The 144,179-nt window shown below is 43.0% G+C and overlaps 5 protein-coding genes and 1 long non-coding RNA gene across 8 annotated transcripts; 1 reads left to right on the top strand and 5 right to left on the bottom strand.

The window, feature by feature from the left end:
- Positions 1 to 18,110: 18,110 nt before the first annotated feature.
- LOC306913080 (obg-like ATPase 1) lies at positions 18,111 to 19,298 on the bottom strand (the record flags this gene model as incomplete). Its single annotated transcript, XM_079489603.1, has 1 exon — positions 18,111 to 19,298. One exon carries the CDS (start codon positions 19,296 to 19,298, stop codon positions 18,111 to 18,113), a length of 1,188 nt encoding a protein of 395 aa, XP_079345729.1.
- A 27,829-nt stretch (positions 19,299 to 47,127) lies between these two features.
- Positions 47,128 to 78,883, bottom strand: LOC306912779. The gene is made up of 3 exons (XR_013788442.1): positions 78,719 to 78,883; positions 64,522 to 64,942; positions 47,128 to 49,612 (listed from the first exon to the last, which is right to left on the bottom strand). It is a non-coding gene; the product is annotated as an uncharacterized lncRNA (long non-coding RNA).
- A 1,190-nt stretch (positions 78,884 to 80,073) lies between these two features.
- myca (MYC proto-oncogene, bHLH transcription factor a) lies at positions 80,074 to 83,052 on the bottom strand. 3 transcript variants are annotated; one of them, XM_079489367.1, is made up of 3 exons: positions 82,751 to 83,052; positions 81,569 to 82,280; positions 80,074 to 81,157 (listed from the first exon to the last, which is right to left on the bottom strand). In XM_079489367.1, exons 2-3 carry the CDS (start codon positions 82,251 to 82,253, stop codon positions 80,484 to 80,486), a joined length of 1,359 nt encoding a protein of 452 aa, XP_079345493.1. In that variant the 5' UTR covers positions 82,254 to 82,280; positions 82,751 to 83,052; the 3' UTR covers positions 80,074 to 80,483. The 3 variants fall into 3 exon arrangements, with proteins under 3 accessions (XP_079345493.1, XP_079345492.1, XP_079345491.1); XM_079489366.1 differs by lacking the exon at positions 82,751 to 83,052 and having other exon boundaries at positions 80,074 to 81,154; positions 81,569 to 82,665; XM_079489365.1 differs by lacking the exon at positions 82,751 to 83,052 and having other exon boundaries at positions 81,569 to 82,629.
- Positions 83,053 to 95,196: 12,144 nt separating this feature from the next.
- ankha (ANKH inorganic pyrophosphate transport regulator a) lies at positions 95,197 to 113,144 on the top strand. Its single transcript, XM_079490343.1, has 12 exons — positions 95,197 to 95,775; positions 97,594 to 97,810; positions 98,823 to 98,941; positions 99,520 to 99,603; positions 99,785 to 99,955; positions 100,116 to 100,250; positions 101,777 to 101,869; positions 101,966 to 102,061; positions 108,066 to 108,195; positions 108,647 to 108,770; positions 110,574 to 110,673; positions 112,166 to 113,144. Exons 1-12 carry the CDS (start codon positions 95,680 to 95,682, stop codon positions 112,286 to 112,288), a joined length of 1,488 nt encoding a protein of 495 aa, XP_079346469.1. The 5' UTR covers positions 95,197 to 95,679; the 3' UTR covers positions 112,289 to 113,144.
- A 1,691-nt stretch (positions 113,145 to 114,835) lies between these two features.
- Positions 114,836 to 132,596, bottom strand: LOC306912734 (uncharacterized protein). The gene is made up of 12 exons (XM_079489177.1): positions 132,423 to 132,596; positions 131,572 to 131,778; positions 130,434 to 130,892; positions 129,688 to 130,020; positions 128,087 to 128,293; positions 126,537 to 126,920; positions 125,349 to 125,434; positions 125,136 to 125,242; positions 124,766 to 124,909; positions 120,739 to 120,870; positions 119,260 to 119,529; positions 114,836 to 116,180 (listed from the first exon to the last, which is right to left on the bottom strand). Exons 2-12 carry the CDS (start codon positions 131,721 to 131,723, stop codon positions 115,926 to 115,928), a joined length of 2,529 nt encoding a protein of 842 aa, XP_079345303.1. The 5' UTR covers positions 131,724 to 131,778; positions 132,423 to 132,596; the 3' UTR covers positions 114,836 to 115,925.
- A 1,536-nt stretch (positions 132,597 to 134,132) lies between these two features.
- Positions 134,133 to 137,498, bottom strand: otulina (OTU deubiquitinase with linear linkage specificity a). Its single transcript, XM_079489213.1, has 3 exons — positions 137,243 to 137,498; positions 136,310 to 136,431; positions 134,133 to 135,723 (listed from the first exon to the last, which is right to left on the bottom strand). Exons 1-3 carry the CDS (start codon positions 137,360 to 137,362, stop codon positions 135,285 to 135,287), a joined length of 681 nt encoding a protein of 226 aa, XP_079345339.1. The 5' UTR covers positions 137,363 to 137,498; the 3' UTR covers positions 134,133 to 135,284.
- Between the last annotated feature and the right edge of the window lie 6,681 nt (positions 137,499 to 144,179).

The raw sequence follows: 144,179 nt of genomic DNA, 5'->3' as shown, positions 1-144,179 counted from the left end.
TGTCAGAATCCACCCTCAAAGGTAAAATTCCAGTTCTGTGTGACTGTACCCTTAGGCCATTATTTTGTTTCTTACCCTGTATAAACTGAACAGAATGGATGACGGGGGCCGGGGCAAACAATTTACTGTCCAGTGTCCATGCAAATCAACCATTGTGCTTCCCAGATTTTAACAGCTGCTTTTATATACTCTGGTGGAGTTTCATGGAAATTACCATGGTGAACAGTTTGTTATTCAATGCTTTACTATCCAATGGTTGCTCTGTATTTAAAGCAATGCTTCCTGCTAGTCCTCTTCAGTAAAATGTGGCATTGTGCAGCATATTTCCATAAATTCATGCATTACTTCATCATACAAGAGTGTCAACCGTTTTTAGAGAGTTTCAACAACTTGGGGATGACCCAAAATGTTCGCCTTTCTGCCTCCATTTCCGGCCGAAAAGGAACTAAAAAGGCTGGCAAAGTATACCAAATATACAAAGCATACTGTACGCCGTCTCTGTATTTATTTAATATTTGTGTCCTTGTATGCTCTCCTTTATGTGGACATGAATAAAGTGTTTTTCTGAATTGCTGTAGAATTAACCGAGGAGGATGGATATGGGACAGTGTGGATTAGACTGGAGAGATTTGACCTATAATGCCTGTGTGTAATTCTCTTTGGTGTCCTTGAGAATGAGATCTCTATACTGTGAGAAATTCACCAGCTGCACAGAGTCCCCAAACAGGAGGAAATCGGCATGCACAATCCTCCCTCGGCTGTTTATCTATGAAACAAGATTGCATGGTAGGTGGTGACGAGTGTTATATCATTGCAGTCGGGCAGAAACCTCGTATCTCCATATTTTAACTTGTTGTAGATCTGCTACTTTTGCCATTTTTTTAAATTGATTCCTGAAAAGTAACAGTATTGGACATAAGAGGGTTTCCACCCGTCAGAGACCATAATTATGCAGTGGCTTGTTGGGTGTTATAAATCAGGGGTTCTCAACGTTTTTGGCTGGGGACCCCCGGAAATGCTTTGGCCATGTCTCTCGACCCCCCCGCCCTGCCCCCCTCCCCACCACCAATACAAACTGACTGCAAAATTAACCTTAATAATAGAGAAAATACATAAATCAATACTGAAACCAGATTTAATCATTAAGGAAAGTTTATGTAAACTCTTAATTTCCATTTCCCCGCCATTGAGTTTTTGTGCTATTCCTGAACTCCTCGAAAGATTGGTTTTGTGCCATGGTAGACAGACGTCAGGGTATGATGTCATCCATCCACCCAGGCTGCTCTCTCCTGTGAACCTGTGTGTGACTGTATTAGAGTGGTGTGGTTCTCAAAGTGGGGCTCTCTCCTGTAAACCTGTGTGACTGTAGTAGAGCGGTGTGGTTCTCAAAGTGGGGCTCTCTCCTGTAAACCTGTGTGACTGTATTAGAGCGGTGTGGTTCTCAAAGTGGGGCTCTCTCCTGTAAACCTGTGTGACTGTATTAGAGCGGTGTGGTTCTCAAAGTGGGGCTCTCTCCTGTAAACCTGTGTGACTGTATTAGAGCGGTGTGGTTCTCAAAGTGGGGCTCTCTCCTGTAAACCTGTGTGACTGTAGTAGAGCGGTGTGGTTCTCAAAGTGGGGCTCTCTCCTGTAAACCTGTGTGACTTACTTGTAGAGAGGCTGGGGAATTGGGAATTGGCTATACTAAATTGGGACTAGAAGGGGAGGAAATGTTTTTCTTTTATCTTGAAGGGGCATGTTTTGCACTAACAGTCTTTTCATTATGTCTGCCCACGATCTCTGTGATTTATACAGTACGTTTGTTTACCTCAGTCACTGATACTAAAATCTGATATTTTATTTTTATTTTTTCTATGAACCTGTGACCACCCATACTGTTATAAAAAGGAAATAAAAAGATTTTGAAAAGAAAGAAACCTGTGTGACTGTAGTAGAGCGGTGTGGTTCTCAAAGTGGGGCTCTCTCCTGTAAACCTGTGTGACTGTATTAGAGCGGTGTGGTTCTCAAAGTGGGGCTCTCTCCTGTAAACCTGTGTGACTGTATTAGAGCGGTGTGGTTCTCAAAGTGGGGCTCTCTCCTGTAAACCTGTGTGACTGTATTAGAGCGGTGTGGTTCTCAAAGTGGGGCTCTCTCCTGTAAACCTGTGTGACTGTAGTAGAGCGGTGTGGTTCTCAAAGTGGGGCTCTCTCCTGTAAACCTGTGTGACTGTAGTAGAGCGGTGTGGTTCTCAAAGTGGGGCTCTCTCCTGTAAACCTGTGTGACTGTATTAGAGCGGTGTGGTTCTCAAAGTGGGGCTCTCTCCTGTAAACCTGTGTGACTGTATTAGAGCGGTGTGGTTCTCAAAGTGGGGCTCTCTCCTGTAAACCTGTGTGACTGTATTAGAGCGGTGTGGTTCTCAAAGTGGGGCTCTCTCCTGTAAACCTGTGTGACTGTATTAGAGCGGTGCGGTTCTCAAAGTGGGGCTCTCTCCTGTAAACCTGTGTGACTGTATTAGAGTGGTGTGGTTCTCAAAGTGGGGCTCGGGGACCCCCCATTGGTCCTTGAAGGGGACCAGTGAAATTAGCATCACTATCAGTCGAACCTCTTTAACCCTATATTTAATACTTTTTGGGATATTCAAAACATTGCAAATCTATGGCGGGATGTGACGTGTTGTATATGAGAAAAAGAAAGAAAGAAAGAAATTGTAATAATTTACATATTTTTCTAATACAAATCTGTTCTGTTCTGGGGGAATTTCTCAATATCTCGCCTCCTAGATGACCTAAAATCAACATTGCAGTGGTTAAATCTACATTTTTGGGGTCAAGGAATCCAATGGAGCTGATTACATTTTAAATGAGCCATGTATGGGTGCGTATTTCACATTTTTACATGATATATCATGTATATATCGTGTGCACCCATAACCACCTTTGGCAACCCCTTTTTTAGTTTTCTGCATTTGCTCTGCTATAAAAGGTTGGCCACCAGAAATAATATCTATGACCCAGTAGGAACACAACCTATATGGACAACCCGATCAACTTGCTGCTGGAAATCCAATACGGCCTCAATAATCAGTAAGTACTTTGGCGATAACTTTTGAACCAGAGGGGATATAAATGCAAACTTGGTGTCAATTTATGAGCATGAGAAACTCAATGGAATACTTATCTTTATGATTGGGTGTGTCTGGACTTGTACAGTGACAGCTGACTGTTATGGCAAAAAGTCTGCTTTTGTGAGCACATTTGGTCAGTTTGAGCTTTCATTTCTATATTGCCAATATGGCTGCAGTCATAAATAATAAGTATGGTATTGTCATTTTCCCTCAGATTCTATCTAGAATAGGTGATGCAATCTGAGAAAACGCCCACAATGTAAGATGACATTTGAATAAATTAACTACACACCCAGACTTGCCAACAACTTCAGCTTGGCTGGCTGAATGACAATACCATACCTATTATTTATGACTGCAGCCATATTGTCAATATAGAAATGAAAGCTCAAACTGACCAAATGTGCCCACATTGCTTAAAAAGCAGACTTTTTGCCATAACAGTCAGCTGTCACTGTAAAAGTCACAGTAAAACTCTTTCTCGGGAAATATGCAAATTAGGGGCCCAGACACACCCAATCATGAAGACAAGTATTCCATTGAGTTTCTCATGCTCATAAATTATGAATTAGACACCAAGTTTGCATTTATATCCCATCTGGTTCAAATGTTATCGCCAAAGTACTGATTATTGAGGCCATATTGGATTTCCAGCAGCAAGATGATCAGGTTATACCGAAATACCCACCCATACATGCCTCATTTAAAATGTAATCAGCTCCATTGGATTCCTTGACCCCAAAAATGTAGATTTAACCACTGCAATGTTGATTTTAGGTCATCTAGGAGGCGAGATATTGAGAAATTCATTTTTGAAAGTAGCCATTTTTAAAGATCCAAGATGGCTGCTATACCGACCTCGGAAAAAATGGCAACAAACATTTTCTGATTTGTTAGGCTATAAGGTTTCCAAAAATATATAGTTTTAAAAATCTCCGTCTTCATCCTACGAACTCATATGGCTGAACATAGGAAACCTAACATATACTGTATACATATGTTAGCCTATAGGCTATTTGTCAGGTGTTCATAAAACTATGTATGCTCGTAAAGCATCTTCAGCTATGCACTGTAGTCAAAAGATAGAGCTCTGTTGTCACCCAAAGCCCACAAGGGATTTCAGTAAACTCCTCTCATACCTGGCTTCTTGACAGGTTGACGCGGTGCACGCACGCACGCGCGCGCGCGAGCACACACACACACACACACACACACACACACACACACACACACACAGACACACACACACACACACACACACACACACACACACACACACACACACACACACACACACACACACACACACACACACACACACACACACACACACACACACACACACACACACACACACACACACACACACACACACTAAGCTGTACAATAATGCCTTGTACAAAGGACATAAACTCTGCCAATGCAGTCAGTCAACAGGAAGACAACCAGTTACAAAGTGCCTATAAGTCAGAACATTGTTATACATTATGGTTGACATACTTGTCAATCACAGCAGACATAAATCATGTACAAAGGAAACAACACCTCCTCCAAATTGAGAGGCTTCCTAGCTGATACTGAGCAGTATCTTAATTGCTACCATGCACACGCGCGCACACACTCACATACAAAGAGATGGATAGGCATGGCGCCGGGCATAAGTCATCGTCAAAGTGTCTTTTGTGGACCGCCATGTTTGGGCGAAGCCAAGGGGAGATCATAAACCCAACAGCTGCTGCCATCCATTCATTCAATAACTTAGACATAAAAATGGTGTTGTGTTTAAACTCTGGAGCGCTTCTTACGAACCCTTCCATCCATCCCTCTTTTGTCTTTGTGGGGCGAGAGTGGAGAGCCCCGTATCCATTTACCGTAGCCCCCCACAGGGCCCTATACAGTGAGCTGGCAGACATGTAACCCAAGCCCTGCCGTCGGTCGCTGCAGCCTAACCCATTATAATATACAATGTACAGAGTGCAGTAAGAGGATTATACGAGACAGACCCGGTGATGTCACTGTCCCAGCCCACTGTCTCACCCCACGGTGACCTCACACCCCCACCCCTAGTGAGAATGCTGAAGTCCATCGCTACGCTGCAGCTATACAGTACACGGGTGATTGCGTCACACAGGTTCAAATCCTCTCTATATGGGCCGGAGGGGGGCGGGGCGGATATGACGGGTGCTTCCAGACATGCTGGCTGAGATTGCTTGGTGTCATTCCTTGGCTATTTAGGTGTCACTGCGTTGATGAACAGCCCGCTACGAGACAAAGGACCATATGGCGTTGGGCAAAGGTGTCCCATAAAGCCGTCAGGGCCATTTGTTGTTCTCTCACTGGGCTCTTCCTCTTCTTGGTTATAAAGCCTAATGGCCATTATTGGACTTCTGTCCATCATGGCCTGCAGTCAGATTACGATGCCACCAGAAAAGGAACATATTTATGTCCTTCAATCACTACACTAAAATATTATAATATAAAATGTTCACAATGAAAAATAAAAATTCTGCACATTGCGACGAGCTTGTGGATTGGCACTTTGTTCTATTCATACGACAAAATAATAATTCTATAGCGGTTAACACTCTGGGTGACCTGATGAGCCACACAGTAGATGCAAAGATACACTGTATTTGATTGATTGATTGATTCATTGATTGTATACTTTATTAGACAGAAATGTCAACAACACGAGGTACAGGACTTCAGACATTAAGGCTAAAAGTATAGCACCAAAAGGTCCTGGGGACATATTGTGGTTCTATGTATTCACTTCATCAATATGGCATAAAAATAACACCAAAATACATATATCAACAAATACAAAACAAAACACTAAAACCTACGTACAAAAAATCTCCTTTCTATGGGAAAAGTGAGTTTACCTCCCCTTGTGGTCTCCTGAAAGATGGATTTCTAGGCCCTGCCAAACAAACACAAGGTAAAACCAACATCATCCCTCATTGGCCCCACCTTGATCTTGTGACCCCGAAACAGCTTGCATGGGGGAAGACACTTAACGTGACCCCTTCGCGCAAATGCATTTCCCCTTAAGCACAGATGGCACTTAGGAATGAAGTCGTCCCAGTGACTAATGCCTGGGGTTTGCGATCTCAGCGTTTTGCTAAGGTTAAGTGAAGGCATTGTACATCGGGTCCCTGCAGGGTACGGACTCTCACCTGGGATTATCCCCCCGCCCTTCCATTAGTTAATAACCTCAACACTAAACCGCCTAAACCCACTGCTCCCAACAATAGAAAACATCTAACGCAATCAATCAGTGTTTTACTGTGCTGCTCGGAGAGATCACTCCTGGCCCTGGGCGTCATTGTCTTATGGTACAGCCATTAAATTGATCCTGTATTATGATGCTGTGACATCTGCTGAGTTTTATCACACACACAAAAACGGAACGATGTGTGACTGACGTCCAGGTTGGTGGGCATTCTGCGACAAATTACAGAACACATCCCCCCCTTCCCCCCCAGGTGTGAGACTTTGTTGTTATTAATGTTTTATACTTCACTGACTCCCAAACCCGACTTTCCCGACCTAATTGATAAAGACCTCTTTCCCTGCCGAACCCAACTTCCCCGACTTATGTTTTATTTGTTTTATCGATTGATAACTTTTAAGACATACAAGGTTTTCCGCTGACACTGGGATAAGTCACACGTTTGGATCACGTGACCGGAAGAAAATAACTGACACTCACTTCTCAGGGCTTCTGGGTAATGGAGTCACTCACAATGCAATCCTACGGTGAATCATGGCAGCCTACGGCTCGCTCTGTTCTCGCTTCTTGTTTTGGGTGGCGGTAATGGAATGTGTCTCGACATTATGAGATTGCGCTAGCAGCCAGTTTAAGGCGGACGATCGCGAAATGGAGCTACGTTCATGACCGGGTGATTCTTCAAAGGTTTGTGAAAAACTCTGGCAGGGAAAAGATGTTTCTGATCAAAAACGTTGCCGATAAATGTTAATATGTCGCATAGCAAAGAAATGGTGACCTTGTAAATCTGCTGTTTTCACTATTAAAAGAATATATATAATATATAATATATAATATATATATATATATATATATATACACACCGTATATACAGTATATTACATGCCCAAAATAGGGATGCCAAATTGACAGTGGTTAAAGCCACTAGAATTCCATGTCTAAGACTGTAGTGTTTCTCAACGGGGGCGGTACAGCCCCCCCCAGGACGTGTACAGAGAAGTTTGGAGGTCACTGGAAGCAATATTCTTATAAAAGGGGGCACTTCTGGGGGGGCACATTTTCTTAAATTCATGCTAGCCTTTTTTCATTCATTGATGCTGATATATGATACTGAAATGATACTAATGATGTCAGTATCATGGTCAGTGTCAGTCTCATATACGGTAGTATTATGGTCAGCATCGTGGTCAGTAGCATGTCGGTATCATGTCAGTATTGTGGTCAGTATCGTGGTCAGTCAGTACCATGATCAGCATTATGTCAGTATCATGGTCAGTATCAAGGTCAGTATCACATCAATATCAAGGACAGTATCATGTCACAGGGCTGGCAGGCCCTGTCACAGTCATATCAGTCCATGTCACATCAGGCTCCTCTCACAGCACATGTGATGTGTCACAGGGATGTCAGGCCCTGGCAGGGCTGGTAACACCAGTACCATGTTACCATAGTAACACGGTACCATGGTAACATGACAGGACTGGACCATAACAGACAGCCCTGCCATTCAGTGCTGTGAGATGGGCCTGATATCCATATACAATTCTAAGAATTTTTCTTTTTTTTAAAGTTTTGTTTTGTTTTGGGGGGGTGTCCCAGATATAAATGGCATTAAATGGGGGTCAGTAGCCTATGCATGTCAAACTGGGCACCCCCTCAAGGACCACTGGTGGTCCCCGGACCACTGGTTGAGAACAATTTTTAATTAATTAATGAAAAAATAAAAAACCCAATTTTTCGTGCGTGCGGACTCGGCCCCCAGCCTGGTTCCCTAGTCAAAATATGGCCCTTGAGGAAAATTAATTGGGGAACCCTGGTATAGGCCTAAACATGACAGGCTTTTTTTCTCTCTCTCTCCCTGGGAAGTAGGCTAATAATTCAATAAAAGTCACACCTGTGTGAAATGAGGGGCGCTCTTGTCATCGTACATCAATTTACGTTAGCGGACATTTTACATTGCTACATAAGGTACATAAATAAGGTGGTCCCTTATTGGCCAAGCGCAGCTCCCACCAACATGTGATTGGTTAGCCGATTTGCTCGTTTACATATAACGTAAGTTTTCCCTTCAATGTCAATGGCGTTTAATGTTTTGATGTTTAAATTACGTCATATTTAGCGGAATTCATCATTTCTCCGTTCATTGTCAATGGCAAATCTTGAGACGTGTGGGGACAAAAGCTGTTTATAGAATGGTAAATGGTAAATGGTGCATTTATATAGCGTCTTTATCCAAGGCGCTTTACATAGATTGTGCAGTACATTCACCCATTCACACACACATTCATACACCGATTGCGGCGGAAGCCATGCAAGGTACCAACCAGCACATCGGGAGCAATTTGGGGTTCAGTGTCTTGCCCAAGGACACTTCGACATGTAGCCAGGAGGAGCCGGGATTCGAACCGCCGACCCATGGATCATTGGACGACCTGTTCTACCTCTTGAGCCACAGTCGCCCCAATAGAAGGGGCTAGCGCACCTTCAAAATCACATACTAACAGTCCGGTTTAATGTAAAATCTGACAGTTGGCGAGAAGTGTTATAAAATGATATAAGCAACACAATGCACAATACAAAAGAAAGCTTACATTTTAATTGGGTGTGGGCGGGGGTGGATAAGGAACCTTGATATTGGATAGGGGCTACTGCATGGCCCCCTATCAAAATGATGTCAATATTGAGAAACACTGATCTAATGCAATAGTACGCATATAAAATTCACGTCAGCGCATTTAGGCCTACTGTAGGGTAAGGGTTACCTGAGTTTGGATAGGAGTGAAAGTTATCCTTTGTCAACCAGCCATGACAAACAACATTAATGCCAGCGGGCAGTGGTGTAAAGTAACTTTACTCAAGTATTGAGTATTTCCACCAATACCTTTTTGCTATTTTCAAAAATAAATTGTACACATTGTGAACTTGTGAAATGGCGCATTCTGCAATATATACTTTTACTTTTAGTAATTTAGGTACATTTTGACACCGATACTTATGTATACTTTTACTTGAGTACATTTTGAATCTGGGACCACTTGTAATGGAGTACATCTACTTTGCAGTATTTATACTTTTACTTAAGTAAAATATTTGAGTACTTTTTTCCACCACATGCCAGCAGGTCATGCTGACCAGTGCTATAGGGGAGACAAACATCAAGAGCAAATAATGACGGCAAAATTCTGGAAACAACATGATTCCCGTGCCATGAGCTCATCTGATTGGGCAATATGATTATAATGAACACTGTTCAAATATTATGATAAGGTCACCATAGCAGTGACAGAAGGCACTTCAAAGGATGACATGATGTCGATCAATCCACCTCTGTGATCCTAAACAAGATTCCTCGAACTTCTCTCGACTTGATTTGCATCACAAACCGAACCTTATGATTTAAGTGACACCGTGTGGCCTTTCCCCTAGTGCCAGCCCTAGGCAAAGAGAAAATTTCAAAGGCATTTTTACTTTTTGCCAGTGGTGGAAAAAGTACTCAATTGTTCTACTTAAGTAAAAGTACCAATATAGTCTAGTAGCCAGCCCATAGAGCCCCATTGTGAACCCGGACATGTTGAGTACACTAAGGTTTTATGTTAGAAATGTTGAGTATGGGTCCCCAGCATGTAGTAACTGCCGGATGCTAACTTGCATATGTTGAGCAATTTTCATAATTGGCATAATATGTAACCATACCAATTACAACCTATAGAAGGCAAAATATTAAAAATGTCATCATGCTTTATGTAGCATGTGACATGTCAAACTAGGGGGTTTTCATGATGCTGAATCCATTCCAAGCATTAGTTTTGCAAAAAAACTCTCATTGGGCTAAAAACGGCCAATGCCGTCATCACAAATTGATGATGTCAGCACATTTGGGCAAGTGGGCATGGCCGTTTTAAGCCCAATGAGTGTTTTTTTTGCAAAACTAATTGCAACTAATTGCAAAAATGACATTCTGCTCATTGTGCAGAATGTGCCATTTCACAAGTTCAAAATGTGTACAAAATCTATTGAAAATAGCAGATCAACAACATTGTAGATCGGCTTGTAGATCGGCTATTTTCAAATGGCCAAAATGTATAGGGTTGAAGTGGTTAATGTATGTTTTCTAATCAAAATTAAATTCTCCAAAGTAACTAGTAACTGAAGTTTTCAAATAATTGTAGTGGAGTAAAAGTACAAATTTTGGCTCTGAGATGTAGTGCAGTAGAAGTAAAAGTACTGGAAATTGGAAATACTCAAGTAAAGTACAAATACCTCAAAATTGTACTTAAAGGGGAATACCACTCATTTTCGACATTTTACTATGTCATTAATATACCTTAGAGGTGTTGTGTGGAAATAATAAAAAGGTCCATCTGTTCTGTGTTTCCTAGAAAAATCATTAACAGAAACATCCTTAACATGGTGAAACACATCTTGATGACATCATCAAGATGTGATTCACCATGTTAATGATTTTTTTCAGACCTCCAGTTCTAGGAAACACAGAATAGGGGGACTTTTTTATTATTTCTACACGACAGCTCTAAGGTATATTAATGACATAGTAAAATGTTGAAAATGAGTGGAATGCTTAAGTAAGTACTTAAGTAAATCCACTTAGTTACTTTCCACCACTGCTTTTTGCTTTTGTGTGTTAATCTTGTCAACCAATATACAAAAATCCTCATACATCACATTCCGTGATCAGCCAATCAGCTGAGCACATTCCGTGCTCCTATACAAGGTCAATAACGGGTCTAAAGCATTTAGAACAGCAGTTCTATTAGAGATGAGTTATGAGTTCAACGTAGAGAAGATGTTACAGAGGATTTAGACCAGCAGTTGTCTCAGACAGCGGTGATGCCAGTGGTGAGAGCGCGCTCTGCTAAAAAGCTATACGCAATATGCACAATGAGCCATAGAGACACTTGAGATAACTTGAGAGAAATACGACCACTTAATTAACAATTGAGCGCTTTAAATAGCTGGTTGGAGATAACGTCACTTCATTCATTGGGAGATCTAAAGGTCAGAGGTCCATTGACGAATGATTGTGAGCTTCAGTTCTTGAGCGATTCCCACAACCCTCTACGATATTGGCGAATTTCGTGGAAAACGACAGCACAGAATTGCCAAAACCGTATGAAATGGCGGAATCCGTACTAAAACTGTAAGGGTTGACCCCTAATTATTATAATAATAATAACCAGTAAGGGCGAGAAGCACACATCCGCCTGGGTGACAGCAGACTGCTGGGCGAGTGCTGGCGCTTTGGCCTGGGGGGTCAGATCAACATATGGAATGTCAGAACAGGTCAGCTCCATATATGGAGATCTAAGGGTGGCAGCGGGGGCAGTGTCTTGAGTGTACAGTGTTTGATGAGGGCCCAGGTAGGGCCGGGCCTTAATCTTTGGGCCTGTTGAGAACTCTAAATGGTAAATGGTGCATTTATATAGCGCTTTACATAGATTGTGTTACATTCACCCATTCACACACCAATGACAGATACTTTTCGCCGGCTGCCGGGCGCAGCTGCACTAATAACTTTGGGGAAGGCTCATCTAGAGTTTAAATGGACAGGTATGTCAAAAGAGAGACATCGAAGAGGAAGGATGGATGGCGAAGGATCTACATATGGAATGTCAGAACAGGTCAGCTCCATATATGGAGATCTATCGGTTTGAGGTAAGATGTAGAGTTGCTGGCCAATATTGATGTCTCCATATGGGCTTAATATCTCCATCCCTGATGATGTCACGTGAGGCTGGGGTGACCAACCAACCAAACAACTGACTTCATGACTGACTGACCGACTGACGGGAAATGCACGATTTCAAAGTAAATGCGACCTGCGGTCGCAATAATCTATCTATAAATTCACCACAGTAACTCAAGAACCGTTCGCCCCACCAACTTCAAATTCCCCCCCACAGGAAGTGCAGTGCCCGGTGTCGAGTCCGTCGGACACACGGTTGTCCAGAACCGCCACAAAAGGCCTCTGCCCGGGCTCTGGACAGGGCCCCTGCCCAAGGTCCATATATGGAGCTGGCCTGTTCTGACATCACAACACTCCATATTTGACAATGCCTGACACAGAACTCCATAAGATACTGCATAAGGAACACAGAGAGACCATATGAAGTATGGGCATAAAAGGGACACAGAGAGGTGGGTGGAATGGGTACTCTGACACGGGTACAACGGGTATTGCATGAGTATTACCGACTCGGTGCCGACTCGGTGCCGGATCACAGAGGTGGATTGATCGACATCATGTCATCCTTTGAAGTGCCTTCTGTCACTGCTATTACCGACTCTACAGCCGGGAAACCGGTCTAGTAATAATAATAATAATAATAATAATAAACCGAACAGAAGTTATCAGGGAATGTGTGATAATAATGGTGACATTAAGTGATTAAGAATCATCCTGCTGGCACATTTCTATTTCCTCACTGTAGGGCCCCCCCCCCCCCCCCCCCCCTCCCCCTCCCCCCCTCCCTCCCACCCAAAGTGAGAAAATACGAGCATGGGAGAGAAGAACGTCAAATGTCTTTCTGTAGAGCCATTCATAGCGCTGCCTCTGGAAACGCTGGTGAGGAATTCGGGGAATGCAACTTCTCGGCAGAGATCAAAAGAATTGAACATTAACTGTGCTGAACTCCCCAGCCCCGGAGCTGCTGCGGCTCCCAGAGAACTGCCTCTCTTAAGTTCAAGGGTCCCGCAGGAGCCAGTGAACGCTCTCTGTGTCAATAACAGGTACGTCACATGGAGCGCTTACACGTGAACACACACACACACATGGGTCATCTAGCTCTTCTGCTACCCTCACTATCACCCTGTCGCCTGTCCTACGACCTACATGCCAGCAACACACACACACACACCTGTCACTGCCACTATGTGCCTGTTTGGCACTCTCAGAGCCGATAGAGGCAAACGCAAACGCAAACGCACGCACGCACGCACGCACGCACGCACGCACGCACGCGTACACGCACGCACGCACGCACGCACGCACGCACGCACGCACGCACGCACGCACGCACGCACGCACGCACGCACGCACGCACACGCACACACGCAATAAAAGAGGTCAATGTGAAAATTATAGGTGACAATAAGTGCATTCACTATACACAGTAACTATACAACTGGCTTGACCGTGGGATTTCCCTATAATGCAGCTCTTCACACTCGTCAAGCCGGGGCAGAGTCTATCCCGAGGTGACAACCGTTCCCCAGGAGAGCCTCTCAACGTTCAGGACCAACACCTGCACTACAGACACCCGCGGCCCGCGGGGCCCCTGTGCCCTACCGGGGCTTATTGGCTCGAAACATTCTGCCTCCTTTCCCATCATTTGCCTACACTCTACTCGGACAGGCTTGGATGGAAAAAAACCCCACTAGGGTGCCCCTCGTATCTAAGAGCTGTCAGTGCATGATGCAAACGAGCAGGGCTAAAGATAAATCATGCAGATATAGGGGCCATAAGTATAAGTGATCTTTGTACTCGGATGCCCCTTGGTCTATTTTTCTTTCTTTCTTCCTTTTGAGTTCACCTGCCGCAGGCTGTAAAAGAGCCGTCATTCAATCATCATTAGAGAGTAAATCAGCAGGAAAAGCGGGTGACTGATTGATTGTGGGAAGATACTGGTGTGAAGTGGTGCATATACTGTGCAATGATGGTGGACTCAGACCCAGACACACACACACACACACACACACACCCACAGTATAGTGATTCCCAAACATTTTCCCTTGAGACCCAAAACGAGTAATTCAAGGTCTCCCTGGGACCCAAACTAGTGAAACTAGTTACAAGCTCATTACGTGATACGACATGTTGTGAGCACGTTTTTCTGTTTGTTTATTTGGTATTGTTTTAAAAACCATGAAATTCTCTTGATTGAAACATTATTACCTGCGCAAGCAGCGCACGCAAGTACTGCGATCGGCTGGGTATGTATGTCGGTGTACTCAGAGCAGCAGTCGTACTCAGACAGACAGCGGAGAGCTCTATAGGGATTCAGAGCAGCAGTCATACCCAGACAGACAGCAGAGAGCTCTAGGACTCAGAGCAGCAGTCGTATCAGCAGTGGTGAGCGCACTTCATGGCGCGCTCTGCTTGCGCACAAGTTGGCCATGTATAGCCTACTTGTGTGCAAGGCGCAAGTTGGCATCTCGTTAACTTTTTTTTTTGTAGTAAATGAAATAAAAAGGATATTTTCTTGTGACCACTGCTAGAAATCAGTAGGGATTAGTGCAAATGCTACAACTATTGTGCATAGCGTATCTCTTTGTAGTGTTAATTTTGACAGCAAATTTTGATTTAGTTTTAGTCATAGTCTTTTGAATAAAATATAAAATGTAACATATTTTAGGCATCTGAAATGTTTTAGTTTTAGTTGACTATAGCTTATAAGATTTTACTCGACTAAATCTACAGTTGATTTAAAATGTATTGACGGTGCCATGGCATTGTAATGATTTTACACTTGCATTGCATGCTGAAAATATGTGAAAAATGTTGTTGACAAAATTGTCAGTATATTTTGTAGTTTTAGCCATCATAGCTTAGTTTGAATGTAGTTTCAGTCAGTGAAAAAGGACGGTAGTCATAGTTTTCATTGACGAAATTAACACTGCCTCTTAGCTGATGGCCTTGGCAGCCAGCCCAGGTAGTGGAGGTGGTGGTGGAGGGGGAAGGGGTATTATGGTGGGTGCCATGTTTTGACAGTGAGGGATGGGGACAACCAAGCAGCAGCTGTGGGTCTCCGTCACATGGGGATGCACAGGGAGGTAAAAGAGTTCAGGGGGTGGTGGTTGGTGTTGCCCAGTGCAGTGGGGGCATACAGCAGCCGCCGCCCCCTCTTTCCTTGTAAGAGGAGGGTCCGAAGCAGCTTCCTGACCTGCTGACTGGAGGTCGCCGTGCAGGCAGATTTATGAACCGGCAATGAAATGCAGCAAAGACCCCATGCCAGGATGTTCCCAGAAACCGGAAGAACGAATCTGGGGGTGTTATGTCTCAGCGTGCACACACACGTGTGCATGTATGCGTGTGTATGTGCATGCGTGCGAGTGTATCCGTGCGTGCAATGTATATCGACGCTGTTGGGCGGAAACCTCTTATCTCCATATTTCAACTTTTTGTGTTTTTTTCATAAATGAACACCCTATTACTTGATCATACATACAGCGTCACACGAAAGCATAAAACATAGCAGATGTACAAACTCGAAACGTTTTGAGCTTGTAGATCTGGTACTGTACTTTTGCTACCTTTGAATTTGAATCCTGACAGTTTTGGACAGAGACGATATGGGTGGGTGCAGTATGTCAAAGTTTGAGTCATCTGTTCTCTATCGTGTTCGAGACTGGCTCTCCACTACATATTATTAATATGTACGGGAAGCTGACCCCACGGGGCAGTGTCAGCTTCCCGTACATATTAATAATATGTAGTGGAGAGCCAGTCTCTCCACTCAGAGAACCTGGGTTACCGTGTAACCCTCCGTTATCCTCAATCTGTGTGTCCATTATATAACCCACTTGATAATAACCGGTTGAATGCCCAATAACGCTGATACCACATAAACATTTGAACAAATCATTTCCTTGACAGCTACAGTCAGAGTCAGTTCTGCGGTAATGCTGCGTTCACACGGGCAGATGCAAAGCTACAGTCTACCATTCATTGTCAATGGAAGCCTTTGTAGCTGCTGCAAAAGCTATACAACAACTACAAATACACTAGCTTTGCATCTTTGTAACTTTCGCATCTGCCCGTGTGAATGCTGCATAAAAATAAAGCAAACCTCTACTGATCCTGGGGAATTCAGGTGTCATATTTGCAGTGATGAATGACACAGGAGGTACAGCCTGGTGAAAGTCAAGAACCAAACCGAGATATAAAAGAGAAAAATGCAGATACCTGCACTGGATCCCTGAATGATTGAATGAGTGAACCTGTAGTCCATCAAGAAATTGATGGACTACTTACTGATGGAGTGAATATACTGTATGAATGTATAGAAAATGAATAAAATCAGTCGAGTAAGAGTCTTTGTTTAATGATCATAGTGCTCCGCAGCAGCAGTCATACCAGACAGACAAACGCGTTTCGGCGCGCAGGCCTTCGTCAGCACCCAGCACACGCCTGAAACTATATGAAACTGTCTGAGTAGAGCGGGCCTTTTCCCTTGAAGTGAATATATGAATGAACATCAACACTGAGCTTAATGAATGTGTAGCCTAACAAGGAATACACTGTATGAAGTGTATATTAGTGAATATGAGAATGAGCATACTGTATAAAATACATATTCATATAAAGTCCAAGTCGTGTGTACATATTTTTTCTCCTTTTTATTGAGTGTTCTGTGACTTAGCGGTATAGCCGAGTAGGACCACTGCATTCCTTACATTACGTATTTAACAATTCCCCCTCTTGTGATTTCATCCTCACAAACTCGGTCAGGTTAATTTAAAGGTTGGGGTTTGAAGAAAGGCATCCACACCAGTGGTGTAAAGTAACTAAGTGCATTACTGCATTTATTCAAGTACTGTACTTAAGTATAATTTCCAATACTTTTACTTCTACTCCAGTACATCTCAGAGGCAAATATTGTAATTTTACTCCACTACAATGATTTGTTACTTTCTTACTTTGTATAGATCTTAATTATTATATTTTCAAAAGATTATTTATACATTTTGAACTTGAAACATTCTGCACGTATATTTGATGCCAATACTTTTGTACATTTTGAATACAGGACTTCTAACAAAGTACATATATGTATACATTGCAGGATTGATACTTTTACTTAAGTAAAGAAATGTAGTACTTTTTCCACCACTGCCACACACTGTGGTTGGCCATCAGAGGATCCCTAGTTTACCCCATAGGCTCCTATGTGACAAAGTAGGGTGCTATATTAATTAATTAATGGTGTCAAAACTGCCCCTAATATAGGTTGGGTGAATGCAGAGGACACGTTTGATGTACATATGTGTGAATGCACCGTGATAAACATTAGCCCAAAGGAGTGGGGATCATGCTATTATTTTGTTCTTGAAAAACATCATAATCTTCTGATGCACCTGTACAGATCATCAGTAATGTAACCTGGAGTCATCAATACTATTATTCACAGACTGATGCCCTTTGGGCACCCGCCTAATTGGGGACACAAAGACACAGACGGATACAGACATTCAGGGTCTTTTGGTTCTTGTCTGGCAATTCCCGCCGGAACATCGGTGACACACGCCAAGTTTTAAGCCAGCCGGACCCATTTGTATGGCTTCCAGGGGAAGCCATACAAACAGTATAGTGGACATACTGTATGACATTTCAGTTTTTACGGTGTGATGACAGTGTGTGTCCAGAACTAATCTCACAAACCGCTTGCCAAACTTCGTGTGCACAGCACCACTAGGCTAACGTACCGGTAGACCTCATGTCCTTAGCAAGTATTCACAGGGCATACTGGCAAATAGAAGGGCAGACTTACAATAATGCATTGATCTGTAGGCACAGGATAGTTGTTGTGCTACCAGCACCTCTCAGTGAGGGACAAAATGTTTGTCTGTGGCTCAGTTAGGCCTATATATAGTCCCCAGGTGTGCTGATTGTTGGCCCCGCCCACACCACCAACAAGTCAACCTGCCACTACTCCACCACACTCACTCAGCTAGAGTGGTGGGGTTTTCTACAGTACCTCTCAAGGGCAGGGTTGGTCACAGAGACGCCCCTAAATTGCAAATTCCCAATTCCATCCATTATTTCTTCTTGGGTGCATTGGGCGTGTTGAACTTGAAAAATATAATGTCTCCATCCTCCACGGTGTAGTTCCTGCCCTGCTGTCTGTATTTTCCGGCGGCCTTCACCGCGTTCTCGTTGCCCTCCTCTTTGAAGTCGTCGTACTTCATCACCTCGGCCATGATGAAGCCTTTCTCAAAGTCGGTGTGGATCTTCCCTGCAGCCTGGGGGGCCTTGCTGCCCGCCCGGACACTCCACGCTCGCACCTCGTCTGGTCCCGCCGTGAAGAAGTATTCCAGTTGCAGCGCCGCGTAGCCGGCCTTTATGATCTTGGTCAGTGCGCTCGCCGTCTTGTGTTGCTCGCAGTATTCCTTCCTCTCCTCCTCGGAAGACATGTCCTGCAGCTTGGACTCCAGCGCACCGCTCAGAGGAATGACCAGTGCGCCGGGGTCGTGGGCGTCCACCCACTCCTTGATCTTTGCCAGCCACTTGTTCTTCTTCCGAATGTAGTCCTTCTCCGAAAGATTGACCAGGTACACCATGGGCTTCGAGGTCAGGAACAGATATTTGTTCAAAACGTCGATCTCTTTCTCACTCCAGTCGTGGTTGAATCGGACGTGTTTCTTTTCCTCAGTCACCCAGCTCTTTATTTTTGACACAACGTCGAATTCGTCCTTGAGTTTCTTGTCCGATCCCCTGAGCGTCTTATCCAGTTTGTCCATTACGGGCGCGATCGTCTCCTCGTCCTTCAGCCTCAGCTCCTCGTGGATGATCTCGATGTCCCGCACCGGGTCGACGTGACCCTCCACGTGGACGATGTCCTCGTCATCGAATGCACGCGTCATGTGAAAGATGCCGTCGCAGGCGCTGATGTGCGAGAGGAAGGAGTTTCCCAGTCCCTGACCCTCGTGGGCTCCCTTCACCAGGCCAGCGATGTCCACAACGTTTAGAAAGGCCGGCACATTGCTGAGAGGTTTGTGGAACTGGCACAGATAGTCGTAGCGGCCATCGGGAATGGGCACCCTGCTCTCATTCGGATCGATGGTGCAGAATGGAAAATTCTCTGCGGCAGCCTGGCTCTTGGTGAGCACATTGAAGAACGTGGATTTCCCAATGTTAGGCAATCCCACGACTCCTATTTTGAGAGAAGTTCCAAAGCGTCCAATTAGTGGAGGTTGTTTCGGTGCTTCTAGCTTCTTCGGAGACATCTCTGTATGGATTGGTGTGTGTGTGATTGATCTATGTGGTCGATGATTACTCACTGGTGGTACCGTTGCTCTGTGGAAGGCGGATGGATTATGCCCAAATATATGGACATGCTCCATGCTAGCACAAATCGGTGTCCGGATTATGCCCAAATATGGATATGCCAACGTCGGCACAAATCAGTGAGAGAAATTCAGAGAGACTGAGACGTAGACAGAGATAGTGAGGTGAATATAGCTACAGTGATCCTTCTGTCAAAAGTTCTGCAGTGTACTGTACATTGATTCTAGTAGTCCAAGTGCAAGTCCGAAGGGTCAATGCATGAAGGAATCAGTCAAATGTCAGTTATAGACACGCCTTAGAGGAGTATTTCACCCAAGAAATGACTTTACCTACCTCGGTGATGTCGTTGACTCATGGACAATTTTTGTTTGAAAAACATTCCTTAAAGGAGCATTCAGTGATTTGGAAAACCCCCGGGTCCGCCCCGGTAACAAGATGTGCACATGCACGCACTACAGTGGGGGGACACGCGACAGTCCAACAGCACACACACTAAGGCCCGCCCCCGCTCGATCATGATTGGCATGAAGGCTGGGCCACCTAGCCAAAAACGAAACCTACGGTTTTTTGACCCCCAGGGGTTAACTGGGGAACTTCTTATATGGTCAGCACACTCTAGGGAGGATTATCACAACAAAACAAAAATTCACACCCGTGTGAAGTGAGAGGTGCAACTCTGTGTGGGGGTCCCCGGAAGTTCAAGACCCACAGGACCACGGCCAGGGTGCCGGCCCGGTTCCGGCGAGCCGCCCACGTCCGAAACGGTCGAGAAATGAGAGTTACCATATGGGGGTCTCCGGGGGTCCCCGGGGAGTCCCTGGGGGATCCGCGGAACATCCAAACCCCCATGAACGCACCCAGGCGGCCTGGGCCGATTCCGGCGAGCTGCCCCACGTCCGAAACGGTTGAGAAATGAGGGTGGGGGTCCTTGGCCGGTGCCCTCATCCAGTGCCACTTTGACTATGCTTGTACTTCATGGTACAGAGGTATCTCTATATGGTAATGAGAGTTACCATATGGGGGTCTCCGGGGGTCCCCGGGGAGTCCCTGGGGGATCCGCGGAACATCCAAACCCCCATGAACGCACCCAGGCGGCCTGGGCCGATTCCGGCGAGCTGCCCCACGTCCGAAACGGTTGAGAAATGAGGGTGGGGGTCCTTGGCCGGTGCCCTCATCCAGTGCCACTTTGACTATGCTTGTACTTCATGGTACAGAGGTATCTCCAAGCTATTGAAAACAAAGCTGCAGAACTCCCAAAACAAGCTTGTGAGGTTACTACTAAAATTGAACCCCAGGTCTCATCTTACCTCTGCCCACTTTAGTAGCCTGGGATGGCTAAGAGTGGAGGAGAGAGTATCTCAGCTCTCATTGTGTCTGGTCTTCAAGATCCTATATGCCTCTGTTCCTAAGTACCTGCTGGGCTACCTGCCCAGAGTGAGGGATGCTCACAGGTACTCAACCAGAGGAAGTCCATATGATCTAGTTCCCCCCAGTTTCAGGACACTCAAGGGAAAAAATGCTTTTTACTATGCAGCCACTACTCTGTGGAATGCACTCCCTCCAGCCCTGAAATCACTAAATTCTATTGCAAGATTTAGGAAAGACCTGAAATCATGGCTCCATCTACACACTAACTGGTCATAGTTAGCTTCCGACCCTGGATAGCCCATCTCCCATGCTCTGGACTATTCTCTCAGGGTACCTCTTGTCCTATGTATATAGCTCCCAGCCTTATATATAAGGATTATTTATTATATGTTCCATGGTTGTTTTGTTTGTACAGTATGTTTGTGTATAGTTTCATGTTACAAAGTGGACCACAATGGAAACAAGCGAAGGCTTTTTTGTGACTAAATCCATTTGGCGGTTTTTAAAATGATGTCATTTTCTGTAATTTTTCTTAAACTGCCAATAAAGTATTCTATCTATCTATCTATACCTCTACTGTACCGTATTGTCACTGTACTGTACTGGCACACCCGCAATCATCATATATACAGTTAATATGTGCGTGTGTGTTTGTGTGTGTGTTAGGTTGCGCACAGGTGGTGAAAAACAACCATGCTGTTTTCGTGCTCAGACCCACCCAGCCACCCACACACATAGCTCCGTAAGGGAGTGGTTGCACCACTCAAAAATAAGTGATATTTGAATTAAGGGAAATCACTGAATATACCTTTAAAGGTCTCAGGACATACTGATCTTTATCATGGTCCTTCAAACGTGTTTTAACAGAAAAATCACCTTTGCCTCACCAGGAGGAGAAGGATAGGGGAAGGGAACTGGGAGGAAAGGGGGAGGGATTACTGACTCACAGGCAAATCACAGCACTTTTCTGAGCCCAAATATACAGTAAGCCCCGGACGACAGAAAATCCACTGAATGTTTAAAGTTACTTTTTTGGGGGGTGAAATTGAGGTCAAAAACCTAAAAAAGAAAAATTGGATGTCACGTTAGCGATGAGACCTGATTTAACAACAGCAAAAATATATAAAAATCTGCCCATAAAACCTGAAGCACAGCTCATGTGGGCCTTCATACGTGTTTTCTACCTTAATCCACTCAGAGCCTCCCCAGAATATTTGTCCTGTCATGCAAACTGCAGGGCGTCCGGGGAGTCAGAGAGGAGAGGTGTCAATGGGGGCAAGTACTGCCTGCCCTACTGAGCTCTTTATTTAACAGCAGGTCCAGAGTCTTCTTACAGGTCACATACTGCAGGTTCCTGAAAATCTCCATTGAGCAACAGGATATGAATGTGTTGTGGTAGTAGCAAAGCCTCGCAGAGAGCCACGTGGCTCATAGGGCAGGAGCCCATCTCCTGTTTCTGTAGTGTGAGTGAGGCAGCTTATGACGATGGTGTACTTGTACTGTACGTACAAGTACACCCCCTGGACATGGCGCTAGTATATCAGTATGCTGACTGTGTGCAGAGTGCCAAGCAGGGAGGCATTGGGTCCAAATTTTATAATCTTTGGTATGACCCGGCCGGGGATTGAACTCCGATCTCCCAATCTCAAGGCGGACACTTTAACCATATCATCATCATATTTTGACCACGGTCGAGATCATGGATTTCACAATGCCACACCAGACTTCCCGGTCCTTCATTGCCATCCCCAGTTACACTTACTAGTACAGTTGCACTTACTGATGCATGTGTCCCTATAGTGATGACATCAGGGAACTACAGTTTTATACCTCTGGTCTGCTTTGAGGTAGGATTACAGAGAAGAAGGGAAGATATAACCTCATTGTCATCTCTGTAGCAGTGGCCGGCAAACTGTGTTCTTCTAGATCGGACTAGTGAAGAAACACGGTGAAGGTTGCCGTATTAGATTAGTCGATGGGTGGCTCTTCCAAGAGAGATTTTGCGCTCTCATTAGAAGGCGGGTGTAAGTACCATCCAACCGTTTCTCCAAGTGTCCATGTCTCGGAGCCATAGAGTAGAATCGGCTCGACGGTCGTCCAAAATATTTTTACTTAGTTTGAACCTCTTACTAAGCTGGGATGGCCAGATCTTATGCATATCATTGAAGGCTGACCAGGCCATATACCCTTCCTAGTTTGAAAGGACCATAAGGACACTGAGCTGGTTAATGTATTTGGGTGCTTTGTCTATAATCCTATATGACAGTTGAGTGGATGGCGTACAGTACTTCACAGCACTCGGGAACGACAACAGCAATGGTGTGCAAGGAATAGAAAACTTACAGCCAACAGAGTACAAGATGCATTTTGTTGCTGTCAGGCAGAAACCTCTTATCTCCATATGTTTGTGTTTTTGAGAGGTGCTAGCCCCTCCTATGCCCAGCTTTGTGATTGTGTCACTTGTGTGTACCACATAGTGATATGATTTGATTGGCTGAGCACGGAATGTGATGTATGACGATAAGAGCGCCCCTCACTTCACACTAGTGAATTTTTGAGTGGTGTAAACCACTCCAACAACTGGCTTTGTACCCGTGTCTGTTCGTACCAAAAAAATCACACCCATGTGAACTGAGTGGTGTAAGGTCTTATATAGACTGATCAACTGTGGTCTGACGTAATGTCTGACGTAATGAAATCACACCCGTGTGAACTGGGTGACCATAGCAACCATGCTAATTTTTTGGTACGAACAGACACGTAAACTAACAAAGCCAGTTGTAGGAGTGGTTTACACCACTCAAAAAGCTATGTACCGTGTCTGTTCGTACCAAAAAAATCACACCCATGTGAACTGAGTGGTGTAAGGTCTTATATAGACTGATCAACTGTGGTCTGACGTAATGTCTGATGTAATGAAATCACACCCGTGTGAACTGGGTGACCATAGCAACCATGCTAATTTTTTGGTACGAACAGACACGTAAACTAACAAAGCCAGTTGTAGGAGTGGTTTACACCACTCAATTTGGTACGAACAGACACGTAAACTAACAAAGCCAGTTGTAGGAGTGGTTTACACCACTCAAAAATGAGCACGGTTGCTATGATTTCATTACGTCAGACATTACGTCAGACCACTGCTGATCAGTCTATATAAGACCTTACACCACTCAGTTCACACGGGTGTGATTTTTCATAAAATGCCCTACTTGATCATATACCACAGCAGCACACAAAAGTAGCAAAAGTAGCAGATCAACTATACAAGCTCGAGATGTGGCACAAAGCAACATATTTTGAGCTTGTAGATGCTTTTGCCATTTAATTTGAATCCTGAAAAGTAACAGTCTTGGACATATGAGGTTTCCACCTGACAGAAACTATTTACAATATACAGTTTAATGACCTGGTGTTAACAAAGACCCTCCACCTTTCTTCTTACCCCTCCCTGTTTCTTCCTGTCAGCCCACTCTACAATGTTCACTATACCGTGTTCTTGTTCAACTAAACAGTCTAGTGTTTATTCCCATTCAGCATACTGTATACTGTTGGTCTTTCACCTGGGCTGCTCGCTTGTCTGTCTCGTTGGCCAACGATCTCGCATTCCCCAGGACTACAGAGGGGCAGGTATAGGGAAAACTTAATGACCAGTGTCTTAAAAACTATCCAGAATAGAGGCCACCCCTGCATTTCAGGATGGGTATGGAACAAACAGTCTAAATATATGATGATTGGTGGAGGGTCAGGTTTGCAGACATGTGGCGGGGAAGGTCAGTGCTGCTCAGCTGAGGTGGCCTTAGGCCCTCGGAGTGAAAGAGTTATTTCGGGCCAAAAGTTTGTAATGAGATGCATACTTGCGTGCACGGCTAGAGACACAGAAGGGTCCTTCATGTACACAGCATCCACGAAGTCTCCTCCTCAATGAGCCAACAGAACGCTCCATTCAGCACCGCAAGAGCCGCGGCATTCACTGTCTGTCCGTCCGTCACACTGTAGCACATGATTCTCACACCCCGGCAGCCCTCCCTAATCGGGCTATTTATGAACAGCCAGTGACATATAAAACAGACATTTTAATGTCAGGCGGTCTTTTTGACTCGCACACAAAGACAATAATTGATTCACACGCCTCTCGATGATAAGGAGCCTTTTCATGAGGTCAGCGGAGTCGTCATACCCCCACGAGTCATCGCCGTTCGGGAGGAAGTGGTTTTCTGAAGCTCTCTCTGTTAAATCATCAGGCGAGCCCTCGTTTACTGGACTGTTTTTAGGACTACTGTATACTGTACAGTATACTGGTTGATGTTTCTCTAGCTCATCATGTGATAACAAAACGGTATGGGGAATTTTACACTGTCATTGTAAAATACCACACTGAGGGACAGCAGTGAATTGATTTCTGGTCTCTGGCGGTGAGGTGAAAACTGTCCTTGGTGAACTTTTGCAGAAGCGTGTGGTGGCTCTGTCTTCTCAGTTAAAACTATCATTTGTGGGATGCACATGATTCTACGCTACTCCTCCAAAAGTATACGCGTCCCAAACAACAGGCACCATATTAGATGGGAGATGCCTAACGCCAGCGCGCTGCAAATTATAAGCCTTGATCCAATTGTGGTTTTCCCGCCTGTGAGAGAAAGATTTTGAGGTGCAGGGAGCTGTTCTGGGGGGCTTTATGCTTCAAAAAGGTCTGTCATATAATGAACCCACTGCTACTCACTACCACAACGGTGGGAGGAAAGTGGAGCTGGATTCCTGTATACGTCTTGGCTCTGCGGTGTCTCGTACTCCCGGGGTCAAACAGAGATGCCATATTCCTTATCTCCTGCTCATCTAAAACAAGTAAAGGGTTCCCAAACTTTTCAGGCCAGGATAGTGTTATAGTATAGTTTGTTGTTTACTTTTGATGCAGTAATGGTCTTTTTTCCATTTAATTTCTTTTCTTTTCTCTTTTTCTTTTTGTTTTTTTTACTCCAGGTGACAGTAAAATTGACACTTTACAGTCATCTGGGGACCCCCCACCCCTCCAAATCATGGTCCCGACCCACAGGTTGAGAACCACTGATTGTATATACAGTACATGGGCCCTATTTTAAATGGCTGGTATCTGTCAGTGAATGATGGCATTATTGAATCAGGAAGCCATCATCGAGTCAACCGGAAAAAGTCCCTTTGAAAAAGGGATGTCTATGAATGTCTGGCCTATAGTCATTCATTCAGCATTGTTGGGCCATGAATGCATGTTAAGAAACCTTAATGGATTGTTTATTAATTTAAGTTAGATATGCTGTGTGAATCACAGAAAGGCTCTTACTCAGAGGAGAAGTGAAGGATGTGTCATGGCTGTAGAGTCCACACACAATTGAATGATGAGAAACAGGTTACTGATTTGCATGAAAAAGTACCCTGAGGTGCTTATATAAACAACAAGCCAACGGAAAAAAAAGACAACAGGATTCAAGTCAAGTCATGTCAAGTCAAGCGAAGTCACCTTTATTTGTATAGCACGCTTAAAAACAACAGGAGTTGATCCCATGTGCTTTCCAGTCAAGGGAAGACGACATCAATGACACATTATTACAGAGTTCAGAGAGACAACATGAGCCAAGAATATGAGAGAACAGAGGAAAAAACAGAGAATACTTTGGAACTATAGACACATGAACAGAAACAGACAGATTCAAACAGAGAAAGAGGAGGGACATGTAGCAGTACAATTAACTGAAATGGCTCTGTGCACTGACAACGTAATTGGGGGTTCTCCCGAAAACTCAACTCGCGCCATGTACATTCATCTGAAAAGTGAGGAAGACTAAAATGTATTTGAAGCACAGTATGCTGTCCAAGCTGTCCGTCCTCCTAACACCTTGATAGTCCCATCTACAGTAAGTCTTTGAAGACAGCCCTTCTGGACAAATCGCATGCTGCTTTTCCATTAATAATTCTGATTTAGAAAGGTGTGTCCAGGCCATTTGAAATTCAAATTTCCAATCAAACTGAAGCAGTGAGCAGTGGGTACATGTACTCAGGTACTGTATGTACTTAAGTACAATTTTGAGGTATTTGTAATTTAATTGAGTTTTTCCAATTTCCAACACTTTTTTAGAAAGCTTTAGTTACTTGTTACTTTGCAGATTTTGGTTATTGTTACAAAACATACAGTTATCACATTATCCCTATATACATTTCGGCCATTCGACGATGTACAAGCTCACAATTGCTTCGGGAATCTCGCGATGCGACTCATTGTGATCTTGTAGATCGGCTATTTTCAAAAGATTTTTCATTTGAAAACTTGAAATGGGACATTCTATACTTTTACTTTTGGTTTTGGTACATTAAGTACATTTTGATGCCAACACTTTTGCACTTTTACTTTTGGTTTTGGTACATTAAGTACATTTTGATGCCAACACTTTTGCACTTTTACTTTTGGTTTTGGTACATTAAGTACATTTTGATGCCAACACTTTTGCACTTTTACTTTTGGTTTTGGTACATTAAGTACATTTTGATGCCAACACTTTTGCACTTTTACTTTTGGTTTTGGTACATTAAGTACATTTTGATGCCAACACTTTTGCACTTTTACTTTTGGTTTTGGTACATTAAGTACATTTTGATGCCAACACTTTTGCACTTTTACTCAAGTACATTTTGACATCCAGACTTTTACTTGTACAGTACATTGCAGTATTGACAAAATGTGAGTCCTTTTCCCACCACTGCTTTGTGGTCCCCACTCCTTTTGACATGACAACGTTTGAGAACCACTGTGTTATATCGCATGGTTAATGATCTCTCTATATAACCTTCGGCTTGTTAATTTAAGACTAGCTGATCTGGAGATATACACAAAGCACTGCATGGTGTCTTCAAAAGCTCAGAGCATTGAAACAATTAAGTCAGAGGAAACGGTTTATTTTAGGAACACTTCACAAAGCGCATACTCTACATTCTATGAAGAGGTGACAGCCATTCCTAGAAACCTCAGTAAGGTGCCATACTGTACGTGCAACAGCAACAGGCTCTCATAAATAGTGTTGCCATGTCTGCTTATTATAAGCAATGTTTTTTTACAAGAGACTGCATTTTGCACCATGTCTGTCTGTGTGTCCGTCTGTCTGCGACCAGTTAACCTCTGGCACCGTTGGCCTGGTTGCTGCCAGACTGTGCACACACTGTGGATGCCAGGGAGAGTGCAGAACCTCTGGCCCAAATCTTTCAGATCAGCCTGGCATAGCGCCACCATGAGGCCAATCTTTGCAAAACACATTTTGTGATATTAGGGCCGATTCATACTCCTATTTTAGAGCCGAATAAAAGTCGGTTCGGCTCTGTAGAGCCTACAATGTGACGTCATTTGAGGTTCGGGGGGGGGGGGGGGGGGGGGGGGGGGCGGGTACCATCCTAAAGTCGGCTCTTCGGTGCTACTGAAAATTTCTGACGAGCTGAAATCATTTCGGCACTACAGCGGTAAAATAGGAGTATGAATCGGCCCTTAGTCCTAGAGATTGTGTCCAAACATCACGCAGGTCAGTACGCCGTATCTCTATAGTCATGTGATCGAAACGGCTCTGTCCCTTTTCCATATTCCAGATTGGCTAATATTGGCTTTCAAAGTTTGCAGGATTGGTCCATTTTGAACAAAATGCCTCAAATCACAGAGTGAGTGTGATTTCCGTGATTCCGTGCTTGCACATTCCCACTAGGCAGAGGAAGAGAACTGTATTCCGAGTATAAATAAAGGTGATGATGATGATGATGAAGAGATGCCCCCCTTTTCATAGCGCTACCAGCAGGTCGGCAGGGCCGGACTTAACGTTGGGCTAGGGTGGACTGCACCCAGCTGCATTAGTGCACTACTGAGTGGCTGCATTAATTCAGCGTCTAGTCTGTCTGTCTGTCTGTCTGTCTGTCTGTGCCTGCCTGCCTGCCTCTCTCTTTTGGGGAGGGCTGGGTACCCCAAAATTACAGCAAAATTAAAACAAAATAGCCCCCTGTGCCCCCCCTGGGCTGCACCGCACAGCCCAGGGGGGGCCCAGACATTTGTGCCAGGGACTCCCTACCAGATTTGTGTTGTTAAAATGTTTCAAGAATATTGAAAATGTTTCACTTCGTCCCCCAAGATGTTTTTGAAAATAGCTGATGCGTATATAGGTTAAAAAAGTGCTTGTGTGTTTAGTCGCTTCTTTTTGGGCTTGTTTTCATAGACCTGCTGTCTTATTTCTCTCGCTAAATCTGGCAAAGGCAATACTGCTGACAAAGACTACATGTGTAGTCTACATTCTACACGAGCATACTATACGTGTTGGCCATTGAAGCTGCAGACATACAGCAAGGCTTGGTTTAGTTTACCACAATGCACCTATAGAACACACTGATTTCCCTTACACTTACACAATCTCTCATTGTGCATTGAACATCAAAGCTTGTCATACTTTGCTCTTTTCAGCAATAAAGAGAAAGCAGAAAGGCAAGAATAATACTATGCACATTCTCTGTGTTGGTAAGTGTTTCGTCTCATCGAGCTATACTTTCATGATTCATTTCTTCAGTTTTGATTTGTACATTTTCTTTGTGTAAATTCTTTTTTGTCCAAAACGTTATGTAAAGCTTTCAAGATATGTGAACATCCACAGTACGTCATTGTCAGACTTTTAAATGTATCCTTATCCAAAATGCTTGGATATACAGGTTTTGCAGCAATTTGCAGCAATACAAGTTGAGACGAAGAATATCTAAGTCCATAATAATGATCCAATGTATAAATTATGGATAAGGGGTCAGGACAGATAGGACTTTTCAGGGAGGGTCAGAATAAATTATGGACGTAAATGGTTCTTCGTCTCAACACTTCAGAAATATTAGACCTAAATTATCAAATCATTCATGTTTTTTGTTTTCTTTTTACATTTTGGACCAAATAGCCAATCATACATCAAGGGGCCCATTCTTCCTGTTACCAAAAAATGCCATCATCTGTGCATATATGGTTTCAAAAGCCACCCGAGTGGTGTCACGTTTGGTTAACCAACATTCACACACCTAGTGCTCCGCCATTAAAGTGGAAAGACCCCCGGGGTGCAAAGAGCAACACAAACCCCAGTATGCAAACCAAACGTACAGGGTGACAGGCCCTGCGACTCCCTCCTGTAGCCTTTATACTGGCCTTGACAACACTTTTTATACTACTAACACAAGCCAATTCCAGACAAAGCTGTAGGTTTCCCTGTTGCAACTTGATCTCCCTGTCATGGCCCTTTCTCATGGCCCTGTCTTAAATGTAAGCATCTGTGTAAACGGGTGGGTGTTTCACTTGTTGACTCTTCCTCCTTGCTTTGGGAAGGCAGGGAAAGGGACCATAGGGAGGGTGATTGCAGGTCCTCCTGGCCAGGCATCAGGTAGCCTGGCGGGGCCAGACTCATAGCGATAGCGGGGATTCACTGACGCTTTGCAGGGAGGAAGCGTCCCTGAATCCCTGCTATGAGTCTGGCCGCACCAGGCTAGGCAATGTAGGCATCAGGCAGCTCATTGGACCAGTGGTTCCCTAACCTTTTAGCTGAAGACCCAAAAGAGAAATTAGACATAGGGTCTTTTTATTTGTAACAGTAACAGTTTTAAAAAGAGAGACTTTTTAATCTCGAGAGCCGACAGTAAAAAACAAACAAAAAAAACATAACATTCATGGTTGGTTTGTGTGTACACATTTTCGACACACTTCAGCAAGTCTGAGAATGAGACGTGATGAATGACAACTTCCCCTGAACAGGAAGTGCACTGAGGTTATAATGGTAAGATGGCGAGTAGATACAGTACGGTACATGCTCTGCTGCTCGGCAGTATTGAGAGTCCATCTGACGTGGGGAGTGGGGACGCCCCAAAAGGAGAAAGTAATCGCTCTCACAACCTGTCTGTATAATTATGCATATAGCGGAGCACTGATTTCCCCCTTACAGTGACTCAGAATGAACACACCTACTGTACAAAACACACGCAGGTGAAATTGAAATCAAATACAAATCATGTCATTTTCCACTGGGGACAACAACAGAAAAGCTTAGTTTCTGTAACATTGTGGCATTCAGTCATTGTGGGATGTTTTGAATTAAGTTCCACATAGCACAATACATTTTCACGTCCATTTGAAAATGATATCTTTTAAACTTGATTGTAGCAAATGCTCTCAAATGGATTTGAGGTACAGTAATACTGTGGGCAATCAAACATAAAACAAAAAGATATTCCGTAAGATTCTGTTTGATCAGATACCAATAATAAGTAGTCAATTCAATCAGAGAGGGATGCGGTTGAGCTCACGTACTGACACTGTGTGGAGGCCAACCCAACCCACGGCACACAGGCACACCAGAAGGTGGTGCACCACCTACATGGACACACAGCGGTGTGTCAGCGGAGTCAGTAGGTGGTGCACCACCTACATGGACACACAGCGGTGTGTCAGCGGAGTCAGTAGGTGGTGCACCACCTACATGGACACACAGCGGTGTGTCAGCGGAGTCAGTGGTGGTGCACCACCTACATGGACACACAGCGGTGTGTCAGCGGAGTCAGTAGGTGGTGCACCACCTACATGGACACACAGCGGTGTGTCAGCGGAGTCAGTAGGTGGTGCACCACCTACATGGACACACAGCGGTGTGTCAGCGGAGTCAGTAGGTGGTGCACCACCTACATGGACACACAGCGGTGTGTCAGCGGAGTCAGTAGGTGGTGCACCACCTACATCAGAATCGATTTTGTTTGTTTATTCTCCCTTTTCTTTATCCTTTCTTATTTTAATGTTTTTATTTATTCTTCTGGTACCGATTTGAATGTTATATTTACATTTATTTTGGCACATTACAAGCTGACCCAATATTGGGACAGACGACACTCAGATTAACCGATTACATGTCACCATCTGGTGGCTAAACTCGGCACTGTTGCCAGAATTCTGAGGAAAACTACAAAACTTTGACAGCTGTGAACTCTTTCGTAGAACCGTAAGTAGTTTATGAGTCATAGCTTCAGTCTGTGCCGTGTTCTCTCAGTGTAAACAATGGTTTTGTACTCGCGAGGTCGGATTAAAGTAATATTAAGCTCTAAACATTGTCCATTAGCTCATTCTGAGCCCTATAAATGCGTTGATCGTGTGTGTGCGCGTGTACGAGGACAATTTTGGATATTCGGTGACGTCACAACATGAGTGCCACTGGAGGCCAGTGATGGATGCTAAAAACAGCCAACGAACGGAAAATAAAATACTACACACACACACACACACACACACACACACACACACACACACACACACACACACACACACACACACACACACACACACACACACACACACACACACACACACACGCAGTAAAGTGACTCGAGTCTCATTTCTCTCCAAAGGTCTTTGAATATGATGGAATGTGATTAAGGATTACTGTGATTATGATAAACTATAAAGCTCTCATTTCATATCACACACACCATACCTGTAACTTTCACTTTTGTCCGAGCAAGTCTGTGTCCCTTGTATACCCATATATGGAGATCTAATTTCTTCACCGTGACATCATTAGTGTCATAGAGCAGTGGTTCCCAAACTTTTTCATGTCAAGGACCCCCAAATTGACATGTATTAGCCCGCGGACCCCCATTTGAAGAGATATGCCAGGGACCCCCATAAGAGAAGATTTTTACAGCTCTAGCAGTGATTCTCAACCCATTTAATTTCAATGGACCCCGAGTGTGACATGCAATAGGCTACGGACCCCCATTTAATGGCATTTCTATCTCTGGGACCCCAATTTAAATTGTAAAATCAATGTTAATTTAACTCTGAGAGTGTACAAATGGAACCAAATGGACCCGTTAGTTCCATTTGTACACTCTCAGAGTTACAAACTATAATTTAGCTGGGGACCCCCTAACTCCCTCTGGGAACCACTGTCATAGAGACATAGACTATCCTCTACATACTATGGTAATGGTTACCTCACTGGACAGCAACAAGTACAATGTTAACATGGGTATATTGGATGGAAACCCCATACAGTATGTCCAAAAATGTTACTTTTCAGGATTAAAATTCCAAAACAGCAAAAGTAGCAGATCTACAGGTTCAAAACATGTCGAGCTCGTGGATCTGCTACTTTTGATACGTTTGTGTGACGCTGTAGGGTGATCAAGTAGGGCGATCATTTATGACAAAACATGCATTCCCAACTTGCACTGATCCCGACTTACATGGGTCCCCAGCAGGCCGGTCAACTCGCCCATGATGACCTTATACATCATGCACTGCGGGGCCCGCAGCTCCTGCTCTCCCTAGCAAATCAATCTGGATCTGTCGACTTGGACATCTATGTGCACAGTTTTCCTCATTCCAAACAGAGCTCACTCTGCAAAGAAAAAATAGAAAATAAACTCCCTAAAGGTTATTTTGCTATCATCACCATACAGTACAACATGAGCACTGGCAGCGCTCTGGGAATAAATTCCATCTCATGCTCCGTCATAATTCCGACGTTTAAATTCAACCTCAGTGAAAAACCTCAGCGGTGCGCTTGGTGCAGAGCCAGGGCCTGATCTGTGGATGCCAGGAATGGCCCGGTGGCCAAAACAGCGAGGCCTTTTGATATATATCGTAGCATTGAAAATGCACAGTGGCAAATGTCTATACAACGTCTGACAGGCCCAGTACACTGTGTGGGCTGCGTTTGGCAGCGGTGTGTAGCAGGGTACACACACTGGCAGAGCTGACGTTACATTAGGTCGTATCGTCGTCGTTATATTTGGGACTCCGGAGCCAAGCCTTTGATTAACCCATTCTGGGCGGGAACAACTTTTGGTGTTTTAATCCATTTTGAGGCCTGACCTCAAAAAGTTTTCTGAAATAAATATTTTCACGATTTTTCAAAAATAGCAGACCTACAAGCTCGTAGCGCGCCACTCGGTGGCGCGCTATGAGCTTGTAGATCTGCTATTTTTGAATAGCTAAATTATAACATAATGTTTAAAACACCAAAAGGGGTTCCCGCCCAAAATGGGTTAAAGACCTTTTTGTCTAAATGTACATTGGAACTTTATAGCCTTTTACCGCGGCCGTCCTATATACGGAATGTTATTTTAAGGCATCTCTCTAACCCAAACAAAGTGATGGGTTTAAATGAAATTTAAATTAAAAAAAAAAGAAAGTGCCTGACTGGCTGGCTGGACTGGCAGAGAGCAGTGGAGCATGGTGATTCCTGGAAAGTGCTTTCCCACTAGTTGGCGGGGCCAGAGGGCGGATACCCTGGACACCAGCAAGTACTGTAGCACTGTAGCAGCCTGTGTGAGCATTTGATTTGACCCCAGGAGAGGGCATACTACGGCCTGTGTGTGGTTCTCAAAGTGGGTGCCGTGGCACCCTAGGGTGCCTTGATGACGCAAATCCAGGGGTGATTGATTGATTGATTGATTGATTTATTAACAGTTTGCAGAATTACAGTACATTTCAAGTATCTCAATACAAAAACTGTTAACAGTGAGTGGACGACACCATAAAGCATTACACTTGTTTACAATAGGGCCCACCATTTTCAATTCATCATAACATTTAGAGACGTACGAATATACGCAACTATATAGTCAAAAAGAAATCATCATAGGAGGTAAAAAGGGAAAAGAAATATATACAGTGAGGGGAAACAGGGGTGGGTGGGGGATTCAGATTTTACGGGGGCCTCAGAATACTTGGATAATGTTTGGAATTTATCAATGTCACTTCAGTTTGACCCACTTAAGATTCTCTATACTTAGTAAAAATCACACCCGTGTGAAGTGAGGGGCGCTCTTATCATCATACATCACATTCTGGCCAATCACGATTGGCGTCCTCACTTTTCTGTCCTCACTTTTTATCCTCAATTCCGTGCTCAGCCAATCAAATCATCGCTATGGGGTACACACGCACACACAAAGCTGGGCATAGGAGGAGCTAGTGCCCCTCAAAAATGCACCTGACTTGCACTGTACTTTCTGTCTACACCAAGTCTCTTCACCAAAAATAACAGATCTACAAACTCTCAACGCGCTATTTTGGTGTAGGTTTCCTGGCAGAATAGCATGCTGGGGTGAAAGTGTTTAAATGTCAAGTAAAAAGTTATTTTGGAAGGGAAAGGAACTGGTCGGAATAACGTGTTCCTTCCATGCGCTACGTCCGGCCGGGGAAACTCTCCTTGTCAGGTGAAAAGAAGCAGCTTGGACTCCTCATGCTTAGAAGGAAGCATGAGGTCAGTCCGCTGCCCCCCCAGGTTGGCAGAGGAAGTGTAGCGCCCAGGATTACATATAGATAATTGACACTGGGTGAAAAAATGTGTTACAAAATCGATACAAATTTAAATAATAATAATTATTATTATTATTTTCAATCTCTCTAATACGGAAAACAGATATTCTCTCAAGTTTTCCTTGTGATATACTGTATCTTAGGGGAAATATTTACATATTAATATGTTAAAAAGCCTAATGTATACTTTGTCGCACGACAGTTTAGCTCCGGTAAATGGATTTTGAAATGTGACGCATCAATTAGTCTTAAAAAATGACTCTTACGACTGCCCTTTTTAATTTATGGTGACTCAAACCCTTCACCTCCAGGGTGCTCTGTGAATGATTGTGTATGGAAGATTGGGGGACTGGGAATTGAAAGAATACATTTGAGTTGACAGAGTGGATTATATATAATTAGCTATGTAACACACAGCAGAGCGAGGCGCACCCACCTATGCCTTGACTTCGCCAGGAAGCTGTTCAACTCTAACTTCAGGAACTGGCTACCTCCCCTCAGGGAAGAGATCTCTGGATGTCAAACTAGAAATGGAGACGACCTGGACATCCCATCATGCAGAACTGAGAGATACAGAAAATCACCAATCCCATATACTGTATGTGCAGACTTTTAAATTATAGTGGATTTTAGATTTGAGTTTTTAGATAGGCTATTGCATTTTAGATTTGAAGTTTTGTGATCAGTAAAATAATTATGTGTTTTTAATGGCACCTCTGTCTTTTAAAACCTGTGATCATGCTGAAACTTGAATACCGGTAAACATAATAAGATAAGGCACGTGCGCACGCACGCACGCACGCACGCACGCACGCACGCACGCCACACACACACACACAGTCTACATGCACTTAATCCATTATTACATAAAAGGAACAGTCATTTAAATTGTGGATTAGCTGATGAAGACTTAATGCTTAATGCTCCTCTTCTATTTATAATTCTCTGCATACACAACCCCAGTGACCCTTAGTTCTAATTGTAGTAAAGTAACCTATAGTATTAGTCAGACATAAAGCCTGACAGAGCTGTAGCCTGCCCTATACCACTCCTTCAAATACAACTACCTTAGGTTTAATTATTCCAAGTTGGTTACTCTGACTGTACACGCACGCACGCACGCACGCACGCACGCACGCACGCACGCACGCACGCACGCACGCACAAAATCTACATTTATATAGCACCTTTATCCAAAACTCTTTACAATGTGTTCACCCATTCTCACACCAACGGTAGAGGCAACCATGCAAGGCAGTTAGGTGGTTATGTAGTCTTGTGTATAGCCACACAACTATTCCACAATCTCCATCTCCGAATGCTAAATAGTCTGGAACTACACCTCCCGAAATCTCCCGAAAGGAAGCTGGCAGTTTGTGATTTCCGTTCACGAAAATATATATTTTTTATTTCCATTTCTGATAAGCAGAATATGCTTAGATGAATTTGATTTAAATTAGGATACATTTGCGCGACGGTAAAGACGAAACGTTAGTGGGAAGAAGGCGTCACATCCGCTTTATCGCTTGTTCATGATCAGAGTTTCCGTTTTCCAGACTGCATGACCGGAAGCATTTGAAAATTGGGGAAGGCAACAGTCTGGCCACGCGAGAACCTTCAGATTCGGAGATTCCCAAGGGGAAAAAATCTCATCTGAACAAATGAGTTGAGTCGATTGATAGATTGAATAGTTTTTAAAAACATGCTTGATAACAGTACGGCAGTATACTGTAGGTACAGCATGTGCTTCCAAATGTACTGAATGATACAATTTACAATAAAAAAATCTTTAACTAACACAGTTAATTAGATATTTTAATTGTTATCTATGTACCACATCAATGCAGCATGTAATTGTGGACAACATATTTTCCAACGATAAAAAAATATTCTACGTTTTGGGTCAAAAGCCGAATAAATAATGGACCTCGTTATGAAAAAGGTTGAACACCACTGATACAGGCCTATGGATAACCGCAGCCATGTGTGCAATTTGTAAAAAGGGTAATAGTGTCTTGTGCAGTAAAATGTTTTATCACACATTTTACAGCTCTGTTCTTCTTGACATTTACATCAAGAGTCATAACAAACATTTGGTATGTGAATTATGCTAATCCTTGAGCGGCCTTCTCCAGATGAAAGGTCCCTTACTTTAGGTACGGTCTCTGAGGGCAAATACATGCTTTTATAGACATCATATTTGCTTTAACGACAGTTTTAAATGCTCTAATCACTCATTTATGTCTGGCGATGAATAAAATATGTAGTCGTAGTCTGTGCAGTGATGAAGTTGAATCGCGAGAATGAGAAATAAGCTTTATTCAGTGGTTGGAAAAGTATCAATACTGCAATGTAACACCTGGGCTTAAAGAATGGAATGACGAAATGATCAAAATAACATCATATGAATATATGTTGGGCAGGGTAGATGGAGAAAGTAAAATGAAAGAGACATGGGATGAGTTCTGGATGTATATGAACCTTAAATGATTTCCTTGTTATTTTTCTTCTTTTTATTTTTTATTTTAACTGTTATGTTTCTTGGACTGGCTATCTGTAAGATATGTTGTAATGTTTGTAATGCTGCTTTGTACTGATCCTAGATTTTGTACGATTTTGAAAAACAAATACAAATTTGAATTATAAAAATACTGCAATGTAGAAGTACTCTGTTTACAAGTAAAAGTCGAATTCAAACTTTACTTGAGTAAAAGCACAACATAGGCATCCAGTGTTCATTTTGTTGACTAAGACTAAATACTAAGTCGACCAATGTTTACCATTTAATGGTATGTTATTCAAAAGACTAAGGCCCGACTCACACCTTCGCAACAGATGGATGTATGCTTGTTGTATGAGACTTATTGACTGATGCAAGCTCACAATGCATTTCCAATGGGAGTCACATGGTTTGACACAACATTTGTGTTGTATGAGGGGGTGGGGGCAGTCGAAACACAGCCGAAAGCCGTACATCACAAATGTTGTGTCAAACCATGTGACTTCCATTGGAAATGCATTGGGGCAAGATGTAAACAAACCCTTTCATACATCTAGCATGCATCAATGTTGTATGCTAGATGTGAAGGTGTTAGTCGGGCCTTAGGCTGCAAAGGGAAAACACATACTCATACAGGCCAACAAAAAAAAGCAATGCTTCAACCCTCTTATATATTATTTATCTACAATTTCCAACAATTGTAGTGCAGTAAAAGCACAATATTTGCCTCTGAGATGTAGTGGCGTAGAAGTAAAGTTCAGAATATCCAATAATAAGTCAAATAAAAATACCTCAAAATTGTACAGTACTTAAGTTAATACTTAAGTTAGTACTTTACTTAGTTACTTTCCACCACTGGTCTTTGGTAATAGAGCAGCCACTGTAGGTCATGAACGACTATCAGGGGCTTAACACAATTGCGTTGGGGGTCCTGCCCAGAGGCATTTGGAGCCCACAGCCACTCACCCGTGCCGTCGGTAAAATAAAATGATAAACAAATACAGCGATACGATGACAGTTGAGTTGACCAACGTTTGGCGGTGGCCAGTGGTGGCTGCTGCTAGCACACACGTGCCCTGCGTGTTTTTTTTTTGTTGATTGATTGAAATATTTATTAACAGCAGAATTACAGTACATTTCAAGCACAAACTCAATACAAAGACTGTTAACTGTGAGTGGATGACCCAATTAAGCATTACACTTGTTTACAAGAGGGTCCACCATGTTCAATTCATCAAAACATTTAGAGACGTACAAATAGACACTTCTATATAGTCAAAGAACAGAACAGGAATTCATCATAAAGGAGGTAAAAAGGGAAAAGAAACATATACAGTGAGGGGAAAAGGGGGGGGGGGGGGGGTCGATGGGGGGGATTCAGATTTTACGGGGCCAGTTTCGAATTGCAGCCGTCCGTAGGTGCCCTTTGAGAGCGGTTTTGAAGGAGTCAAGGGATTCGCATGTCTTAATGACTGTTGGTAGGGCGTTCCACATTTTGGTGGCAAAGGAGCGAAAAGAATTTAGTCCCTTGTTTGTGCCGAATCTGGGTTGTACATGGTTCGTTGCACTCCCCCTGGTGTTGTGGGTGTGGACTTTGTTGACTTTAAGGAAGTATTTAGACAGGTACATGGGTATCTTGGTGCTGTATCGAATCTTGTGGACCAGACCCATTGCAAGATGGTGGGGGCCTACTGACGTCTAGTTACGCTGCTGACAACTATGTCTTTGGTAATAGGAGGCCCAATAGCACCACTGTAGGTCACATACGATGTAACACCAGTAATGTATTTGGTAATAGGCCCATAGCACCACTGTAGGTCACATACGATGTAAAACCAGTAATGTCTTTGGTAATAGGCCCATAGCAGCCACTGTAGGTCACGTAATATGTAAAACTGTGCCTTCTATAGGAGGCCCCATCGCAGCCACTTTAGGTCACATAATATGTAAAACTATGCCTTTGGTAATAGACCCACAGTAGCCACTGTAGATCATGTCGTGGTTCCATATAAATAATAAATATACACACAATATATATATATATATATATATATATATAATAGAGAGAGAGAGAGAGAGAGAGAGGTGTGAATTAGAGAGAACATTATATGTACCGTATGTATGTGTGTGTGTGTGTGTATATATATATATATATATATATAGTGAAGTGTGAATTAGAGAGAACACGCCTCCCCTTGAAGGCTCATGCATGCATGTGACTGACAGCACCGTTTGCCTTTTCAAGGGCTTCTGAAAACAGCATTTCAGCGGGTTCCGTTCCGTCTCAGGTTCAGAGAGTACAGATTTGTGAATGAAACCGTATTCCATTTATGGTGTCAGAGCGGTTGTATCAAGACGGGAGGAGGAGGAGGAGGTATAGGTAGGAGGAGGAGGAGGAGGTATAGGGCTACTGGAGAAAAGTGTTACTTTCCCCCTGCGGCCTTAACCATTCTGACCTGAGATCAGATTCTATAAATGTCTTCTACATCCCGACAGTTTTCTGAAAAAGCTATGTTTCTATGTCAGTCGTTCTTGATTTTTCAAAAATAGCAGACCTACAAGCTCGTAGCGCGCCACTCGGTGGCGCGCTACGAGCTTGTAGATCTGCTATTTTTTCAATAGCCAAAGCATAACATAATGCTAACACCAAAAGGGGGTTCCCGCCCAAAATGGGTTAAACTTTCAGGGCTAATTCGATCATCACAGTGAACATGTAAATCATTAGGTGGTTATCGCCTGGTTGACTTCACAAAGTTGGAGTGAAGAAACAAAAGTATCCTCGAGTCATTTGCTCTGTAAATATTGAAATACTGACATTTTCAACTGAGTTATGACTGTACCTCTGGCACCAATTATTGTGGCGTGATCAAACAATGCTGCAGCTACAGTATACTGTACACTGTTGTATCGTTCACCGGTGAGTGATTCATGCGGGAGTAATTTAGTTTGGGGCATTTTGCTTTAATGCAGGGAGACTCCAGGCAGACTGTTGTGTTGACTCTTAATCATTAAGTCTACTCAAGTATCTAGAAGTGACTTGGTCATGCTGCGCCACTTATCACGAAGCTTGTGATAATTTAATTTAACAGCTTGTTTTGTTTTACAGTGAAGTGAATGATTTCAAAACTAGACCCAGTTGTAGTATTAGTTGAATGAATCTCGGTTTCAGGTGGCAAGATGATGAAGCTTGACACAAGACGGAGTGCTGGCTGGCTGTGTGATCGGAAAGAGAGAGAGGGGGGGGGGGGGGCATGTCGAATCGCAGGTGTCAAGTCATACCTGCCTTCTTGGTTTCAACAGAATAGACCGAGACAGCAGCAGCAGCAGTGGGGACTGTGGTTTGTGAGCTGTTGAATGAGACTGCATGCTTTACACCTCCCTAGTGTGAAAAAAGAAAGAAAGAAAAAAACCCGCAAACAATGGCACCGCAGCCGGGCCAGGGCAGAGGGATTTAGGCCGTGCTCCGCTGCTGAATGGGAAAGAGCAGACCTCTGGCGCTGGTGAACAAACACACCAGCCACATCAAAAGGCAGAGGGCGTGAACCAGGCCTGGACCACTGACTGGAAGGTCACACAGTCATGCCCGTTTGGTTTGCCCCGAACAGAAGAAGCTCCGCCGCACTCGTTTTTTTAGAATATGTGGGGAAATGAACATTTAAGTCAGATATACTGTATACTTAGCTGCACGCTGTTGTGTGTTGCATGCAGTACATAGCAGATCTACAAGCTCACAACACGTCACGAATGTGATGTGTTGCGAGCTTGTAGAGCTGCTATTTACTGAGCATGACGCCGGCACGTGACTAAATATAACTGAGGCTTTAGACTCATTATAATTCATGATGTGCTGCTTATCTAGTTTTAATGCATTATTAAACATCCATTGCAAAATCCTTGGCTTTTCTGTTTCGTGTCTTTTCACTTGCTGTTGCTGTACACTCAAATCAAGACACTGTAAAGTAAGTTTTTTTGGGGGGGGCTTAAAGTAATTATATTTTAAGTCACATAACATAATTCAATTTTAAGTTAACTGCCCACTTATGCAAATGCACAAAATCGGGTCAGGGAATTGGAAAAAAGGTCTTATTAGATGTTTTTCTTTCTTGTATTGTTAAAAGGTAATTAAACTCTATTCTCTTGCTGATCCACGTAAAAAAGGCATGAAAGAAACACGAGACGTGAGAGGCCACTGTTCATTCAGTCATGATGCCCCCAGCAGCAACCACATTGTTGGAAAGTGCTAAAAGCATTAATGTACAGACAAGAACCGCACATAAAGAGAACATCCTACTAGTTTGAAAAGAACAGCGCTGTGTTCCATTGTGGCAAAAGCTTTTTTCTGCAATTATCTCTCCGCGCACTCTTCTCTCACAGCGCTAAGTGGTTAGAAAAGGGACATTAAAACAGGTTATACGAGAGAGACTATAAAGCGTGGCTGCGCAATTTAAGAGCAGCAAATGAAGGATGCACCTGAATATTTCTTCGGGTTGCTTCCCCTCCACTACCCCACATAAAGGGCATGAAGCATTTTGGAATATCCAATTTCTTTTGATCTTACTTTAGTTTAAACCACTGCTCACTCCGTGGGAGAACAAGTGAATCAGAAGCTCAAGAGTTTTATACCAGTTATAAAAGGGTGTACACTTGCTAGCTTGATACACGAGTATAACATGAACAAGATAAACAAATGATGAATAGATCAAATTTAACAGTGGTGATGCAATTTACAATTTAGGCATTTAGCAGACGCTCTTAATCCAGAGCGATTTACATTAGGCAAGAACAAAAGCATGGGAATACATCACATATATAAAATGCATTTATCATGAAACATGCGTAAGCTAAGAACGTAACTAGAACATATCTATATAATGACACTATACATATAACCTATACATATATACTATACTATGCTATACATATGTACTATGATGTGCTATGACTACATACAATGCAATTATTGTGCTGTCTACATGACATGCTATAAGTCTGTTTCAAATGCTATCTAAAGTGCTATCTAAGGGGGTAGGATAAGTGCTATGGGCCATGATGGAGTCTGAAAAGGTGGGTCTTCAGAAGTTCAGACTACATGCTGCATAGGAAATGCATAGGAAAATCTGTACTGTACAGTATAGTTAAACAGAATAGCCATTCATGATTGATTGTAATGATGAGCAGATAAACTAATGATCAGTAGTTAAACTGCAACGATGTGCAAGTCAGTCATGTAACAATTGGCGCCAAAAGCAAGGCTCTCCTGCGGCTACAGAAAAGTCCCTGAAATCTATACTATACCCTGTAACAAAGAATCAATGCTCTGCTACTGGATGCATTGCAGGGAGAATCTGCTGCAATTTACTGTACACTTAACTTACACGTAACCTAACCAGAGGTGGAAAGTAACCAAGTATATTTACTCATGTACTGTACACAATGTTGAGTATTTCCAATTCTCAATACTTTTACTTCTATTCCACTACATTTCAAAAGGCAAATATTGTATATTCTTTATAATACTGTAATATTGTCCTATAGCCACGCCCTGAAGAAGAGGTGACTGTCGAAACCGGTCGGCGTTTGGTGTCTTTTAATTGTTTTTAAATGTATATAGCCCTGGCCTGTCATGTAATGAAGGCTTTTTAAATGTATCCTTGCGAGAGTGCGCTTGAAGTGTGCTTGTCCCGGTGGGACCCCCTTCTCCATATACAAGTTATTCAAATTTCGAGCACCTCGCTATCACAGAGTTTTCACACTTTTGCACTCGGCTTGCCTCTATTCCCTGGAAAATATTGTACTTTATACTATACTATACTTTCTACTCAAGTAGATGTACTTCTTCCATCACTGCTAGTGACCATGCTGTACTGTATGTGCAAGCATGTGGGGCAGCCTGCCTGCGGTGTAATGTGTGTGTGTGTGTGTGTGTGTGTGTGTGTGTGTGTGTCAAACCATCTGTGGCTACCTCCGGAATGATGATACAGGACGATGGTGGGAAACTCAGTCATCCTTCACCAAATCGGGTGTCGGGTTCTCTACGGTTTCCAGTTCTTTCTTTCTTGTCTTTTTTTGTTTTCACAGTTTTGCTGGGCGTTGGAGGACAGACAAGACATGGTAGTTCATTCATTTACCCAAAAAAGTCCCCGGCAAAACGTGTGTGTGTGTGTGGGAGTGATGGCAACAAGTGATGCATGCCTGTACGGTGCATTCCTGTACTTCAGAGAAACAGGGAGTGGGAGTTGAAAAGATTTTTTTTTTCTCCAAATGAGGTTTCTGTTTATTTAACCTTCGGAACTTAACCAAGCTTCAAATGAGAGTGAACACGAACAATGAGAGAATAAATGAGGGATCTCAGGCCGGTGCTATTTGTGGTCGCTCGCCAATTGTTTGTTCACGCGCTCTCGCTGATAACACTCTTTTAAGTGAAAACGGAAACAGAGCAGGTGTGTACTCACTGTAGTGAGTCGAGTGGTCAAGAATTTGATAATGTTGTCATCAGAACATGTAACCAGTGTTGCCAGATTCCGCGAGAGAAACAAGCAACGAGATCTATGAAAATGTTTGATACTTTCGATTTGTATAGCCTACTTTTTTGGTTAATTTTTTACGTAGTAATGGTCTCATTATTAGTTCATTTTATTTGTATTTTAGAGGTATTAAAAAGGTCTTAAAAGTCCTCAAATTGCCACTTTAGAAGTGTGCAGATACCCTGTATAAACGTTTGTTTACAGCGTTTGTTTACTGTCGAATGAAAAAACAATGTTGCACATTAAAGGGTTAGTTCAGATTTTTGGACTAAAAGCTGTAGGCAAATACTTACTATTAATATAGTGATTGCAAAGGCATTAATTGATTGCCCGAGTGCTGTGATTCTCCCGTGCTGGGAGTTCTGGTCTGGTTTTAGGGAATATTAAGTATAGTTCCGGTCATTTGGTGGGGGTCTGGGGCAGTAGGGGCCACGCATAAAGAAATAAATGAACCCACAAAACTAGCGTCATTTGTATTGTTGACCTATAGACCTATAGAGCAACTTTCGTTCAACTAAACCACGGGACTCGGGCGATCAATTAATACCTTTGCAACCACTATATTAATGGCAAGTATTTCCTACAGCTTTAAGTCCAAACATCTGAGCTTTAACCCAACCCCCATTTTGGGAACCATTGATCTAAAAGGAGTCCCCTAAAGTTTAGGAAGCACACAGCCCCTTGGTGCAGGTGGGTGCTGGGTGCTTCACCCCCTCAGTCCCAGCACCCACCTGCACCAAGGGGCTGTGTGCTTCACCCCCCTCAGTCCCAGCACCCACCTGCACCAAGGGGCTGTGTGCTTCACCCCCTCAGTCCCAGCACCCACCTGCACCAAGGGGCTGTGTGCTTCAACCCCCTCAGTCCCAGAACCCACCTGCACCAAGGGGCTGTGTGCTTCACCCCCTCAGTCCCAGCACCCACCTGCACCAAGGGGCTGTGTGCTTCACCCCCTCAGTCCCAGCACCCACCTGCACCAAGGGGCTGTGTGCTTCACCCCCTCAGTCCCAGCACCCACCTGCACCAAGGGGCTGTGTGCTTCACCCCCTCAGTCCCAGCACCCACCTGCACCAAGGGGCTGTGTGCTTCACCCCCTCAGTCCCAGCACCCACCTGCACCAAGGGGCTGTGTGCTTCACCCCCTCAGTCCCAGCACCCATGGCACCTGCACCAAGGGGCTGTGTGCTTCACCCCCTCAGTCCCAGCACCCACCTGCACCAAGGGGCCGTGTGCTTCATCAGGACTTTGGTTCAGTGCAGCTTAAAGCTGGAGGCAGTGAGGCAGAACAACAGCTCAGTTGGCGTTCAGTGTTGCGTGGGAGAGTGTAATGAACCCACTACTGTACACCGTTTCTCAGGTGACAAGAAAAAAAACCAACACATGCACCCACATTTAACGTCGGCCAAAAACGAAACGTACTGTACAGCCTTTTCTGCCTGGGCACAGTCAATAGTGCAAAGTGCAAAAAAGCAAACGTTTCCAAGAAGCAAAATATGAACAGACAAACCCACCATGAAAGTGTCCTGGAAATGCCAGACAGTGACCTCCCTGTGGGTGGGTGCTTCTGACATAGAGTGTCCATGTCAATACAGTAAAGACCTTAGTCATCCATTTAATAGATGACTAAGGTCGTTACTGTATTCCAATGTCAAATACATGGGTGTTCACATTGATATGGATTTGACCGCAAACCCCCATCTGACAAGGTTTTGTGCCAGGGATCCCCCAGAAGAGAAGATTAAAAGTAATTAAAGATTCTTCAAAATTCTCTTTACATTTTTTTAATGTTAAAAAATAGCCGATGTACAAGCTCGCGAACTCGTCTTTGTGCTAGTTTTTAATAGCCAAAAATGATGATGATGCTGTATTAATTACAGCATCATCTCAATTTTAATCTCAAAATTATTTTGGGGGGGTCCAAAAGTATATAAAAAAAAAGAAAAATAGAATTGCAACTGAATGGCTGGAAAATGGAAATTTAGAGTTTACATAGTACATGCATAAACTTTCCTTAATGATTATCTGGTTTCAGTATTTATTTATGACGTATTTTCTCTATTATTAAGGTAATTGTGGGAGTCAATTTGTATTAGTGGTAGGGAGGGGGGCGGGGTGGGGTCGCAAGACATGGCCAAAGCCTTTTCGGGGGTCCCCAGCCAAAAACGTTGAGAACCCCTGTATTAAAGACTTCACCCATTTTCAACCCATCTTCATATAATTGGTCCTCACTAATGCTCATTATAAGATGACACTATTTTGGCTACTCACTCGTGTCTGAGGCCTGTGACCAGTTCAGGAACCTGTCTACCAATGACATCATCGATGGGGAATCCAAGCTACAGTAATAGAAACTGCAGGAAAGCTATAATGGAAGCCATTGTTCTTGCGTTAATAAAACTGAATTAAAAAAAAAATAAGAAAAAAATCCCCGGGCGGCTGGCATAGCCGTCTGTGCTGGCACCTGTGCTGGTAATCCAGCGTGTTGTGGGTTCGAGTCCCGATCCCGACGACCTTTGCTGTGTGTGTCACCCCCCATCTCTCTCCCCATTTCCTGTCTGATTACTGTTCATCTATCAATAAAGGCAAAAAGCCAAAAAAAAAAAGCACAGCCCTCCTATCATGAAAATGAGTGAGGACCTATTATATGAAGATACATTGAAAATGGGTGAAGTCGTCCTTTAACCCATTTTGGGCGGGAACCCCTTTTGGTGTTAGCATTATGTTATGCTTTGGCTATTGAAAAATAGCAGATCTACAAGCTCATAGCTTGTAGGTCTGCTATTTTTGAAAAATCGAAGAACCACTGACATAGAAACATAGCTTTTTCAGGAAACTGTCAGGATGTAGAAGACATTTTTAGAATCTGATCTCAGGTCAAAAAAACACATTTAGCTTAAAAAACCCTGGGGGTTTTTTATTGTATTGATAGTCAGTGTGCCATATCAATGTTAAGTTTAATTATGACACCACAAAGAAACAAGAGGCAGTGAGGCATGACATCCACGTTTGTGGTCAGACAGTTGACATGAAAACACACTCAAACATCTGCCTAAATAAAACATTTATTCAGAACGTTGCCTGACAGCTTACTGAGCAACCAATCAACAGTGCAAAGTTCCAAAAACAAAACATACTGTACAGCCTTTTCTGCCTGGGCACAGTCAATAGTGCAATCATGTTTGTGTAGATTTGAGCAAAAAAAAAAACAACAACATGGGGATTGTCCCATTAATACAGTAAAAGTGCATTGCAATCATTGTTGTGGAGTTCGTCTGACAGATTAATTTGTTTGTTTTTTTTGCAATTATTGAACAATATTTTGTCAAAAAGTGCAGAATCAATTCAAATAATTTTGGAAAATGTAGTTTTGATTCAAGTGGAAAAATGAAAAATCTAAAATATGCAATCTACAGGCTTACGTGTTGCACTGTAATGTGTTGTGAACTTGTGAGCTTGAAGATCAGCCTCTTTTTTTTTTTAAACTTACGATAACTTTTGAAAGATATCACCTATAATGACTTGCCCAAAATAGGGATGCCAGGTTGGTTGATAATATTGTTCAAATCGGTACGCACAGGCTGCATAATTACAGATACCGATATATTGTTAAAAGTCTAATAATAATGGCTGATATATATCGGCTCACTAGTTCAAAGCTGAAAAACACTGTGCCTTTAAGTTGCTAGCAGCATGACAGTTGTAACGCTAGGTACTTCCCAACCACATTGCATATCACCACCGGAGGCCCCTCTGAGAGAGAGAGGGACTGTGTTCTTTCCAAGAGAAAAGGGAAGTATGTAACATACAAGACCAATTGGGTTTGTATGTGACTATGTGTATGCGTGCATGCGTGCGTGCGTGCGCGCGCGCGCGTGCGTGTGTGTGTGTGCACCAATGCAATTTACAATTTAGACACTTAGCCGACACTCTAAATCCAGAGTGATTTACAGTAAGCAAAGTAAACATGAGGTAATACATCACATGCATAGAAATATTAATCTAGGATCACAGGTAAACCAAGAACCTATCACCATCAGTCTAAACAGTATAATATCAAAAAATAATGAATCTGTACATTGAGATTATAGGATGCCAGTCTACACATGAATGAATCCCACATCTGTCTACTCTACATAACATTAACATGAATTACATTTTACACCTCACCTACACAGGCAAGGAGCGAGCGGTGCGAGGGCGATATCGTGCAAAAACAAACAGTCCTGACATGCAGCGTCGGCCATTGCGTTGTGAAGTAGCCTGAACCCAACAAATAATAAATAGTAGCGTGTAGATTCTCAACCAATAAAAGTGTTTGGGACCGCGAAACGTCCCTCAAATAGAGACTCTGCGAGCGTGTATAGGACGTCGCTGCACGGCACGTTGTCGCTTGCGTTACGTCAGGACAGTCACAGTGAAAAACATGTATTCTAATCAATGAGATCGCTCGCATCGCTGACAGTGTAGACGAGGTGTTAGCCTTGCATAAGGTCGTCTAGGCTAGGGCAAGTTCTATGAGCTAAGGCGGAGTCTGAAGAGGTGAGTCTTCAGATTACAGCGTTCCAACAGCAATGGGGAATTGGTTTCACAGTTTGGGAGCCAGAAGGGGGAAGATGCACTCCTTCCATACAAAGATGAAGACATTTCTCCTCACCTTTCAACGTGCTATTAAATTGGTTTGGGTACGAGGGGACTAGGTCAAAGATTAAGGTGAGTGTCAGGGGTTGGAGAATGTAATAAACCGAACTCAATGGGCGGTGTGTGTGTCTGCAGCTGTGTATGTGGCTCTCAGCGGTGTCCCACTATTGACTGGTTGAATTTGAACTGCGCTGTGTCAGAGAAGTAACAGGTAGAAGCGTGCAAACTTTATCCCCAAACGATATCCCCCCCACCTCCGTGCTGGAAATAAACATACACTGTGCCATATTGGAGAGGCCACTGTGTGCGCAGTGCTTTGTTTGACATGCTCCGTATTTGAGCGTGCGCACCTCCACCCGCCCCTGTTGGGCGGACTTTATGTTGACACCTCCACCTGTATTTGATTTCTGCATCCAAGCAAGCCAGGCATCCTACAGTATGTGTGTGTGTGTGTGTGTGTGTGTGTGTGTGTGTGTGTGTGTGTGTGTGTGTGTGTGTGTGTGTGTGTGTCCAGTATGTGTATGTGTATCAGAGCATATTAGCGGAGCGGAGCGGGGGGCAAAGCCGCGCCTCGCTCCAGAGGGCTGTGGCGCTCGCTCATGTTGATTCCCCTCCGCCTACCCCGTCACCCCCGTCGCTCACCTTCATTTGCGCTCCGGTCGATCCACTCCGCTCACATGCTCTGATGTGTGTGTGCGTGTTCGTGTGTGTGTGTGTTGTGCGTGTTCATTCGATACATAAATATTAAATGTAAGTGGATCCAATGGCGTTTCCATCTTCCCATGCTTCCTGTCTAGATTAGATCCATATCTCCAATCTTCTACAGTTGCAGCAGCAGGCGCCGTCATGAGACCAGAAACATAACCCCAGTGCGTGAAGAGGGTCTTCAATCCCCCTGCAGAGCAGAGAAGAGAAGAGAAGAGGGAAATGTGTCACAGTGCTGATATGACTGTAAACACATCATGCTCCACAGTGGGGGAAACCGTTCCATTCATACTCCAACAGAGTTCTGTTCATAATCAGCTTCACACATATGAATCACTCCTTTCACTTCGATAGTTAAGAGACATTATGAAAATTAAGTTGTCACAAGCAGCGTATATTAGGCAGTATAGGCATTCTATGGAAAAAATGGGTCAACCTCAAACAAATTGCAATAGAAACTCTTTCAACTTTGTTTCATAAAATATGTTAGTAACAACAGTCCTAAGAAATCCCAGTGGTGGAACATAATGCTAAATTAGGTGATGGTACCCTTAACCTATATATATATAATAAGGCAAAATTCTCACCACTCTAACCAATCCTTGGGCTAAAAACAGCCATAGCCACTTCCCCAAATGTGATGACGGCTATGGCCGTTTTTAGCCCAAGGATTATTTTTCATGCAAAACGAATGCTTGCAATGGATTCAGAACCATGAAAAACCCCTAGTTTGACACGTCACATGCTACTTAAATCAGAATTCAATTTTGAGAATTTTGCCTTATATAGGTTGTTAATGGTACCATCCTTTTAGCATTATTCTAATATGTTCCACCACTGGGATTTCTTAGGACTTTTGATACGAACATATTTATGAAACAAAGCGTTTGTTGCAATTTGTTTGAGGTTAAACCTTATAATGCCTATAACAATTTAAACAGTTTTTCAGAAAAAAACGTAGGATTTAGAAGACAAATTTAGAATCGGCCTCAGGTCTTCATGGGTTAAAGACAGTCCGTTAAATCATGTTCAGATTTCCTGATCCAAGTCATGAGACAATTAATGAGTGAAAATAATCAGCTCAAACACAGAGGGTCAGTTTTTGATGAAGTGCCAAAGTAAGACTGATGACATTCTTTGGTCCCTTTGAAGAGATCTGATCCGGAATGATCCTTAACTTTCTCTTTGACTGCTCAATTCATTTTCCTTCATTTATTTTTCATTTCACCTGATGCTGTTGAAAAGCCAATGTACTTGGTTTGGGAAGAACACAAACCATGCAAGCACAATAAAACACTTTTTTGGTGGGTTACTCAAGTGTGTACGGCAGTCATGTAAATGTCATGTAAATCAGTGGAGTCCCTAGTTTGGCCATGTCACTATAGTTGTTTTCTTTTTTTCTTTTTCCAAAATATTTCACAAATTTGGCAAAAATAGCAAAAATATGAGCTTGCAGCTCGCCTCTAATTATCGCAGCGAACACACGTGTACCATGAGATTCTGACTGCCTGCCTAGAAGGTATGCCTTGTGGTGTTTTTAAAAACCCACTGATCAGTGATGACAGCTCCAGTCACAGTTTTTTCCCGCCTGACGTATTGATTGGTGGTTCTGTGTGTGCAGTCGGCCAGGGAATGATGTGTTCCCCTCGGGGTTGGAGGGTTCTGGGCAGCTGAGTGGAGTCAGTCAAAAATGTATTTCCAGGAGGGTGACACAGTATCGAAAGGAATGCGCTCGAGGAAGGGAGGGTCCTTCCACGGACGGAGAACAGGACCGAGCTGGCGTGGTGCCCCACGAGAAGCCTCTCCTCACGTGATGTCAGTCACCCTATTTGTGGATGTTCGGTAACTGAGAGCGGCCGGGCTATAACCGGCTCCGAGGAAGGTGAAATGTGCAATGCAGCTTAAAGACCCGAGTCGCATATCGCTGTTGTCGGGCAGAAACCTCCTAACTACCATATTCTTAGGGTTCATACTTTGTGTGTTTTTTTTTTTTTGTAATTTAAATGCCCCTACTTAATTCGTTGATCGTTGATCATACAACAGCGTCACGCACAAGTAGCAAATCCGCGAGCTCGAAACGTGTCGCTTCACACCACATTTCGAGCTTGTCGATCTGCTACTTTTGGAATTTGAATCCTGAAAAGTAACAGTTGTGAGACATATGAGGTTTCCACCCGACAAGAGACGGTATAGCAAGCATTGACACCCAGACAGTGCATGACAACAGGCAGGCAGTGCGCAGTCATATCCCACACGTGTGCCATATTTCACTCCCTTGTATGCAGCATTACTACTCATTAGTATGTATATCATATATTTTTACATGGTACTTCACACTCATTCGAACAACTTTGCCCACATTCACTCTCATCAGGGGATCAGTGTTAACCAACCGCAGTCTTTGACTGCTTGTCACTGGACTGGAGCAATTAAAGTGCCATTCTCAAGGTTACCTCGACAGCGTTTGATAAAAATAAACTTTACCCAGATTTCCCCCTAGTCAGCCTGGACAAAGATCACTGCTGACCTTGCAGTCACAAGCCCCTCTTCTCTTGCACACTGGTTCTGGTCTTTGGGGGGGGGGGGGGTACCAAGGTCCCCAGCAAAATTAGTTACCGGTAATACATAGAGCGTCACAGCCCCGCCCCCGACAAGCGGCCTGGAAGAGAATTTAATTTTTCCCATTGACGTTTCAGAAAGTATTTATTTAAAGACCTGTGAGCCTCGGACAAAACCAACTCGGATGGTGACACTCATGACAATAAACATTTCTTTGGGCCGAACAAATAATTACAAAAGAAGAAAAAAAGGGCAGGGTACAACCCTTTGTTGTTGTTTTTCTTCTTTCTAATTATTTGTTCGGCCCAAAACATTTTGTTTATTGTCATGATTTGATTGTCATGAGCAATGGCAGTATTAAATAATAGGCTTCAATTGACCTAGATCTATACGGCAATGGCGCGGAAACGGTTAAGATGACCCAATGTTATTCTCCATATAAGAGAAACGTCCGCGAACCAGGGGATGAGCGAGTGACGTCAGGACTTCGGCGCTCTATAGCAGTAGTTTATTAGGCTACTGGAGTTACTACAACGTTTGGGTCTATTACGACCTTCAGGTATCTCAGATCCTGACCTTGACATGAAAACATTTGAGAACCACTTGTTCTAGCATCCAATGGTAAATGGTAAATGGTGCATTTATATAGCGCCTTTATCCAAGGCGCTTTACATAGATTGTGCATCAATTCACCCATTCATACACCGATGGCGGAAGAAACCATGCAAGGCACTAGCCAGCACATCGGGAGCAATTGGGGGTTCAGTGTCTTGCTCAAGGACACTTCGACACCAACTCTGGGGGAGCCGGGGTTCGAACAGGCAACCTTGCGATTACCATCCAGAAACTCTACCCCTGAGCCACCGCCGCCCACAATGCTTGTGCTGCCCACATTCCAAGCAGTGTGTGAATGTGGCCAAACTAACTGACTAACTTCTTCCAAAACATTAAGTTGCCAGTGATGAATGGAGTGACGCTCTAAATCACTGTGGGAAAACCCACTCTGTGTGAAGTTGATTAAACCAGGTCAGTAACTGGATAACAACAATGCTGCAGGCAGGGAGAGTTTGTTGTACAGTAGGTCAGGGAACGCTTTAATTCACTGACTGTAAAGATATCTCCCTGTGGAGCAGTGGTGGAAAATGCACTCACATTTTTTACTTACAGTAAGTAAAAGTATCAACACACTGAACACTGTAGAAATACGTCAAAGTATTGATATTACAATGTATTAAAAGTACTAAAAGTAGCAATTACTGTACTAGTTATGCATAATGTCCTGTCTAAATGTGTAAAAGTCTGTTGAAAATAGCCAACCAGCTGCTAACAGGAAGTCAACCCTACTTTAGACAGAGGGTCTAAAGTAGAGCTTCTCACAACTCTCTACCATATTGCTGGATTTTGTGGAAAACGACACAGCACAGAACTGCCTAAACTGCGATAAATGGAGGAACCCGTACGAAAACAATAAAGGCTCATTCATAGTCTGTATTGTCGGTGGTGAGGTGACCACCGGAGCTGAAATAACGTTGAGCGGTGGTGAGTAAAAACAGAGAGACGGGCTGGGGGCGGTGGTTACCGCAGCACGTCATGTTGTAGTTCGGTGGTCACCCCACCACCGAAAATAATAATAATAATGAATTGCATTTTTATAGCGCTTATCCATGTGCTCAAAGCGCTTTACAATGGTTCATTCATTCATACATTGGGAGGTGAAGCGGCGAACATTCGACGCCAGCGTCCTCACTTCCCACATTCACACACCAATGGTGGCAAGCTCACACCGACCGACTCATTGGAGGCAATGTAGGGTTCAGTGTCTTGCCCAAGGACACTTCGACATGTAGACAGGAGGAGCCGGGATTCGAACCGCCGACCCAGGGATCATTGGACGACCTGCTCTACCTCCTGAGCCACAGACGAAAATACAGACTATGAATGAGCCTTAAGGGGTCTTCGCGCCTTCGGGCTTGACCCCTAAGCACATACCGGACGCCTACCCTTCTCTCCCCCTCTCTCTCTCCCCCTTCTCTCTTATATACGGTATGACGGGTGTCCCCTGTGGCACACCCCTTATGCAATGCTCAGCCAATGTCTAGGGCATTCACTTCTAGTCATTTTTACTAGTTGCCTAGTCGACTATAATCTACCTGTTCTTGAGTCCTACAAAATCGGGAGAAAAAAAATAACTTTACTTATCAACTAGTCAACTAGTACCAGCGAGGTCGACTAGTGCATTAAGCAACTAGTCGACTAGTAAACTAGTCGACTAGTTGCTTAATGCCCTATGACACACCTTCCAGCCAATCACAGCACGCAATACGTGTTAGATTATTATTATCCATTATACTGTGTATAAAAAGGCGCCAATTCCGTCCTCAAATTTTGAGGACACAATTACTGATAAGTAGAAAAAGAGAATCCCGCACACCGTCTTCACTTAGATTGGATTTTATTGCTAACACAATTACTAAAATGATTAGTTAGATGTGCACTGTATCACAATATGGTCTTATCATATTGGTGATAATTAACAATTTACATTCAGTTGTGAAGAGTGTCTTGATCATCAGTGTTGTCTTGACAACCCCAGGCACATAACCAGTTTAAAAGTAGACGTTTTGGTGACATCTGCAGCCAATGTGGCCCAATTAAAATTCTAACCACTTTCAATCTGGTGTCGCTATTTTGGGCATGTCATTATAAGAGTAAAGTCTTCCTAAAAATCGTTTTCCAAACATTTCGATTTCAATAGTGGAATTGCAAGCTCACAATGCATCTGTGAGCTTATAGATAGGCTATTTAAACACACAAAAATAGATATATTTGTACTGTACTGTATACACATAGCCTACACTGTGGAAAACAAGTTTGTACAAAATTATCAAAACATCAGTGGTGTTCTTGGCTCTACAGTCTACATGTGAGTAAGAGTGCGGGTTCCAAGACGGTGCTGTTAATATTACGCTGCATATGGTGCAAGACCATCACAGATTAATCATTTTCCGGGTTAATGCCAACTGTCTGCTAAAAAAAAAAGAGAGAGAGAAAAAACCCCACTTACTCACAGGATTTATATTAAGGAAGGAATGCCACTTATTTCCCCTCTGGCCTAGCGTAACCTCACTCAAGAGTCTAGTTGGAGGAGGTAGGCGTGGCAATTGGTCGACAGCAGCGGCTCATAACTGCTTTTAATAAAAGCAACATCAGCTGCCTTTAAAGTCATTGCTGACGAGGCTCGTCAAACTCCCAGGAGAATGGAATCTCTGTCGTAACATGACCCAGGTGGGTAGGTTAGGTATGTACAACACTGCAACAGTATCCACTGAGCAAGTGTGGGAAAACAGGCAGCTCCTCGCGGGGGAACCAGCCATGAACTCCTACCCAGTCTTTCATCGATAACAAGCTCATTACCCACGAGCCATTAGGCTAGATTAACACCCTTTGGGAGGGGGGGGGGGGGGGGGGGGGGGGGGGGGGGGTCCTGATGGGAGGTTACAGGTCTGCCCGCTACCAACCAAGGCTGGCTGACCACCAACGTCAATTTCAGTCAGGCACTGTGGCTCCGACCTGTACACCATTTAGGGGGTGCATGTTGTGTTATTACGATTGGTGGCGATTCTGGCGATGTAGAAATTCAAGCTTATTCAGCTGCTTGCGCTCGTCATCTACTGTGTGGTTCAGATGTAATGGGGCGGGGGTGGCCATAGCTGAGTGGTTAGTGAGCCCGCCTATGGGACTCCAGAGGTCCCAGAAGGTCCCAGGTACGATTCAGGCTCTCAGCAATGTGTCGAATTGTGCCCGAGCAAGACGCTTAACCTAACTAACGACCCCCACTTCCAACTGCATTATTAAAAAAAAAAAACAGGTCAAATTAACTCGAATAGTCTTTAGTTTATGGGACTAGACGTCAGCCCCAGCCCCCTCGACCCTCCCGTCCCCAGAAGCAGCGGGGGAAGAACCTTGTCAATTAGCACCGTTACGGAGGAGGGTTCAGAGCCAGGGTGTTCCTGAACAGCTCCCCACTAATTAGCGGCCTCTGTTTCAGGGATTAGCTGCTGACATGACTGACAGCTGCTTCAGAGAGAGAGAGAGACAGAGAGACAGAGAGACAGAGAGACAGACAGACAGACAGACAGACAGACAGACAGACAGACAGACAGACAGACAGACAGACAGGCGGTGGGCAAGACAGGAGAGAAGCTGCTGGGCTAACAGAGCACTTCCTTGAACCCGTGGCAACAACCCACCACCATGTTTTCTTCGACACACCCACACCGAGATGCCAATCTATGTCTCAGACTATGACTATGTGTGCGTGCGTTTACTTCAGTGGTTCTCAAAGTGGGGTCCGGGGTCGTCTGTTCTGGGGGTCCCTGCCTGCAAAACCTTTTCAGATGAGTCTGTGTCCAAATACATCAGTCTGGGGGTACTTGACATGAAAAGGTTGAGATGCAGGACTGTGTGTGTGTGTGTGTGTGTGTGTGTGTGTGTGTGTGTGTGTGTGTGTGTGTGTGTGTGTGTGTGTGTGTGCACGCGCTACATTACATGGTCCTGTCAGTGCAAGACCAGAAAAAAGAATTGCACAGAGGTTTCAGGCTACCCTTTGTAATGAGTCAGCGTTGCTAATGTCTCCTCCTTCCACAGCTGCTAGCCTCATAAAAGAAATCATGCCAGGGAGTCAGGGACCACACATCTGAATTTCAGCACTCTGATTCACTATGACCGACCGGAAAACAATAGTTACGAGCAGGCGCCACAAAAACGACAATTAACCTTAACCCACCACTAGGAGAACCAAATCCACCCATTATTTCTTTTGGAATCGACACGATCAGACAAGAAAAGAACACCAACAGCTGATGGAGGGAGCCATGTCGAATCGGGCGGCTATCAAGTTCAAGGCTCGGGCGAGTTCCTAATCCTCCTCGATGTCTTTAACATCAGGGGCCGGTGGCTGGTGACGGTACCACAGCTGTCAGAGACGTCCTAACGGAGATAGGAGTGAAAGGTCGTCCCCCTTCCAGCTGAGCGCCATAAATTCACGAGGAGGACACACACTACTCTACTAAAAACAGGTGCAGAGCCTAGAATGAATGGGTCACCCGTTTCTTTTTTTTCCCTCCTTCTCCCCCTGAAGGAGTGACGTGAAAGAGGAGTAAGACAGGAGGCATTCAGCCTTGAGAACTTACGACGCTCAAATGGGTCTCAGCTGTATGTTGGTGACTTTCTGAGAAAGCAATGGGCACAGACTCTGTGGTACAATAATCGTTTTTGTTTGTCGTTACCATCCACAAATATTATGCGGTTACTAGGAGATGGTTCATAAGATAATCAACAGTTAAGTGGCACTATTTTGCCAGTCAGGTGGAAATCTCTCATCTCCATATTAACTTTGTGTTTTTGTGTCATGAACGATTATGTTACATAAATGCTTAAATTGGGGCGGTACATACTTGTACAGTACCAGTTCTGCCCATCTGAGCCGCCCAAGTAATTATAATTTATGATGTGGATGCACAACGATGGCACAACGATGTGCACAACGATGGTGTGCACAACGATGGCCATGGTTGTGCTTTGACTGCCCAATGTTATCATGACTAACATTAAATGCCACCAAATGATGGACTTAAAATCTCACAAAAAATGTGACCAAGCATTTGACTGGAAGTCAAACATTTGGTCACATTTGGCCCATTAAATCATGATAGGCCGTTTTGGGAAGAGAGAGAAATTACATTTATGTAATTACATAAATTACATTTATCTTTTGGGTCTTGAGCTAAAACGTTTGGAAACCACTGCTATACTGTATATGTGTGCTAATGCAATGAACCACTAAAACCACTATGTTGGAAGTGCATGGCCAAGTCTCCAACCCCAGTCTCCACGATGGTGGGGAGGAACAGGTCAGGTACGTACAACACTAGTTCAACTGCAAAGTATAGAGGGTATGCGCGTGACATCGTCGTCATACCCAAAAGTTATGCAGTTACCCCTAATGAGTGGCAAAAAACTACTTTCTGGCCTCGACAGCCCATGCTTCCAAACAGAAAAGTTTGATTGCATTAAACGACATTAACCTACGTTAAACTCACTTTGCCACTCACTTTATGCATGCTACTTCCCATTCTACTGCTCTGCCACCAAATCATGACTTTGAACATCCGATTGCCGTCAAAGGCGTAAGAAGAAATGGCACCTTGTTCACATTCGCCTATTATAGAGCCACCAGGATGCCACAACAACCTACCTGACCTGGCAGAGAGGTCACTTTTTCTAGTTTTGTATGCCATGTTGATGAATTGAATACATGACCACAATGGAAATACTTTTCTGTGTTTTCCTTTTAGCCTTAATGTCTTACTGTACCACGTGCTGTTTACATTTCTGACTAATACAGTATACAATCAATCAAAAAAAGCGATAAAACAGAGGTTTGCGGAAATGTCAGCGCACACTCACTTTAAGATCAAACTGGGTCATGAGCTTGCTTGATAAATGAGGGCCATTGTGCCTCGCCAAAATAGGCCAAGTCTGTCTTTGAGGAGTTTCTCTGAGAACCAATCAATTTATCTACTTTGAGACATAATAAGCAGAAGCAGAAATAGTTGGAGAGAGGCGTATAGATTTCCGTGTTTCCCGCTTATATGAGGGCCATTCATGTTGCAATGACATAATGTGTTCCTTTACCAGGGGTGGAAAAAGTACTAAAATGTTTTACTTAAGTACAGTTGTGCAGCTGTAAGTGTAGTTAAGTATTAATACTGCAATGGAGAAATACTCTACTAGAGTAAAAGTACAAAGGAATTGGCACCAAAATATATTTAAAGTAGCAAAAGTAATTGGAGTAGAAGTAAAAGTACCAAAAATTGGAAATACTCTAGTAACGTGAAAGTACCTCAAACTTTTACCTAAGTACAGTACTTGAGTACATTTTCTTAGTTTACACCACTAGAACTCCTTTACTAACCCCTTTACCAATATTGCCATATCCAAAGGCAACATTAAATGTTTTACTTAAGTACAGTTGTGCAGCTGTAAGTGTAGTTAAGTATTAATACTGCAATGGAGAAATACTCTAGAGTAAAAGTACAAAGGAATTGGCACCAAAATATATTTAAAGTAGCTAAAGTAATTGGAGTAGAAGTAAAAGTACCAAAAATTGGAAATACTCTAGTAAAGTGAAAGTACCTCAAACTTTTACCTAAGTACAGTACTTGAGTACATTTTCTTAGTTTACACCACTAGGACTCCTTTACTAACCCCTTTACCAATATTGCCATATCCAAAGGCAACATTAAAACCATTTCTCCATCGTTAAAGTTTCTTTCATCTTCACTTCCAGTCACTAAGAGATCCCCCACAGCTCAGATAAATTAAGTCCCGCTCCTCGCATTACAATTCCAGCGGGAATGTTTTATTTCTTGTTAAATGAATGACACTATTGTCAATCTCACAGAAGTGCACATACAAACATGTAATTACCCATGTTTCCGTTTCTTTGCTTCCAACTTGAGAAAGATATATTGTAATCTTATTGCGAGAAGATAGTGTGTCATTCACTCTCTTCACATATCTGACAATGAAGTTGTCTACTTATATAAGGATAAGGAATTAAATTACAATTTGATTATTTGAAGAACCTCTTTTAGAAAACATGAACAATGCTACTCTGTCACCAAAATGTGGAATTCCCTAACACCATCTATGATTAAAGGATGTGTATAATTGTGTATCACTGGTTTCTTTCAAAATTGGCCTGAAAAAACGTTCACGCCACCGTTTTTTCTTTTTCTCCATGTTAGTTTTTTATGCCATGTTGATGAATTCAATAAAGAGGACAACAATGTGGCAACAAGACTTTTTTGTGTTTTTCTGACTAAAGTATAAAGTAATCAATCAATCAAAAGGTTATTCTTCTCGGTTCACAAGCCCCCTGTAGGAGTCACTATTGCAGCAACAGTGGCCACCGTCCCAGCCCAGCTTCCCTCCCTTTGAACACAGCCAGTGGAGATTGAGAGCTGAGGAGACAAGCTGGGTGCACTGTGGAGGATTCCAACTAGAGATGTATCGATAACGATTCTGATACCCATAACCGTTGGTGTATACAGAGTGCATCTTTCCGATCTAGCACAGACAGTGGTTATCAAAATGGGGTCCAGGGAGGCATTTTAGGCAGTATATCGGCAGCTTGTCCACTGGTAGTGGATCAACTCTAACCGTGGAGGATTCGAACCCATTGACATTTAATAGGTTGGACACTTTCCCAGAGTTTCCCTTTCTCGTGAATAATTTACCAGACAAGTCGAGATCCGTCTACCACGTCTACCACCATCGCTATCGGCTCCGATTGATCAAAATGTCACAATTACTTTAACACATTTTGGGCGGGAACCCCTTTTGGTGTTAGCATTATGTTATAATTTAGCTATTGAAAAATAGCAGATCTACAAGCTCATAGCGCGCCACCGAGTGGCGCGCTACGAGCTTGTAGGTCTGCTATTTTTGAAAAATCCAAGAACGACTGACATAGAAACATAGCTTTTTCAGAAAACTGTCAGGATGTAGAAGAACATTTTTAGAATCTGATCTCAGGTCAGAATGGGTTAACTTGAATTATGAGTTTAATTTACTGGATCTATTTAATTTATACGAGGGCAGTAGCTGTAATGCTGTGTATAGAAAGTCATGGGATGGAAATACTGTATATACAGTATGAGTGGTTCTATGCAATGCAGACAACAAGTGGACTTCTGTTGAATCTGTTCCATTAAGTGCACTTGCGGCGCAAGTCTTGCACAGACACACACACACACAGTCACACACACACACACACACACAACACGCACACACTTACACACCCATCACACGGTTGCTGAACACCTAAAGGATCACAGAGGTCTCGACAGGGTCAGGAACTTTTATGACACTGCCATTTGGATGGCAGACAGAAATCGGGGTCTGAACAACTGCATCAGGGCCCTGCGTGTCTGTCTGTCTGCCTTGACCTGTCCAGCCCCTATAGCAAGCCATGACCTCTCACACTGCGTGCCATATGTCTCCTCAAGCCGTATATCCCTTTCACTGAAACACACCAGCCTTTGCCTGTCATTTTGAGTAATCACCAATAACTAACCTACCTTTACGGAACAGTAGATCCTCTGGTTTAAATTTTAGGCCACAGCATTAATCAACAACTGTGGTGGGTGCCGTCGTAGCTCAGGGGACAGACTACAGTGGATGCTTCTGTGTATGCCCTCTATATTCTACACTGAAGGCATGTGCTTCTGATTAATCGCTGCACTCTTCCTTCACAATAGAACAACGGCGAGTTAGGGAGGGAAATAAGTTCAAGCACTTTATGCGGAGGTGAAATTTTCCTCACGCACACTTCAATTGTGCCCCTTTTATCTGGGCCGAGATAAAAAAATAATAAAGTGGCACTGTAATGGGAAGTCGGAGAATGTCCCCCATTCATTTCTTCGGCCGCCTTTGAACTCTCTCAAACATGGAAAAGGCTAAATATTTACACGTCAGGCCCTTGCTTGTTTAATGTTAAAGACACACTCACACAGTAGAGTAAATGAATGAAAAAAGCTTTAGACAAAACACCTACAGCGGCTGACGAGTACCAGGCCACTTTAGGGTTGTCGGTCCCCGTGGACTCAACCTCCTTTTCAGGGCATGCGAGAGACAGGGACCCAGGGGTCTTGCTAGGGGGCTCAGTGGAGAAGCACGGCCCTGCTGACATGGCTGTCTCGCTGAAAAGGGGAGATCAGTGCATTTAGAGTTGGCTTAGACCCAGAGAGATTAAAATGAGGTGGGCTGAAACACCATGTGAGGGCATTATGGACAAAGAAAACCATCCATCTGATCAGCTGCAGCAGGCATACCATCCAGGGCCACAATAGAATGAGGCGCTGGAATATAGCATGTTGCACGCCATAGTGATGGTGTTAACCTGAACTGAATATAGCATGTTGCACGCCATAGTGATGGTGTTAACCTGAACTGAGAGATAGACAACGAAGCACTCCAAACTAAGATAACGCCACACTCCTTATCACATTGTTTTATATAGTTTTATTATGTTCAGTTCTTTTTTGGTTTTCCTTTTAATTCTTGGAAATGTTTCTATTTATTTTTTTCTATTTCCAACAAATGTACTATATAACCTTTTTTAAATGAATAAAATGTGATTTTGTCCCGATCGGTATGGTAGAGTATGCTAATACAATATTATTTGTACAATTGGAGTGGTTGTATTTAGTCTCCCTGCTCTTCTATTGAGACATTTTGTGTCACAGGTCATGGACACAGGATCGGACAAGAATTTTGACCCGATGGTCAAGATTCAATTTATCCCCCGAGCATGCAGTAAAAATGTCAGCACTTAAACAGGAAACCAGGTTCAAACCCGGGGTAGAAGAGGACATGTACATAGTGCCGCTTTAACACAAAGAAGAGATGTTAAAATAGTGGTCTCCTATAGGTTAGAGATCTCCTAGACTAGACAGTCACCATGTAGTAACATGAAGCGACCAGTTCATTCCTATGACATTTTTCACCCTGTTCAACCTCTAAGGACCAAACTGAGCTATAAGCCAGGTGGGACCACGAGAGGAATGCCCTCTTAATTCAAATCCCCTGTAAAAAGGAGCAGCACTGGCCATACTTTCACGGTGGCCAATTAGCTCGTATACTTCATACACAGACAAGAAGAAACTCTCCCCCACTTGAGTATGGTCAATTGAGATGAATAGGGCAAGTAGCCATGCCGTGGGCAGCGCAGAGGAGAGAAGAGATTGATGCTAGCTACTCTCTCTCACTAAATCCATGAAGCCGTTTACTTGCATTTATAAATCTGGCTAATTCACCCAAATGAGCATCTGTGTTGTTCGTCGCCTAGACGTCTAATGCTGAAAAGTGCCTGCACCAGTACTCTCCCTAAGCAGGCGAAGTTCAGTGAAAGCGAGTTCAGTCTCTCCTCCTTCAGACAATGATCAAACACGAATGTAATTTATGCTGACCTTTTCCTTTAGATACAGTACTATATTGAGAATATATGATAATTTATTACATCATACATAGTACTGACCTTTACGGTTGCATATACACAGTCTACGGTGTTTCATTGGAATAAAACAAAATACATTTGTCATGTAAATGGCTAATTTACTTGACTGTCACACAACCGAACGTTATGTAAAACTGAAAAGGGTTGAGTGACGACGCATTGAATGAAGCCTGATGTTACTTATTTGGAAGCAAACGGAGCAGACCTGAGGCAACGCTGACGGGAGTCTAATCAGTGGGTGGCAGGTATGGGCTTTATAAAAATGAATCAGCAGCAACTGAAACGGAGCCCATTCCTGGCTGCATCCCTCTGATAATGAACAGAACAACGGCCAGCCGCTCACAGGAGGAGACGTCTGGTCACTGAAGAGCAAGAAGATAAACAAGTATTTAACCCATTAAGACCTGAAGACCATTCTATATACAAAATGCCTTCTAAATCAGTAGTTCTCAACCCCTTTTCGTAGCCAAGGCCCCCCCACAAATGGGGCCGCGGTCCACAGACCTCTATCTAAAAGTGTGTGTGTGTGTGTGTGTGTGTGTGTGTGTGTGTGTGTGTGTGTGTGTGTGTGTGTGTGTGTGTGTGTGTGTGTGTGTGTGTGTGTGTGTGTGTGTGACTTCACAGTTCACACAGGTGTGGTTTCCTCTGTGAAAAAAGCGACACCCCAGAAGAGAAGATTTGTGTTCAAAATTTGAAACACTTTCAAGATTTTCCACACACACACAATGTCTGCCACGGTTGTATCATAAATCATATAATGATTGATGGAATAGTTTCCAAGACCGTCTTGAAATTTGATTTATACTTTTACCATAGAGACTGCCTGCTTGCTCAGGGGATGAATTGAATCTTGACAATCAGGTTAAGCATTAAAATTTGTGTCAGATCATGTGTCTAGGTGAGATATGATCCAGAACAGTGCCCTGATTATCTGGGCACAGAGACAAACATAATGTTAGGCATTGACTACTGTAGGGCCTACAGTGTAGCCTACAGTGTAGGCTACTGATAGCTCTGCATTGGGATTATGTTGGCATAAACACAGCATCATTGATTAGTTACAAAATATACTGTACGTAGGCTGATTTAACAAAACTAATGATTTTCATATACATCAGAACTTTATTTACACAGTGTGTGTGTGTGTGTGTGTGTGTGTGTGTGTGTGTGTGTGTGTGTGTGACTGTGTGTGACTGTGTGTGTGTGTGTGTGTGTGTGTGTGTGTGTGTGTGTGTGTGTGTGTGTGTGTGTGTGTGTGTGACCAACTAACATCTAAACTCAGTTGATACTGTACATTGCAGTAAACTACTGTACAGGCAGCAACACAGTTGAGTCTAATGATGCATTTGAGAGCACATGTGCTGTACACACACATCCTATGGGAGCGTACAAGAAACATGTCACAGCGCGCGCACACTCACACTCACACACACAGTGTTTGTGTGTGGACGTCTCACCTAGCAAGTTGGCGAAGGTGTGTGGCTGTGCGTGTCGGTTAGAGGTGACCTAGAGGTCAGCCCACTGTGCTCACGGAACCCGTGCTGCTGATGAAGATGGAGGATGCTGGGGAGCGCGGCAGGCAGGGGAGGTGCAAACGAGACAGAGGCCCCGGGGGGCCCATCTGTTGTGGGCAAATAAACGGGCCCTCCGTCAATGGGGGAAACGGCTCTGGCTCTTCTCTCCCCCTCCGAGGCATACCAGACAGCTCCATTAATCAGGGGCCAGGATGAGCCGGCTGGGCTCCTCGCTGCGACAAGTCAGCAGTGGCTCAAAAAAGCCTCCTCTTCGCACTGTATCTCCATTAGAGAGCCGAGGAGGTTGTTGTCACTGGGCTGGCACAGGACTCCGTCTGGTGCTGTCCTCACCATGTTTTCTCAACTGTTCTCCAAGGATAACAACAACAAAAACAAAAAGGTGTTACGTGTGTTCCTCCCTCAAAACCCAACTTTTCAGTCTTGCTTTCCCGCCTAATTCAATTCTCCGCGTCTGCCTTTTAGTTTTAGCTACAGTAGTCAATGCCTAACATTATGTTTGTCTCTGTGCCCAGATAATCAGGGCACTGTTCTGGATCATATCTCACCTAGACACATGATCTGACACTAATTTTAATGCTTAACCTGATGGTCAAGATTCAATTCATCCCCTGAGCAAGCAGGCAGTCTCTATGGTAAAAGTATAAAACAAATTTCAAGACGGTCTTGGAAACTATTCCATCAATCATTATATGATTTATGATATAACCGTGGCAGACATTGTGTTACGTGTGTTCCTCCCTCAAAACCCAACTTTTCAGTCTTGCTTTCCCGCCTAATTCAATTCCCCCCGTCTGCCTTTTAGTTTTAGCTTGATGTTTTTTTTCAAATTTTTCTAGTTTTTAGCCTTTAAACTAATTTTCTCTTAATATGGTTGTTTGTTTTGTTTGTTGTAAAGTGACTTTGGGTAGAAGAAAAAGTGCTATATAAATTCAATGTATTATGATTGAGGAAGTGAGGAAATAATTCATGGACTCGACAAATAAAGTCTGACTCTGCATCATTAGATTTGGCCTGGGTTGCATAATAATTAAATTAAGTTTGTCATTTCACAAGTTTACACCACGTATAAAGGATGTGGATGAATTTATTTTGTGCAAGCCCATGAACTGCTGTTACATTGAATAAAGATAAGAATAATAGGCTGAAACAAAGAGGCATTCTTTCAAAGGCAAGTCATAACATACCAGAGCACAAAGAATTCAAGTGATCAAATTATTCCGCTAATTGGTCAAAACTTAAGTCAGACAAAATCCATTTTGACTAACCAAATGAAAACCACTGGCACGAGGAGACCTCTAGAAAGACCAGACTGACCCTGGCCTGGGACCGAGGCTAGACTGACCCTGGCCTGGGACCGAGGCTAGACTGACCCCAAGCCTGGGACCGAGGCTAGACTGACCCTGGCCTGGAGAGGAAAGACCAGACTGACCCCAGGCCTGGGACCGAGGCTAGACTGACCCCAAGCCTGGGACCGAGGCTAGACTGACCCTGGCCTGGGACCGAGGCTAGACTGACCCCAAGCCTGGGACCGAGGCTAGACTGGGACCGAGGCTAGACTGACCCTGGCCTGGAGAGGAAAGACCAGACTGACCCCAGGCCTGGGACCGAGGCTAGACTGACCCCAAGCCTGTGACCGAGGCTAGACTGACCCTGGCCTGGGACCGAGGCTAGACTGACCCTGGCCTGGAGAGGTTCAGACAATGAGAGCTGAATAACAACAATAACACAGCTTCATCATACTGGTTCCACGCAAACTGATTTTGATATTGTGATAGGCGGTACAGTGGAGTCAGCAGTACTGCTGTATGGGGCTGAGACATGGACCCTCAGCACATTAGCACAACAGGAAAGGGCCCTGGATGGAGTCTACAAAAGAATGCTACGAATGGCACTAGGTGTCATGTGGTCCTCCAGTAGTCTACGGGGACCTACCATGGGTCACAGACAAAGTCAGAGAGAGAAGGATGAGGCTGGCTTAGTGGCTGCATGGGCACTGTGTCAGGCACCCAGAACTAGTGGCAAGCGGACTAAGTGGGAGCCAACCCAGGGCACAGCCGTTAAAGGCAAGAAGCGCACCACCTATGTAGATTCACTGTGGCGTAACAGCTTACATCACTGTAGCGCTCAAGACCCAGCCGCGATTCAAGAGTCGCGAGTTGGTGCTGGCTAGACCGCATTCTCGCATCGCATCCCCATCGTATTGTAATAGGAATGGCCTAGGATAACCAACATGCAAGTAACACAAATAGTTTAAAATAAATCCATGTTTTAAAAATGACTTTAAAGCAGCACTATGTAACTTTCCATTTCTACCCCGAATTTTAACCCGGTTTCCTTCGCAAAAGATGAACTTTTTACCATCGAGCTAATGGAGCCCGCCTGTGCTTGCTCGGGGGATAAATTGAATCAGATCCTGAGACAGGTGAGAGATGACCTTTGACATGATCTACTGTAAATGTCTCAATAGACGGGTAGGGAGACAATATACAACCACCCCATTGCCAATTGTATATGTTTATAAGTACTAAGGTACTTAAAAAAAATATATATTCATTAAGAAAAACATATGGCCACTTTAAATATTGTTAGCCCTGACTGGCACAGTCAGCCACATGTCCAACAGTGAGATAAGACTCCCCATATGAGGGTGTGTGTGTGTGTGTGTGTGGGGGGGGGGGTTCTTGGACAGAAAGATGGAGGATAAACTAATAGTATGATTCAGCAGAGGTATCAATTCCCGCAGATGGCAAGCTCGCTCCTATTGCCTTACATAGGCGGGGGTAAAGAGGCGACCCCCCCCCCAGGGACATAGAGCCAGCAGTGAGCGCATGAAAGGGGAAATAGATCGGTGTGCAGTGTTGCCATGTCTGCTTATTACAAGCGACTTTGGGCGTGATTTCTGTACCACTGTGGTGCACCCGGCTTTGTCGGGCGTCTATGCGAACACAATTGGCCTGTGTTCAGGGGACAGAAGCCGGACGGGGAGGGTGATATTGGTCATTGCATGTACTCCCACAGGCTGGGGTGGCACCTGTCAGCAGGGAGTGTTTGGCAGGAGGAGTAGTCCTCCCGGTGGGGGCTCCTCACTGGAAGGTGAGTCAGTAGGACACAAAAACAAAAGCAGTGAACATAGAATTGTGTGGGGAGGAATAGGCATAACGACTAATTAGTAATTTGGGGAGAAAAAGGGGCTAAAAATAATTGGCAAGTCAAATAAATAAATAAATAAATAAATAAATAAATAAATAAATAAATAAATAAATAAATAAATAAATAAATAAATAAATAAATAAATAAATAAATAAATAAATAAATAAACAAATGTGGTCCTCTACGGGGACCTACCACGGATCACAGACAAAGTCAGAGAGAGAAGGATGAGGCTGGCATTGGCACGGTGTCAAACTCCCAGAAGTAGTGGCATGCAAACTGACACTGTGGGATCCAACCCAGGGCACAGCCAGGAAAGGCAAGAAGCGCACCTCGATATGCCGCGCGACATACACCTTGTGACCTTAGCCAACAACACTGTAGTAGAGCACAAGACCCTGATGCTAGTCTTGCTAGATTCAGGAGTCCCGAGTTGCTGTTGGCTAGACCGCACTCTCGCATCGGTTCAGTGTCCAAGAGAAAAGGCAACATGAAGAGTTTGATGATCTGAAAAAAATATGACATCCCACACATGAAAAAGATTACCTCTTCTTCTGGGCCATTTGCTCTCCTTTTTGCGTTTTGTTAATCAAGGAACAACATGAGACCCATGAGTGAATTTACATTAGCAGCTCCCAAATTAACTTAGCCTGCCACCCATTCTGAATATAGCCCCACGTCTGGCATGAATTCAAGAATGCCTGACATCATAGGGTTGGCACAGGAGGGAGGAAGGCACTCGTTGGTTTTTGACCTAAGCCAGTCAAAAGCCTGTACAGGTCAGAGGAGGCCGTTTTTGACAGCATGTCATCGTGACAGGCAACATAGCTCTCTGACCTCAACCCTTTCACTACCTGAGGCAACTCAGCCCGACAAGCCAGACGAGACAAGATTAGAGTTCAAATGACAACCCAAAGCTCCCTGGATGACTGTGAGAGGAAGGATACAAGAAGAGTGGGCACTAAGAAAGAATGGGCACCTCAATGTAAAATTGGCTATTTTTTCCCCAAAATGTTAACTTAAAATATTTGAAAAATGGTTTTAGGTAATGTAAGTAACTAAGTAAGTATACATGATTTGAAGTTCGAGTATGCATGGTAGCCTACATCATTATCAGACTTTAAATTTACCGTTCAACTTCTTCATACCACAAAATTATTTGATATACTGGTTTTGAAGCAATTTGTAGCAATCATAGTAATATTAGACCTTAATGGTTGAATGTCCAAGCATGTTTTTCTAATCCTGTATAGCCTTTTACATTAATTGAGACCATTTTCCTTTTTTTGTTTTTTACATTTTGGAAAAAATAGCCAATTTTACATGGAGGTGCCCACTGCCCACTCTTCTGTAGAAGTGCCCACTCTTCCTATACCGTGGCAGAGCAGCGACGCCAAACAAGACTCTATTCAATGCCTCTTGTGACCTGCTGTGAGGGACCAATAGCCATTATCACACTTAAAAATAACACAACAACTGAACTGAGGTCGAGCACTTTGGTCGACTTTTGGTCGTTGTATAATATGTGCTACAGTGCTTCATAAATTGAGTTTGAGTTGAGGTTCCAGGAAAGTAAAGAAAGCCGTCTCTCCACAGCGGGGGTGGGGGGTGAGGGGTAGTACAACGGCCCTGCTGTGGCAATCCCATAATTTCCTCATTTAACCTAAACGTTTCCTAGTTAAATGATTATTTGAAAAACACTGCGTACGACAAGAGCCTTGATCCGTCTCTCTCTCTCGCTCTCTCTCAAGCAACACCCCGGAGTGACACTGCATTAACCTTTCGCAGAGACTGTTAATCAGTCTAATGAATTCTGCCAGACAGACAGCGTGGCCTGACCTTCGACCCCTGATGAGCGACTGATGGAGAGAGTTGCCACAGAGATGGTCGCCATTAATCTTTCATTAACATTGTTTTAATGATCATTAAATTGCACTACGAGCCGGGCCCCCCACACAGGCGGCGTGTGATCTCTCGCGGCGAAGGGTCGAGTCGTTTGCACTCGCCCGGTTATACATCAGGAAACAAATTTGCGGCAAACTGGCAAATGGCCCTCTGTAGTCAAAAATCATTCCCGTCAAGTGCTGAATGCTACACTTTAATCGTGAGTCACCGTTCCTCAAAGCGAGGCTTTTAAATAGCTGAATTAGTCCTGTCATTGCCGTGTGCAAATATACAAACACAGATGTCTATCCATCTTGCGGCCATGTCAGCTCAACAATGGAATTCTAGTTACTTTGTAGATTTGCATTATTATTACAAAACCACATAAATAAACCATACATATATGCAAATAGCCCATCACAAGTTCATGCGAGTTGTGATCTTTTAGATCTGCTATTTTCTATTTAAGGATTTTATTAGACATTTGAAATGTACAGGTGAAATGGAACCTTCTGCACAATGAGTACTTTTGGTACTTAAAGTATATATTGGCGCCATTTTGACTCGAGTACATTTTGAATACCGAACAGAGTATTTCTACAATAGGATATTTTAGTATTACTTGAGTACTTCACTGCTCGTGCTGTGGGAGCGGCAGGACAGACACTATAAACACAGAATGTAGGTCAGTCAAAGCGTTTGTGTCTGCCTCCCCCCTCCCCCCCCCCCCCCCCCCCCCCAGGCCTGAGGTAGTGACAGTAGAATCAAACATTGTTTGTGGAGTGTGACTCATCTTATCCGCATGGGAAGTGGAACTCGATCTGCCTCCTTTCCTCGTGCATGTTGTCCTCGACAACCAAACATTGCACAGTGCCAATTCTGCTGGACACTTATCTGAAGTGCCTCACAGTGCAGAGAGTGTGTACAGTGTACACATTTTTTTTTAAACCACAGGGGGGGAGGGGGGGGGGGTGGATTGAATGAAACTCAAACTGTAATTATTACCGTATTGTGCCGAATATAATACGACTCTGATTACAAAGACGACCCCCATTTTTCAAGAATCATTTCTGGAAAAAGAACATTGATTGTCAAATAGTCAGTCCCCGATTAGAATACGACCCCGTTTTTTGGGGGATATTTCCTTTGGAAATAAAACTTATATACATACATATTCAGACCAGAGTATATGAACAACTCAAACTGTAATTTTACATTTTACTTTTATTAAGGAAATGTCATACATAAGAAATAATAACGTTCACTTTGCTTCAAAATGAAAAGAGCTAATGAAGCACTCTGTGTGAGAGGTGTTGTCTGGGTGAGGCAGATATATGGAGTGAAGCCGTGTTTGTTCCAATGGGATAGACCCATGGTTCTCAAACTTTTGAATTTCTTTTGTTTTTACTACATTTTTATCCCACGATTTTTCACCCCTGTGTCAATCATCTATTGTGATCCTGGGCTCTACACACCCTCCGCTAGCCTGGGGAGAGCAACGGACTTGAACTCATGGTTCCTTCATGCATGAGTGTCCATGTTGCTCCTTTACACCTGACAGGGGGGGGGGGGGGTTCCCTGGTTGGACGTAGCGCGTGGAAGGAACACGTTATTCCAACCAGTTCCTTTCCCCTCCATCAGGCGCCCCGGCTGGCCAGGGGGAGGCAGATTAGTGACCAGAATCACTGCATGTTTTTTGTGAGGGTACCTACCCTAGGGGACACGGGGAGAACATGCAAACTCCACACAGAAAGGCCCTTTTGCCAACCCTGCCTCGGTTATGGGCACTGATGACACGGAGGAGCGGACACGCCGCCAGCGCCCACAGCGTCCCGAGCGGGAATCGAACACAGGACCTTCTAGCTGTGAGGCGACAGCACTACCGACTGTGCCACTGTGCCCCCTCAAACCTTTGAATTTCAAAGATCTGCCTTAACTCTGACAGTGTACAAATGGAACCAAATGGACCTGTGAGTGTCCATTTGGTTCCATTTGTACACTGTCACAGCTACAGACATGTAACGGTCAAACTGGTGCATTACACGCCCACCTCCTGCATTGTTGTTACTGAACAACCCACTCTATAGCAATGAGTACTATCAAAATAGAGCTTTTTAACACTTATTTTAACACTGAAAGCCAAAAGCATGTATACCCTGTGCTCCTGTCCCGCCTGGCTGCAGTCAAACTGAACACTACACTATTGACTCAGTGGTCCCAACAACAAGACAATCTGACAGGACAGCCAGTGTAGCGCGGCACACTGTGTGTGGGAGTTCTCAGAGTTACTATGGGGGGCACCAAATCTTTCTGTGGTAGGATCTAGCATCCCTATTCTGAGGAGAACTTCAGCCAAAAATAGCAGATTGTACGCTTGTAGATCGGCTAATTTCGGGCAAAGAGGTTTAAGTGGTTAACTGTCTGAAAATGCACATTAACATGAATCCAACCCAGGTTGGTTTCATGTTCGGCCCTTGCGTCTAGAGTTTAGGCCGCATTGCGGGATGTGTCACGCGACAGGACACATTGGATAGGTAGCCAAATGTAAGCCACTTTTGACAAATTATTTGTACACACACCGTTGTCCACGCATGCGCTGTTAACTGGAAAAATGTGACGTATATCGCTTAAGTATTGGGCAATGAGTATTGCGCAATAATGTTTCATACAAATACAAAGTGTAAATTATATATAGTAGTTGCATACATAGTGTATTGGATTTCCCATGGCATGCATTGTGTGTGTGTGTGTGTGTGTGTGTGTGTGTGTGTGTGTGTGTGTGTGTGTGTGTGTGTGTGTGTGTGTGTGTGTGTGTGTGTGTGTGTGCAGTGTCTGCACACATTATACTCAGGATTTTACAGTGTACGTAGTGCGGTGCTGAGAACCGATAATATAACAGATGACACAATGCTTCTCCACGGTCTGCTAGGCATTGATGTGTTCACTATACATACCAATACAAAGACAGCTGACTGACTCCAGCTATTCAGCACTGCAGCTTGTTTCTATCTGGTTGCAGACCGAACCAAACGGCCTTGAACAGGCTTTAAAGCAGGCTACACACCACCAAACTTCATTGTCCACACACTACTACAGTACAGACTGTACAGTACAGGTGTGAAAACGTTGCTGAATGCAGATATATACACAGTAGGCTACACACAGAACAAACCAGTGTTAATTTCGTCGACTAAACCTATGACGAAAGATGTTTGTCAACTACCTTTTCTCATTGACATAAACGAAATAAAAACTACGCTATAATGACTCAAACTAAGACTAAATATATTGACAATTTCGTTAACAAAATAATTGCGAACGCAGTGATTGCAAACGCAGTGAGCACTAACTATGAGACCTAGCAGAACATGTCTGTCTGTGTGTGTGTGTGTGTCTGTGTGTCACGCTGTAACACCACCCACCCGCCACCAGAGGGCGCAGCTGTATCACACACAAAAAACACACACACACACACACACACACACACACACACAAAACTTAACTTTAAAAAAAACTTTAAAAAAACGTAAAAAGAAAAAACTTTTTTAAAAAAACACGCACGCACACACACTAAAATAGCTTAAAAAAACTTAACTTAAAAAAATCTTAAAAAAACACTTAAAAAAAACATAAAAAAAAAAAAAAAAAAAAAAAAACCTTAAAAAAGTCAGACCCCTTAGCTATCAATACAACCAGTTACATGTGCTCAGCGATGGGATACAAACTCACAAATGATTTACGATCGCCGGGATGCACGACGGCTTACCATGGACAGCGCTCAAACCTTTTGAGATACAGCGCTTTGAAAATCCTGTTATAATGGAGGCTCAATGGAGCTGGATTTAAAAATCCCATAGCTGGTGGGGACGGAGGCTCTCCATACTAACCGGAGTTGCTTTCATATGGAGTATACGGTTGTCTACAACTATACAAGGCCACAGACACAAGGCCATACCAGGGTGTATTGGCAAGTCAGCAGCAACACCAGTCAGCAGCAACGCAATGCGCTCACACAGCCAGCATCATGACATTTTGCTTCAACTAATGAGCAAAAGCTATCATCAATAGCAACAATGATTATGAAAAAGAAGTGGGCCTGTCAGTTTAGTTCAATTTGGCTGCTCACCATTGTGCTGTGGCATGAGCCTTGTGTTCCACGATGTCATCCAGTGATCCCACTTATCATCATGATCCCTTTCACTCAATTTCAATCATGATCACTACAGTATGTGAAGTGTGAGTCTAATGGCATCGGCTTATTTCCTTCATAAATGTCCTTGTGTTATCATCTAGACATCTGAGCTATGATGAACCATTATGAATACTAAACTGGTGCACTGGCGAACTCGGGAACGATGCAAATTGGAAATGCAAAGAAGACACTTATCCAAGGGACTCAAAACCTCAGGTCGTACACACACACACACACACACACACACACACACACACACACACACACACACACACACACACACACACACACACACACACACACACACACACACACACACACACACACACACACACACACACACACACACACACACACACACACACACACACACACACACACACACACACACACACACACACACACACACACACACACACACACACACACGGTAGAGCAGGTCGTCCAATGATCCATGGGTCGGCGGTTCGAATCCCGGCTCCTCCTTTCTACATGTCGAAGTGTCCTTGGGCAAGACACTGAACCCCAAATTGCTCCCGATGTGCTGGTTGGTACCTTGCATGGCTTCCGCCGCAATCGGTGTATGAATGTGTGTGTGAATGGGTGAATGTAATGCACAATCTATGTAAAGCGCCTTGGATAAAGGCGCTATATAAATGCACCATTTACCATTTACCACACACACACACAAAACTGTCTAAGGCTAAGCTTTAAATGTGTGTGTCTCTGGTGAGCTAATGACTTCATTCACCAGAAGAAACGGCATTGTTACATAACAGTAGACAGGGCTTTGACCACCCATACAGCACAGCACAGCCCAGCCCCGTGGTTTCTTTCATCCTATTGGGACTCATCCAACTTTATTTTTCAGTCTAAAGCCTGATGTATACTTTGCTGTAGGATGGCATTGCACGTGGGAAATAGCCAATCTACAAGCTCACAACGCATCGCAGAAGGATGCGTTGTGAGCTTGTAGATTAGCCATTTTTAAGCATGATTGAAGTATAAATCATTCTTTAGCATATAGGAAATGCCACCCTCAATGCCATGGCAGCCTATATTCAATTCATGGTACTTTGACAGCAATGTCAAGATTGTTTAATGGATTGGAGGTTATTTTCATGTCAAGGACCCCAAACTGTTACGTGTTGGTTAGGCCATTGACTCGCATTTGAAAAGATTGTGAGCCAAGCACCCTCAGAGAAGAGTTTCTGTTTTTGAGGGGCGCTAGCAACTCCTATGCCCCCAGCTTTGTCCGATTGTGTGAACACAAACACAATGATTTGTTTGGCTGATCACCCCATAGCGATGATTTGATTGGCTGAGCAAAGTACATATGGAGGATAATGTGAGGGCAGAAAAGTGAAGACGCCAAAAGTGATTGGCTGGAATGACATTTGTGATGATTTGATTGGTTGAGCACGGAATGTGATATGTGGTATGATTATAAGAGGCAAGAGGCGGGAGTGTTCTCTCCTCCGCACCATCAGCGCCTCGCCTCAGTAACCAGGCTTTTATTTGCGTTCGCATTCGGCTAAAAAATAAATGCATGGGGAAACCCAATGGAAAATCTGGTATAGGAAGTGGGAGTCTACTTGTATTTCGCTAACCAATAACAGTGCAGAGGAGCGGCGCTCCAAATGTGGTGACGCCCTGTGGAACTGTTTGGAATAACGTGTACCTTCCACACACTACGTCTTCCCGGGGAAACTCCCCCCGTCAGGTGATAAGAAGCAGCCTGCTCACTCCTCATGCATTGAAGGAAACATGAGCTCAGTTTGGGGCTCTCCCCAGGTTGGCAGAGGGAACCAGCTTTGGCAATTGGCACAAGGTGAAAAAAAAGTATAGTAACTAGGTGGGGAGATAACAGCAGACATTATGAAACCTATTGTCTTCATACATTCTCTCTTCGAGCCGGTGAAATAGTAATAAGAAACAGTTTAAAAAAAAGTTTTGAAATGGTAATGAATAAGGAATTGTACCGAGTGAATACTTCCAGGAATAGAATAGCAATAGCCCATACATAATCGGGTGATGACAAATCGTAGAATATTAAGGGAAACCCGTGCTGGGAAAAAAAACTGAGTGGGATCCCATCCCTACTGAGTTGTGGTGTGTTCTTTACTTTCAGGAGCGCAATCACTCTTATTTCCCGACAGCGTATTCCTAAAACTGTGCCTCTCATGGTCAAACTTTGCACACTGAAAACATTGTGCAGGGAAGTGAAGTTGGCAGCCAAACATGGGTCGCCTCGCTGCCAATGAAAACACAGTCTGACGCCGAGCGACACACACACACACACACACACACACACACACACACACACACACACACACACACACACACACACACACACACACACACACACACACACACACACACACACACACACACACACACACACACACACACACACACACACACACACACACACACACACACACACACACACACACACACACAGAGAGAGAGAATGTAAAATAAGTAGTGGATCCCCAATGAGGAAAGTGATGATGTCATCTGACAATAACGATTCTGTGAAATGAGACCCAGGCTAACAGGGAGAAGAAAAAAAAGTCTCTGGCAAACTCCTCTCTACTTGTGCTCCACTCCAGGAGTATTACTGCTTAATCTATCCCAGCTTCAAACTCTGAGGGGGAAAAAAAGAAAAGAGCCAACCCCACCAAATTACATAACAGCAGCGCTCCCTGTATTCCTGGACCTCAAAGTATGTGTGCAGCGCTTGTGGTGAGGTAAAGTTAGTTTGGTACTGGTCTGAACAGACAGTCCTCTGGGTTGCACTCTAGCCTACATAGTGTTTTACATCATATATTGTGAAATAAACAGATAAAGAGTTTTTTAATAACTATATTCTTATCTTTGTAACTCGGTTTGGCTCTTGACTCGTGCATGCACCTATCCTGCGTTTCACTTTTTTGGCTGCTGCTGATGCTATACTGTACGACAGTGGTTCCCCAGGGAGGTCCCCAAATAATTTTGGGGGATCCCCAGATGATTAACTTGAGGTGCAAGATTGTTTTCTCACTTAAAAAGTAAACAAAAGTGGGTATCTCTGAACAGTTCTAAATTTGCAATTTAAAAAGGACTTTAAGACATTTAATACCAAATTGTCAAATATTACGCAAGAAAGAAGCAAACATTGTGAAAATAGAAAATATTTTCACAATATTTATCTGTGGAACCGAGTCAAACTAAATGTAATGCCTCAACTCGTACAATTCCAATTGCTTGTCAGGGTGGGGGGGTCCCCAGTTGAAATATGATCATTTGGGGCCACAGCCTGAAAAGTTTGTGAATCCAACCCTCGCTGTATTACACCACACCAGAGATCAACAAAAAGGTTTGTCTCATCTTAGATGCCCACTGATCTCACTGGGCCCCACTTTGCAATGTCATACTGCATCTAATATAGTGTAGCCAAAACATAAGAAATGACAATACAGTATCACAATTCCCCTCCCCATAAGGGCTACTGTACTTGTACATAAGCAGTGCAATGTCTGACTGCATCACATCTTACATCAGTCCAACATTTAACATCCTCTTTTAAAGAAATATGCTTAATGCAGCACTGATAGGGATTAAAATTGTACATTAAGATCATGAAATCTATGTTAATGAATGCATTGTTTCTCAACGTCCGGTCTGGAATCCACCAGCAGTCCAAATGGAACCTTACAGGTTCGTAACTCCAGCTGCAATGCGTTATGAGCTTGTAGATGGGCTATTTTTGGCAAAGAGGTTTGGTGTAGAACAGCAGTTCCTAAACTGTTCTGGCCGTGCACCCCCGTTACCTCCCGACCTAGCTGATGCACCCCCCCCCCACATGGAAATGAAATATATGAACGTATTTTTTCATCCTACATACACTGATGATAGTGCTGTCTGTCTATGAAGCCAGCTATGAAATCTATGACAAAGTTTAATCTGCAACATAATGTTATAATACAATATGTAGTTAGTGGGGGTCCCCGTTTCATCTCTCTCAGTCTCAGCTAAGGGGTCCTTTATATGGCCTGAAGAACGATCGAAGACCCCTGATCAAAGGCAAATGGTCAGTATATAAATTACAATGTACACGGTACGCATGTTTCATTATAAATGCTTTTTATGTGATGTATTCCCATGCTTTTTTGTTCTTGCTTAATGTAAATCGCTCTGGATTAAGAGCGTCTGCTAAATGCCTAAATTGTAATTGTACATGATACACCATTCAACACCTGATCACCATTGCAATGCTACCACTATGGTGCCTTACCATGCTTTGTTATAAATCAAATCATTGACAGCAAAGACAATACCAACCTGATCTGTGTGTGTGGAGATATATATATATATATATATATATATATATATATATATATATATATATATAAAATAGCCTATGAGAAATCTCAGCCAAATCTGAGTCTGCACTCTGTGGCACGTGCCAGATAAAGTGCATCATTATCAGTAGCTCAAACAAAAGGTAGGCTATAAGAAACTGAATAGAACAAACTGGTGATACTGCTGATATACACAAAGGAAAGGCAGGTAAACAAAATGCCAAATATACAGAGAAACAATAGTTTTGGATAGAGGAGCAGCCTCCTATGCCATGTGGTGGATTCAGCTAAAACATATTATATAATATAATACATTCATTCAAATGTAACAAATGAGCAATATAATTCGTTTAACACGTACCATTTCATAATGTTATAGACAAACATGGTCCATATAACAGTAATAATGTCACTATTAATAACAATAACAAACAACAACAACAGTCCTAATCTAGATGAAAGATCTGCTAGTCGTATACAACTATACATTAATGCGTCAACAGAAAACGCTTTGTTCTGATTTGATCTCAACGTGCAGAGTGCTTACCGGTCGATTCGGCTCGTACTTCATTCATTCCTTGCATTATATTCCATGTTTGAGAGATGAGGAGTTGCTGCGCGTCTTTCAGACACAAATCTCACCCTTCATTTCCATGTGCTCAGACCACGCGCTGCATGGAGCGCTCAGGATACACTACAGTCAGCGTGTGACGTCACGACCAGTCTAGGAATGAATGTCCTCTGGAGGGGTGGGGGGTGCACACTTCAAAGCGGGCGGGGTGTGTGTGTGTGTGTGTGTGTGTGTGTGTGTGTGTGTGTGTGTGTGTGTGTGTAAATATTTTTTCCTACAACGACTTTTGTTTCACCCTGGCCTATGTGATATCATTTTTTTTAATTAATCAGACAAGCGATCATGATGAGATGGGCCTATAATAAAGTGATCAACTGGCAGCTCTTATGTTTATGTTATTTCAGTGCCATTGCAATATAAGTTGTAGGCTTACATCTAAAAAAAATTATGTATGTTGTTGTAATGTTGTGAGAACACTTAGAGGCATTGTATGATTGGATGCACCTGTTACTGCTCTCCTCTTTTTTTACTGTAGTACTGGTGGTTGTCTGACCATCTTTTCAGTGACTACATTTTTATCTCCCAAAGTGTGTGTGTGTTGTTGTATTGTGCTTTTTGCTTCGCCAATGTAAACCTAGCCTGATTATCAGACTGTAGCTTGAGATGCCGTCCACTCAGAGAGTGGGCGGGGTCTTTGGGCTGGATCCAGGCTAATGTAAACCTGTTTTCTCATGCCAATGAAGCCCTTTGAATTTAATTGTGTGTGTGTGTGTGTGTGTGTGGGGGGGGGGGGGGTAGTTTGGTTTGTGTGGAAAAGGTTAATTGCAAGATCAGTGAAATGTGTAGGCTTCTACAGCCCTCATAATCTTGCATTAAGACTACAGACTATTAGTTTGCTTCAGCTCTCGTGTATAATACATCAATAATAGTCTTGATCGAAAGGCTGTTAACCTACATCTGCCATCAGCTGCCCTTCCCTTGACTTATTTTTTTCTGCCCATGCACCAGCAAGAGTTCACACCATCACTCATTTTCATTCATGGTTCGCTCTTCAGGTTTTTACTCCCACGCCATGGTTAACATAAAGGCTTATTAAAACTTGCTATTCTTGAATTGCTATGTAAACTTTGATGCACAATCCTCCCCTCAAGCACCTTCCATGGCACTATGTACTGCACTGTGTAGATTATTTATTCTTGTTCGACACATTAAAATAACCTCCAGCAAAAGCATACCTACCTACTGTATGTATGTCTTTGGGTTATGACGCAAAGAGGAAGGAACTGTGCTCATATGTGAAATGTTGTGCATGCATAAGAACAAGAGACACATTCAACAAGAAATTTCTTTTTATATTTCAAAAGAACATAGAACATAATGTAAAACAATACACAAAAAACAACTGGGTCTGAACTTCCAGACGAATTTAGATCCAAAAATACAATTCTTAGGAAATATTATATACAAAAACATAAAAATGTATATTTTACGCCGGGCACTGAACTGTGGGTAAGGCCCATTTTTAATATTTTATTAATAAAAATAAACTTTTAAATATTTAATTCACCCATAATAACTTCAATTGAGGCAGTCCAACATTGAAATCAAACGAGATTCCAGGAATCCTTTTCTCTTTTTTGCATTTGCATGCAATATCTTAACTATACACACTCGGAACTTGCATAAAAAACAATGAAGGCCAAGATAAAGAAGTCTGTATTATTGACTCTCCAGAAACAGCTCAAGGGCAAGAGTTCTGCTGCTGCAGCAGCGCCAGCCGCTGTTTTAACAGTTCACTCCTTCTCCTCAGCTGTTCTTTGACGGAGACGAGCCTGTGCTCATCGTCCTGCATGCCGTAGATGCACTCCGTGGCCTTCTTCAGGATGACCACCTTGGCCGCCTTCTCGTTGTTGGCCACCTCGGGGATCTCATCCCGCAGAGCGAAGAAGCTCAGCTTGAGCTCGTTCCTCCGCTGGCGCTCCAGCACGTTGTGAGTCCTTCTCTTGTCGTAGTCCTCCGTGTCGGACGTCGCCGCCGCCGCCCGCGGACTTGAGCACGTCTTGCGGTTGCTGCTGATCTGCTTGAGCACCCTGCTGTGGCTGTGGTGGTGGTGGCTGCCGCTGCCACCAGTGATGCCGTTACTGCTGCTAGTCTCCAGCTTCAGTCTCTTGACAGCCGGCTGCTCCTGCCTCGTGGAAGGGGGCGCGGCGTAATTATGCTGGTGGGTGGAGACATGGCATCTCTTCAGTACGAGCGGGCTGGGATATCTGCTGCTGTCTGACGGGCTGTGGGAAGAATCGCATCGCTTCAGCGACTGTCTCTTCTCCACCGTGACCACATCGATCTCTTCCTCCTCCTCCTCCTCATCATCGTCGTCGTCGTCATCATCATCATCGTCATCTCCGTCCTCATCTTCTAAGAAAAAAAACATTGATCCACAACACAAAATAGTAAGCATCCACATAAAGTACTGAACAGAGTGGCATGGTTTACATTCCATACTGCTCTGTGACGACCACTTTCAACATAATCTGATAATCACACAACCTTGCAGCCCCTCACATAATCACACTAGTCTAGCATATAGCTAAGGGTTATTTATGCAACTAGTTTCCTTGGAAAGTCAAAAGGACACCTTCAATCATAAATAAAATAAAAACAATCTATATACATCTGTACAAGTTTCATTCATACCATAGAGATTTAACAGTGCCATATCAATAAATACTGCAAATGCAAAAAAAAAAAAGACATGCAGCAGTCAGACGTAAATAAAAGACATGGGTGGGTGGGGTGATTTAATAATGCTTATTCAGCATTACATACCTGAGTCACTACAACTGCTGCTGCTGCACCCGCTGTTCGGTGGGGTATCCAGCGCCAAATCCTTAGGTGGCGTGACTGTGCTTGGCTTGCTGTTAGTGGGTGTCTCGGCTATCGGGTAGGGGAAGACCACCGAGGGGTCGATGCATTCCGCCGCGGACGTGTTGAGATCCTGCAGGTAGTTGGAGTTCAGCCTCCCCGTGGCACCGCCACCTCCGCCTCCTCCGCCACACACCGCGCTACTATCGCCGACAACGGCAGACTCCTTCCTGGCGGCGTGGAGCGAGGCGAGCCGCTCCGACACCACTTTCTCCAGCTTGTCCGCGGCGGAAAACCCGCTCCACATGCAGTCCTGGATGATGATGGACTTCAGGAAGGTCTGCGAGTAGTCGGCGGCGTCGCAGATGATGCTCTGGTTCACGGCGTCGTCGCCGAGGAACTCCGTGACCATCTCCAGCTGGTCGGCGGTGGAGGGGAACAGGCTGGACAGCGACGGCCGCCGGCTGGGAGAGAGCGGCGGCGTGGGCAGCAGCTCGAACTTCTTCCAGATGTCCTCGCTCGGCGCCGGAGGCTGGAGCTGCTGCTGGTAGAAGTCCTCCTCCTCATTGTCGTCGTAGTAGAAGTACGGCTGCAGGGAGTCGTAGTCGTAATCGTAGTTTTTACTCGTCACATTGGAATTTAACGTCATGGCTGTTCCTTTTTCCCGCAGAGCCGACTGAAGAAGAAGAGGAAAAAGAATGCAAGATATTAGTGGATAATTCCGTAAACGTGTGCAGGTTTCATGCATCGGTAGTAGTAGTAGTAGTAGTAGTAGTAGCAGTAGTAGTAAGCAGCAGCAGCAGCTGGCACTGACAGCCCTGATCACAGAGCAGCGACGTGCAATGCACACGTCAGTCCAAAACACTCAGCTAGTATGCACTACGCAGAAACACGCATCGCATGCATGCATGCATGCATGGGCGAGCAGCAGTGTTGCAGCAGGTGCTGCTGCTGCGTTCAAACACAAAGTTGACTTTGAAAAAAATACATGCCACCTCGGAGGGTTAAATAGACTTAAAATGTGCATTTAAGTCTTTCATAAAGTGCACAATGTTCTTCCTTTTTGCACGTTGCGGTTGTTGGTGTGAGAACGGCATGTACACTACAGGCTGGCTGCAGAAACAGTAACACCCCCCTCTCTCTTACCTTAGATGTGAAAACGTTGACAGCAGTCTATCGAAAAGCCGGGTGTAAAAAGCGATCCAAAGCACACAGTGCCCCCCCAAAAAAGTATATTCCACACACGATTGTAAAACAAAAACATTAATTCCAGGCTCGGCGTGAGCAAGTGGTGAGATGATGATCTTGTTGTTATTGGTTCAGGTGGAGAAGTGTACTGATGAGCGTGCATGAAGTTGAGCTGATGGAGCTGCTACGGGCTGAAGTGTAGGACCGTCATCAGCTGCATGAGAATCACAGCTGAGGATTCCGCGGCGGTCCATAAAAAGGTTGTTTTTAGTGCTCCCCCTCCCCGTGGTATCCGTCCGCCTGGTTTTCCCGCTAAACGCCGGTGGGGCTTTTTTAACCATATAAAGCGAAATATATCAAATGTCTTCTTGAATTAAATAAACATCTTATTCCGCGAGATTACGCACGGCCGCGGGAGATTATACACACGGGGCGATGATTGGTTTTATGAGGTAGTCTGTGAACTGGGACTATTTACTGCGGAGGGAGACTAAAAGTGGGAGGGGTTATAGTGGAGCACTGGGGAGGGGGATTTGTCCATTGAAGCACAACACACAGCAGTTAGAGTGGGCTACTACTACTGAAACACTAGATATTATTTAGACCTAAAGACACAACTTCATTAACACCCAAAGTACGCAAACTCTTGTCAAATGTGTAATGTTTTATGGTTTACCACACTTGCATTGAAAGGAAAGGAACGTTGTCTGTCTCCAACTCCTAATTAAAACGTGGTTGCGTTTTGATTGATATAAGTACCGGTAGGCCTACAAGATCAGTGTTGACAGACATGATGCCATCCTACTGTTGCCTACTGTTAAAAGGCTACTGCAAAGTGTAGTTAGAATGATGTTAATGCATGGGGTTTAACCCTTAATTAAGTCTTGATTGATCAGTGACCTTTTCAAAGACAATATTTATTATGTTGTGAAATTAAAATGTGTTGTTTGGGCCCGGTCTAATCTGACCCATGATGATGTAAGCATAACATGTCTGACAAAATCAACATTTTGCACACATTCCCTTCCACACAGTTGGTGGCCCATGATAGTGGCTGGTTTTGATAGTGGCTCAAAACAGGCTTTGAGATGCATTTTAATAAAAGTTAGATAGTTTTAGAGACCCCATTTAGAAATAGGCAAAATAGCTACACAGGACAATGCGGAAACAAGCCCTCAGGGCTTTTTGTGTTGTGCTTTTAGCATTATTGTATAACTGTACGCCTATTTGTATTTTTTGCAAACTGTTAATACAAAATATTCAATCATCCATCAATCTTCAACTGCTCAATCAATCAATCAATCAATCAACCAACCAACCAACCAACCAACCAACCAACCAACCAACCAATCAATCAATAATCTTCGTTGAGTTTTATTATGGTTTGGTTAACCTCCAGTAACAAACTTTAGCCACATTTCAATCAGCATTGTTTAGTTAGAAATATTAATGTCAATAATGGTTTTTCGTTATGACTGACGTCCAGGTGAATCCTTTTTCAACAGTGGAGGAGGTGGGGCTGGGTGGGGAATAACATAAAACTAGGGTGATTTGTAAGAATTTGTCTGCCTGCCCTGCAGACAAATTATAGGCAGTTATAGGCTACTGCACATGAAGCCTGCCTCGCTCACTCTCTCTCTATAACACTGTTAACAATCAGTTATACAGAAATCAAATCAGATGATGGAGAGAAGCAGAGAACTATTGCATTTAGGTGGAAATTCGCTTCTCTCGTTGTGATAATTTCATGGACTTAGAGCGCCCTCTGCTGTATATTGGTATAGCGCCACAGAAAGTAGCCACAGTAAATTGGTCTACACTACAGTTCAGAACTATAGAGTTGAACGAATTCATTATGTATGATGACGTTGTGCCCAAGCCAGCCAACACTAAGAAACTACACCACCAAGAAATAATGATGCTAATAATAAATAGTTAATAATCTTTCGAATGTATAAAACATTACAATTTCTACAAATCAGACCGTAGGCTATAGGGCCTATAATCATTGTTATAGGCTAGTGTTGTTCAGTACAGGGGTCTCCCTGAGAGAACTTCAGTATACGGGTAAATTGAAAACAGAAATACTGCTTGATTAGTTATTAAAGATTTAAACTGATCAATAATAGTATGAGAAATACAGCAGCCTACCCTATACAGACATACAGTATGCATATGGTATGTGATATCCTGTATGTAAAATGATCAAATTATACATAAAAGCAAAGTCTGAAACCAGAGTTTAACTGACAGAGTGCCCTGGTCAAATGTTAAAAACTCAAAGTATATCTAATATATAATGTCTAGTGCATAGAACATACGGTAGCTCAAATCACCTCAGACCCCAAAGGCCTGTACGTGTCAAACTCTGTTTAATATAGGCTTCAGAGGGTCTAAAATATGGAATTCTCTGCTATTACATATGGGGGGAGTTGTATTTTCACTTTTTCAAGAAGACTTGAAACCCACAGGAATGGTCTGTCCATTCAATATTTTCCCTAGAGATTTACTTTTTGTGACTTTTACTTTTACTATTGTGATATGCTTATATATATATATTGTTTTATTTTATTTTATTACCAACGACACCCTGAGGGCTAGAAGTGACCTCGCCGTGTGCACGCATCCGCCTGGGTGACGGCAGACAACATATGGAATGAATTCTGTACTGGCCATATATGGAGCGTGTCTTGAGTGTACAGGATTTGATGAAGTCAGATCAACATATGGAATGTCAGAACAGGTCAGCTCCATATTTGGAGATGTAAGGGTGGCAGCAGGGGCAGTGTCTTGAGTGTACAGAGTTTGATGAGGTCTGGCCATATGGAGCGTGTCTTGGGTGTACAGGGTTTGATGAGGTCAGATCAACAAATGGCATGTCAGAACAGGTCAGGTCCATATATGGAGATCTAAGGGTACCAGCGGGGGCAGTGTCTTGAATGTACAGGGTTTGATGAGGGCCCAGGTACATGCCTGTTGAGAACTCTAGTTTTCACCGGCTGCCGGGCGCGGCTGCAGTAATAACTTTGGGGCGGGCCCGTCTAGAGTTTGAATGGACAAGTAGGCCTATCAGTCAAAAGGGAGACATCTAAGAGGAATTGCTATAGCAAAATTTGTGACCAATCTGCAAAATAAAATATGTTTTCATAAAGGAGTCTCACCTCTCAATTTGTTCCAACCCAAATCCCTTGGGAAACTTTGTGACAGCTGCTGAAAGTTGAGGTACCATTAACAACCTATAGGCCTATGCAGGCAAAAACAAAACAAAAAAAAACATTCTGCAGTTCACACAAAGAAAGAAACAGTGGAAAAATAATCTATTTTATTTTTTTACTTCCTTTAGGCAATAATAACGACAATCAATTTTGTTTTTAATACCCACCAAGTTATTAAAATATAAGCCTCTACCAAATGGTAGAGATGTCACTTTGTGGTAAACGTGCAAGCTAAACTAAAGTAATCCAAAAATACTATTTGCTATGAATAAATACAACTATCACTCCCTCTGCTCTTGTCCAAAAACGAGTCAGTTGTTCTGCATACTGGTGGATTTATTGTGAAGCACTTGAAGCACAGAAACCAACTTCGAACTGGTAAACAACATAAAAATACACAGATGCTTAGAATAACATCGCATAAACATAATACAGCACATAATCATGAATGAAATACATTCCAAAATAACATGCAAAACATTTAACACACCTTACTGGCTGCTCTACAAGCATAAGGGAATGAGAAGATCACTAGTGCCCATGCCATTGCCATGAACACAGCAACACATAAACTTGAACTTCTGCATCACACTGTCAAATGACAGGCCATATAAAGGGTTCCGCATTAGCCAAACAATGACACTTCCGGCCCAACTTGGACATGCATTAAATAAGCATAAAATAACTTAAATTAAATACAAAACAAATTTCGGATTAATTGCAGCAGTTATATCAACTTCTGCTAATTCATTGTTGTTATTATGATATATTGAATGTGTTTTCATTATAATATATGCTGAAATAGTTGAGTATGATTTTATTCCTGTCAAAAAAATGCTCTACCAAACGGTTGAATTGTCATTTAGTGGTAAAAGGCAGTGATGCCAAGATAATATATTGACTATTTATAATGGAAAACAAAACAAAATAAAAACTTTTGAACATGCACTGTTGCTAATACCTATAGAGATCTTTCTTTCTGTTTATACAGATGGAGACTACATCATTTTACAGTGCAAGAAACTGAACTTAATTGCACTAGTTTGTACCATGAAGTGACAAACAACCCGTTTGGTATAGAGCATGTTTTCTGAAGAATATTTGATATTATTTTGTATTATTATTATTGTATCGAGTTACATAATCATGTTCAGTAACATCTCTGAGATGATAATATGCCAATCTCACCTTTGAAACTGTGGCAAAACAGAGCCTATAGATGTCAGGAGTGGGGACTACCTTTTTCGCACAGCCTGGGAGTCGATGGGCACTGATGGGACGCTTGTTTTACAGCGCCGGCTATACTAGTTTTGCGGTGTTATATAACCTCACAAAAACTATGCCTAAACCTAACACCCTGCAGCGACCATCGACTTTCAGGCTCTGCAAAAAAGGTCATCCCGTCAGGAGTGATTTCACAGTGCCATCTAGTGGATATTATTTGCATAACACATGTCAACCGAATGGTAGAAATGGCTCAATCAGGTTGAGTTCAGTTTCAGCATTGTTTTCAATGAGAAATAGTGGCTTAAAATGTGCTCTACCAATATTGGTCGGTTAAACGGTTAAAGGGTTAAGTAGCATGTGACGGGTCAAACTAGGGGTTTTTCATTATTCTGAATCCATTACATGCATTTGTTTTGCACGAAAAACACTCCTTGGGCTAAAACAGCCATAGCCACTTTTCAAATGTGATGACCTCATCACATTTGTAACTGTATTGGACTGCAGAACACCAAGTTTGGGGCCAGTGGCCCAGTGCTTGCTATGTGTTTCTCAGCCAGGTCTCATGGTTCACGGTGTCCTTCCTAAATCCAGCCTGTCCTTCAAGACGAGGCTGGGAAGCTACAGTAAATAGCATCGACAATTATAGACCTATTACCCTTGTCAGTATTATGTCCATAATATTGGAAATACTTCTCCTAACTAGGCTGGATATGTGTGTTGTCTCACTACAGATAATCAGTTTAGGTTTAATTTATCTGTATGCCTTAAAGAAGATAGTTCCCAAAAACAGAATTCTACTGTAGGCTTTGTTGTGCTTTATTGATTCTTCTAGAGCATTTGGTCATTAATCCTTCTACTAAATTGATTGATAGAGGTGTTATTATTATGTTATTATTATTATTATTAGTAGTAGAAGTAGGCTAGTATAGCAATATTATAGAATTTTTGACCACAATAGTCTGCAATGAAAACTGTGCTATCAACTTTCACAGCTGCATTTACATAGTTTCAACATTAGAGGGCGGAATTAACATTACATCTGATTGCAGCAACAGGCTGGTGGCACAAAAGGGAAAGCGGACGATCAAATCAATCCTATATTATTACTATACCTGCTGTATATTATAACACATACATACAGCGGTCAAAGGGTTGACAATCCATAACTCCTGAGCATGTTTGCAAGAGTTTAGTCTACACAATGTCCAATATGTTTCACAATATAAAATCCTGCTACAGTCAAGTTTTAGTCAATGTCAAACAAGCAAAGCAAACCAAATATCAGCATTCGCTGCATTCCAGTGGCCATTTGGGCTTTGGCTCTGGGCATAGCCGCATACATTCAACATTTCCTGCTCAGGGTCACTAGCTTAATTGTATTGGCTCAGCTGAGCAAGTATAGCATGTACTCAAAGGATGCTTCAAAATGTCAAAGCCTCTACCCATCTATACCAATCCATGCAGATAGCTTCATGCCAGCCACTGCTCCACTTCCATCCAGAGAGGACCAATACTTGGAAGAACACCTGCACCAGCTGATCGATCAGCTTGGGAAAAGGAATGGGAGTCCAAGGAGATCCCAAGCAAACACCTGGTCCTGGTGTCAGACCCAACCTTTAATAGATTCAGGACCATGACATGGGCCCTGCTTGGCCAGCTTTCACAATGTGCCAGCATAGCAGCCCTCGCCCACTTTGTGCTTGTGGAGAGAAGCAAACAATGGACCACATTATTGAAGCTTGCCCTCTCCAAAGACCAAAAGGATGACTAGTCACTCTCCGCACAGGCACAGCAGACCAGAAGGCAACTGCTTGCCTCAAGGACCTTGCATTCGCTAAATAAATCCATAAATTGACTCTGTCATGTTTGTGTTTGTGTTCAAATTCCACACATTCTGCATGGCCTGTACCAGTGGTTCCCAAACGTTTTAGAGACCCAAAAGAGAAATCAGATGTTTGCCCGGGACCCAAACTAGTGAAAATATCAGATCTTGCAAGCTCACAACGCGTTGCCCGCTTGCAGATCTGCTATTTTCACTACTTCTTAAATATTTGTTTTCTAATTTAGGGAATTTCTTTGATTATTCTTTTTTTATTCATGAAATTATTTTAGAAAAATGTTTGAATTTGTTTTCAACTCATGAGAATTTGTGAATTTGTGTGGAAATCAGCAGAGCATATGTGTGACAACCTCAGCTAACCTATCAGCATAAATATGGATCATAGATTGTATAAGTAAGCATCATCAAGCATCACCTATAACAACAACAAAACTAGAAAAACTTAAATCAGCTCCCCCCAAAACAAATACAATAAAGAAGAATTAAAATAACTAACAAATCAAATACGACACATTTTAAATATTGCTTGAGAGTGCAAGTGCAACCCATAGATGGTGGTACGGTCAAATGTTGCTGAAACAATCCCATAACTAAAAGGTCATGGGATGCACTTTGCTCCATGTGTATGACATAGGAATGTAACAACATTGTTTCAAAATTATGATGGGCCTGGGGCTGCGGGTGTTGCTGGCCTAGTGGTTAAGGTGCATACCACATAGGCTCTAAATGAAGCCTCACAGTGAGCCGCAAGTTTGAATCCCGAGCCTGATGACCCTTTCTGCATGTCACTTCCCATCTCCCTGTTTCCTGTCTCTCTCAAGATTGATTTATTTCTCTCTCTCTCTCTCTCTCTCTATCTCTTATTCATTATGAACTGAGGCCAATTCTACAAATGCCTTCTAAATCAGTAGTTCTCACACTTTCAAGATTGTTCAAAAAATAGCAATGTACAAGTGACGAGCAGTGAGCTTGTATATTTGCTATTTTTGAATAGCCAACGCAACTAGAAAATGACACAGATGTAGAAGGCAGAAAAGCCCTCAAAAATATATTTAAAATGGGCCTGTGATGGCAAATGGCATCTACCATATTCAGTCTGAACTTTTGTTTTGTTTGAACTATCAGATGGAGTAATGTTGTTGTTGTTGTTGACTGAGCAACATAGCCTTGCCATATCTTTAGTCAAACGGTGCTGCAAGGCCTTGTACCTAAAGTGGCACAAAGCCTCAAAACCAAAACCCAAACCAAACTAAAGCCAGTGTGGTAAGTCTGATCAGACTGCCGACCACATAATCACCATCTATTCTAGCTGGCTAGCTCTTCCACATCGTACAGAGACGAAGGGGTGGCTGCACCTGCACGACACAGAACTCGACATATGCGTGCAGGGCAACCCTTAGTGTCAAATCAAGTCTATGTGTATAGAACTAATTACTTTAATAGTCAAGTGTATTATTGTTACTATTTCCATGGTCATCTCTGTACTTTTGTCTACTTTCTACTTCAACTAGCTGGTTGCTATGGCACCAGCTAATGGGGATCCTTAATAATAAAAATCAAATCAACTTCTTCACTTTCTATATTGAAGTGATTGCTTTGAACTTTTCAAAGCATTAAAGACAATTGGCAAGAATTGAGCAGTTGAGATGAATAACCCAAAATAATGATCCATAATGTATAAAAATCATGGATAAGTGATCAGGACAAAAAGGCCTTTTCGGGGAGGGGTCAGAATAAATTGGTTATTAACTGTTCTGACGTCATCCACCGGCCATGATAATATCTAAAAAACAGACTGCAGTGAGATTTTTCGAGGCGCAGTCATAGGCATGTTCTGTATCCGCCACTGTTTGGTACCTGTTTTAACAAGGTTTGTATACCTGGCATTAGGGAAACCCAGCTCTCATTATGGTATGTTAAAATCAGGTCATTCATTGGCATGGAAGCAATTTGTTTTTAATGGTTCTCAGCAGTGGCGTTTCTGGGTGTACTGACACCCTAGCCCAGTGGTTCTCGAGGGGTCCTTGAGGGGTATGTTCCACGGGATCCCTGCAGCAAAATTGCTCATCACATCAAAATCAGTTAAAACACTTTAAACCTATTATATACAACGATGGACAGCAGGCATCTTGTCTTGATGAGAGTGCCTGTTGTGAATATGAACAGTGTGGATCCAATTTGTGATTAGGGGGGTCAGATCAACTTATGGAATGAATCCTGTCGGCCTACTGGCCATATATGGAACATGACTGAGATCAGATTTGCAATGCAGCTGAGGAATAACTGTATACCATGCATCCCGCCAGGATGCACAATTACATTATCTAGCTGTTCTGACTGATTCAACAAACATCTGCATGTCAGTCGTGAGGTGAATTCTGTACATCTCAACCAGTGACCATATCTGCTGCCTGCTTGGAGACCTGGTTGGATGATAAGGGGCGAGAGGGACCTTGACCTGACCTTTAGCACATAAGCATAAGACTGACTGGCAATTGAAAATATAACATCAGAATTAAGCTTCTACACATATGACCCCCCCATGAATACGTTCACAGATTCCCTCACAAAAAGGCAATACAATTTTTAGTTTTTAACATAATTTTGTACAATGGAACGTCGCCTTGGGATGGACGCCATCTTTGATTTGGCAATAAATAATTAACTGATGGTAATTTCACTGATTCAGCCACATTCCAAGACCTATGGTTAGACAACTACCTTTCTAGGTTGAACAGTATATATATAACAGTATATAATTTCCTATATTTTTAGTATGTTCTTAGGCATACCTAGAGGTACCAGAACAAATTGAAAAACCTTTTGTATAATCTTTTTTTGGGGGATTAACTAGTGTTTTCATAAATTGACCCATGTAATTTTCGCCTATAGTGTTAAATACAATGCATTATAGCACCCATAAAGCTACCACTGGTGCAAAGCTATCACATATTTTCAAACTCTAGACATGTATATCTTCACAAAAATCACTATGAGCATTAATCCCCTCAGTTGATACCGACCGACCCCCCTGGCTCACGGACTTACAAGTTGGTTCTGGTCTAGATTTATTTGTGTGAGGAGATAGGGTGATAAGTTGACGGTGCCATAGGTCTACTTGCTCCGGTAACAGGTACGGTCGCCCCTTTTCCATCTCGCCCCAAAACGTGAAGAGCGGTCGCCTCTACGGTCCGGTACGGTCACCCAAAGCCTGGCGAAGCCGCCCTAAAACCTCCGCCGAAGTCGCCCCAAAAAGTCCGGACAAGTGAAGTCGCCCAGTAAAACCGTTTTTTACCTGTACTTTGAGATTTTACCTGTACTTTTGAACAGAGAGAGAGAGAGAGAGAGAGAGAGAGAGAGAGAGAGAGAGAGAGAGAGAGAGAGAGAGAGAGAGAGCAGAGAGAGAGAGACTTTTACCTGTACTTTTGAACAGAGAGAGAGAGAGAGAGAGAGAGAGAGAGAGAGAGAGATTTTTACCTGTACTTTCAGATTTGGCTCCTGGCTCCTGCTAGACAAGACACATTGAAATTGCCACAGATTGCCACAGCAATTAATGTGGCACTGTCTTGTCCAGCCCCAGACATGCCTCATCATTAATACCACCAAAACTAAAGTGATCACCATAAATGATGAACCGCTTGAAGTAGTTGACAACTTTGTGTATTTAGGAAGCCTGATTAGCAAGGACAATGGCGCACAGAAAGAAATCCACGCAGACTTGGTCAAGCACGCAGCACCTACACAACACTCCATAACATCTGGAGATCCAAGACCTACAGTCTCAAAACCAAGATCCGCTTATACAACACCCTGGTCAAGCCGGTGCTACTGTACGGGTCTGAATGCTGGCGTATATAAACAAGTGTGACATGAGCACGGTCAGCTCCTTCCACAATGGCTGCCTGAGGAAGATCTGCCGTATATATTCTGGCCCAACAACATTTCCAACAAAGATCACTACATAAAGACTGGCTGCCGAGATGTGACCACAGAAGTTAAGCACCGTCGTCTAAAATGGCTTGGACAATGGACAGTAGGCTACTCCGAATGCCCCCAGAGCGGATCCCCAAAGTGGCCCTCAGATGGACACCCCCAGGGAAAAGGAAACGAGAACGACCTAAGATCACCTGGCGCAGAACGGTAGAGGCTGAGCTGCTGGAGATGGGTCTCTCATAGGGCACGGCGCAACTGGTTGCCAAAGACCGTGATAGGTGGAGGAACATTATCGATGCCTTATGCCCCAATGGGGGCGAAGAGCATAAGTAAGTAAGTATTGTCCAGCAGGAGCCAGTATTGCACTGTCACCTTATCTCCTGACTCCTTGTATTCATTGTATTCAATACAGTTCACACTACATGGCCTATAGCCTACATGTATATAGCCATATTGGCCTCAAATGCTGCATGCATTCTAGGAATCCAGGTGAATGGTGCACCTACTGCACCTGACCTAGTCACATGACCAGCAGGAAATATAAAAGTCTTGTTCCTCAGGCTCCTAGAGAGCCATTTGCATAGACCTTTCTTATAATATATCTATGACCATAGATATGAAGTAACCTCACCATTTTCCCCCTTTTTTTTCCTATGCAATGTATGTGTTTGTGTATTTAAATGCAGCTTGGTAATATCACTGTCTTCTCTTATAGCTGTGGTGCTGTTGATGTCCCCCGCCCTAGCTCTCGCATTGATTGCACTGTGCTATAATTCACAGTGCATGAGTGCAAGTTTGTTCTTTTAATAATAATTTGAATGCAGTGTTTGCTTATGTGTATAGGGCTAGCAACTAATGTGTTTTTATGTTTCCTTAAAGGACCACTTCACCACTTTTCAACCTATCTTCATGTAATAGGTCCTCACTAATAATCATGATAAAATGGCAGTTCAGAAACCTGTGACATCATCAATGTCGAATCCAAGCTAATAGAAACTGCAGGCTTTCTAGTCCTGAAAAGTTGCAATGCGAAAATGGAAGCTATCGTTCTCACGATAATACAAATCTAAACATTTTTGTAAAAATATCTTGTTTAAAAAAAGATCTGCCTAATGATGATTAGGCAGGTTTCTGAACTGCCCACAGCCCTCCTATGAGACACAGCCTGTGTAGAAAAGAAATTGTGCCATTTTATCATGATTATTAGTGAGGACCTATTATATGAAGATAGGTTGAAAAGTGGTGAAGTGGTCCTTTAGTTTTGATACTGGCATGTTTTAATTGTTTTCTCTCCATTCTGTTACAGTGTAACCTTGTTAAAGGCCAGTCCGCCCATTCTGTTACAGTGTAACCTTGTTAAAGGCAAGTCCGCCCTGCTGTTTTCTACAAAGTGCCTCTTGTTAATTGTTCCTGTTAGGCAAATTGGTCAGGGTTCAGTTGAACAGTGTTAAAGTTTACACCTCAACAAACGGGAGGCAGTTTATTATGCAGTTATTATGTTGCAAAAGTTTCCAAGCCAAGAGCCGATGAATTGAGTACGAGGACCCCAATGGAAACAAGCCATAGGTTGTCTTGGATAAATCCATGTATTAGACTTTGTATTGTACTTGTGCCTGCTCATGCAAATTGTTAATGAAGTATTCAATCAGCACTGTAGGCTATATTTATACTTTGAAATGTTGTATTGTGTGTATCTCGACGACACTGGGAGACCTCAATGTCTTTCGATAATAAATAAAGGTTTGAATGAATATTTGAGTGTGGAAATTAAGTTGCAGTAAATGATTTCATTATATAATTGGCTATTTTGTCCAAAATGTTAAAACATTTTTTTTTAGAAAAATTGTCGTATTATGTAAAGCTTAGGCTATTGATGATATACATATTTGTAGAAATTTGTAGCAATTGTAAAATTATTAGCCTTAAATGTCGAATGTTTAAGGATGTTCTAATCATGTAGGCCTACTTTACATTACTTAAGACAATTTCCCGAATATATAATTTAAGTTTTTTGGACGCTTTTCTTTTTTTACATGTTGGAAAATAAAATGGCACTATTCACCGTCTGGACTTGTAGGATGATGTCACGTGCCGGTGCGAGCTGTCAAAGCACGTGTCACGTGCGCGGCGCGCGGTACCGTCCGTTGGTTGGAGCGCTAGCCTGGGAGGGTCAGTGGCAGACGGAGCGTTGGAGGAGATGCCTAACACGAGCAGCAGCACACCACACGAACATTCACACATACATAGCTAACACACACGTGTATTATGTTGTTGTGAGATCATCCCGGGGCGTAGCTATAGGAGGATCGAATATAGGATATCGGATCGATATTTCGGCTTCATTTCGTGTGACATTATTCCTGAAGGAAGATGCGCTCATTTCTATTGACCTTCGCCGCCTGCGCCGCGCATCACCATCATCATCATCGAAGCAGCATTTCTTCCTGAACCACCATATGCGGAGGAGGAGCGTCTTCTAGTTGAATCATCCGCTTTTTATCACCACCGTACAAATACAACAAAAGTGCTTCTTAATCTTCTCATCTAAAACGCCGCCGCCATACATCCTATCCGTGTGTGATTTTTTTTTAAACCCCACACCACCATCATCATCATCATCGGGACCAGACCGAGGCAGATGCCCGTCGTCAGGCTGTCACACCGGCTGTACCATGGTGGAGTTTCCATCTCTCACTCCCTACTGGCCTCTCATCCGCTTTCTGGTGCCGCTGGCCATCACCAATGTAGCCATCGACATAGGAGAACAGGTAGGCCTACCAGAGAACCACAGAAATAAATAACAATGTAGCCGCATCGACATATGAGAACAGGTACCAGGGAACCACACAAACAAATAACAATGTAGCCATCGACCTGTCTAGGAGAACATATAGGTATGCCTGCGGGGAACCAACCAACCACAGCTAAATAGGCTATTAACAGCCAATTGAGCCAAACACTTTCATTTGTTGTGCAACGTGATGATCGCAGTAGCAGGTAGATTGTTATCGGGTGACTATCGGCTATTTATTTTGCCTCATAAAATAAGGTTCCTTTTTTATCGTGTCGCACAGAACAGTTGCCCAGTGAGGACGAGCTGAGCCCAGCACCCTGTTCCGGCATCTTTTTGGGGGGGTTGTTTTCTGTCCAATTTAAACACCGTCATACTAGTCATACTGACACTGGCAGTACGTATAGGCCTACACGGTACACCACCACCACAGAACCCGGCTCATGCGGGGATGAGCTATTTTTAATCCAGATTTATCCCCCAGGTTAAAGTGCTGACATATGATGACACACACCGAGAACGGCTTGTGTTCTTTCTTTCTAGCTAGCTATGTGGTCTTCATTTCTATCAGGGGCATTATTGAGGGCCTATAGGAAGGAAATGCATGTTGAAATCTTCAATCTGTAGGAAGGCCCTTGTTTATTCTGGCAAACCCGGAAGGTATCTCTAACACAATAGCCGCTACATCTAAAGCATTCCGGGGCTTTGAATCGCAGTGCCAACCAATGTACTCCTGTGCCTACTGTAACTGTACACCCCATCTTGTGCATGATGTTGTTAACACGACACGAGGGAGGAACAGGCTACAGCCTTCCTGTGATTCCTTCCTTTGCCTTTTAATTCACCACTAAATCCGTAATCAATTCAAGACCTATTTATACATGGTAGCAGATTCCACTCTGATTCTCACTCAAGCTAGAGAAAAAAAAACACCGAACACTTGTGGTTGATTGTGACATTTGTGTGGGACCAGAAAATGTGACATCTTGTTCATTTTCGACCAGATGACTGATCTTGTTGTGGCCGAGTTGTCCTTCCTTCGTACCCATGTGGACATGGACAGATAGACTCTCTTAGTAAAACAATAAAACACATTGAGGCTCAGAGAGAGGTTAGGATTATGCTTCTTATGTAATGGCAGTGTGTGCTTGCTGGTATAAATAGCGCACACATTGCCTGCAATGGAAAAGGGCAGCTGTTAGTTATGGATGTTCTAAAAGGAAAAAATTGCATATAAGTCTGTGATCTAGCCTGTGTGTTCACATACTGCTCAAGAAAGCGCTGCCTTTCCATGAAATAAAATGTGATTTTTCACTATATTCATCTGTGGAAACCGAGTCAAACAAAGTGTAATGCCTCAACTCCCATAATTCCAAGTGCTTGTCAGGGTGGGGGGGGGGGGGGGGGTCCCCAGTTCAAATATGATTATTTGGGGGGGGGGGGGGGTTTAAGCCTGAAAAGGTTGAGAAATGAGAACGACTGTTAGCTGACACTGACATTATGTTGATTGTTGACTCAAAATTGCATCCAGTTTGCAATAACTAAAGGTGTTTTTTGGTGTCCTCCCTTGATATCAACACACAGATTCAGATCCTAACACATTTCAGTTAAGTTTGGGCTCTATCTTGAAAAGGCACTCTTGTGGTCAGATAAATATGGGCTAAGTCATGACTCATGGTCATGTGGTCTCTATTGCACTTCTCTCTTTTTCTCCCTTTACATGTGTGCTGCCTGTACGTTCCCCTCACAGGCAGCTCCCCCTCTGTCTCACACTCACCACCCCTCTTTTTAACAGGCTCTGAACAGGGGCATAGCCACAGTCAAAGAGGATGCAGTTGAAATGCTGGCCAGCTACGGCTTGGCCTATTCTCTGATGAAGTTCTTCACGGGGCCCATGAGCGACTTCAAGAACGTGGGGCTGGTGTTCGTCAACAGCAGGACGGACAGGAGAAAGGCCGTGTTCTGCATGGCGACGGCCGGCGCCATAGCGTTTGTCCTTCACATCCTCATAGGTGCGTGTATGTCGAAAGACACAAGCAAATCATCTCGTAGTTACTACTTAGTAGTAGTACTACTTCATGCAAAGGTGCAAACAGAGTTGTTCCGATACGGAATACGGATACCATTCCAATACCACATAATGTATCACATGATACAGTAATCAATTATTTTGTATTTTTTTTAATGCTTCAGTTACTGTTGCACTACTGTGTTATACTCTTACTGTACTGTTTACATTATTATTTTACTAACTTGTAGTTGCATTTAACAATTATAAATGGAAATTTTATTTATTCCTAGATCAGTGGTTCTCAAACCTTATTTTATTTCATGGACCCCCATAACTCTGAGAGTGTACACTCTCAGAGTTACAGACCTGTAAGGGTCAATTTGGAACCCCTTCAAGGAACCCTGAGAGTCCCTGCCTGGACCCAACTTTGAGAACCACTGTCCTAGATTTTCTTTTTAAATTACACAAATTCCAGACAGTATCGGATCGGTACTCGGTATCGCTCGATACACAAGTTGTACAGTAGGTATCTGAGATAGGTATCGGGAAGGGCAAAATGGTATCGGTACATCTCCCACCCATGATTCATTGCTTGTACTGTGTTCATGATGGCTTTTCTTTTTGGGGTTAAAATCCCACCGTTTGTGATCCTGAAGTTTGGTTAATAAATTTGAAAAAAATATTAGTATTAAAGGAGAATTCCGTAGTAGCCGTTTTCTTAACATAATCTGATGTTAATGTCATTAACCAGTGGTAGAGACAAAACTGTTTGGACATATCTCCGACATTATGAAAGACAGATGTAAACAAAGAAAAGAATCGTCGAGCGATCAAAATAAGCAATTTAGAGATAAACCCCTCCGTGCGTGGTCGGAGTTTAGGTGCACTCGGCACTGGTTAATGGATATAATAACATCATAATTCGATAAGAAAACGGCTACTCCGGAATTCTTCTTTAAATCTCATCTTCATTGCAACCTTAGTCACCCTGGCTTGCCTTTGCCTCCTTGTAGCTCACACAGATTTAGGCTACTACATCATCAATAAGCTGCACCATGTAGATGAGTCTGTGGGGCGCAAGACCAGGAAGGCTTTCCTCTACCTGGCTGCCTTCCCGTTGTTGGATGCAATGGTGAGTGAACAATACGGTTGGATTAAGGGTCCCCATGAGGCAGTGCACGAGCAGCCCACAGATACAATTATGGAAGAGATGGTTTTAAAAACACGTGGTGCTATAGAAAAATGTTTGTTTTAATCCTCCGCCCAACGTTGCTAGTTCTCCACCCAGAATATGGCCTGTTCTTTCTCTTTAAAACAGGAAGGTAGGAGCGCACACCAGTAGTGGGGAGGTGCTGACCGCAGGAAATAAAACTGACTGAGAAAGGAGAGAGGCCGCACAGCTCGTAGTCACGATGCCAACAATTGTTTATTTTTCCAACGTTGGAAAAATAAGGGAATGAAGAAGGCAACTTGTTGCCGAAACGTTGGAAAAATAAACAATTTATTGTTGGCATCGTGACTACGAGCTGTGCGGCCTCTGTTCTTTCTCTTTAAAATTCCTTATCACATCTGTGATGGCATCCTATCATCTGTTTGTGGTTTTTGGAAAACATCTAAAATTGGTCCTATTGTTATTTCTTTTTTAATCCGAGGACGAGGACTTGGCGTTCAAAGGCTAACATTTCTGTCTGTTGTTTGTCATTTTTGCAGGCATGGATTCACGCAGGGATTCTTCTCAAGCACAAATACAGTGTCATAGTAGGCTCGGCTTCGATCTCTGATGTTATTGCTCAGGTAATGGGATCAATGCCTTGATTTTGGTCAAAGTAGAATGTTACAGTGGGACTGAAAACAAAATAATGTAAACAATAATTGCTTCTACTGTATATGTGACTGGTCAGTGGTTGGCCACCTGGGGTCATTTTCCTTGTGGTGTTTGGTTGACAGCTGTCCCGTTGTTTTGTTTTGTTGGCAGATTGTGTTCGTGGCCATCCTTCTCCACAGTAACTTGGAATGTGTGGAGCCGATGCTCATCCCCATCCTCTCCTTGTATATGGGTGCCTTGGTCCGCTTCACGATCGTAGGTCTGGGTTACTACTGCAACATTCACGACAACATCCCGGATTCCAGTGGACTGGATGTAGGGGTAAGGTCTTCTGGCTTTGGCATTTGGAATTGGAATTAAGGCCTTGCGTGACTAAATAACGCATGCTATGTAAAACATCCTCAGGATGAGTGTTCCTTTAGAGTGTGACATTATTATCTGGGAGTACGTCTATGACTTACAGCGCCTTTAATTTCTGTAGGGCGATGCCACCATCAAGAAGATGCTGACTTTCTGGTGGCCTCTGGCCCTCATCCTGGCTACCCAGCGCATCAGTCGCCCCATCGTCAACCTCTTTGTCTCCCGCGACCTCAAGGGGAGCATTGCTTCTACAGAGGTAAGCTAATACTTCCACCCCGTTGTCTTGGATTTTACCAAGATATTATCCATTAACCATCATAGGCCCCTTTTCTACCAAAATAACTTCAGTTCTAGAACTGGTTCCATTCTAGATTCTTGGAAACTTGGTGCTTTCACAGAACAGATCTTGACAAGTTTCGATGTTCTTCTTGACTTGAAGAATACCTGAAAAACCAGATATTTCGACCCTCAAGAGGTTTTCTTCGGTCAATATTGACCTGAATATTTGTAAAAACGTTTTGGGAAACCGTGCCCTAGAGGGTTGAAATGTCTGTTTTGCAAATAAACAATAAACCGCCATCGACCTTCATTCATATGACTAACACTTGTACAGTGAGTGCTGTTTTCCACGCATTCAGAGAAGAAAATATTGTCTTGCTGTTTTTTTTACTCCCTGTGTAGTGTCTAGCTGGAGTGCGGGCTCCACTTTTCTCAATGTTAGCCTTAATGGCCCAGCACTCATTAGTCATTAGTCGATGCGCGTGCATTTAAGTTTGCTTCGTAGGTTTGCGAGGCAGTCATTGTTTGTGATGTGTGTAATTAGAATCACTTTATTCTAGAAGATTTAAACAAATTGTCTTTTATAATGACTGTGTAGGAACATGTCAATGCATGTTATTATGTAAGTACATGCTGACAGATACACCGTCGTATATCAGAACAGCCAAAAAGTGAAAACACTATTGCCTAATATGAAAGCTTGAACTGTCATTATCATATCATTACTAGGAGCTTTTAAAGTTGCGGTGGAACAGCAGGGTTGACTCTCCCCTCAAGTTATTGCAGATCAAATTGCCAAAAATGTTAGCGGCGGTCTCCCTCTGGAGCTTTCTGGCTTCCAGGGACCCTACCTGCTAGAGACAATAATACAAAGCTGTTTACCGGAATGAACTGGAAATCATTCACAACACCGCCTGGCAGGCAGTGGTTTGGGTGATTCACCATATTCATGTGGAACTCAAACCCAGAGGATGATTACCACTGAGTGAAAACATTCCCGTGTGGTGCAACTCTTCCCTGACACTGCCTGTTGTTGTTTCATGGAGACAATGACATGCCTAGAGGCCGTTATCTGATCATAAACTTGCCAAAAAAAAAAAGAAACACACCACACACCCACTGGGAAAGTAACACGGTAACATGCACGTGGGCTTTGATGTAGGCTTTTGCTTAGTCATTTTGTCATTAGTTTGGCACCGTAGCCTCAACGACCTTGTAGGCCTATGTTATGTATAGGCTAAAATTATGTAATTTAGATAGCATTTTATGTATATTTCATTGTACAGATATTCTACTGTTAGACGGATGTTAGGTTCTTAGCTTGGTGATGATACTTGATGACTATTTCTATGTATTTGATGTATTACCATGTGTTGTTCCTGCTTACTGTAAATCGCTCTGGATTAAGAGCGTCTGCTAAATGCCTAAATTGTCAATTGTATTTTGAATGTTAAATTATTGAAGTGCCATGACGTCTGGTTCCCTGTCTCTGTTTGTTTCCAGGCTGTAGCTGTGCTCACGGCCACGTATCCGGTGGGTCACATGCCCTACGGCTGGCTAACTGAGCTGAGAGCAGTATACCCTGCCTTTGACAAGGTGAAAACAAACACCCACCTCAATGTGGTTCTCTCTAGCAGCGGCCCTGTGGCAATGCTTTTTACGTCACTTAATGTCTGCTTTTCTTCCCAACAGGCACAACAGAGCAATAAGATGAATACTGGCAGTACCCCCGTCACCAAGTCGCACATTCAAAAGTTTACGTTCTGCTGTCTGGCTCTGTCACTTACGGTAAGATGAACGCTCTGTTTTCTTTATTTTTTTTATTTTTTAATACATGGGATAGTACAGTTTAGATCGACAGGAAACAGGAGAGAGAGAGAAGAGGCACACAGCAAAGGCGATCAAACCCACAACTCACTCTCAGGCTGCATTAGAGACTAGTACAGTATATGTGGTATAAATGCATCTTAACCATTAAACCATCGCCCAAGATGAATGTTCTTAAACTTCTCATCGTTTGCTATTCACACGTTTAGTGCTGCAATCCCTTTTCTGGCACAGAGTATAGCGTCACTGCCCTGGAGGTATTTAAATAGAAAAGAGGCGTTGTCATTAGTTTCTATGTATAGTACTCTTGCAGTCTACTGTGTGTGTGTGTGTGTGTGTGTGTGTGTGTGTGTGTGTGTGTGTGTGAGTACTCTTGCAGTCTACTGTGTGTGTGTGTGTGTGTGTGTGTGTGTGTGTGTGTGTGTGTGTGTGTGTGTGTGTGTGTGTGTGTGTGTGTGTGTGTGTGTGTGTGTTTTAATATAGGTCTGCGTAAATTGTATGCTGAACTTTCGTCATGCTGAAAGAATATGACCACGGTGGATAAAATAAACAGTGGTAATTTCCTGACACATGCAAGGCAGTTATTTCAAAGACAAGTAACTGTACGGCGACCTTGAAACTTAATTTCGCTGTGTTAATCCCTCCATAACAGGTGGTTGTGTGGTAGAGGAAACCATGTATTGTTGACATGGGGACTGTTCACCCCTTCCGCACACAGAGAATATTAAACAGTGAAGATGTATGGTTCTTTTGGCAGAGAACCTGACTTTGGAACTTTAGTGGCTTTCTCCCAAAAAAACAACAACCAAGTGCCAACTGTACTAGACCATTAGTTCTCGATCTCAACCTTTTCAGGCCGCGACCCACCAAAATAACAACGCTGACAAGCACCTGGAAATGTAGGAGTTGAGGCTTTACATTTAGTTTTACTCGGTTCCACAGATACATATTGTGAAAATAGCTGATCTGCAAGCTCACAACAGCTCTCGTTGCGAGATGTTGTGAGCTTGTAGACTGTTTTCAAAATGTTTACATTTGAGACCGCGCTAAATGTCCGCCAGTTCAGAACGAAGTCATAGGCAGTAGGCGAATCTGCCGTTCCCCACTGCTTTCTGGTCCTCATATCTCTATCTCCACACGCACCGGCGCTCCGCACGCCTCCACGCCCTTCGCACGACATTGATCTGTCCTCTGGCATCAACACACTCCTTTCACCATCTGCAATGTGGAAAGGAGCCAGCTTAGGTGGTTCGGGCATCTGGTTAGGAACTTAGGATGCCTCTCGGGCGTCTCCCTAGGGAGGTCCTCGAGGCACGTCCCACTGGTAGGAGACCCCGGGGCAGACCAAGGCGCAGTTGGAGGGAACACATCGACCCACTGGCCTTGGAATGTTGCGCTCTGTTCAATCACCGCGGATGCCGCCTACATTCTGAGAAAACAGCCTTTTTGAACGGCCCACAAACAGGAACTCGACTCCTGTGTTTCCTTCTTCCGATTGGCTACGGCCGATCACGTAACACACGTGTCGATTAAGTGCAAAGCATGCTGGGTTACAGGTGCATGATGTTTCTTTTTTTTTTCCATTTTTTCATTTTTTAGCTAGATGTATGTGCACCGAAGGCTCGTGAACCTCTAGTTATTTGACAATTTGGCCAATGTTTTACCAGTTCTTACAGTATAGTTTGTTGATTACTTCCGATGCAGTAATGGGGGTCCCGACTCACAGGTTGAGAACCACTGCACTAGACAAGGACACCACTGTGTCTCCCGCCATGTTTGTGTTCCTGCTCTGTAAGGGATAAGATGACAATGTTGTGCAGGTCAGGTTTAATGTTTGCCGTTCACTCACACAGCAGCTAGGACATTCCCTCCTGCAGTGCTCAGTATACGCATGACATGACTTTTTCCACGCCTCCTTGTAGTCGACCCCTGTCATGTTCCCACAGCTAAATCACTGTGGAACCTGTCTGCTTGATTAGAGCAGCCCAAGGACCCTTTAGTTGAGAGACGGATGAAAAAAACAAAACTCTGAGGACCCCCTAGGTAGGGGTCCCGGGACCCCCTGGGGTTGAAGACCCCTGACTGGATTAGACAACCTTGCAAGTCAAGGACATTTAACAGAAAGGTTCTGATTCCTCGTAGTGAAGAAACCTGGCACCAATTATGTTGTTGGTGCAGGTACCCTGAATTTTGAGTTTGTGAGTTTCACAATGTCCATGGGTGGGCATACAGAGAGTACTTTTAACATACGCACCAGGATCTCAGGTTGCACAGAAAGGAGGGAGAGAGATAGAGAGAGAGAGAGAGAGAGAGAGGCCACTTTAGGATGGAATTTGTGAGAAGGCTGTGGCGCTTGTTTTGTTCCCTGCTAACATACTACCCAAGCTTTAGGAGCTTAATAAAGTAGGTATTCACATAAAACATATCAGTTAACGGATTCAAAAAGGTCTTTGCAAAGTGTACCTTCCAGCAAGTAATGAGTGCTGCTACTGACTTTTAATGACAAAATTGAATTGCCTAATATTTTGCTTAGAAATTAAAACATCAATACTGCACCATGACATGCTTTCACAATTAGGTACAATCTGGATGATTTTATATATCTTCTGTCGGGTGGTGTGCTAAACTGTTACTCGTCAGGATTCAAATAAAAACAAATAGACTAGCTCAAAACGTGTCGGCCGTGTTTATATTCTGGATACATTGTTATGTGACGCTGCGTGTGTGTGTGTGTGTGTGTGTGTGTGTGCGTGTGCGTGCGTATGCGCCCGCACGCGTGTGTGTGTACACAATATATATATATGAGGGTTATAGTATAGTTTAACAAAGCTTAAACTTTGCCCCAGATTAGCTGAAGCTGTCAAGTTATAAATGGCCTAGATTGAATCTCTAGGTGGAGTGAGAGGAGGGTGACGCGCCAGATCTGTTGTAAACAAGCATGTGTGGGCGTGGCGAGGCACAGCGTGTTCCTGATGGGACAGATAGACCCTGGGAGGGGTTGGGCTCACAGGGCTGCTACGTCAAGATGATGATGACCCTCGTGTCAAGACTTGTTCTGGATGCATCTGACACAACAATAACTAGAACAAAATAATCAGTGCAAGGAACATGAAAATAATAATAATATTATTATTGACTATGAATGGTGAGACAGTGGGGTGTGGAGTTAGCTGGGGGAAAGCCACAACGAAGAGGTGGGTTTTGAGAGCGGTTTTCAAGGTTTGGAGGGTGGAGGCTTCTCTGAGAGTATTGGGGAGTGGAGCGCATTCCACAGGCTTGGGGCAGAAAAAATAACAGCGCTATCGCCCCGGGTACAGTACTTGGTCCTGTGGGGACATCAAGGAGGTTGCTGTCAGACAGAAATACCATATACTGTATATATGCCATGGAAAACATGATCTGCAAGGAAAAACAGAAATAAATCATTTTCCTGTCATGAGAACTGTGTTTGTGGAAAGTATTCAGGATGGTGTGAGTGTGGATGTCTCACCTTGTTTAGCCCATTTTGGGCGGGAACCCCTTTTGGTGTTTTAAACATTATGTTATAATTTAGCTATTGAAAAATAGCAGATCTACAAGCTCATAGCGCGCCACCGAGTGGCGCGCTACGAGCTTGTAGGTCTGCTATTTTTGAGAAATCGTAAAAATGTGGCGCAAATCTTTGAATATATATTCTTTCAAAGTGAATGTTTTTAAAGGAGCATTCATTGATTTGGGTGATTTGGAAAAAACCCCGGTCCGCCCCGGTAACAAGATGTGCACATGCACACGCTCTACAGTGGGAGAAGTACAGACAGCACGTGCACCAAGGCCCGCCCCACTCGATCATGATTGGAGGAAGGCCCCACTCATCCTGATTGGATGAAGGCTTTGCCACCCAAAGCCCAAACCGAAACTAGGGTTTTTTGACCCCAGGGGCTCACTGGGGACAGGGAGGAACTCCTTATATGGTCAGCACACTTTATAGTAGGGAGGATTATCCAAAAAATAAGAAAAAATAAGTGATATTTGAATTAAGTGAAATCACTTAATATACCTTTAACTCAGGTCTAAATGGGTTAGGGAGAGACCACGCATGAATCAGGGGGAAACGGCAGCTTAGTTTGAACCATCACACATCAGTAATTATCTCTCCGTGTTGCTCACATAATGACAGCTGGCTGGCAGATCAGAGAATTCTAACCACAACATCAATTGATGCACTGCTATGTGTGTGTTGGCATGGCTTCAGCATTGGTGTGGTTATTAAAAAAAAATAACCCACAAAGTTTATACATGCAAATTAATCTTGGAAATCTTCATGACTAGGCCACACCAGAGACAGTAAATGTCAACAGGTGACGGAACACTTTAGAGATTCATCTCATAGCTCAGAGCATTGTTTAGCTTCTTTACTGGAACCGAGAGTGGTTTTGCAGCATTGCATTCAGTATGCCATTTCAAGTTGTTGTTTTTCACATGGTACACTCACGTGGCAGTTTACAAAACACGTGAATTATTTATAATATTCACAACATAAAGGCACAAATACACATACTGTAAATAGCAATTATGAGAACAATAATGAGTACGTTTATAATGTGGCGCTCTATTCTAAGTTGGTATTTAAAAGACTTAAAAGTCAGGAATGCGATGGGCAATTTTTACTGTGTATCCTTCAGTTCTCATTATGAAGATCTGAAGTTGAGTGGTACTTCTGGTTTGCTGACTGAATATTTGGGTTCTGGTGGCGGTGGTGTGTGTGTGTGTGTGTGTGTGTGTGTGTGTGTGTGTGTGTGTGGGGGGGTGTTAGTAGCCAGGTCCTCGATGTGGAATGCAGAAGGCCTAAGGCAAAGCCGCTGCCTGCACAGTGCAATGCTTGTGTCTCTTGGAGGATGGGTAGTGAGAGGGTTTGGACTGGTACCATCTTGGTAACTGGAATATGCCCTGCCAATGATGTAGTGGCACGCACATTTCTGAACATGTCCTATCCGATCTGGTTACCATGGCACGCTGGGCAGGCGTACTCCAGTGCGAGGCCCACATAACCAGTATATTGAGATAATTATGTTCATTGTTGAGACGGTAACCTGAAGACTCCAAAACACAGTTGCCCCCATTTCTTACGTGGACCGCTCACCGCTCACCCCCAGCAGTTCGTTTTACTGAGGTTCATGTTACAGAATACGTTTATGGTTAGGCATAGTTTTACTGAGGTTAAGTTTAGGAATAAGGTTAGGTTCCGGGATGGTTTTACTAAAGTTATGTCACGGTTTGAGACCAGAGAGCGTAGGACCCATATGCAGGTTGACAGTCAGGAACAGGTTCAAAAGGGAAACACAAGGAAAACCTCACATGCAAGAGCGACATAGAACACTGTGACTATAACTTATAATTGACAAGGATAGAGAACTGACAGAACAGTATATAGACACTCAGGGATAACAGGACACAGGTGAACACAACTGACAATCAACACTTGGATAGGCTGGGGGACTAAAAACACGGGCAAATCACAAGGCTAAACAGATACAGAATAGAACTATAGGGGCAGACAGGAAGGCACAGAAAAATAAGTGTAAGGTAAACTTCTAACTGGAAATAGACAAGGAAAGCATTATTACATCAGAATCAAAGCAACACAACAGAAAAGTAAAACACTAACTAAGACTAGAAAACAAGTAACACACAAAACACAGTTAGTTTAGGTTTAGGCATAGTTTTACTGAGGTTAGGTTACATTTAGGAATAGCTTGTGGCGACCGTTTCAAGGTTGCCAGATTTGACCCGGGGCTAGCATGTTTTGGGGCGAGCATTCTTGTATTCGTTGAGACAATAAGCTGTACATGTGTTACATTACTTTCTTACGTACTGTTACTGCAAAGGGCCAATGTTTGACCTGGCCTAATGAATTCTAATGGAACCTATTGGTCATGTTGTGATGAGCACTGTTGTACATTGATTCCATTTCTTTTGTTTTGCCCAGCTCTGCTTTGTGATATTTTGGACTCCTCATTTATCAGAGAAAATCCTGGTCGACATCATTGGAGTGGATGAATCTTTCGCTAGCCTGTGTGTGGTCCCACTGAGAATTTTCTCCTTCTTTCCTTTGCCAGGTAAGAATAAAAGAAAAAGACCCAAATCCCAATTCTCTCTCTCTCTCTCTCTCTCTCTCTCTCTCTCTCTTCCCAGTTCCCACCTCTCAGTCATAAGTAGGTCTAGCTTTGACTAACACAGACATCTTATCAGAAAATAAAATTAAATAAATCTCTCTCTCTCACACACACACACACACACACACACACACACACACACACACACACACACACACACACACACACACACACACACACACACACACACACACACACACACACACACACACACACACACTTTCATTTGACACCTAAACCCACCCTAAAAAAAACTTTTCATCATCATGGTGTCACGTTTTTTTCAGTTAAAACGTGCGAAGCAGTCATATGATACGACAGGATATAAGGTTGGCCGTTTGCCACATGGTAGCACGGGCCACTGGGGTGATCCTTCCTTTGTGTTTGTGTTCAGTGACTGTTAGGGCTCATCTGACTGGATGGCTCATGACCCTGAAAAAGACCTTTGTGCTGGCCCCAAGCTCGGCTCTACGCCTCATTGTCCTCATCATCAGTCTGGTTGTGCTGCCTTATATGGGGTAAGTTTAACACTACAGAGACTACAAAACACTCCGCACAGAGTTGAGTTCTACCTTATTATATGTCCGACAATACCAAACAAACACTAGAGTTGTATGTACTGATGCCACGATTCCGATGCGTATCGGTCGGTACCGAATACCTACAGTATCTGATTTCTGATACCGTATGAAAAAGAAAAAGAAAAAACCTTGAGGACGGTGGTTCTCAAAGTGAGTCCCAAGGACTCTCAGGGTTCCTTGAGGGGGTTACAAATGGACCCTTACAGTTCGGTAACTCTGAGAGTGTACAGATTATGGGGGTCCTTGAAATTAAAGTGAAATAAGGAATACATTAAAAAAATCATAATTGTTAAAGTGCACCTACAAGTTAGTAAAATAATAATGTAAATAGTACAGTAAGAGTATAAAACAGTAGCAGTAACTGAAGCATTGAAAATACAAAATAATGTACCGGTATTACTGTAAATTATATCATCATGTGATCACATCATTATGTGCTATGGGAATGGCATAGCCGTAGACATATTCGCCGATACCGATACCAGCATTTACATCTATGTCCAACAAGACCAAACTCGGATTCTGAAGAAGTCTCTCCATAAACATAGCAACAGTGTTCATTTCACTCTGAGCCAAAGACAGGGATTGGAAAAACCTTGTATGAATGTATCTATCTAGTGCATTGCCCCGTTTGGTGCCTGTTTGCAATGGGCCAATTGCATGGCTCCTGGTATCGCTGCTTTTTTGGACAATGTAAAAAAAAGAAAATCGTCAAATCGATTTTCACTTTAATCTACCTATACTTTTAGAGATGTCTGTCTGTATGTCTGTAGCAATGTCGCTGCTCCTCACTGGCTGCACCGATGGCTCTTATTATGGCTATTATTAGGTATTGACCATCACCTTATGGAGGTCTTAACAAGGCCCTTTTTTCAATTAAACAAATGTAACGCTATTTATTAGTTGGTGAGTCAAACTCACCAACATTGCAGCTGTACGGAAAGCTTGAATTATCCTCTTTCAATCTGTAAAGTTTTTGTTTCATAAAAATCCACCGTAGACATTTTATGAGCTACTTCTGTGCAGGTTATTTTTTTCCTAAGTGTCAGAGTTTGGGAGTGCTGGATATCACTCAACAGCCCTGTGTACCACCTGTTTTGAATTTGCACATAATGCAGGAGGCAGCAGGAGGTTGCTTTACTGATAACGAGTGCTTCCAAACTCCAATACTTAGACAAAAATATCACCTGCAACTTGACAGGAAGTAGCTACTTCCTTGACAGGAAGTAGCTCATAACAAGTCTACAGTGGACTTTTATGAAACAAACACTTAGAGTAGCAGATCCAGGAGCTCGAAACGCTGCGCGAGCTTGTAGATCTGCTACTTTTGAATTTCTGAAAAGATTTCCACCCAACAGAGACGATCTGCCAACGACAGGCAGGTAGACAGATATCACTTCAATGTATAGATAAGATGGTGAGGTTAGGGGTGAAGTTGTACCACTGACTGGCATGGGGACCAGCTTCTCTCCACATGAGTCTGACAAACCAAATGAAATAATTAGTTTAGATATTTCCATACCAGACCCAAAATTGATTAGGGGCAACTTCACTTTAATTCCCTTGTCTTGCGGAGCCTCTCATTATCCCCTTTTCAACAGTGGAGATAACGTCGTAACCAACACCCCATCAAAGCAAACAATTCTGTTGAGGGACGCAAGGGATAGATAATTACATGCTGTATGTATATTCTATTGGTATATACTACTATATTGATGCTTCTTCTCATCTGTTTTCCAGGGTTCACGGGGCCACGCTCGGGGTCGGATCTCTCTTGGCTGGTTTTATAGGGGAGTCTACCATGGTTGCCATAGCTGCTTGCTATGTTTACAGACAACAGGTGAGAACGATCAGTGGAGCCTCCTGCAAGCTGTTGTGTTGTGTCTGTCCTAGTGAGCATTGTAGGTCAACATATTGTAGACATACAGTATGGGCGACTGGAAGCAGCCCAAGAAACGATGTACAGTAACCACCTGTGCCGCTGACACAATACTATCCCACGTTTACAAATGATGATGCGTGGGATGAAATATGATTCACAAATCACTCAAACTTGCGACAGCCACAGGCATTCACACCATATAGTTGTGTGAAATGTGTGAAAACACGAAACCTCTACTTAACGTCATGCCCCTCATTCCGTTCTTGACAGACTGTGGTTGTGGACAAAGTAACCTAGAGTAACCTAGAGTCTGGCCAGGGGTAGGCCGAGCGGAAGACATTGCTCTTGTCTTTTTTATGCATGTAATTTATTTTGTTTTGTTTCAGTCTCATGTCAAATGTGTCTATTACAGGCCCGGACGGTCAGCTGAACCGTCTGGGCACCTAGGCTGCCAAAGCCAGCCGGCCCACGTGCTGCGGGTTCGACTCCCGAGCCTGACGGCCTTTGCCGCGTGTCACTCCCCATCTCTCTCCCCCTTTCCTGTCTAATTACTGTACCCTATCAATAAAGGCAAAAAATATCTTTATAAAAAAAAGAAATTGTCTATTACAGTATGTGTTGCATACATGGCTGCTGGGTCGCAAGACAAATTTCAGTGTGAGCTGATAATAAAGTAATATCGTATCTAGGGATGGGTTAGGATTGGATCGTTTATTTGATCATAATAAAATAAAATAACGCTCAAAATAATTGCATCGCGTTGATCATATTGTGAAATTATTCTCCATCATACACTAGGATGAATTAGCCTTTGTTGAGCTGCAAATCCAGTCCCACTTGAACCCTCTATATTTGAAAAACAAAAACTAAACTGACCTGTAAAGAGTGCATTTGGTACTACAGAACACACATCGATTTAGCACATCTACAGTTGGAGGCCATCGATATTGTCCTTTTCTTTTTGCTGAGGTTTGCGTGATCTGCGCAAAAGGACAGTTAACCCATTTTGGGCGGGAACCCCTTTTGGTGTTTTAAACATTATGTTATAATTTAGCTATTGAAAAATAGCAGATCTACAAGCTCATAGCGCGCCACCGAGTGGCGCGCTACGAGCTTGTAGGTCTGCTATTTTTGAAAAATCGTGAAAATATTTATTTCAGAAAACTGGAGGATTTAGAAGATTTTTTTTTAATTTTGAGGTCAGGCCTAAATGGGTCAATAATAAGGGACAATATCGGTGGCACCCAACTGTACAAGCTCACAATGCGTTGCAGATTGGCTGTTCCCCCCAGAATAGGGATGCTGGGGGTTTAAGTGGTTAATCAAAAATTGCATTTTAAGTTTTAAGCACATTTTGATTATCGTTAATTGCAAATAATCTTTGCCACAATAATCGTGACATGTAACTTTCATATGGTCCTTAACCCCAAATCGTATTGTATTTCTACAGAAAAACAGCGACATGTCCAATGACCTGGTGGTGGAAGGAGAGGACGCGGCTCCCATGAGCGAGGTGTGCTCCCGGACTCAGATGGAAGCGATAGAGGAGCTGCAGGAGGAAGAGGAGGCTTAGTGGAGGGTCCGTGAGAGGAGGGGGACCCCCGCAGAAGTGTTACAGTAACTGGAAAAGGGAAGAGGACCCCACGAGCATGATTTCAATTTTTGAGAGGTCCTCCCGTGAATTAACTTTGAACCATTTGAATGAACTATCACACCAATAATAATATTGAGAAAAGTGTTTATTTTATTTTTTTCTATTCTTTTTAAGAAGATCGCCGTCTTCTACATGTCGACCTAATCTGCCATTGACGCACACTGTAAAGAAAGCCATGCACCTCAAAGTGTTTTATTCATCAATGTAAATACCTTGATGTCTTCCGATCCTCTGGACAATTCAACTTCAAGTTTTTGCATCAGAGGGTTGCATTAAAACCTTCATGTGTTTTACTGATAATCAAAACAAGGGAAAAATGACAAAGGAGAACTTTACTCCTCCGCACACGACAAAAGTTAATGTCTCTTAGAGTGGTAGTGGACTTGACAAAATCTTTATTTCTTTTTTTTCATAAGATAAAGAAAGCAACAGAGCCATGGTTGACTTAAAAGTATGGGGGTACTTTTGTGGGACTTGTTGGGCTGTGCAATCGTAATTATTTACATAACATGGTGTACAGACTATTGTTGTTTTATATGGGTGATGCAATATGTATATTTAATTGACCAGAGGGATCAGGAATCCCTCATTATATATCATTGCGTGTTAATTAATGAATATTACTATGATTGTCCACTTTCCATGCAGTCTGGGTGTCCATATCTACTACTCTTTTTGCCAAGCACTATTTTCCTGGTAGCGTATTCAGACTGTCATATTATGTACTGTATATACTGTATAGGCCTTATTTGGCAAATAAATTGCTTTATTATTTGCTTGTCTAGCCCATTCTCGGCGGGAACCCCTTTTGGTGTTTTAAGCATTATGTTATACTTTAGCTCTCTGGAACAACATATTTTCAGATGGGTGTCGGCGACCAATTACATATAATTCTGGGGGTCCTCGACATGAAATAGTTTGAGAACCACTGAAAACTGTCATGTTTTAGATGACATTTGTATTATCGTCCTCAGGTCTGAATGGGCCTCAATCATTAGCCTGGGATCCAGACTGATTCACTCCTTTTGGTTCACTCCATTAACAGAATGAGAAGTGTTTCACTTCTCATTCTGTTAATGCTATTTCCAGTGGCTCAAACAGGATGACGGAGAAGAAAAGTTTAAAAACACGCTGAAGTGCCTCCATCTGGATTCCAGGCTACTCAATCAGACCAATGTGTAGAAAAAAGGCTCAAAGACTGGTGTAGCAAACTAGGTTTATTTCACCAGAGCAAGAACAAAGTTTCTTCAAATGGCATAATTGTGAATGTTTACGCCTTCACTTGCTCAAGGTTAATGGTAAGAAAAAGAAAATTACCAACCAAAAAAAAAAAGTTCATTCTTTATTGTGCATTATTACTAAGGCAACATGGAGAACCAAGCAACGCTTTAACTACTGTAGATCAACCCAGTAGCTGGTGGTTGAGAATGTTGACAGCATTTGTAGCAACATTGGCACGTTTTTTTTTCTCTCCAAGAGCAGCTTGGTTAAAGGCAACATATTAGACTTTGAGTCTCTCGTACACACACACACACACACACACACACACACACAGACCAGTCATGTCTCTGACACAGGGACAGCGACTGATCTTTTTACAAGTGTCTTTCCTATTTTCCTCTGAATATGCAGGACCCACTATTCCACAATCTCCGAATGCTATACAGTCTGGAACTACACCTACACCCGGAATGTGATTACGGAAGCTGTCGTCTGTTTCGTCTTTTCCGTTCACAAAAATATCTCTGCTGTCTGGAAGAAACCACCCAACTACAAAATGTTCATTTTTCAGGAAATGGAAAAAACATCCAGCTCAAGTGGAGTTAGGAGGTTTTTGTCGAAGCGCGATTTAATACTTTTCACTTTTTCAATATTCTTTTTAACCCACAAACCTACGTAAAGTATGTTCAATAGCACTGATTAGTTAGCTGGTTTTGGCTAGGGTTAGGTTTTCGCCAAAGCACTTTTAATACTTTCCATTGGTTCAATATTTAACCAACACACAGACGTAAAAAGGTGTTCAATAGCATTGATTTATGATAAAATAAAAAAATATGGAGTTAGGTGGTTTCTTCCGGACAGCAACGATTCTATTTTACAACTTCCATTTCTAATAAGAAGCAAGCTTTATGTTCTTTGACTATTTGTATTCATATTGGAAAAATGTGCGCGTCTGTAAAGACGGAACGGAAGCGAGGCGGAGGCGTCGCATCCGCTTTATCCTCTATCTCAGGGGTTCTCAACGTTTTTTGGCCGGGGACCCCCGAAAATGCTTTGGCAACGTCTCGGGACCCCCGCCCCCTCCCGACCCCCAATATAAATTGACTGCTACAATAACCTTAAACCATTTTGGGCGGGAACCCCTTTTGGTGTTTTAAGCATTGTTATAATTTAGCTATTGAAAAATAGCAGATCTACAAGCTCATAGCGCGCCACCGAGTGGCGCGCTACGAGCTTGTAGGTCTGCTATTTTTGAAAAATTGTGAAAATAAAATTTAAAAAAAAATCTTTTTTTTAATTTATTTTTTTGAAAATAATTTGGGGACCCCCTAAAATAATTTGGCGACCCCCCGAGGGGTCGCGACCCACGGGTTGAGAACCCCTGCTCTATCTTTCAGAGTGTCCGTTGCTCCAGACTGTATGACGGACGCATTTGAACATTGTGGAACATGGTGGCTGGCGAGACTAACTTCAGACTAATCCAGGTGATTAGTAAACCTGCCAGAATTACACATTTTTCCTAACACTCACCAAACCTAATTTACACGTTAGTAAATTTATGATTTAAAAAAGAAAAAAAACATTATATATTAATTAACACTCTTATGTATGAACAAAAGGAAAAGTTATCCAGTGTTAAATACCCACAATCTAGATTCTTGTTGGCAATGATATTGTGCTGCTGACCACTGTACTGTGCGGACTTTGACCGTTCAGATTCTATAAACAATCGCTATAGACTGAAGTTCATTCCTGATATGAAGTAGCGTGTGCTTTTTTTTCTTCCAACTGTAAACTTAAATTTGCACGTTTGGCAAACCAATTTTATCTTTAAAAAAAAAAATGGCACAAAATGGGTAATATCTGGTTCTGCTGCAGCATCTCTCAAAAATGGCTGTGATAAGAAAGAAAAATTGGCATAAATGTTTAACCGTAACCCATTAAGACCGGGAAAGCATCTGTGTCATTTTCGATTTCAGCTGTATAACATTGTTTTTCAGAAAACTCTTAGAAAGTATTTCAAACCTCTTATCTCCATATTCTAACTTAGTTTTCCCCCCCCGTAAATGAACGCCCTACTTGATCATACCACAGCGTAACACAAAAGCATCAAAAGTTGCAGATCCACAAGCTCGAAATGAGCTTGTCGATCTGCTACGACTCTATTTTGTTCTATTTTGTTGTTATTTTCATCCTGAAAAGTATCAGCTTTGGACATAATTATGAGGTTTCCACCCGACAGAGATGATTTGTAGAATCGGCCTCAGGTCTTAATGGGTTCATCAACCTGAGGAGTGTTGCATGGCAGGAGAGTCTCCACAGTGGTTAATAAATATCAGCTCAAGGCGACCTCCTGCTCCGCGAGTTCGGCGGCCTCTTCCTCTCCGACCGGAGCGTTGTAGTGGCGCTCGTCCTCCTCGCCCACGGGGACGTTGTAGTGGCGGTCGTCCTCGGTGACCAGGCACACGGAGGGCCAGTCGTCCTTATGGTCGTCTGGGTAGTACGTGAGGAACTCCTCCGTGTCGGCCATGTACAGTCTGTAAACTTGAATGGTGCACTGCAGCGTGTAGCCCAGGAGAAACATCTCCACCTGCAGGAAGGAAGAATAAATGGCATAACAAGGTGAAAGGTGAACACTTTTAACATGGCGTGGACTCGGAGTGGTGCCACTGAGGCCGATGCTACAAATGCCTTCTAAATCAGTAGTTCTCAAACCTTTTTGTGCCAAGGACACCAAACATTATATGGATTTGGCCTCAGATCTGAAAATGTATTGTGCCAGCCCAGTGCCAAATTTAGACACAATTTTCAAGACGTCGGCATAGCCGACCCGTAAAATAAATCCATGCAGCGTTATGCCATGCAGTTCAAAGTTAACCCATTAAAACTGGGAAAGTATCAGTTTCATTTTAGATTTTTAGCTGTAATATATATTTTTTTAAAACTAAATTATTCTAAAGAGTAGCACAGTGGCTATTATTATAACACTCCACAATCATAATCCATGAATGATCCACATTCCACAGCCTCATCATCAGACCTCCTCACATCAGATTAAAGTTAGGCACCTTTGCATCAAACTCTTGTTACACTGCATTCCATTCAATCCTGCCACCCCCTTCATTAATCACTCATAATGTACTGTACTTCTATCAACATAGACTACCCATGGTCAACATAGACCCCCCGTCTGGCCCAGACGGTTAGCTCAACCGTCTGGGCACCGAGGCTGCTGAGCCAGCCCGGCGGCGTGCCGCGGGTTCGACTCCCAATCCCGACGGCCTTTCCCGCGTGTCTTCCCCCCCATTTCCTGTCAGATTACTTTTAACCTATCAATAAAGGCAGAAAAAGACAAACATCTAAAAAAACTAAAAACAGACTACAGTACCTGTTCACCATAATGGAAAGTACAACTATTAAAGTTGACAAACAAAAAACTAGTTTAGCGGGTAGAACTCAATCTCTCCCTGGTCCTCCCCTTTTGCTCCTGCAATGTAAGATGGAACTAGAAAAGTCACAATAGAAAAGTCTATACAGACTGTATACAGTGGATAACTTCCCAGTCTCCATGTTTTCTAAAGTACCCTAATAGCTAACCAGTTTATGACATAAACTGCTATAGAGCGTCGCAGTCCCGCCTCCTACCCTGGCCCAGGAAATGAAACCCAATGCATTATTCTCATAGACATTTCGTAAAGTATTTATTTAAAGACGGTTACGCCGCGGACAAAGCCAACTCGAGTCGTGACAACTCATGACAACACAAACAATATTTTGGACCAAACAAATAATTACAAAGAAGAAAAACAACAAAAAAAGTGTTGTAACCTGCCGTTTTTTTCTTCTTTCTAATTATTTGTTTGGTCCAAAATATTGTTTGTGTTGTCATGAGTTGTCACGACTCGAGTTGGCTTTGTCCGCGGCGTAACCGTCTTTAAATAAATACTTTACGAAATGTCTATGAGAATAATGCATTGGGTTTCATTTCCTGGGCCAGGGTAGGAGGCGGGACCGCGACGCTCTATAGGCAAAAAAAAAGAAAATTGCTGATCAACAAGCTCACAACAACACACTGTGATGCATCATGACTTTGTAGATCAGCTTTCCCCCCAAAATTAGATTTTATTTTGTATTTATTTGATAAGTAGCTCATTTTAAAATGTGTAGCGCAGTGGAATAGAGTAGACAGAAAGGCACATCACAAGTCTGTTAGTATACATTTGAATAATGTGTTATCTGATCCGCAGCCTGCGTCGCAGACACATTGAGAGCTTGTAGATAGGCTATCACTCCACAACATGCCTCCATAGTAGACATGCTGGCTTCTATGAAATCCAAATGACTGAAATCAGTCGTGGCGACTGAGAACTTTGTGCTGCTCAGACTGTGTCTCAGGTTACATCGCTGGGCTAGCACGGTATAATTTCATTTTTAGCTGCTAACTTAGTTACAATGAGATTGAGCTAACAATCTGATTATGTGGTATTGATTCAGTTTGGGAAGTCACAATGTCAAATTTAAGCTCAGACACATTGGCTGGCAAAGAGCCAGCCTCAATGTGTCTGGGGCTGGCTGAGAAAACATGTCACGGACTAGTTGTTGCGTCAAACCCAACGTTCCAGGGAACATTCCAGGGAAATGGAGATATAAAAGGTTATTTTGAGAGCAAATTGCCACACAATATGAAAACACGTTCGTAGACATCTTTTATTGTGATGGTATAACTGTTGTATAATCGCAATATTGCACTCGAGGAGGGTGTGCTTTACTTGAGAGATGTCTGTCGAACTCTGCGTAACTGTCGTGCCAATAATGACGGTAAAGCACACACTCGTGTAATATTTCGTAATTGTAAGTGTGATTATTGCGGAAACCTGTGACAGCTGATTAGGTGTCCTACTTATGGGCCAGTTCAGCTCAAACAACTACTCGAACGGTAATAAACCTTTTATTACTGCACTTGGGTAGGCCTAGGCTAGGGGGATCCGGTTTCTAATCCCTGGTAGGACCTGAAAGTCACTGAGTGAGGCTTTAAGTGGTTAATGTGTGTATTTTCTCCAGGCGAACCGACGACAAACCCTGTGATTATACCCCCAATCTGGGAGAAACTATAGTTGGTGTTTTCATTCCTGTGTAAACGGTGTTCTGTCCTGCAGTGCTGCTGCGTGAGGAACGCCTCGCGTTAACGAGAAGCTGCAGCAGATATACAGTTTATACATACAGACATAAAATGTTCAAGACTACGGCGTAGCCGTAGGACAAGCACTAAAATAAATTCACATGGCATGATGGTGCTATGTCATGCAGTTCAAAGTTAGCCCATTCAAACTCTGAAAGCATCGGGATAATTTTAGATTTTAGCAGAAATATATATAGCAACAAATATTTCGAAAACTCTTAGTTCTCAAAAACAAATTACATTTTTGAAAAATCTTGAAAGTGTCACACAAATCTTCTCTTCTGGGGGTCCCTGGCACAAAACATGTTCAGATGGTGGGGGGTCTGCACGGCCAATATACAGGGTCCACCTTGGCAGGAAAAAGTTTGACAACTACTGATGCAGAAGGCATTATTTTTGTAGACTCGGCCTCAGGTCTTAACGGGTTAAAACAAATACAAAGGGGGTCGAGCAGAGAACAAAATGCCCACCACACATGGTTTGTGTTTACCTGCTCCAGTCCCCCGCTGAAGCCCACATGGCTGAGGTGGTTGGACAGGAAGGTGCGGGGGCACTCGGAGGAGTCGCGGGCGAACAGGAGCCAGCAGAACACGGGCACGTCGCCTCCTCCCTGCATGCAGCGGTGCAGCTCCACGGCCCGGGCCAGCATCAGCAGCTTGAGCGCCTCCAGCAGGCCCATCTCCTCCTCGCCGCCCTGGAACACCTGCTCGCACAGCCGCTGGCGCTCCGCCACGCTGGAGCAGCCCACCGCCGCGAGCCACTTTGGGGCAAGATGAAGAGACTAAATGTTAGAACAAACATGGGAAAAATTCCCATTGATTCTACTCCTCTGCCGACATAATGTGGAATGTCCCAGACACCATAAATAGTTAAATACTTTGTACTGTCCTGTACACAAGATGTAACAATAAAGTACAACCTTGAACCACAGCTCCTTTTGTCATTCATTTAACTTGCGCCATCAGTTCATTTGCAAGCACAGATGACGCTTTTGGAAATACACCTCCACACATGTCAATTCTAGTACCACAAAACCTGAGAGTCCACTCAAATTCAACTACAGCATCCTATGGCTGAAGGTAGCATGCATACACCCCACAACGACAACATGCAGCACTTTGAAAAGACGTGTGCAATAAATTCCTGATGGTAACGAGAGCCAATAAAACGTTACCTGGGGGCCCATGTCGTTATGTTGCTGTATAAACTAAAGGTTGTGTCACTTAAACTGCTCGGTTTCCTTGAACTTGAGGGTTCCTACCATATAACACTAAACACTCTGAGGTACTATAGCCTGTTGCAATAGCACACAGAAAGGCATACGGGGGAGTATGGCAGGAGGACACATGTGCTGTCAACATATGGTAGCACTCAAGCCAATATTCCATTAACATAAGATGGCACTTAAGCCAAACAATGCAGGTGAACGGCTTTGATGTACGTTTATGGATGGCCTAAAAATACAGTAGTGGTTTAGGCATGTAATATATCGTCGCGGTCGGGCATAAACCAACTATCTCCGTTTCTCTTTTTATTATTTTTTTCCTGTTAATAAATCAGTGGTATTGAACACCCTTTATGTCTGTGTGTTGGTTTTACAAATATTGAGAAAGTATTAGAATGTGCTTCTGACTAAACCTCCTAACTCCATTGGACCCTCAAACTGTCGTTCAAACCACCTTACTCCAACTTACTCTTTTCCGTCTTTCTTGGTCAATCTAATCAATGATGGACAAAACAACTATCTCCACTTGAGCTGTATTTAGGTATTACGTGATGATAATATATGTATAAAGTCACCATAGAACTTTGATGAGGCAATATTCGTTTTAAAAACCCTTAACCCTTAATTTCCTGAAAAGTTAATATTTTGTACATAGTTGGTTTCTGCCCTACAGCAGAGATATGCGTTTCAAATACCAGCTAACTGTTTACAGTGTACAGTGTAGGATGCATAGGAAGGAAGTACCTTATTTCGGAGGAGTTCCATGTAGTATTTTAGCTGCTGGGTGGCATCTCCTGTCTCGTCGACCTGCCGGCACTCTCCAGGAAATATCCACTGGCTCACCAGACCGTCCCTGGCTTCCAGTTCCTTTGGCAGCTGGGAGCACAAAGAGATTACATGATTACATGATACTTAACCGTTTGGACAACAGGATAAATTAATTAATTCGCTGTAATTCACGCCAGGATTTTTGCTCGTTTTATTTTGAAGAGCCAAAACCCGCAACCGGATGTTACTTTTGTTACTTCCACTGTTGTGTGTTGTCGGACCACATCCGGATCTACCGCTCAACGATGAGAAAGGAGTACCACAACGATTACAGCGTTGGCTATGGACCGTCGAATTAACATTGTTTTGACCAGAAATAGGCGATCGAAACAGATACAATGGGTGCGGGTGTGCGTGAAATTCAAGATGGCACGCTCCATTGCCGTTGGCAACATGACCTAGCAACCCAGTGCTAATGTAAGTACTAAGTAGCATCATGACTCGATTGATCACTATAAAAGACCAATTGCCGTACATCTACGGCAATGGCGGGGAGCATGATACTATTTATTAATTGCCGTACATCTACGGCAATGGCGCTAAGTGTGTTAGGTTCATAGGTTCGCACGGATTAAAACAAACATAAAATATGACAACTGAAAAAATGTCTCCCATCCACACTAGTGCCGTTTCCTAAACAATTAACAGAATGTAAAATGATAGTGTAATAGTAGTAATATTTTCCTGCTGTTTTCCTGGGTTTTATGGAAGATGCTTCTAAACATAATTGCTAGCCTAACAACTTCAAATTCTCTAATCTTAAAAAAAGAAAGAAAACGAAAATAGCTTATCTACAAGCTCTCAATGCGTTGTTGTAGATAGGCTATTTCGGTGATGTTTTAGGCTATTTTTGTAGCTTGTAGATATAGGTAGGCTATTTTTGTAGATAGGCTATTTTTGCAGACGCATTGGCTGGGGTTCCCGAACGCGTTCAGTGTAAGACATATGGTGTAGCACTTGCACACCTGCCCTCTAGGCCGCACACAGATGCCTGTCTGCTGCCTAATTGGCTGCATGGCAGCGAATCAGACACCATGTCCTTTTTTGGGAAACACCGTCAAACACGACAAAATAGACATAGAATACCTAGATAGAGCACGTATCATAAGGCCTCCTGCAGGAATGAATTTCGAAGCAACCCAGTTTTTTATAAAGCCTTTTTAAATATAAAAATGTCATAATTAAATGAATATTTTTATCTCAGCATCATCTAGAGAATTTCAGCCATCTTACCATATGTTTTATATTTTTTTAGAATTCTTTGATTACCCATGACAGCCCATTTAGGAAAATTCGGCTATTATAACTCCATGCGTCGTCTTCATTTTGCTGCTGTTTCGACCACGCTCTACAAGCTGTCGACAGCCATGGCGCAGACGCGCAGTGTATTAATGGAGTAGGCTAATTATTTTTTTTGGAAAGGCGCGCCACCAAGCATGAACCAAAATGTGTTTAATTGCTGGCTTCTATGGAATCCAAATGAATAAAATCAGTCGTGGCGATTGAGAAGTTTAATCCATGGGTTCGGATCCAGTTATTACACTGGCAGTGTAGAAATAGAAAGCATAGGAGAAGACAGAGAAGACCAGACCAGTACAACAAGAAACTCAGTTTGTCAGTTTGTCAGTCACAACATGAGGGAGTAGAGGCTAAACAAACACACACACAACCCACAAAACAAAGTGAAAGGTGAACCCAAGAGTCCTCTACAGTGGTTCTTTAGCATGCATAATACAATTACACAGATTGAATACAAAGCCGCACTAACTTTATTATCCACCTGTTGGTGGCGCTATAACAGGCCAATGTGAAAAGGGTGGGATATATTCCTCAGCCTAGTAGGAAATTCTGTGAAAGATTTCAGGTAAATTGCACGCTGCGTTCATGATTTGAGGCCTTTTGTAGAAAACGGGCCAATCCTGCCAACTTTGAAAGCCAATGTTAGCCAATTAGGATGGAATATGAAATATCGGACAGATCCGCCTTGAACACATGACTATAGAGATAGTGTGTAACGATTTGAGATTTTTGGACAGAATCTGGAGGGGTAAAGATCACACCCGTGTGAACTGAGTGGTGTAAGGTCTAATATAGACTGATCAACTGTGGTCTGACGTAATGTCTGACGTAATGAAATCACACCCGGGTGAACTGGGTGACCATAGCAACCATGCTCATTTTTGAGTGGTGTAAACCACTCCTACAACTGGCTTTGTTAGTGCAGAAAAAATGAGCATGGTTGCTATGTTCACCCTGTTCACCCGGGTGTGATTTCATTACCCTACAACTGGCTTTGTTAGTCTGTGCAGAAAAAATGAGCATGGTTGCTATGTTCACCCTGTTCCCCCGGGTGTGATTTCATTACGTCAGACATGATTTCATTACGTCAGACAGGCCTTACACCACTCAGTTCACACGGGTGTGATTTTTTTTGGTACGGACAGACACGTAAACTAACAAAGCCAGTTGTAGGAGTGGTTTACACCACTCAAAAAATGTGTTTTACAAAAGTCGGCCTCCTGGTGGCGCTATAAAAGGCAGATGCGGAAAATGCAGGTCAAAGGTTTGTCCTTGGCCTCTAGGGAGTGTGCATGCAACGTTTCACGCAGATCGGTGCAGTTTTAGGTAAAAAATGTGAAAAGCTGCCTCATGGTGGCGCTATAACAGGCCGTTCTGGAAAATGTGGGGCAGAGGTTCATCGTTGGCATCCAGGGAGTGTGTGTGCAAAGTTTGGCATCGACCGGGTTAACGGTGCCGTAGATTAGCTGGTAACGGACGGACGGAAGGAAGGAAGGAAGGACGGACACACACACACACACACACACGGACGGAGTGCAAAACATACTCTCTCCCCATGCCTTCGGCCTGGTGGAGACAAAAAGGTAAGGTCTGCACACTGGATAATGCTCCAAAAAATGTATTTATTAAGGTTCCTTACACAGGGGTTCTCAATGTTTTGGGCAGGGGACCCCCCGAAATGCTTTGGCCATGTCTTGCGTAGAATGTCTAGAAGGGACTTGAGATTCTAACTCTCTTTTCTACCAGATTGCCTCATTGGGTCATCATTATTGGTGTATAATCACGTCTGCTCACTCATACATAATCATACAAATCAATATATCAGTTAACATGAGTTTAAGCACTAATCTTAGCCCATCATCATCATCATTTTTCGGCCGCGGTCGAGATCATGGATTCCACAATGCTACGCCAGACTTCCCGGTCCTTCATTGCCACCCCCAGTTCCTGCCTACTGAAGCACCGGTCCTTCAATGCCACCTGCCTACTGAAGCATGTGTCCCTAGCGATGACATCAGGGAACGACAGCTTTCTACCTCTGGTCCGCCTGAGGCAGGACTCCAGAGAAGAAGGGAAGATATAACCTCATTGTCAGCTCTGTAGCAGTGGCCGGCAAACTGCGCTCTTCTGGATCGGACCAGTGAAGAAACACGGGGAAGGTTGCCGTATATTAGATTAGTCGATGGGTGGCTCTTCCAAGACAGATTTTGCGCTCTTATTAGGAGGCGGGTGTAAGTGCCATCCAACCGATTCTCTTGTCTCTTTGAAAGTGTGTGTCTCTGAGCCATAGAGTAGAATCGGCTCAACGGTCGTCCTAAATATTTTTACTTTTAACATTTTACTAAGCTGGGATTACCAGATCTTATGCATGTCATTGCAGGCTGACCAGGCCATACCCTTCCTAGTTTGAAAGTACTTTTGGGAAGAAGATATATATGAACCCAAATACTTGTAGTCATCAACCCGTTTCAGAGGAGTGTTGTTAAGCCCATATCCCCTCCCAACACAACAGCGGTCCCCAGGTTGATTCTTAGTCAGGGTGGTGGTCCCTGGTTCACAATCAGTTGAAAACCCCTGTAGTAGTAGAGCCTATAATTTGTAAACAAATCAAATTCAAACAATCACTGGCTGTGTAAATACGTACCATGATAAAGTCTTCCTGCTGCAGCCACGCAGGCAGCTGGGTGCTGTTGGAAAGCACCTGGAACAGAGTGGCTCGGAGGGCACAGTAGTTGTCTCCTCTCACTCTCCTCAGGCTGCCAAACCGATGAGACATCTCCTTATAACCCTGTTACGAGAAGCAAATACCACAGCGAGTTCAATTCGGATCGCTTCGTTGAAAAGTCGAGAAACGAGCTCATCCATGCTGGCAACATATTGAAAACGCCTGGAACAAAACAGGCACAAACTGGCTAAAACTTGTGCAAGATAGAGAACAAAACAAACATATATATAGAACAACAAACCAGCCACAACCTGAAAACACAGCTTTCCATTGCCACATATCCACTGACCTTTCTAATCAGAGTACTTTTGGCAGTATTTCCTTTCCACTCTCTCTCGCTGTAGGACAGAATATCCACGGCCGGAGCCAAGCTGCATCTGTCCTCCACCTTTGGAACTAAAAAGTAAGAAAATATAATTGACGGAACAAAAGGACTATTGTGTGTGTACCACAAGTGTGTGGTACACATGTGTCGTTATGCGGCCGTTTATGATTTACTAACGTGTTATTTCGAACAGAGGCACGGGTTCCGTCGGTTTTACATGCGCCAGGGGAAGCTCCTCGGCTCCACGATACAGGTCTTCATCACTGCAAGGAAAACAATGGTTTTAAATATAGCGACACACACTGTGGCACGCGTTTCATTGATGAAACGCGACACTAGCCACTGCACTGACCGCAGCAAACAGTGACATTCGAAAATGTAGACATCAACTTGTGACACTGATTCACACTCATTCACTCTTATGGTTAATTCAAAAGGTCATCTTTCCCAATTTAGTAATTATTAAAGAAAAAAAGGCAAAAAAAGGCAATGTTCAAAAACAACGTGAAAGCTTGCAGCGTGGCATGAAGTGACCCACTCTGAGCTTGAAGATCATATATTTTTGAATAGCAAACTCAAAAATCTAAAATACCAGATGCTTTCCCAGTTTTATTTGGTTATAAGAAAGATATTTCACTTTCAACATTTTAATGTTAACTGAGCACCCCAGACAGTTAAGTTGCTTGACTCAGTATTTAGATATTTGATATGTAATCAAATCAATCAAAGTCAAGTCAAGTCAAGTCAAGTCAAGTCAAGTCAAGTCAAGTCAAGTCAAGTCAAGTCAAGTCAAATCAAGTCTAATTCTATGTTTTTCTCACGATTTTGCAAGCCATTGTTTCACCCAGTGTCACTGTCAATTATCTAATGTATTCCTGGGCACTACACTTCCTCTGCCAACCTGGGGGGGCAGCGGACTGACCTCATGCTTCCTTATATGCATGAGGAGTCCAAGTTGCTTCTTTTCACCTGACGGGGGAGAGTTTCACAGGCCAGACATAGTGCGTGGAAGGAACACGTTATTCCGACCAGTTCCTTTCCCCTCCATCAGTAGCCCCGGCTGGCCAGGGGGAGGTAGTTTAGAGACCAGGATTACTGCATGTTTTTTGTGAGGGTACCTACCCTAGGGGACACGGGGAGAACATGCAAACTCCACACAGAAAGGCCGTTTTGCCAACCCCACCTCAGGTATGGGCACTGATGACACGGAGGAGAGAACACGCTCCCAGCGCCCACAGCATCCCCAGCGGGAATCGGACCCAGGACTTTCTAGCTGTGAGGCGACAGCACTACCGACTGTGCCACCCCTCCTGTCTCTATGTTAACCATGGCGACAGATGCAAGTTTACAAATGTACAAACAAACCTGTTCCCAAGTCCCTCCTCCTCGCCGAGGCCGTCCTGCTGTGTGACGAGCACCACCGGCACCTCGTTAGAAGAAGTGATGGACGCCAGTTTCTCTGTTCCATTTAGACTCGGCAGCTCTCCCTCCTCTGCGTCAACCTCAGAGGAGGCTTGCTGGGTCTTCTTCCCCGTCGCCTCCTCCTCGTCATTGGACACGCCTCTGTCTTCTTCTTGTCCTGCTCCTTTTGGCACAGTGTCCTCCTCCTCTGCGTCCTCCTGCACAATGTCCTCCTGCACAATGTCCTCCTGCTCCTGCACAACGCTGTCCAAGCAAGCAACCTCCATCAAGCCGATGATGGATGTGCATTGAAGATCTAGACTCACATCCTGGTGGGAGTTCTTCAGACTGGAGAGGAAATGATTGAAGCTTAATGTATCGTATATTCATGTAAATCCGTCAAGTCTATAATAGCGGTTTAAGTGCATACCACAGTCCCGCCCCCTTTCATGACGATGCCAGGCCCAGGAAATAATTCCCAATGCATTTTCCCCATAGACATTTAAAAAAGTTTTTTTTAAAGACCTTTTAAGTGCCGTACAAAGCCAACTCGAGTCGTGACAAATCATGACAACAAACACAATATTTTGGACCAAACAAATAATTACAAAGAAGAAAAACAACAAAAAAGTGTTGTAACCTGCCGTTTTCTTCTTCTTTCTAATAATTAGTTTGGCCCGAAATATTGTGTTTGTTGTCATGATTTGTCACAACTCGAGTTGGCTTTGTACGAGGCTTAAAAGGTCTTTAAATAAATACTTTTTGAAATGTCTATGAGGAAAATGAACTGCAGAAAACCCCAAAAAATATGAATACAAAAAAAGTCTATAATTGTGCAAATCTGTGAAACATAATGTCAAGTCAAATGTAATCACATTTCATAAAGCACAGGTGTGTACTTGTAAACCAAGCTGCCTCACGCTACAGAAGCATCTACCCTATGGGCCACATGGCTCGGCAAGGCTTACTCAATTACATTTAAAAACAACTCTTGTTGACCCAAGGTACCGCACAGGCCAGGAGGTAGCTAAAATCCCAAATACAAAAACCATAGGCCTATAAAAAAAAGTCCTAAAGCTCAAAGGCTCAAATAACCAATTAGCAATAACAATAACAATAGCAAAACAGTAAGAACACAAATAACACAACAAAAACAACAAGGCTCTGCTGTCACACATAATCTGAGCCAGGACAGGAGGATGAAGCAAACATACAGCCCTATAGGCCTATTTGTGGATCAAAATGGTGAGTAAGCACAACATCTGCTTTACCTCAGTAAAACCTGTATCTGGTTGAACACATAAACATCACATACCACAATTTCTGTCATGCAAAAAACATTTCAGGAGGGAATGTTGGACAACCCTGCATACCATTTAACCCACAGTGTTTTCACACCCCCTAGAGGCCATAATATGCAGACTAGAGCCAAAACATACGGAAGGTAAGGTTGAAAACAAGTTAACAACCTCCCGTGTTTTTTGTTGTCGACACTAAAACGCGAACCGGCTCACCTCTCGCTGGCTACAGGAAGGGGACTTGTGGTCGGCGAATGCTCTGATGAGTCTGGAGCGTTTTCATCCGGGCCTGCTGTGGAATCTGATTCTGGAGATGGTTCAGGAATAATAGCATGGCTTATTGTGTCCCTGGGGCAGCTGGTCTCCTTGTGTTCTTCTGACCGGCTGTCATTCTCTGGATCCACCTCCTTTGTCACAGCAGCACTGAATCAAAGAGGACATCATTATTTGTAATGGATAAAATGTAATTTTGTCCAATCTGTATTTTAGAGTATGTTAATACAATATATAACTTATACAAGGTTGTATTTTGTCTCTCTCAGTGATGTAAATAGGTTTTCAATGTAATGAGTCCCGGGATGCAGGGATGGTCTTTTTGATGAGTCCCAGGGACATTTTATGAGTCATATTTTGCCATTTTTACAAATTGCAGCATTTAACTCCCATTTCATTTTATATGGTTATAATGTGGTTATATTCATGTAGAAAATAAGAAGAAATGATTGAAGAAATGATTGAAGAAATGATGACTCAGACGGATTGACAGTGCGACGTAAGCGGAAGAACCTCTGGTTTGATCATTGATATCAATTTGATCAGACACGTGTGTAATGAAGGTTAAGGTTATTCTTATATCGCCTAGGAACCTGACGAGCGTGTCACTCTAAAGTTAAACCCTTGATGACAATGGTAAGATACGGGGAGCCAGAGGTCACTCTTGAATCTGCGGTAATAGCTGGGATAGCCCTATTGATCTGAAGATACAAGATAGACCTATGGTGGTACGAAATGAATTTCAATCGCAGTGTATGGTCACCGTTAATTGGGTTTAGCTAATAGTTCATTTAGTTGGTATTTGGATTTACCTGTTGGTAGAGGATCACATGTTGGACATCCTGAATAATCCCTTGTTCTGATCTGGCAAATTATTCTGATTGAAACTCTAGGAAGGTTGACGTATATCTACAGATGTGACGTCATGCTGTGTCATCACTACGTCATCATGACATTGTCCCCAAATTAGGCAAACTTACACTGGGCGTTGTAACCTTGGCAACAACGCCCCCTATATACAAACTCATAGTAACTTCAATCTCCATTTTAACCATGCTATTAGTAGCCCCATTGAAAACATCCATCCTTGTGTAGTGAATATTGGACCACTCTAAAAATGTATCTTTACAGGAAAATGCATTTTTAAATACAAATGGATACACAGGAGAGCACAGGGGATATTAAAAATAATTTAGTTATTTGCAGGAATAAATTAAAATTAGGGGCAACGCCACACAGAAATTCAAGCCGCCTGAATCAGGATGTTAAATTTGTGAAAATAATTTGGTGAATTTGGTAGAACATTAAAAATAAATCACACCGTGTGAACTGTGAACTTGAGGGGCGCTCTTATCATCAGACATCACATCATCATGTCCAGCTTTTAATGTTTGTGTTTAAACTATGACGTAAAAGTGGCCATTCATTATCAATGTCATTTAATGTTTGTGTTAGGACAAAGATTGTGTTTACACTCTTTGTTATTGACAACATTAAGTATTACACCAAAGCCAGTGACAGTGGCTGCTTGTCATATGACTCACCGGCACGGGGAGGCAGAGCAGGGGGAGGAGTGTGAATCAGGGACACTTTCAGTGAGGTTCATCTCTTCTCTGACCTCCTCCTCGCTGGATACAGGCCTCGGGGAGGAGGAGGCTGGACGACAAGCCTCTGCTGCGGGTATCTGAGGAGCATCTGCTGGAGACGACACTTCATCACACCGAGAAGAGGATGCATCCCCTGAAGGAGGGCACGCTGCGTGAGCAGGCGACAAAGAGCTGTCATCTGCCTGCTCGTCATCATCACCGCCGAGTGCCGCCTCTTCTTCTGGCGCTGCGATGAGCTCTGTCTTCTGTACGTCCGCTCCATGGGAAGGGCTGTCACGATTACATTTAAGTTGACGATTAATTGTCACACAAATAATTGCAATTAGCGATTTGTGTTTTTGGCATTGAACATTGAAACGTATAAATAAGAAATAATAATAATCTGTTTGACCTTTTACGCTTCATAATCACAAATTGCACAGGGCAGGTATGACAAATAACTTAAAGATATAAAGAAAAGACTGACATATTTCATAATTTTGTACTACTACTATACGGAAAGATCAGAAATAGCTGATCTACAAGTTGGTCACAAAGTGATGCGCTGTAAGCTTGTAGAAGATCTGCTATTTCCGCTATTTTTGGAAACCTTTTTTAACATGGAAACGATTATGCACAATGATCGTGATTATCTAAAATAATTGCGATTAGGCGATTATGTAATAATTGTAACGGGCCTATACCTGAGGGAAGGGATTTCAGGGAACACTGCCTCCTCTGCCTCTTGTGGGACGATTGTTTCAGGGAGTGTGTCGTCCTGCACAGCCGTGGACAGTTCCCCCAGGTGTATGGGCTCTGTTGTTCCAGCACATACGTCCGACTCCGCGGTCATGGCCGCCTCCTGTTCTTCGGGCACGGGAGCGTCTTCCATCTGCGAGGGTTCCAAAGGGCTTACTAGCAGACATTCAGAGGTTTCCTGTGCGTGGTCGTCTTGTGCTATGTTGTCGGCTACGTTTTCTTTTATTTGGGCGCCGTTGTTGGCGGTATGGCGCTCCCCCTCCGTGGGTTGAGGTCCTTTGTGCGTGGGTCCGTTCTCCTGAGGCTTGGCAGGCTCTGGTACTCTGGCTTGGGGACTCTGCTTCGCCCGCACCATAACGACGACCTTCCCGTCTTCTTTGATCTCAGCCTCATCGCTTATTTTCCTAAACAAATCACGAAAGACAGCATGGGGTGTTAATACATAATACAATGTATTGTATACACCACCAACAAAGTATAATACAAGTGGTTTATCAGACTTTCCATCCAAGTGGTTCCATCACATTTTCCAGAACCAGGTTTTATCAAACTTTATCAAACATAGCTGGTATGTGAACTTCATATTTGCTATAGAATTACAATAATACTGGTGGTGGTTTTAAACATTGACATTATAAGATACCACGGAATGGACCAATGGACCTTTTCCATTTGGTTCCATTTGTATACTCTCAGTGTTACAGACCTTTAAGGGTCCATTTGGAACCCCCTCAAGTAACCCAGAGGGTCCCTGTAACCTCACTTTAAAAACCAGTGAGGTATATAGAATTGTTTATAGGAATAATTAAAGGGAACCGTTATCCGTTAGACTATTACCCTATATTGGTCTGACTCTGAATATAAGAATGTTTTTTTTCCAAAGGGAATATCCTAAAGAACTGGGTCGTATTATAATCAGGGACTAGACAATTTGACATTCAATGTTATTTTTCCACAAATGAGTCCTGAAAAATGGGGGTCGTCTTATATTCGGCACAATACGGTAATAGGGAATCGTTAAGGAACCGGAATAGGACAAATTCTAAAGGATCTCAACCCTAATACAGTCTCGAGTCATCTTACCTTTGATCGGTGTCTGCCTCGGGACTGTCCTGGAACTCACCCACCATACCCGCCTCCGCCGAGGGCAGCGCAGCCTTTGTGGCATCCTGCAACAAGCCACTTCTCTCTTCTACAGTGTCACAGGGGCTAGAGGACGCGCAACAATTCCCCATCTATCTGCTCCCTCTGCTACACCAAGGCAGACGCAGGGCAGGCCAGCTTTCTGACCTTTGGGGGAGATTGTAATAAGGTCTCTGTCTGACCCTGCCTGATGAGTACTATAGTAGTACGGTTGTAAGATTTCAACAGTCCATTGTGAATTGCATCACACATCCGCTGGCGCTGAAGCAGGGGTTATACTTCTTAACTTTGGATATTGTTAAAGGGCAACACAATAGTGGGGTATGTGTGAATATGAAACATGTCTGTGTAATGTGTTAGTAATAACAACAGATGGTGTTCCAAGCAATTAAGTGACGTATCACGTCATGACTAGCTTACTGCACAGGACCACAATGGAAACAAGTTCCCAAGACTTTTTTTTGTTATCCTTTTAGCCCAAATGTCTGTACCTCGTGCTGTTTACATCTAATAAAGAATTCAAGCAAACTGACTGGCATGCAGCTAAACAGTAATTTTAAGCTTTCAACTTTACTGTGGTCTGTGAAATAAGAATAATGCCTGGTACCTGGTCTGTGTATTACTGAATGGAGATAATAACCTCCAAAAGGTTTAATGCAGAAATAATTCTATTTCACTTTCATCTGTCTTTAAAAAATAAAAAGGAAAACAGCATTTAGCTAGGTAGCCAGCTAGCCTATCATCAACCAACCTACTTTACTACTAACATGCATGGAGAGAGACCGACGTACGTTGAAATGTCTCATCAGATACCTTCAGTACTTTCACTATGCTACGGTTTATTACAACACTTTAAACTTGTTGGAAAACAACAAATATGGATCAATTATCCTGCACGAAAGATCCGAATTATTGTACGCCCTGATTCCACCGCCGGGCGCGGGTCTATGACGTCAGGTGACAGGTCTATGACGTAGTTGGGGGGTCTTCTATGGTCCCTCTGTATGTTCTGTCCTCCATTCAGCATTGTTGGACTTTCAAATGATTGATACAATAATCCTACCTAGACTAAATGTTATCAACCTTCTCTTAATTCTTGCTAAATTTCATATTCATTGTAGTAAATTTGCTAAGCAAAGCAACACTAAAGTTATGTGAAAACCAGAATAATCTGTGATTTTTAAGTTTCATATATATTTTTCCAGTAGCCTATTGTAACTGCAGTTTGTCCTGATATTTTGTCATATGTCCTGATATTTTGTCAAAATGTCCCATGACTCTAGGAGACCAAAGATCTTTTTGTGTTTGTTTGTTTGTTACTGAATGATCACTCTGACTCAGAGCTACTATTACTAATACATTTGTTTTTACTGCTGCTTCTGGACCGGGTCCTGGCCAATGCCCTAGATAAGATTTTAGCAGCTACAGTATACTCACAGTCACACTGAAATAACGGTGTGGCTTGATGTCTTTGACAGTGGGTAAAAACTTGTATAGCCAGCTAGGAGTGCCATCAGATACACTGACACCGTTAGTTATAGCATATTTGAATGGGTTTGCCTATCTGGTTTAATTGTAAACTTGTAATTGTAAACAGTGAATTATTGTAGTTAGGCTTCTTGTGCATTTTAGTTTCCTCTCATAGTTTGGGGAAAAAGATAGTAGTAGTCTTTCTTTTCAAAATATTTTTTATTGCAATTTCAATAATAAGATCATAGGGCAGACATAATAAAAAGATTATGTTGTTGTGCAAAACATGCCCCTTCAAGACAAAACATTTTCTCCTCTTCAAGTTCCAATTTAGTAAAGCCAATTCCCAATTCCCCAGCCTCTCTACGAGTAACTCTGCTAACCCCCACAATCAGTCAGTGGGAGGGTGAAGAAGTAGTAGTGTCAATAGGATTATCATAAGCCTGTGCAGTAGTGCAATGTGATATGAATCTGCTCATCTACACTTACAGTAGGTCCTTTGGATTCATCATCATAAGAACATGCTTACGAACAATTCTGCCTACTTAAGAACGTTTCATGAATCTGACTGGACTTCTCTTAGGAAGAAATGTAAGAGGAAAAGTTAGGAACTTATTGGCGCATGAGAAATGTCTGGGTTTCCGAGGCTACTAAAAAGATGGCTGTGTTGAAACCAGTGTTACGTTTTCACTGTCAGTGGATCAACACCATAGCAGATAACATGGCCTAAATCATCACTGTGTTTTGTCATGTCCAGAGTCTCTCTGACATACAGTTCATTTCTGATGCCACTGATTTTCTCTAGACCAGATATGCAACTTAGTAAAAGTGAATTAATACCAGTCTAACCTTGTGCTGCCTGAATTTGGATGCTCTTAGCCTCTTCATAATCTGAAACATAAATATTTTTAATTATCTTTATATTTGTTAGATCGTAGCTAAAAATAGCAAATACAGATCAAAGTCTGTACCTTCCAACTGAACTTTAACATTTCTGGGTTAGTTAATATTTTGTAATTTGTTAGCAATAGTGAAATACAAAATATAGTTTATTGGAACAGCAGTAAATATTCAATATTCATATTGATTCATGTACAGATGAAAGGAGGGAGGATGGTCATTTTCTATATTGCAATGCAAAGTGACTATGAGAGGCAAATGTCAACATTTTGTCATGTATCCTTAAAATTGTCCTTTTGCAGAGATCAAAATGAACACATTCCATTAAATGGAATATAATTATTTCCTCGAACTGGCTGCCAAGCTGGAAAACTCAAATTCTGGTTTCATTTTAAGTTTAGTATTACCGCTCTCATTTTGATCTCTGAAAAAGGAGAACAAATTTGGGTTTGAAACCCCAAAACATACATTCTAAACCAATTACCAGAGTTGCAATATGCCACCCTCTGTCTTGTCTTGTAATATGGTAAATGAATGGTGCATTTATTTCCAAGGCGCTTTAAGGGCCTTGCAAACATGAAGCGAGGAACGCAGGCGTTGTTGCCTGGATCAACACAGGTCTCCTCCAGGTCTGTTGAAGAGGGGCGCTACAACGCAAGCGTAAAAAAAAAGCTAAACAGAATCCAGGTCTGGTGAGTCACGGGCACGCACACAACAAATTCACGGGACCGCGCTTGCGCCGTCGCACCGCAACTTCTCCTCTTATCGCTCCCCGTTTGCAAGGCCCTTTACAATGATTGTGAATTACATTCACCCATTCACACCAATGGTGGAGGAAACTATGCAAGGCACCAACCTGCTCATCGGGAGCAATTAGGGGTTCAGCATCTTGCTCAAGGACACTCCCGACAGTAACTGGGCATTGAAGCGGCCACTCTACCCCTGAGCCACTGCCGCCCGTATGTCTCTTCTGTCTTTTCCCATGGCTTCCGCTAGTCTCCTAGCTTTGAAATAACGCATAAAAATGCTGAAATGAGTGCTGCCCACAGAGGAAAACTGAAGGAAGTTCCCCCGTGGGATAGGATATATAATAAAATAAATCTATTTTATATACATTTAGTGGAAGAATAATAACACAATGGTGCCATCAGCAGAAATATGAAATTGTGTGTGTGTTTCACACAAATAATAAGAACAATTTGAAATTGACCTATTCAGTTTTCTCCCCACGTTTCGGCAAATGTTCACACTGTCCCTGTGGGGGTCGGGATCACAATTCTTTCTCAGTTCTCAGTGACATTCCCTAAGCACTTCAAGGCTTGTAGGTGCTGAATCAAGTCTTGAGGCAGTCCCAGTTCCACAACTAAATCCATACAGCGCTGAAGGAGTTGCTCCCACATTATTTCCCCTGAGTGGGAACAGTCTGAATACGCCTTCTGTGGCTTTTCTGGAAACTCCAGGTCCATGTTATCATTGTCCCCCTTGCAGCAGTCGGCCGCCCCGCACCCGCCCTCTCCCTTGCAACTCGCACTTCCTCCTGCGACCTCTAGAGTCTGCATGTTCTCCCCGACGTCGCTCACGCTGGGTGGCGGGCTCTCGTAAGTCTTTCTCATTTCCTCTGCGATGACAGCCTCGTGTTGCTCGACCCGCTGAATCAGTTCGGTCACGGCGGCCGGGGCGGGCTTTTCTGGATGCTGAAACTGGTGCCAGCACTGTATAGCGCTGCAATAATGTCACATACACACAAAGGGCACAGCGGTTTCAGTTACAATGGGAGAGAGAGAGAGAGAAGCAACTGGGGCAGTGTTGCCATGCATGTTTATTTTAAGTAACTCTGGGCATGTTATTTTGTAGTCGCTTGTAAATATTGGTAGTTTTGGGATGCGTTTGTTTTTTACTTGTTTCTAAAGTAAACCAGTGTTTCTCAAACATGACAAGGGACCACCCATCTAAAAAAGAATTGTCAGGGAGCCCCCCCCCGTGTTGTGAGCTGCTATTTTCAAATAGCTGATGCAATGCAAATAGGTTTAAAGTGCTCATTTGGCCTACTGGCCTAGTATAGTTGCTTCTTTTGGGATTGTTTTCATAGCTTGTTTCTCTTGCCAAATCTGGCAACACTGAACAGAACACAGGGAGAGAGCCAGCACAAAGAAGGCCCATGACCATTCAGTACAAAGGAGGGCAACAACACGAGTCTGAAAGCTAAAATAGCATGAATTATTGCATGTTTGTTATTCAACTACAGCAGCAAAATGTAGATGACAAAGCACATCAGAAATAAAACACACAGATGATCCAATTAAGTTACCTTAAAATCCCTTTGAGACGCCCTGCAGCCACGGTTTTTCTCGCTCCCTCTCTGTAACCGATGTTGAAGCCGTCTTGAAGTGAAGACTCTTTTGCGCAATCTATGCCGTCTACATACCCATCCTAGAGACAAAACACAAAGTGTCACAGTTTGAAGCAAGCTGCAAACTGGAAAAAAATAAGTAAGATTCATATTCTGATCTCTCTCTGTTTAACGGTGTGTGTCACTTTTCTTCAAGTCCAGTAACATTAATCTCTACATTTTGAGGAGGGTGGTGTCCAGTCTGTCCACTTCTCTAGTAATCACTGGAATGTGTGGGCACCTCAGACCTCAATGTAAAATTTGATATTTTGTCCAAAATGTTTAAAAGAAATGTAAAGTACACTATGACCATGAACATGCACAGTACATCATTATCATACTAGTACTAACCCTTCAACTTCTTGTTTATGCACCAAAATGATTGGCTAAATATACTGATGTTGGTGTCGTTTTTAGTTTTTACATTTTGTACCAAATAGACAATTATATTTTTACACCCGAGGTGCTCTGTATGCTTTGTACGTCTTTTTGATTGATTGAAAATTGTATTAACAGTTTGCAGAATTACAGTACATTTCAAGCACAAACTCAATACAAAGGCTGTTAACTGTGAGTGGACGACCCAATTAAGCATTACACTTGTTTACAACAGGGTCCACCATGTTCAATTCATCAAAACATTTAGAGACGTACAAATAGACACTTCTATATAGACAAAGAACAGTACAGGAAAAATGTTCTCTAAATGTTCTGATGAAATGAAAATGGTGGACCCCATTGTAAACAAGTAGGCTAATGCTTTTTTATGGTGTCGTCCACATTCAATCAATCAAACTCTTCCTCATATGGATTCCCCAACATTCACCAGGTTATCAGTGTTATTTACTTTACCTTTACGCGCTTCCTCATGTTAGACCTCCATTCTTTGCCTGCTAAACCCAAATCATTGGCATCTTCGTCGAACACGTCAGCGTCTTCTCCGTTAAACGAAAGAGACTTGACCCAGGACATCGTGGAGCTTAAAAGATGAACTTGACACGATTCTGCTTATTTGAAAACGCGTTTTAAAGTTTAGACTGAGCTCGTTGCAATCATAATGTCTCGTGTGGGCCTCTAAAGCAGGTGACGTCATCATCATGCGCAAGCTTTTCTTTTGTGGTTAAAAAAAAGCCATTGGGGGGATTGCCATCATAGACTAAATACTGCCACCTACCGATATAACACTTTAGATATTAAATACACTCTTTGACCTGCAGGGAGTGCTATATCCTTATAGAAAACTCACATTGCTGTGCAAATTAAATCCATCACTGTATCAGCAGATTCAGCACAGCATGGCTGATGCATGGTGCCAATGAAAACCCACCCAGTCCTGACCATATTTAAACTAAACATTAAGATACACATTCATTATGAACTCCCAGCCCCATGGATGGGTAGAATTCATCATAACTGACACCAGAAAATAACGACTTTCTGTACATAAATGTATTGCTAGCGTTGATGATTATCTTGTATGATATTGTTTGTATTTAAATGTCATGATGAATTGAACACACAGGACCACAATGGAAACAAGCCCTCAGGGCTTTTTGTGTTATCCTTTTAGTATCATTGTAAAATCCTGCCACTGTACTATTTGCAAACTGTTAATAAAGTAATTCAATCAATCAATCAGTCGATCATCATCATTATCATAATTTTATTTATTTGTGAACGTTTTTGAGGAAAGCCTGGTATACAAGTGCCACCAGTGCACGTGACAATAAACACCTTGAACCTTGAACTCACTGCATCATGCAGTGAGTTCACTGCATCTGTGCCATATCTTTGAATCAGTGTTTTCATTGCTTGTTTGAACAACCAATTTAGAAAATGATAGTAAATTATATACTTTTATCAGTTTAAGTTACATTTGCACCATCTTGTTTTTTCTCTCAAATCTGTAGCCCTAGAGTATGTAAATAGGATACAATATAACTTATACAATTGGGATGGTTGTAATTTGTCTCCCTGCTCTGCAATCTTACATTTTGATTGTGTCAAAAGGTCAAATCTCATAGACACAGGATCTGACACGAAAACCAAGTTTCCTTTGATAATATGGCTCTTCTGGGCGGGTCCCCAATAAAGCATCTCTGTGATTGTGCAACAAAATGCAAAATACGTATATTGTATCATGGTTGTATGATTGTATCAAAGAGAAAACAGCAATAAGTGTTTCGCGGAGCAAGCCATTTGGCAGAGTGCAACTCCTCTGCGGGTTACAGGGCCTTTCCTTTTCTTTTGAAAGGAAAATACATGTGGTCTCCGAGAAAATAGCCAGCCCTGTGATTCGCTGAGATGTTGTTGTTTTTTGTTTTCTGATAAGATGTCTGTGTTAGTCAAAGCTAGACCTACTTATGACTGAGAGGTGGGAAGAGAGAGAGAGAGAGAGAGAGAGAGAGAGAGAGAGAGAGAGAGAGCTGAGCTTTCAGAGTGGATGGATGGAGGATGATTGTTGCCCTATTTGAACACTTGTCCCTTTCTTTTCTTCTTCTTTTTTTATCCCATAATTTTGTAACTCATTTTTCACCCAGTGCCAAATGCCAAAAACTGTAATCCTGGGCGCCACTCTCCCTCTGCCAGCATGGGGAGAGCCCCAAACTGAGCTAATGCTTCCTTCAATGCATGAGGAGTGAGCAGGCTGCTTCTTTTCACCTGACATCGGGGAGTTTCCCCCGCACATGGAAGGAACGTGTTATTCCAACCAGTTCCTTTCCCCTCCATCAGGCGCCCCAGCTGACCAGGGGGAGGCAGTATAGATAAATCCGTGCAGGCTGCGCTGGGCGCAAGCATAGCTGCGGTGTCACATTAAACGCAGCTTGACACCTTCATTGCATACAGATGGCATACAGGCCACGGCTCTGTGAATTCGAATCCCCAGAACGGTGCCTTGTAGCAATCATTGCTGCGGTGTTACATTTAGCTCAGATTGACACCGCAGCATTGACTATACTGGAGTATTTCCAATTTTCTGTACTATTACTGCACTACATCTCAGAGGCAAATATTATACTTTTACTCCAGTACATTTGAAAACGTTAGATACTAGTTAGGCTACTTTGCAGATTTGTATTATTATTACATCTATAATTGTGAGCTTGTAGTTTTGCTATTTTCAAAAGATGTTTATACACATATACATTTTGAAAACTTGTGAAACTGGACATGATTACTTTTACCTTTGTACTTTTACTTAAGTACATTTTGAATTCCAGACTTTTACTTGTAACAGAGTATTTCTACATTGCAGTATTATTGCTACTTTTACTTGAGTAAAAAACAAACAAATCCACCACTGACTAAATAGGCCTACTTGAAAATATAATTAGAGGTAAAATAGAGAGGCGGAAGCTTTGTCTCAGTTTTTTGTAACCAACTCTCTTTGTTTCGTTGTGTCCAGGAGTCCTTTTTCTCCTCCTTATTTCTCTCTCCAACTTCACGGAGGAGGGTCAAGGGAGAGAGAGAGAGAGAGAGAGAGAGAGAGAGAGAGATGGTTCCCTTTGAGATACCAAGGTGCTCCCAGTGCATTGTGCTGCGGGCTGTCAGGTTAAATTAGGGAGTACAGGCTCCGTGAGTGTAAAAAAATCAATACTTGATGGAAGATTGCTCCCCGGAAAATCTGTTTTGATTCCAGGATTAATTCTTGACCAAAGGCTCCGGCAAAATGACATGCCATTAGGCCTGAAAATGAACACGTTCTCTGCAGTGGAAATTGGATGGAAATGTGTCGAGGCTTCTTGCCCTGGCTGGTTTGTTTTTTGCTCTCTGAGCGAGGGGAGGGGGGTGTGTGGCTGCAGTGAATGAGGCAGAGCAGAGGGCCCCCCGACTCCATTTCCTGGAGCCCAGACAACTCCACCGTGGCCGAGCGAGTATTCTCAAGGACATTGTTGTCCGGCTCCTGCAAATGCATTCTAGCTTCGGTGAAATGCATTTCCCCGTCATTTCTACAGCTGCAGGTCTCCTGTGTGTTTTCCATAAAACGTGTGGCATGCGGAATGAGCAACCTGAAGATAAAACAAGGAAGGTGCATGTTTCTTTTCTTAACAGTGAGAAAAGAGGTGGTGGAATGCATTGCTGATGCATGGGTCATGTTGGTTTGACATGAAGGATGACATTTTCCTGTTTGGAAAAACAGGAAATTGTAAAAAGAAGTGCAGTGGACAGTAATATTATCAACAGCTCATTCATTTTCAACAAAACATGTGTAGGAAACTAGGAATGCTCGATGCTGCAGACTTTCCAACATAACCTACAGCCTAAAAATCCTATCTTTTTACATTACTGTATGTCTCAGCAAGATTAGGAAAATACCTGTTCATGGATTCATTTTCAGACTGTGTTGTCTTTAAAGATCTCCCTAAACAAAATCCATCAGATGACTGCAGTTGATTTAGATCACTTATGCTCGAGTCCTTACTAATAGCAAGAAAGTGCATCATTACTCGTCACTCCAAGTCTTAGATGTTTACACCGGCTCCTTGTATGTCTAAGACAGTCTGAGTGTCTTGAACGTTTTTCAGGCCAAGGACCCTTAGCTGAGAGAGACAGATCAAGCAGGGACCCCCCCTATTGTATAGTACAATTGTGTTGCATGAAATGTTTTCATATAGATTTCACAGATGGCATCATAGCTTATATTATCAGTGTAAAACTAATGTTTTTTGTTCATTTCAGCTGCTTTGTGTTGACAATCTTGACCATCAGGTCAAAATTCATGTCAGAACCATTTCACACCAAAATAGGTGTGACATGATCTTTGACATGATCTAAAATTTTAAATGTTATGTCTCAATAGAAGACCAGGGAGACAACCACTGGGACTGTATGTTATATTGTACTCTACCATACAGGTTACATAATGCTTTAATTTTATATATAGGAGAAATTATGTACTGTATATAGGCCTAAGTCATTGCTATTGAGATCATGATTTGATAGGATTAGTTTGATTGGTGGATCAATGTATTAATTGAGTAACTAACATCACAACTAATATCTTATTAATATTTGAAAAATGTAAAATATGTAGATTGAAGAACTGTTTATGATTTTCAGTGAGCAATACTGAGGTAAAACTAAATAAGTATAGGCTTTACTCGCCATATATGGTTGAGCAGAGTCCCTCAGGGCTCTATACTAGTGTCTTTTCTGTTTTAGTGGGGAAAGCCTTCGCAGAAAATAGCAGATCGCCAATACGGATGTTGGGGTTTAAGTGGTTAAGAAAGGCACAATCCAACCCCCAACCCCCCTCCCCTCCCCGCTCTCTCTCTTCCCACCTCTCAGTCATAAGTAGCTATAATATGTTTTTATCAGAAAAAAAACATCTCAGCGGCCTGGCTATTTTCCTCTGGCTATTAAAGGCCCTGTTACCCAGCAGAGGAGTTGCACTCTGCCACAGGGCTTTCAAAGTATACAGCTCTGGTTCAAATCCACCATGGTGCATCCGGCTTTGTCGATCGTCAATCATCACAAACACAATTTGCACGGGAGGGTGATACTCGCCAATGTATGGGCTGGGCCGGGGAGGCACCTGTCAGCAAGGGAGTGTTGGGCGGCAGGAGTAGGACGAATATGTTCTCCCGGTGTGGGCTCCCCTTCACTGTGCCAGTTCCCTTCACTGTGCCAGTGAAGGGAACACACAGAAATGTATCAATTGGCATAACGACTAAATTGGGGAGAAAAAAGGAGAAAACATATTTTGCAACAACCATACAATCTATACGTATATTGCATTTTGTACTTCACAATGACAGAGATGCTATTGGGGACACATCCAAAACGGTACAATAGGGTTCTGGGATAATGACACAATTGTACCTCTGTGACAAGAACTTAAAAATGTCACTCCAGAACGTGTTTTCGCTTGGGAGAGAGGTGTCCCATAGAGAGTGCCTTCTGTGTGGAGTTAAATTTCAGGCACAATGGGGATACAAGAAGTATAGAACGATCAGTTTGGCACAGGAGTAATGTAGTCTTTGGAATACCTTAAACTGAACTAGTTGGTGCCTGCAGTTTATAGAGCAAATATGAATGACTTTATAAGTTTCCCAGCATCTGTCGCTAATTGTTGGAGCGAGATATTTTCCCCATGCAGGCAGGCATCTTTCGAACTTTGTCAAAAGTTTAGAAAAGGGGCTCACCTTTTGCCTAATATTTCCTAGCATACACACCGTGTGCATACTGAATAATCCATGGAGATTGTAGTCTTCATAATATTGACATGATCTTCATGACAGCACAAAAACGGTAATGAATAAGGACCCAATCATTGATTAACCACTTATAGGAGTATTTCACCCCCAAAAATACTTAATTATTATCAATTACACACCCCAATAATTTGATTACCGGCTCAAGTCTCCCATAGGTCCTCCTTGGCCTGAAAAAGGTTGAAGACGACCTGCTGTAGGAGATAGAGACATCACAAAGTCAGAACAGCCGCTTGCATTCATTCAGTAAGAATGAAAAAGTTAAATGGACTTAGAGGGATAGGGGGCAATGTAATCTGCTGCTGAAGTCAGACAGCCATCTCCATTAAGAACCGGACTATTAACTCTTCTGCCCACAAATACCTCACATTGACTGTTTGTGACATTGCTAATAATGGGGCAACCCACAAAAAGACGCAGAAGCAAAAGCAGGATCATATGCATGGACAACTTGACTTGCATGATGTGTGGATTGATAATTGCACCCCCAGAGGCATTTAGGTGTGCAAAGTGGGGATATACTATGGGCTTCACAGTCAGTCAGTGTGTATGGTACCGACCAACGTCTCAACCTTGAGCAGGAAGTGAAAACAACAAGGCGGAGGTGCAGTTGAGGGATCCACCGACAGTTCATTTACGCAGAACATCAGCCTTCACTGCGCATCGTCTGAAAGATAAGGACAGTGAATGCTTCATGGATGATGGGAAACAAAGGCAGCAATTTAAAACCATCTGCATCCAACACAGAGCACTCTCTCTCTCTCTCTCTCTCTCTCTCTCTCTCTCTCTCTCACTCTCTCTCTCTCTCTCTCTCTCTCTCTCTCTCTTCCCCTGCCGCTTTCCTCTCTCGCTGACTGTGTCCTGACTGATATTGAAACATAATCCATTTTGGAGCTCCCGACATGTCATAATATATCTATACGGCCCCCCTTTCCCTTTCAGGACAATTTCAGGTGCGGTTGCAGGTGGAACAGGAATGTTTTTATTTCTTCAAGTCAGACAGCTGGCTGTTATGGGCGCTAGTGTACTTCTTTCAACGGGAAAAAGGAAAGACAGACAGAACTGTGGGTTCATAATAGAGTGACACACACACACACACACACACACACACACACACACACACACACACACACACACAGTAAATGGTGCATTTACATAGCACCTTAGATTGTGCATTACATTCACCCATTCACACACACATGGCAGCAGAAACCATGCAAGGCACCAACAAGCACATCAGGAGCAATTAGGGGTTCAGTGTTTTGCTCAAGGACACTTCGACACTAACTCTGAGGCTTCGTACACACATAAAGAACAACTGTGCTGTGCTCTGCCTGTGTTTCATGGCCGCCCCAATGCTTTTCCAATGGAAGTCACGTGGTTTGACCAAACACTTGTGTTTGATTGCCCCCCTTCCCCCCATCACACACAACTGTTTGGTCAAACCACGTGACTTCCATTGGAAAAGCATTGAGGCGGCCATGAAACACGGACAGCATAGAGCATGTTCGTCTGATATGTGTGTACGAAGCCTGGGGGAGCCCGGGTTCGAACTGGCAACCTTGCAGTTCCCA

The sequence above is a fragment of the Electrona antarctica genome, assembly GCF_951216825.1.
Source record: "Electrona antarctica genome assembly, chromosome: 20".
In the NCBI taxonomy this organism is placed as follows: Eukaryota; Metazoa; Chordata; class Actinopteri; order Myctophiformes; family Myctophidae; genus Electrona; species Electrona antarctica.
The sequence above is the reverse complement of the archived record's forward strand: the minus strand, read 5'-3'. Positions and strand labels throughout refer to the sequence as shown.

Coding starts and splice junctions, on each gene's coding strand:
- myca (XM_079489365.1), bottom strand. CDS start 82,352: ATGCATGAAACCTGCACACGTTTACGGAATTATCCACTAATATCTTGC. Junction 81,158..81,568: donor CAGCAGTTGTAGTGACTCAG/GTATGTAATGCT, acceptor TTTTTTTCTTAG/AAGATGAGGACGGAGATGAC.
- ankha (XM_079490343.1), top strand. CDS start 95,680: ATGGTGGAGTTTCCATCTCTCACTCCCTACTGGCCTCTCATCCGCTTT. Junction 98,942..99,519: donor TCCCGTTGTTGGATGCAATG/GTGAGTGAACAA, acceptor TCATTTTTGCAG/GCATGGATTCACGCAGGGAT. Junction 99,956..100,115: donor CCAGTGGACTGGATGTAGGG/GTAAGGTCTTCT, acceptor TAATTTCTGTAG/GGCGATGCCACCATCAAGAA.
- LOC306912734 (XM_079489177.1), bottom strand. CDS start 131,723: ATGGGGAATTGTTGCGCGTCCTCTAGCCCCTGTGACACTGTAGAAGAG. Junction 125,243..125,348: donor GCCTCTGTTCGAAATAACAC/GTTAGTAAATCA, acceptor CTTACTTTTTAG/TTCCAAAGGTGGAGGACAGA. Junction 119,530..120,738: donor TGGAACTCCTCCGAAATAAG/GTACTTCCTTCC, acceptor CTTGCCCCAAAG/TGGCTCGCGGCGGTGGGCTG.
- otulina (XM_079489213.1), bottom strand. CDS start 137,362: ATGTCCTGGGTCAAGTCTCTTTCGTTTAACGGAGAAGACGCTGACGTG. Junction 136,432..137,242: donor ACATGAGGAAGCGCGTAAAG/GTAAAGTAAATA, acceptor TTTTGTCTCTAG/GATGGGTATGTAGACGGCAT. Junction 135,724..136,309: donor CGTCTCAAAGGGATTTTAAG/GTAACTTAATTG, acceptor ACATTATTGCAG/CGCTATACAGTGCTGGCACC.